The sequence below is a fragment of the Camelus ferus genome, chromosome 10, assembly GCF_009834535.1.
Source record: "Camelus ferus isolate YT-003-E chromosome 10, BCGSAC_Cfer_1.0, whole genome shotgun sequence".
NCBI classification, from domain to species: domain Eukaryota; kingdom Metazoa; phylum Chordata; class Mammalia; order Artiodactyla; family Camelidae; genus Camelus; species Camelus ferus.
The window spans coordinates 67,937,306-68,056,941 of NC_045705.1; the positions used below are offsets into that span (position 1 = coordinate 67,937,306).

Below are 119,636 nucleotides of genomic sequence, written 5' to 3' on the forward strand. Positions count from 1 at the left end.
GCCCCTCAAGATGGGCTGCCAAGGGAGGGGGGGAGAGGCTGAGATGGGAGGACCTCGGTGGGAGGAGGCGAGAGGGTGGGAGGGGAGCAGGAGGGGCTGGGGGAGGAGTGGAAGGTGGAGGAGGGGGCTGCGGTGGGGAGAGGAGACTTCTGGGCACCGAGCCCCTGGCCGTGTGGAGTGGGCTGGGGGTTGGGAATTGGGGGAAAGAAGATGCTGGGGGTGGGCTGAGGGAAGAGGAAGGCTCCACACTGGCAAGAATGGTTCAAACCAAAGAGCCTGGGTCTTGTAAGAAGACCCATCCAGAATGGACCATCCCGAATGCCATGCCTGCCCCAGCCCCGCCCCCAGAGGTGAGCCTGCACAGGAGCTGCTAGGGGGGTGATGGAGTGAGGGACGCTGCTGGTGCCGGATTGTGGGCCTAATGAGAGGCCCCGATGGTGCCCAAGACCCTGACCGAGGGTGGCAGCTGATCAAGAGACTGAGCGCCTTTAAAAGCCACAGTCTCTTCCTCCAGGCACCCCAGGCTTGTTCCAGCACCAGCTCCTTGGGGAGGTGGCAGCTTTCGGAGCTGTACCTGCAACTCTGGAGGGCTCCTCTCCATGCCAGGGTGTGGGCACTGTGGGCAGGGGGTTATTCCTGGGGGCCAGCAGCACCTCGTCCATCATCGTTTGTGAGATAAATCGACCCCACTGTAAGTCTACCCACCACGAACCAGGTCAGCCTTCCCTCGCACCAGAACCCAAACTAAATGCACGCCCAGCCCAGCGTCCCCTGAGAACCTGGACACGCCTGCAGCCTCCCCGGCACCACTTTCCAGCAGGGCAATTGCAGCACAGGGAGCGATGTGGAAAGACACTGGGCCGACTGATTGTGCTTGTAGCTGATTTCCAATCTGACAAAGATGTGCAACCTTGAAAACAGCTGCCTTGGGGCCCCTGCCCGAGACATAGCCTGCCGATTGCCTCGACCAGCACCCAGCCTTCCGAACTCTGGCTGCAGAACCCCGGTCGCAGTGGGGCACCAGCACTGCACAAAGTTACAGACCCCATTTTGCAGCCTGCATTGCAGCTCGACGTGGATGTTCAAAGTGGGAGGAGGGGTCTCCCCGAAGGACTGGTCTAGGAAGGAGGGAATCCTCTCACGCAAAGCCCCCCAACCTCTAATGCTGCTTCTCTGTCCCCTCTCCCTTCTCCTCGCCCACACCCTTACTAAAGATACCCGACTGTCCCTGTGGACAAAGTAAACAATCTTTACACTTATCATAAATCCTTTAACAGTTGTATTGACGAACTGAACACATAGACTCAAAGGCCATTCATAGAATTATATCAACTTTCACTTTAGCTCAATCCTTAGCAAATTACTGTCTGTAGGGAGCACCTGGGAATTTTTCTTGACAACTATGTTACTAAAGTGGGGGTGGGTAGGACTGGGGTTCGCAGCTAGAAGCCATGGAAGGGAGGATAAAGGACACAACATTTCTAGGGTCAAATAAAAGCCAAGTTTTCTTTAATGGAGGTACAGATGATCGAACCCTGGACCTCATGCATGCTAAGCACATGGTTTACCACTGAGCTATATCCCCTACCAAAAGCCAAGCCATTCCCTGATTTCTTCAATAGTAATGAGATTGTCATGGGCTCAGTAGGTGGTATCCCTTTGTCACCTTCTCTTCTAAGCCTCCTCTTTTTATGAGTCCATCTCCCCAACATTAGCTTCTCACCAGCACTAGAGGTGTGCATCCCCTCATTTGTTTGTATTCATTCATTCATTCATCAAACATTTGTTGACTGTTTTATGTGAGACACTGTATTAGTAAAGAGTCATTCCAGTCATTCCATACATATGGTAGAACTGCCCCCCCCCCCAACAACACTTCGCTTGAGTAAAAGAGTTTATTTCTCTCTGTTGTGAAACAAGCCTGGAGGTCAGCAGCCCAGGGCATCCAGGCCCCTTCAGTCTTGCTGTCATCCAAAGTCATCACTCTGTGGTCCAAAATGGCTGCTCAGCTCCAGCCGTCACATCCACATTCCAGGCAGCAGGAAGGAGGAAGGGAAAAGGACCAAAAAGGGGGCCTATCCATTCAATCCCTTTCACCTGGAATGTGCTGGGTCCTACCTGGCCAATCCTGCTCATCTCTCAGGTCAGGCTCCTTGAATACACATACTTCTTTCTCCTGATAAAGGACCAGTTATTTGTATAACTGTTTTTGTGCACGTGGGTCCCACTAGACTGTAATCTCCAGGAAGGCAGGGACGTGTGTGTAGAGCTTTCCGCCGCAGTCCCAGTGCAGTGCCGGGGAAGCAGCACCTCTCCCTGGGGGGTGGGGGGCATGGATGAGCTAGACCTGAACCTAGGTTTTCTCTGGACCCTGTTCTTGCTTTTCAGACCTGGGTGGTTTTTTGCTGGTGAACAGGGCTTCTAAGGGAAGATGTGCCAGCTCAGGGTGCAGGGGTAAAATTACGCTTTCTGCTTCGTTTCCATTACTCTAATGGTGACCCATTTTGTCTGCCTTACACTGGGCTGTCTTCAAGATGACAAGTTGACAATGTCCCACCAGGTCATTGCTGAGTGCACAGAGCCCATTATAGCACTGGCCATGGGTCCCAGCACAGCCTGTGCCAGGAAGCAGGTGTCCGCCGTCCGGGTACACTGTCCTCCTTTGTCTGAACATGTCTGCTGGCCCCGGAAAAGCATGACACCCTTCCTCGCTTCTTCCTTGCTTGGTCTGCAGCCTTGCATTGCCCACCTAACTGTTCCTGGCCAGGGTCACCAGCCACACCCAGGATTTGTACTAGACTGAGGCAGAAGCAGCGACGCTGGGTGTCCCCCCCAAGTGGTGTCATGGTGACAGACTGTGCCAGCTTAGAGGCAGCATATTTGTATAGAGCACGTGTCTAGTTATCCACTGTAGCTTTGTTAAGGGGGTTCACAATACATGTGAAGACTGCTTACAGTTTTTCCACCAGACACGTGGAGAAAGAGGCCAGAGGGCAGGATTCCGGTTTTTGGAAGCGCTCTTGTTCTCTGTCTGCCAGCCCCATCGCCATCTGCCCTGACTGCACCGGGCCCAAGCCTGCTTCCCGGAAGGCTTGGGGGCTACTGGCAGGATAAACAATCTGACGGCCCTACCTAAGAGCATCGCTCATGTCCTGCTTGTCTGCAGGAGCCACCTTTGCCCACTTGGGGACCTGAATGCTGGCTCTGCGGCCACGGCGTTCTCGACCCAAGGACTTCAGTTTAGAGCTTCTGCTTCTTCAGACAGATGCAGGGGCTCCTTGACAAAGTACACTGAGAGCAGAAGGGTACTCAAGCTCTCGCTGACGGCAAGAGGCTCCTAATGTGGAAGACGGAAGAAGGCTGAAACTGGCCAAACGGCCGGCACTCTGGGATGCGTTCCTTCCTGGTCTCTCCGACTACACCAGCCATTGTCAAAAGGTGGTGGCATTTCTCAGGGAGCCCGAGGCAGCCGTGGCCGGCCCCGGCCCCAGCGGCATCTGCAGGAGAGGCTGTTCCCATCGCTTCTCCAGGGAGAGAGCTGCCTCCTCTCTTCTGCATCTCAGCTGTCCATCAGTCTGCCCACCACGACAGAGGCTGCCAAGGAGGCAGCCTCCCACCCCCTCTTCCCTCCCCAGTAGGAGTGCACTCCTGAGCTGACTGTGGGCTTCAGAAATCAGCCTGTGACTCCTGCTCAGGGGCCCCTTGTCCCTTACTCTCCTCCCACCCCCGGCTGCCAAAACAGTGACCAGAAGTCAAAATGTGCCCTTTAGAATGCACCCCACATTCCCCTGTCACCTCCATCTCAGCCAGGAGTCTGTCCCTGAGACCCTTCACCAAGCCAGGTGTCCCCACCAGCAAACCAGGTGGGCACTCAGCACCATGGTTTAGGGCCTTGCTCCTTCCTAACCAGTCAGCTGGCCTTGACTGGAGTCCTCGGGCACTCCAGTGTCGCTCCTCGGCCCTGCAGAGGCAAACGGCTCTCTCCCGGAAACGGCCTGAGCTATCAGCACTAAGGCTCCTAAGACTGAGTGTTGGACCCGGGTAGGGGGTCAGCATCGTTATTATTTGTCCTGAATCCTGTTCACTCTAGGGTCCTCGATGACATCAACCCACCTAACACTCAACTTGGCAGGTGGGGCAATGGCTGCAGCCTCCTGGCAGCAAGCTCCGGCCACCGGCTGGCACCTCCAAGCAGGGCCGCCTCTGTCTGCAGGGCTGAGGACTTCAGTGGCCAGTAGCGTCCAGCCAGAGGGGAGGAGAGGGTCAGGCAAATTTTCTCCTAATGGCCTCATCTTTCTTCAGAAGCCTGGAGGTGCCACACCGGCGTGTCCCCTGCTGTCCATGTGTGGCTGAGGGACAGACTGGGCCTGGCAGAAGCTAAGAAAGTATTTGTGGGTAAGCCAAGGAAGGCCCTCTTCCTGCGAGATTTTTGTCACCTGCCACGGGACAGCCCCTCCCAGCCGCTCTGCCACCTGCCAGCCCACCCACCCCTGGCTGCCTCTGGGAGCCTGAACTGGTCTCCCTCTGGACCCCCCAGGCCCTCAAGGGCTCGACCACAGCCTGACCCTTCTCCAAAGAGCTCTGTGTCCTGCACTTGGGATTCAGGGGCCCCTTTCCACCCAGCAGGGCCTGTGGGATGTAGGGAAAGCCCACAGCTCTGAGGTCGGATAGCCAGTCGGCTCCCAAGAACTGACAGCCTAAGGGCCTTGGCTGATTAGGCCCGTTTTAGAAAAACAGAACAGGGGTCTGCGCACCCGAGGGGCGCTGGGTACCAGGAGGCGGGGGAGCTAGGTGGCCTTCCACCTCCTGCCCTCCCTCCATGGATGGCTCCTGAGAGGCTGAGCGCGAAATTTGGCTGCTGCAAAAGTGTGCGAGTGTGTGTGCGCGCGCGCCCAGGACAGTGTGCCCGCGCCTATCTTGGACTGAGGGGTCTCAGGCGGTGGCGCTCCTGCCGGGCGCAGTGGCCTGAGAGGCTGGGGGCGCTGTGTGGGTGTGGGGTCCTTACTCTGCCACCCCCGGCCGGGTAACAGGCTTGGGGCCCTCCCCCGCGGGTTTGGGGCTCTGGATTCAGCGCGATGGGGGCTCTCCCGCGGGGTGCGGGGGCCTTTCCGCCGCCCCCGCCCCGAAATACAGGACCACCGCGCGGCCCTCCCGCGGGCGCTCCGAGTGGCGGCCGCTCCCGCCCGCTCCGAGGAGGCGGAAACCAGTGGCTGACGCGGCGGAGCGGCTCCCGGGCCGCATAAATAGCGGCAGCGGCGGCGGCTCTGGGCGCAGGCACGTCGAGGCAGCGCGGCCGCCGTGCACTTCCCGCCGCCGCGTCCCCGAGGCCGCGCCATGTGGTGAGCGCTCCCGGCCCTACCAGACCCGACCCGACCGGACGCGCGGCCCCGCCGACACCCGGGACCCGCCGACACCCCGAGATCCGCCATCACCCCAGGACCCTCCGTCCTTCAAGGTAGGGCGCCTCCTTGGGGCCCCGGAGGTAGGCGGACCCCGCCTTCTCCGCACTCCCCTCCCCAGGGCACCCGCCTGCGGGGCCCGGCTCGGCCCCACTGCCCCTTGCTCCTTGCCAGCTCTTGCCCTCTCTCCGTCCTCGGCCCCCTGGCTCCTGGCCGCCCCGCCCGCCCTTTGGGGGTTGGGATCCGAGCCTCTGTCCCACATCTCTGGGAACAGGGCCGGTCTCCCCGAGCAGTCCCGCAACCGCCCGCCTTCCTTTACAGATGCCCAGAGGCTGCGCCCTCCTGCTCGTCTCTCTGCTCCTCGCCGTGGCCCTTTCAGCCACCCTGGGGAACGGGTCACCGGTAAGTGCAGGGGGCAAAAGTCTCCCAAGCCGGATCCCCTTATCGGAGAAAGTGGGGAACACGGCATCGGAACCAGACCCTGCAGAGGGTGGGTGCCTTGTGCCAGGAACAGAAACAGCCATCAATTCTGCTCCGGGGTCGGGGTGCGGGTCGTCGGAAGACTGGGAGGTGGGGGTGTCCCTGCCGCGGGCGCGGCGCCGGGAGGGGCCGGGGTCCTGCGGGCAGGCCGGCGGGGGCTGGGTGGAGGGTGAGGGTTTCTGCTGAGATGCTGCCTTGGGCCCTCCTGACATGCCTCTCCCAGTGCGTCAACAGCCCCTGCTCGGCGCTCTAGATCTGGGCGCTGCTGCAACTGCGGTTAGCGCCGCAGACCAGTTAGAAGCAAATCTCATTGCCTTCAGCTCAGCAGAGCACCGGTTACACCGCCTGAGAGCTGGACGCTCTGAGTCTGTGGTCTGTGCCTCTAAAGGAACTATTTGATAAAGCAAATTGTCCTCTTTTCATGTCATATATAGCTTATTTGGCTGCAAATCTAGAATTTCTTGTACCTTCCAAATGTACACTCATTCTAATTCCTGTATTATGCTTGGGAAGCCTGGGTGAATTTCATTTAATGCTCACTTTTGCTTTAACAGTTTGCATCTCTTGGCTTATTATATACCTAGAGTGTGTTTGTAATTTGAGTGCTGTGATTATCCGAAGTTCGTAATACCCTCATAGGCTGCCGTGGTGGGTTACAGAGGCAGAAGCTGCCTTCGGGGCTTCTTTGAGGCAACGCAGCCTGTCCAGGCAGGACCCTTACCATCTGACCCCCTTTCTCCCATTTAAGGAGAAGGAAAAGAGAGGCTGGACCCTGAACAGCGCTGGCTACCTTCTTGGTCCACGTAAGTGACGCAGGTGCATGGCCTCTCGACGCTGAACTTGCTTTTCTGATGCTGGCTGTAGCCCTTGTGCTGACCCCGCTCTGTCTGCAATAAGGGGGTAGCGAGTCATCATTCTGAAACTGTGCCATTCCAGTTTTAGTCAGATGAAGGGAAACGGAGGACTTCCTTGAGGCTCTGAGGCAGGATGGGCTTCCCTGTAGGGTTACTTATTCCCTCAAAGGCAGCCCCAGGATGTGCCAACCCTCCTCCTCCTCCCCCTTTTCTCCCCTCACTTGTGGAGGACAGGCTAGTTTCTGCACCCCTAGCCTTGGGGCAGCTCGCTCTTTCTTGAACCCTGACCCATCCTGCATCCTCTCCTGCCTTCTCTGCCGGCCTTGCCCCTTTTGCCTCCGCTCCTCTGCCTGGCCAGTCCCTACAGCTCGGCACACTTGACCTAGGCACCTCTTCCTTCCGGAAGCGTCTCCCTCCTCCAGCTCTCCTGCCTCGCACCCTGATGGAATTCCCAGCCTCAGACCTAGCTCAGGCTTCCCTGGTGACCGTCATGGAAGGCAGACATTCCTTGGGGCTTCGAAGTTCTGGGCCCCACCCAGGGTCCCTCCGTATCTCCCTACGCTCTCACCCACTCCTCAGTTTCACAGAGCACCCCACGTCAGTTGACCCCAAGCCCTATCTCCACCTTCCCCTAATCTCAGCCCTGGATGGGAATTCCCAGGTGACCTGAAGAAGCCAAAACATGCTCCCCTCCAGGCTAAAAGACAGTGGTTCTCTTCCTGCTCCAAATCTGTCCCCGTAGCCACCCTGCAAGGTGACTGATACTCGGTGTCTTATCCTTGATTTGCGTCACCTGGACGCGGTGTGAGTAGTTTTACTACATTTGTGATGCAGAAAATCCGGTGACTCTAGGGTAGCTGGGGACTTCAGAGACCCACCCCCAAGACCGACTGCTGCGTTTACAGACAAGCACACCACGCGTGGGGCTCAGCGACTGGCTCACGGACGTGGAATGCCTAAGCGGGCGCAGGAGACAGCAGGAAATGTGACGCCGGTGCCTGCAAGCGCTAAAGGGGACCGCTCTGGGACACTGCAGGCCGCGGCTGCTGATGCCTCCCCTCACCCGCCCCCCTACCCCCGCTCTCTGCTTCATGCACGTCCTCTGTCTGCAGTGCCACCTTCAGATTTTAATTGTCCCAAAGGAGGGGGCAAGGGGAGACCTTTCGCTTTCTCCTCCAACCCCGCACCTACCTGTGGCTTTCAAATTTGCCAGCATGGTTGGCTTTGGGACAGCCATCAACCTTTAAAAAACCCTCCCCTATTGATTTCCTATTTCCCCACAGGAAAGGAGGCAAACAGCATCTAGCTCGTAACGCCGTCCTTCCAGCGTAATTGGGACAAACGGTGCCTGTTTAAACTGCCATGGGGAGTTTAGCGCTTAATCCCAGGGTTTAAGTACAGACCCTCTTCTACTGCAGGCGGTGGTTCATCTGATCACCTGGCGGGTCCTTGAGAGCTGAGCTTTGAGAAACACAGGCATAGAAATGACAAAAACTAGTTGGGGCAACAGGGAGCATCTTTGATCTCAGATCAAAGGCAACAGCAGATCCTCCCCTGGTCTTGTCCCTGAGAGCTGCCTGGCCTCCCTTCTCGGGGAAAGGACCGGCTCCAGTTTCCCTGACCCCTTTGCAACCCTGAGTTCTTTGCCTCAGAGAGCACTGCTGGCCCCAGAGACAGGAGGAACCCTCCAGCAGCAGTGCCTGTGTGACTTTGGAATACTGAAAAGACATTCATCAAGAAGATTTTGAGTCCTGAGTTAGAAAACAGACTCTTTTTCGCTGTCAGTTTGGATCAGCAGAAGCTGTACATCTACACTATCTGTTGGTCAAAATTCTTTACAACTTCACCCCACCCTCCTGACTTCTATTGTCAGCGTAGCAAACGGGGTGTGAAGGCCGCGTCTGCAGACGGTTTGAGCCCAACCTCACGGAGCGGTGTCCGAGAACTCTGTCTCTGGAAAAGTGAAGTCATTCTCTTTTGTCTAGGCCTGGAGAGGGTGGAATCCGTCAGGCCAGGCAGCCAGACACCTGCAAGCCACCCTCCCTCTTCTCCTTCCCACCCGAGGGTCCCCACATCAGTCCTCTTGACTCCAGACCCCTTGGTACAGAGCCCTCAGCCTTTCTTTCCAGCAATTTCTTAAGGGATCTCTGCTTGCAGTCACCATTCCCCCATCTTCACTCCACCTAACACACACACACACACACACACACACACACACACACACTAGCTTCCTTCCCTCCCTCTTCCTCCTCCTTCTCCTTCTGTCTGTCTGTCTGTCTGTCTGTCTGTCTCTGGCTCCAGTCTGTGTCTTGCACAGCAGCCAGAATGGTCTTTGAGAAATAAAGTCTGATTCCATCAGAACTGCAGATCCTTTGGTGGTCCTCCCACCACTGTTTTCAGGGCCACAGGACCCCAGCCCCTGTCCTCTGCCTGGGAGGCACCCAGCTGGAGCACAAGCCCCCCCAGACCCCTCAGCACTACCCCCCCGCCCCCGGCCTGCCCCCTGGGGCCAGTCCCCTCTGCTGGAGCCCCGGGCTGCCCCCTCTTGACGGGGGGCCCCTCCTGCTCTTGGGGAGCCCCAGCACCCCAGTAAGCTTCGTGCCTCAGGCCCTTGCATGAGCTCTTCCCTCAGGTTCCTCAGAGAACGGCCTTCTCTCTTCTGTGGTTTCCCTACCGTGGCTTTATTTTTACAGTGTGGTTGTGCTGCGTGTTGATTACTGGCGCGCACGGGTCCTTCAGGACCGGGAGGTCTAGTTAGAGGCACAGCCCTCAGTGCTTCCCCTCTGATTTGCAAACAGATGCCATTGACAACCACAGGTCCTTTCAGGACAAGCATGGCCTGGCTGGCAAGCGGGAACTCCACCCCGATGACGAAACAAGGCCAGGTGAGAGCACTGTGATCCCAGGCCACGCGGGGCAGCGGGTGGCGCCGAGCTTCTGCCACCCAGACCCACAACTGGGGCCCAAGCTAGGCCCTGCCGCATCTGTCAGCCACCAAAAATAGAAGAAGCCCCAGCGGGGTCAGGGGTCCCTCCAGGGTGCCCAGCAAGGCTCCATAAGAGAGGGAGGTCCCTGGTGATGCCACCAGGTGCCGGGCCTAAGGTGGTCACCATGGTGGTAGGTCGGCAACGCTGGCCCTCTACTTTCCAGGGAGCTTTGACAGGCCGCTGTCAGAGAACAACGTTGTGCGCACGATAATAGACTTTCTAAATTTCTTGCATCTCAAAGGTATGTGAAATTTTACCAAACTAAAATCCCACGTCTTAGAATCCTGGGCTCCTAAAAAGCCTGTCAAGAAAGGAGTCCATAGACTTCTACTGGGAAGTAACCATTGCCCACCTCCACACCTGAAGTCAGGCTGGGGGGGGGGGTGTCCCATGGCCTGGGGACCAGAACCAGCTGCAAAGGGGCTGGGATGGCCGTTCGTCCCAATGCTGTTCCTGGAAAGGATCACCCACCAACGCTGTCACCAGGAGGAGGGGGCTCCAGGGTTCCATTCACTCTGCTGGATCCACATTTCTTGACATGGTAACAACTGCTGTCCCTTTCAGGGCCGTAGTTATGGCACCCAGGCAGGCATGCTGGAGAGCATCTTAATCCATATCTTGTGAGCCATGTTTCAGAATGCACTTTTTTTGCCTCCTGTGGGGCAGGCCGCATTTAAATCCAGCACCTCTCCATCCTGGGATCTGGTCTCTTGTGCAGACACTCCAGCCGATGAGGCCGCTTGTGGCCCATCCAGCCCCAGCTCTTCTGTGCTTTATGCTTGTCATTCATTCAACAGTGAGAGTCTGGCCTTAATCAATAATCATGGGTCAAAACCACCCCTGTGGAAGGCGCTCCGAGAGTTCACCCGGGGAGGTGGCCCAGGGACACAGCGGGACGTGGGCGGCTTTGATGCTCCAAGAGTGACATCTGGTTATCACGTTTTGCGCATCACAGTTTTGTAGTCTAGTTTGGCAGAGTCAGGACTGTTCTTGGATTCTGTTCTGATCTGTTTGCTCTCAGGCTGCACTGCCTCAGTTGAAGGACTTCAGGTGGGCGTGGGGAGGGGGAAGGAAGTTGAGCCCAGTGGAGCCTTTGGGGAAAACCTGCTGGTGACTTTTCCAGCCACGGGCAGATCAACTCTTCCAGGTTTTTGTTTGTTTTGTTTTGTTTTGAATTTTGTAACATGGAACGTCTTTCATTAGGAGACATCGATTTTATTACCCAAACAGGAATTACACTTTTTAAAAAGTCTGACAGTTTCAGATGCATACCAGATGTGAGCGCTGCATCGTTAAACAGTGAGGAACGTGAGCTGTGCGGGACTCTGGATCTGACCCTGTGAGGTCAGGACAGAGGACGGCCGCTCCAGCTTGCTCCCTGCGTGTGGCCCCTCCCTTTGCAGAGGCCGGGGCCCTGGAGCGCCTGCCCGGTCTCCCCGCAGCGCTGTCCTCAGAAGACATGGAGCAGTCCTGAGGTGGCCCCCCGGGCACCTTCGTCTGTGCCTTGTCATCTGAAGTCAAGCTCGAAGTCTCATGCGATGTCTGCGGAGTAAACCACCCCGTCCTCTCTGCCCTGGTGCCGTGTTCCTATAATTTAAGATTTTTTCCCTTTGGTAATGATTTTGAGTGGCAAAATAAAAGAATAGCAACTGCTTGTGATGATCATTTTCTTCCTCACACCTGTCTCGCCACTACTGCCACTGGCGTGTTTTTAAGAGATAACACTTGGTTACAATCACCTGTGAGGGCTGCAGGGCAGGCGGGGCTAACAGACAGCTTAGCATGCGCGTGGCTGGGTTAGAAAGGTGAGTGTCGTAAGCGCTGTACTTTAACGCTCAGGAGATGTGCTGAGTCACTGCTGCGCAAAAGGCAGCCTGTGGGGACAGTAACGCCAAGATGGCAGAGATGCGGTGAACTTTGGGGCAGAAATGAAAAGATCACACAGAAGATCTGAAAAGAGCACAGGTGAGGACGAGAAGCCAGGCATCGTTCTGTTAAGTTAAAGGATGGCCCGCGGGCTCTGAGCACGGCCTGGGGCAGGGCGGAGGTGGAAGTGGGGGCCCCCCTCCGTGATCTGCCCCCCAGCAGTGCCCCTCACTCCTGGGGGGTCCAGGCGGCCCACGGACCGCTGCAGTTTGTGCTTCACGCCCCGCCCCAGGTGACGGCAATACGCAGCCAAGCAAGGGAATCACCCCCGGAGACCCCCCTCCAGGAAGTAGACACTGAGGGTAATTATTCAGGCCCTGCTGGCTGGCCCCCGCCCTGCCCTCCCCACCCGCCCACTCCGGGACACTCGCAGAGGCTTTCCCCACGACTCCGTCTGCCCTTCCCTCCCCTGCACGTGCCCCCACACACTCTGGTGGCCTGGTCCCAACTGCGGGTGTGGGAACGCCATCCGCAGGGTCACCAGGCCCCTGCCCAGAGTGCCTAACTCAGGACGACTGGGTGGGCAGAACCCGCACTCCTAACAAGCGCCTCAGTGATGCCGCCGCTGCTGCTCAGGGCCTACACCTCACTGACACGCTCCAAGCCCGCAGCCTGCCGCCTGTCCCACCTGGTCTCCCTCTTGCCTTGGCCCCTTCCATCCGGTGCTCTCGGACATAGACCTGTCCCCACCCCAGCCTGTCCTACTAGCCACCACTGATTGCAGCTCCTGGTCCAGCCTCACTCACCTAAAACCTTTGCACACACCCCTACTGATGCCTGGTAAACTGCTACACATCCCACAGGATCCCGTTCTGCGGTGGCCTCCTTGAGGGTGCCCTTCCTGCTCACTCAGCAGGGCTGTGTGCGGGCCCCACTTGTGTGGTGCTACCCCCATTGGAGTGCTCGCCACTCTAGTTCTGTTTGCTGCTGTTTCGCCTCGCTACACTGGAAGTCTTTCCAGAAACAAACTGTGCTTGATGAAACAGAGATCAGACCGGGCCAGGCTCTGAGTTCCCCGCAGCTGAGAGAATGAGAAGACAAGTCACAGACTAGGAGAAAGTATTTGCAAAAGACATGCCTGATTAAGGGCTACTAATCAAATATACAAAGAATTCTTAAAACCCAACAGTAAGGAAATGAACAACCCAGCAAAATAAACGGGCAAAGTATACTTCAGCGATACCTCACTGAAGAAAACACCAAGATGGCAAGTAAGCACATGAAAAGACACTTCACAGCGCGCCATTAGGGAATTGCAAATTAAATGACAAGCTATGGCCACACGCCTATCAATATGGCCAAAATCCAAAACACTGACACCACCCCGTGCTCACTTCTGCCCACCTGCACCCAGTGAGCTTGCTAAAGAGAGCTCCCCACGCAGGGTGAGCAGGGCCCTCCCCATCCTTATCCTTTCCTCAATCTGCTCTTCTCTTAGATTCTCTAACCTCTCCCAACATTTTTATCTTGGCTGAAACTTCTACCTTCAGTTCCTTAAAACAGGTATTTTAACTTACTTCATATAATGATTTGTCTATTGTGGTTTTAAGCTGCACCCCCATGGAAACTAGACCAAACCCCGCAGAATTCCAGGTGTTGATGAGAGTTTCGTAAAAGGAATAAAGGGTCTCAGAGCCAAGATGAGGGTTACAAGTAGGTTTCTGCTGATATTTTGCAGTAGAAGTTTCCCTCCTGAGGGCGGCTCGCTCGCTGCCACACTTTTGGTATTACGTACAGCCTGCGGTTAACTGACAGGCAAGACGCTGTTCAGCATGTGTGACGTAAGAAGTGTGTATCTGGGCTCTGCCCCGGCACAGAGCTCCTAACACCCCTGTAATTTCCTGAGTGATGGAGATGGTGGGAGTGGCTTACACAGAGCACCCAAATCCTCTGCAGTTCCCTGGGTGCTAGGAGTGTCTTTTGTTCTAATGAGGTGACTCTTGGTGGGCCCCTGGACGGCTTCAGAATGGGGGTTGATCTCCAGAAAGACCAAACCATGATTAGAAGCTTGGAACTTTCAGTTCCATCCCCCATTCTCCAAGGAAGGGAGAGGGGCTGGAGACTGAGTTAACGATTGATCATGCCTATGTGATGAAGCCTCCATAAAAATCCCTAAACTGCGGGCTTTGGAGAGCTGCCAGGTTGGTGAACACATCCAGGTGCCAGGAAGGTGGTGCCCTCCAGTTCCAGGGGACAAAAACTCCTTGCTCAGGACCCTTCTAGACCTCGCCTATGTACCTCTTCTTCTGGCTGCTCATTTCTATCCTTTATAATAAACCACTAACGGTAAGTAAAGTGTTTTCCTGAGTTCTGTGAGCTGTTATAGCAAATTATCCAACCCAAGGAAGGGGTCATGGGAACTTCAGATTTGTAGCCAAGCCAGACAGAAGTGCGGGTAATCTGGGAGCCACTACTTGAGATTGGTGTCTGCAGTGGGAGCTGTCTTGTGGGACTGAGTCCTTGAAACTGTGGAATCTGACACTAACGGTGTCAGAATTGAGTTAAATTATAGGACACCCAGATGATGTCTAGAGAGCTGGAAAACTGGTTGGTATAGGGGGAAAAAAGCCCCGCTCACGTGGTATCAGAAGTGTGAGAGCAGAAACAGTTTTCTTTTAGCGTGTGTCATTTTTTTTTTTTAAATGACTTTTTCTCAGATTCTTGAAAGACAAGCTTTAAGTTAAGCTGCATTTCTGGGAAAATAAAGACAAAAACAAAAAACAAAACCCACCAGATAATCTAACCTTAATCACAAAGGTGACCCACATCATTTAGTACGTACAGAAATTTGCACAGCCACACCCAGAAATAAGGACATACTATTTTTATTTTTATATGGTTTTAAAATAGCATTGGTTCTCTAACAAAAACAAAAAGCTGCGGTTTTCTGTCTTCTTGGTCATCCTCTGTAACTGCTAACTCTGGGTGTTGCAGTGGCTTTATACACAACCCTGCTTTGGCTTCTACTTCTCATATTGAATTTTCTGCAGGTTGTGCAGACTTAACAAATTCTCCCTTCTGAGAAGCCCTGCAGAGGTTATGCTTTCCCAGATGCCCTTTCCCTAGCCTTCAGGCTGTAGCTCTGTATCTGGCCACAGGCAGAATGCCCTCAGGTAGCACTGAAGGCCCCCCAGTGCACAGGAGCCCAGGTCCCAGGTGGGCCCCCTGCAGGGCTGGTGCAGTGCCCTAAGGGTGGCCGCTGCCCTTCCTTGCTGCCAGTCCTGCCTCCGGGCTCTGCAGGGGCGACACCTGCTGCAAGGCCCTTTCTAGGCAGCTCCCTGCCCCAGAGCAGTGCTGGAGCACAGTGTTCCCACCCCGCCATCCGACAGCACTTGTCTACCTCCGGCTTTCTGCCGCAGAATCCAGACCCCAAGGGGTGACAAAGGGGTTGAAATGGAGAAGAGTTAATTTCTTTCTCCTGGTTTGGCTCCCCATCAGAACTAGGCTATTCCAAACACAGCTCTACAAACTGCCAGCTAGCCCCTCACTCCTTGCTCACTGACGTGCCAGGGCCAGGCCCTGAGCCCCACTCCTCTCCGCGGGGGGCTGCGAGCCCCCTAAGTGCTCTGGGGCAGCCGTGCTGCTAACGAGCACGGAAGCAGAACTGACACGTTAACAGTTATTAAGTTAATTACGACAATGGAAGACATTTGAAATTTTTATTCCTCTTTGCTTTTACAATAGAACCAAAAGAAAGTTGACTTAATAACTTATCTAACCTGCTGGTTTCTGCAAACTAGTTATTTTAACTGTTTTACAAACAATAATAGTATTATAACAATAATTATGGAGAAGTTAATTGGATAATAGAGCTTTTCCACAATTCAAATGGAAACACATAAGAAACTAGATAATTTTTAATCTCACAACCCAAAACGGTACTGACCAAGGCACGCCTGTGTGCTGTGTGGGCCACCGCCCGCGCCTCACGGAGGCCCTAGAGGTGACTGGTAATTCCTGTGACTCTGGGGAGGCGTTGACACGCAGACACTCTTCAGGGCGTTCAGCAGTTCTCTACAGACTTTAAGTTGTATCTTAGCAGTCTATCTGGGGACTTTATTTCTAAATAATTTAGGGGAAAAATCATCATGGCTTTTTATGCAGAGAAGCCCCCGGAGGAAAACTCCCGGAGAGGATAAAGTCGGGAGGAACGGACTTTTATTTCTGCCCAGGGCCTGCTTCCACCCTCCATGACTCAACGTTGGTGCAGACACCCCCCTGCCCAGGACCACAGGAACCCACTCTCTCTCCTGGGGTCCAGACAACAACGGTTATGGCATGCACTTCCTCAGAAGAGGGGAGGGTTTCCATCGCCAAATCCCTCAGAGACTGTGAGCACACACCCGCCCCCCCGTTCCCCGAAAGCAGAGGGAGAGCTTAATCTTAACGATGAAGCTGTTGCCGCAGACCCAGCCTCGTGTTCCTTAAAACAACCTTCTAAACTCTAGATTTCCTTCAGAATATTGAGACAAAATCCACATCACTCACATTTCACACATTGCACTCTACTCAATTTTCAGCCCTTTGGATTTGAACTCAATAAGGAGAATCTGTGACAAGCATCTCCCGAATTCCTCTAAGATCATCTGCTCCGCCAAGCACTCGGAGCGGCGCTCCTTCTCCGCCTCTTCGCCTTGAGCCAGCAGGCAGGCGCACGTGGCCTCCACCACCTCCCAGGAGATGCATGAGGAAGACGGCCTGTCAGAAGAGAGCGGGTACAGGCCACGTTCAGTCACGCCATTGTTTTAAGATACCTTGTGTATTCAAGGGGACATGCTTGTCAAGGCATTTTACAGACTGTCACAGGTAAAATCTAACATCGGCTTCCCGATACTGGAAACTCTATTGCCCATGTGAAGTAAAGGATCGCCTTTAGAAGAACACTACCGAGCACAGGTGCGTCTGTCAGCCTCTAGACACCCTCTTGTGGCAGATTCTAAATTTTCTCAAAATTAGACCCACTAACAGGCCCTGAGACCTGGGCTGCGGTGCCCAGCCGTGGGCTGCGCGGGGTAGAAGCAGCCGGGATCTTAGATGAGACGCATCCCTGCAGACAAGCCCGCGGCCTTGGTCTAGGCTCCCTGCACAACGTCTGCCTCAGGAGAAGGGGGCAGGACAGCGCCCCAAGGGCCGGCCCTCCTCCCAGGACCTCCGAGCTGCAGAAGCCCTCGCCTCCGAGGACTCGCCTCCTTGGGGCACATGAGCATGGCCTCGCCTCTGAATGCCTCTGGGAGACCTGAGTGAGGCTCTGAGAGACAGCAGATCTGTGCCATACAGGACACTGGCCATCTTCCCCCCGGGCTCAAGGGGCAACTGGGGCTTAGCTGGATAGTCACCCAGACTGAAACAACGCAGGAAAACTATAAAGTATCAAGAAGAGTTATATTATGAAAACAGAGATAGGCGCTGGGATTGGTTAAAGTCTCTCACGGAGGCAATACGCAGTGCCTTTGGTGGAAGATGAAAAATGAAATGTCTGAACACTTGAGCTGGACTCCAAGGTATGGAGCGTCCATCACAGTCCTTCGGACACACACCATCCTGATGTCGGACAGTGACATTTCCACATAGAATTTCACAGAAGATGCAGCCATGTTTCAGTACGTTTTTCCTGATAAAGACCTCTGCGGATCACAGTGATGAGTATTTCCGATGTTTCTCTAACCAAATGAACATGAACTTGGATTTTCAAAATGATATCAATTAACTCATGACATCTGGTACTTTATCATGACATGACCCATCACACTGAACTCAATATTTTTTTAATGGGTGAATCTAGTCCAATAGACAGTAAAATTATTGCTCAACCCTTGAGAACCTGCTAGGAATATAATACAACCTCCAAATAATTAAATGGGAAGATACCCAACTAAAGTGGAATCCGCGATCCCTTCAGTAAGGAACACAGCTTACGAAAGCTGAGAAATTCTCCCTGCTGTCACTTCCTATGGCACAGACTGGTTCAAGCACACGCTGTCGAGAGAGCATGCCTTTGCGTCCTGATGTCCTGCAGGGCCCTTCTACTCTTGTGAAAAGCCGGGGGTGACCCAGACGGTGAGGACCAAAGGGTCACGCTGAGAGGACAAATAAGACCAGTTTTAGCAGCAGGGCCCCCCGAGGTAACGCAGTGTGTGATCAAGGGAAGGTCCAGACAGGGAGACTGGTGCCCGCTCCCCATCCCGTCCCCACCGCCGCTGCAAGCACGCTTTCTTCCCAGTGCGTAAACTGTTTTAACTCTCCTCTCAGATTAACCTTGAATTCCCCTTTAGGAGGGTTAGTTCAGAGTACCTACCTATCTCTTCTGAATTTTGGTAGTCCTGAAAATTTAGTTGGTGATAAATGATGGCTGCCTTCAAAACCTCCAACTTCCATATAATTTGGCATATTCATTAGCGTTTTTCGTTCTGGGCTTTCTTCATAATTTTTGCAACCAATGCATTTACAAATAGAAGAACACATAATTTTGGCCTGGTAATAGAAAATGCTTCAATAAAATTAGGTTGCCCTGCAATTCATCAAAACCTGACACATTCTATTTGGACCTTAAATACCTGTTTATATTTGTGTGTATGTGTATGTGCATGAATGTAATCTGCAATTTTCACACACACAAAAAAGAAAAAAGGCAGATGAGAAGAGGAGTGAATGATGGTGATGTGAGGAGGGAGGTGCCTTCCCGCACGTGTCACTGTGAGGGGGAGGGTGATGGGGAGAGGACTTCCAAGGTGGGCGGGTGTGGGTGCGGGCCCGGGTCTCCACCCTCCTCCTCCTCCGGCAGCCAAGGGTGCCGTGCTGGCGCTGCTGTTACAGAGAATGTGTGGGTGGGTAGAATCTGAAACCCACCTGAGGGTAGGCCTGTGTTGGGTGTTCTAGGGGAGGCCCTTTCTGCTTCCTTGTGGGTGGACTTTGTTGTCACGTGGCCGTGTGACACCTGGGGCGGGGGTTCCCAGCTGTGCCCGGCAAGCCCGGGGCCAGCCCCTTGCTCGGGCCGGGCCGTGGGGCAGTCGGAAGGCTGACCCTGCCATCCACAGTGGTTTTCAGCTTCTTCTTAATTTTAGCCCCTGGGAATTTCCCTCTGTCCTTTTGAGCTCAGATGGGCATCTGAAAGGGTGTGTTTTATTCTTCACCTCTGAGTGTTTTGAGCAGGAGGTTTTTTGGGATTTCTAGTCTGCTCGAATATCAGAGACCTCAGGACATCTGCCTTTGCATGGGCCACTGCCTGGCAGAGGAAATGGGCTGACTCAGTCTCATGGCAGCCCCAAGGATGCTGTGAAGAGCAGACAGAGATGCTGTGAGGACATGTGAAAATAGTTCCCCTGGGGTAATGCCACTCCTTTTCTGGACCTGTGTCTCTGCAATGTTTGTGGCTATGTTTTCAGAGCCCCAGCTGGGGGACGCTAGGTCTGCTGGATCTCCAGAATCATGAAGACTTTTCTTAAGCCTTTGATGACAACCTCTTAAAAATGAAATTTATAGAAACCCCACCCCCGTTGCCCCAAGAGACCCCAAACAAACCAAAGGAGAGCTTTTTAAGGAAGAGTTTCTCAGCTGCTTCACTGATAGGGCTGGGCCTGAGGGTTCACCCCCTTCCTCTTTCTCCCTTTCCTTCAACACAGAAAAAAGACACAGAAGAGGGAGGAGAGAGGGGTGAAACTAAAGGAGAAACAGCACATCCCTCTACTGTCGCCAAACCTTTGAGAAGAAGGAAGAGCCTAGTCCTAGAATTGACACCTCAGTTTGTTGGCATCTCTCTCGTAGCAGAGGTAACTGTCCAGGCTGGTCTCTGTCCGCTCAGGCGCTGGCCGCTCAGAGAACCCAGGTGAGTGCTCGCTGGAGGACAAGGCTCCCCAGGGACCTACTGGCCCACCCAGAGCGTCTTTGCTCTGCTCAGGGAGGAAGAGGCCCACCGCCAGGAGCCACTGGACTGCTGGCCGTGAGTGTGGCTCCCGCATGAAGTCAGCAGAGTGGGCAAGGCCACGGCAATGGGCGCCCTCGGCCAGACACTCAGGGTGGGCTCGGGGACTGCAACACGCACCCAAAGGGGCCCTGGGCTAAGGCACCTGATTCCTAAAGTGTAATTTATATTTGAGAAATTAAGGTAGACTAATGAGTAACCTTTAAGAATCCCTGGAAGGGAGAAAATTAAATTATATTTCTCTCTTTAAGTTAAAGCTTTTTAAACCACAAAGTTACTTATTCGCCTGGCTTTTAAAAATAACACTCGGAAGGAGGTGACTGACCTCGTAGCACTCACAGTAGTTCTTAAGGCAGCCTGACCTCCTGCAGTTGCAGCCTTTGCTGTGCCGAGGCTTGGCGTCTCCCAACTTTCCTTTCCCAATTTTTGGTTGGAAAGCTTCCGGATTTCTGTCAAGACATGCCTAAGGCAGAAAGTACAAGACTCCATCACGACATACTTCATCGTTTAACAATAATGTGCCGTGAAAGGGCTCTGTTTTCCTGTCACGTCATCTGGTAGTTACTTCAGGAGGAGCCAAGGCAAGCAGTGGGCCCGTCTGCTCATGTCATTAAGAAAGCGTGTCCGCTTCCTGTTCCATCGCCACTCATTTGCACACTTAAAGGCAGAAAAGTAATGGACAGTAAAGACGCAAAGAACATCACTGTGTCTGTGTGGACTTCCTTCCTTCCCGCATTTCTCTTACGTTTTTTCCTGAGACACCTGGGATCTGGAGGCCAAGGCTCCTGGGGACCTAGTGCCCCACCCAGAGTGCTTTGACAGCTCACACTTATTAAACATTTACTGTGTGTCGGGCATCCTTCTGTGTGATTTATACACATTCTCTCGCTTCATCCTCACAGCGACCTCGTGAGGTAAACATGACGCCTGCTCCTGCTGCCTGACGGGTGAAGAAGCAGAGGCGGGGAGAGGTCAGGTAACGGAGGGCAAGTGGTGGGAGCGGGTCCAGGCCCTGTGCTCACGTCCAGCCCCGGGTCTCAACCACACAGCACGTGCGGCTTCGTGTCTTGGTGTTCATTAAACTTTTCTGTCTACTGCCTACCCATCTAGACATACACTTACGTATCTATTTCTCATAACAAAGTGGTTCAGGGCTCTACGAAGCTGTCTGAGCATCAGCGCCAGCCCCTGTCCCCCCCCCCCCAACAAGTGAACAGCGGGACCTCTGCCCCCCAGCACCAGAGCCCCTAGAAATCCCCAGCGGCCCAGAGGGACCACTGGGGCGGCACGGCTTCGTATTTTCACTTTTGACAGAAGAACGAGGGGCGGTGAATGCACGAGTCTGTGGGTGGAGTGTGATGAATTTGAGCAGGCATGTGCCCTCACCCAGGTCAAGTCAGAAGACAGTCCAGCCCCCAGAGGCTCCCTCATGACTCCTCCCGTCAACTCAGCTGCAGTGGGAGCCTCTATTCTGACTTGGATCGCTCTAATTTTGCCTGTTCTGGAACTTCATCTGAATAGAGCCACGTGGTGAGTACTCTTGTGCTTGGCGTCTTTCAGCAGCACAACGTCTGGGAGCCTTGCCCACACTGTAGCACATGTATGTGGCTCTTTCTTTTGCACCGATGTGTACTATCCCACTATATGATAAATCTCACCAGATTCATCCATTCTCTCATGGATGAACATGCGGCTTGTTTCCAGTTTGGGGCTATTACAAATGAAGCATTTTTGTACAAATCTCTAGTGGGCGTGTGCTCATTTCTATTGGCTATATTTTTAAGAATGAGACTGCTGGGTCATGGCACATACAAAAGTTTAGCTTTAGTAACTACTGCCAAACAATTTTCCAAAGTGGTTGTACCAACTTACATTCCCACCAGCAATGCACAAGAATTCTGACACTTTTAAAACTTTTTACACTTTCAGTTGCAGACAACACCGTTAACCCCTAAAAATGCTACTACACTGAAGTTTAAATGCATCATAGTTTTCTTCTGCCCTATGGATATGCCTGTATCAAAATTGGTATTTTCAACTGATTTATCTATAATTCAAGAGGGGAATTCAATGATTTCAGAAAAAAACAAACAGACCAACCATGGCAGAGTATGAGTCTCAAGTCCGCAGGTGGTGGCCCTCCGCGTCCCTTTGTAGAGAGAGGGCATCCAGACGTGTCCCTGCAGGCTGGTGGTGCTCCCCTCCCTGGTGCTCTTCCGTGCCTTCGGGAAGGGTTGAAAGCTCCCAGCTACTGCATGTCCCTCCAAGGTGCTGTCTGCCCCTAGATTCTCCCCTTCACCCGGAAGCCAAGGAGAATAAAAACCAGCCAAACGTAACGATGGCTGAGAGCTTTCACCTGGTTTTCTTCACTCACTGGACTGTCTATGCCTTTTCGGACTACACTCTTTGAACTCAGGCTTATCTGCTATATAACACAAGCCAAGCTTCTAACCCCCAAATCAGGACAAAGTGGATATCTGCATGCTGTTAAACCAGAGCTTTCTGGGCCCCTGCCGCCCCTTTGAAGACATCCCACGCTGGCAGGGAACAAGGTCTCTCTCCGGCTACCATGCTCATAAGAGCCCCCATTCGTGGCCAATACCCCCACCTGCAGGAATAGAGTCCTATGCAATGAATACTTTTCAACACTTTGGGTTTTCCCAATATTGAAGTTAGAAATCTGTGGAGACAGTTTTGTGACTAACCCTAGCACTTTTAAATGCTTTTAAAATACGTGTCTTTCATGGAAATTTCTTACCTTAATGGCCTTAAACCGTTCCATTTCATGACGTAAATTGTTGCAACAATTATTACAATTGCAGTTGTTGCAAAAGTCTCCACCAGCAAAGCAATCACAGTACCTGCGAAGAAAACAACACGATGCGTCAAAGGCACTGGCTGCAGAGTGAGCAGATGACACAGGCGCGCACAGCACTCCGGGAAGGAGGGAGAGAGCCGGCCAGCACGCGCAGTCAGCACAGCTGTGTCTTATGACTCTCCTTTTCATGTGAAAACAGACCGACTGGGATGGTGTTCTCCAGTGACTAACACAGAAGAGAGAGACTAGTTAAAGTCATTGGTTTCCTAATATAGGAGTTTGCAGAGCAAAACAATTTCCTGGAACATGTCCACGGATGTCAGTTGCCTCCTGCTCTGATGCCCACTGCCGCCCTCCTGGGAGCACTGTAAGCTGGTGAGTGGAGACTTCAGGTAATAAAGAGCTGCTTCCCACCAACCATCCCCATCCTCCCAACATGAGCTCACCCCGGCCAGACCTGGCCTTGGAGAGAAAACGAGAGGCACCTAGAGGTGGAGCCTGGCCCAGGCTGTCTCCCTTTCGCTCCAGGTCAGTGTGTGGAGGGAGGAGAAACAAACGGCGGAAGAAACACGTGTGGAACGACTGCCGGGACTGTTATAACGCGGGCTGTCCGTGAGCTCAGAGTCTACCCGACTGCTTGGTGAGGAGACCCCCCCCCCCCCCGAGGCCCTGCCCTCTGCCCCGGGGACCCTGGCTGTGTCCTGCGGCCCGCGGGCAGCGCTGGGCTCCTTCTCTGCTGGGCTTTCCTTGAAGAGCTCGCCGTGTCTCTGACGGCGAACTGCTTCACAGGCTCTGGGAGGTGCCTGCCCTCAGGCTGTACAGCAGAGTTCCTTACAGGCTCTGGTTTACGTTTTTTCCTGTACGGGCAGGGACAAGACACTTCCCTCGCTCATGTAAAATCCAGTGTCCAGGAAAGGACTCCTGATGCCCTACCTGTAACCTGCACCCCAGAGGGGCTTTGGGAAGCTTGTCAGCCACTCCATGGCTCAGCTTGTGACCAGAGGGCCTTCTGGTTCTCAGGAACTCTGTTCTCCTCTCAGGGCACGATTCATTGAAAAAAGCTTCAAATGCAGGTTTAATATCAGCTCTGCTACCAGCTCCCTACATCATCTGATACAGGTTATCTATCAAGCAGTGCCTAGAGCCATGAAATGGAACTCATGGCACCCCGTCTACCAGTCTCAAAGGGCTGCTGAGGGAAGCCCTGAAGACTGGACATCCAGCATGCTTCCACAGAGTAGGTGTGATTCCTGCAGGGTGCTGCCTGTGGCAGCTGGCAATGCAGTAGACCAGACGACTGCAGAAACCTTCCTGTTACAGAATTTCTAAATATAATTCTTTTAACGTTTATTATTTTAATATTTTAAAATAATGTTTTAAAATGCAAGTCAAGCCAAGAGGAGAGTGGAGGAGAGGTTGTCAGATGGGAAAAGAAGAGATTGTGAACCCAGGGGCTGAGTTCTGTAACTACTAAGTACTGTCCTGGGCCATCTGCTGGTCCCTACTGACCCAGAGCTTGGGTTCAAAGGGCCACTCATGCAGGAGATAGGGGACAAAGTCTGAGCTACAGAAGGTGGGATTTGGATCAAAAACACTCATATAAAGTGTGGATCCTTGAAAGGCAGCCTCCCCACAAGTCTAACTTCACAGGAGGAGGGTGTGGAGACATGTCACTTTCTGAGCCACACAGAGGAAAGACCTCACGCAAGAGGTGGAAACCAGAACAGACGCACAGGAAAGTAAAACCAACAGGAGAGAGGAAGATGCAGAGGGCCGCCAGAGTGCCCGCCGTTTACGCACCAGAGGGTCCAGGAAGATAGGATTTTAAGAACGAAAGGGAGAAAGTAAGTCAAGAACATTTCCCAGAACTAAAGGGCATGGGTTTCCAAAGTGAGAGGGCCTGCCAAGCGGCCAGAACAAGACGTCTCATTACCGAATCTCAGAGCATGGGGAGCAAGGAGAAGGTCCCACAAGGTTCCCGAAAGGATAAAATAGGCTTCGTACAAAGGTCAAGGAAAAGAATCGTGCCAAAATTTCAATAGCAACACTGGAAACTAGAAGAAAATGCAGCAAAGCCCCCAGAATTGTAAAGGAAAATTTGACTAGCTGAAGTTGAATGGAAGCTGGAAATCTCACTATCCAATCCAAAATGATCATCTCAGTGTGAGGACTATGACATGTTCAGACATGTAAGGTCTGAAAAATTAGGTCCCATGTACTTTTGCTGAGGAAGCTACCAGAGAATGTGCTACACCAAAATGATGCAGTGACTCAAATGAGGAAGATAAAGGGATCCAGGAGCCAGGGGACCAAACATGAGGAGGAAGCAAAGAAAACCCTGGGCCTGATGGGAGAGGCGGGTCCACGAGAAGAACTGTGCAGCAGGCCTGGAAACCAACCACTCCGAGTGGGACAGGTGACGGCTGTGGGAAAGGCTTCCTCCAGGCCAGTCTCAGCGAATACCTAGTGTGTGGAGCACCTTGAGAAAACAGTTACCCAAGCAGAGGAGAATTAATGGGTAAGTAAGTGCTGTGTACATAAAAAACTAAGTATTAACTAAGTGTTAACTCGAGGGAAAAGGTAAAGAAGTGCAGGAAGAAAATCAATCAAGGCCCAGTAGTGAGGAGTATTTTCACGGTCATAAAAATAAATACTTGCCACCGCTCTACCCAAGTGCATCCAATGCCCGAGTATGGGAAACATGCGTGTCAGGAGGCGGATTACAAGTAGGTGGGAAGAATAAACAGAGCTTTTCTCACATCTTTCATGATGTGAAAACAAGTGGTCACGCCAGAACTTAAAAGCCAGCAAGCAGCAATACAGGCATGTTGTTTAGATTTATGGAGGCAAATGTTAAAAGATTTGGTTAAGGGCTGAAAATTCCTGGAGATCAGAAAATAAGGAACAATTGTCAGGGAACTCCTTTTTTTTGTCATAAATCTTGTATAATTATTTGGCTCTTTAAACTATGTGCATGTGACCTGGATAAGAATAATAACTAAATTAAAAGTCAGAAAGATAAAACTGAAACTGAAAGATACAGAAATTGGATCCAGATTCAGCATAAAAACACAAAAAAGTTAAAAATATGGAAGAGAGGCTAAGAGAAATGGTCAGTAGCCAGGGGGCTCATGTGTATCTGATTAGCATGGCAGAAGGACAGAAAAGAGGAAATGGAAGAGAGGCATCTTTGAAGTGAGGATATCTGTGAGTTTTCCAGAGCTGTTGAAAGTTGTAGATCTTCAGATTTCACAAACCCAATGAACCCCTAAAAGGCAGGTAAAAAGAAAAACCAAAGATAAAAAGAAAATTGCAAAAACACCAGAGAGAAAAGACAGATTACCTAGACTGACCACTGACTTCTGTTAGAAATAATGGAAAACAGTGGAATAGCATCTTCAAAGCACTGAGAAAAAAACTGACAGTCTGGAATTTTATACCTCGTCAAACTGTTTTGTCACTGACGTGGGGCTTGGCATGTTTCTTTTCTTGCTTTACACATTTTGCTGGGTGATTTTATTTATTAACTCTTCCCCCTCTTTGTTTTAAACTCTAGGTTGGAGATTTGTAAATCTGTACCACCAACCCCTCATTTTCTTCTTCCCCAAACATCAGGGAAGGGCTGGCCACGTTTGAAGCTTATCCTCCTCATCTCCCACTCATTCTTTTTTTTTTTTTTAATCAACCAAAGTCCATAGTTTACATTAAGGTTCACTCTTGATGTTGTACATTCTATGGGTTTTGACAAATGCATAATGACATGAGCCACCACTATAGTATCACACAGAATAATTTCATTCCCTAAAAATCCCTTGTGCTCCATTTATTCATTCCTCCCCTCTTCCCTCTCCCCAAACCCCTGGAAACCACAATCTTTTTATTGTTTCTGTAGCTTTGAATGTCATTTGGTTGGAATCATACATTTTGTAGCCTTTTCAGACTGGCTTCTTTCATTTAGTAATATGTCTTTTAAGTTTCTTCCATGTCTTTCATGGCTTGATAGCTCATTTCTTTTTTTTTTCACTGTGTATATATTTTAAAATTTACATATATGTACCGTTCCTTGTTTCTAAGAACATTTAGAGCTTTAGATTTTTAAATTTACATAGTTATCAAAGGAATAAAGCCAATCACAAAATAAAAAGTAATCCAAAAAGATACACACACCCTGCTATTAACAGTAACATTATTTATAATTGCCATGATATGGTGGCATCCTAAGTGCACATCAATAATTGAACACAGTAGACGCAGCATATATGTGTGGGTGTGTGTATATACATATATAGAGAATGGACTACAACTCGCCCATAAGAAGGAAGGATATTTTGCCATTTGCAGCCCTTCATTCATTTTTTTTTCATTTCAAAACCCACAATTTTATAACTAACACAAACATTTCCATTACATCAAAAACAACAAAATACCTAGAAATAAACTTAACCAAGGAGGTTACCTATACTCTGAAAACAAAAATGACACTAAAAAAGGGAAAGATTTCTTGTGCTCCTGAACTGGAAGAATCAACATTGTCAAAATGGCCAACTACCCAAAGCAACCCACAGACCCAACCCGACCCCTGTCAAAGTACTCGTGACATTCCTCACAGAGCTAGAGAAAGCAATTCCAGAATTTATAAGGAACCACAAAAGAGCCTGAACAGCCAAAACAAGCTTTTGTAGGTCTCTGTTTTGTTTTTCTCCTTCTTCTTTTTGTTCTCTTTTCTTACGGTTTGATGACTAGAGAAGGTCCTTTAATAATTTGTTGTAAAGCTGGTTTGGTGATGCTGAAATCTTTTAGCTTTTGTTTATCTGTGAAGCTTTTGATTTTTCCAAGTCTGAACGAGAGCCTTGCTGGATAGAGTATTCTTGGCTGTAAGTTTCCCCCTTGCACCACTTTAAATATATTGTGTCACTCCCTTCTGGCCTGTAGAGCATCTGCTGAAAAATCAGCTGATAACCTTATGGGAGTTCCCTTGTATGTTTTGTTGCTTTTCTCTTGCAAATTTTAATATTTTCACCTTATCCTTAATTGTTGTCAATTTGATGACTGTGTGCCTCAGCATGTTCCTCTTTGGGTTGATCCTGTGTGGAACTCTCTGCACTTCCAGGACTTGGGTGGCTACTTCCTTCCCTAAGTTAGGGACATTTATGGTGATTATCTCTACAAAAATTTTCTCAGGTCCTTTCTCTCTCTCTTCTCTTTCTGGGACCCCTATAATGCGAATATTAGTGCTCTTCATGTTGTCCCAGAGCTCTCTTAAACTATCCTCATTTCTTTTCATTCTTTTTCTTTTTCTGTTCTGCAGTAGTGATTTCCACTAATCTGTCTTCTAGCTCACTGATTCGATCTGCCTCATATAGTCTGTTCTCGGTTCCTTCTAGTGTGTTATTCATTTCAGTGATTTTGTTCTTCAACTCTGTTTGAGTATTCTTTATTCCAACCCTTTGCTAAAAAACTTCGCTCTGTGCCTCTATACTCCTCTCGAGTTCTCTGAACATCTTCACCTTGATTACTTTAAACTCTTTCTCAGATAAATTGCCTACCTCCTCATCACTTATTTCTTCTTCTAGGATTTTACCTTGTGCCTTGGCCTGGGAGATATTCCTTTGCTGCCTCATATTGTCTATCTTTCTATGTGTTTGTGGACTCCTTCCACAGTCTTTGGGATTATTGTTTTCTTATTTCTAGTATCTGCCCCTGGTGGATGGAACTAGACTAGAGGCTTATGCAGGTTTCCTGGCAGGAGGAGCCAGTGCCTGCCCACTGCTGGGTGCAGCTCGGTCTTGGACCTCTGGTAGGTAGGGCTGTGTCTAGAGGCCTTTGCAGCTGAGGAAGCCTGCTGATGGGTGGGACTGCGTCCCACCCTCCATGTTGTTTGGCCTAAGGCTTCCCTATAGGCTGTTGGGTGGGGCTGGGTCTTGGTGCTAATGATCTAATCAAGATGTCAGCCTCCAGGAAAGCTCATGTAGATGAACACTCCCAGAATATCTGCCACCAGCTTTTATGTCCCCTGGGTGAGTTGCAGCCATCCCCCACGTCCCTAGGAGACCCTAGGCAGGCCTGGCCCAGGTTCTTATGAAACCACTGCATCTGCCCCTTGGCCCTGGCGCACACAGGTTTCCATGAACGCTTCCCTCTCCCACTCATTCTGTAACCCATGGTGCTCAGATGTTCTCTACCCGCTAACTCTCCAAGGTGGTCAACAACCTTCTTACTGGAAAATGTCAGGACCTCTTCACTGCACCGCACCTCTCAGCCACGTGTGACACCGTGGTGCTCTAGAACCACACTCCTCACTTCCTGTCAGACATTTCTACCTCTGCCTCACTGCACCTGTGCCTCAGCTCCTGACCTCTTCTTCATCCCTCACCTGCTGGCGCTGTGGTCCCTCTCTGCATTCGCAGTGTCATCCTCTCCTCGGTAACATTTCTGAGTCATTTCTGACCATTACCTTTCTCTCTTTTCTCACACCCAAGGGGTTACCAAGTCTACCGATTCTGGCTCAGAAATCTAATTTTATTCTTAATATAAGTAAATCACATTTGTTAGTTTTTAAAAGTATAAAAAAGTATGGATTAAAGAAGCCTATTAAAAAAATGGATCATTAGATTCGCTTTTTAAGAAGCTAGCTATATTTAGAAAACAGGAGACACACCTAAAACAAAACTACCACACAGAAAGTATGAACATAAAGGGATGTTATGAACACAACCTGCTGATACTAACCAAAGAAAATATGGTATAGTAGCATTAATAGCAAACTCCCCGCCAAAATAATTTAACTCAAAAAGCAACAGGATACAGAGTTATATTTACCAGCTGAAGGAAGAATTCACCAAAAAGATGTAACAATCATGAATTTGTATACTTTTCACTATGGACTTAAAATATATAAACCAAGACGGAATCATAAGGAGAAAACAAGCAAATTCACAAGTTATAGCGAGAGGTCTTAATGCACTTTTATCAAAAACAGATAAATCACACAAAGTTTAATAACATTCAGCATATTTAAAAAACAAAGTGAACAAACTCAAGCTAATGAATAGTAATGCATCCAACAAAGAGAATATACATTTTAAAGTTAATATAGAATATTTTAAAAATTGATCAAACATTAAGATATATGAAAGTGTTCATTAATTTCAAAGCATTGATATCATATAGACCATATTATCTGACCACATTATAATTAAACATAAAAATTAAAAAAGAATATTGCTTTAAAAAATATATATATATACATACATACATACACGTATATGCATACATACACATCTGGACACTATGAAATGTACACCTAAATAAGTCATGACGTGAAGAAAACATTACAATGAAAACTACAAAATATTTCAAGTGAATGGCAATGAAAGTACCACATGTCAACTCTTAGTGGATGCAGTAAAGCAGTATCTAGGGACAATTTATAGCTTCAAATGCATTTGCTAAAAAATCAAAAAAAGATTGGAAATAAATAAACATTTAACACAAAAAGCTAGTAAAACAAGAGAGTAAAATAATAATAGTGTGAGGGAGAAAATAGTAAAGAGTAATAATAAACTTCTGAAATAGGAAACAGAAATACAAGTGAGAAAATCAATAAAACCAGAAGTCGGTGCCCTGAAAAGACCGACAAAATAGATGAACGTCGCATGAGACTGACCGAGAAGGAGAAAGGCACAAATAAACAACAGCAGAAATTAAAATTAGAACATTTAAAAGGCTATAACTACAGATACAGAGATAATTTTTAAAATAATATAAGAATATATGAACAGGGTATATGAATAGATTTGAAAATTAAAAGAAATCAACAGTTCTCAAGAAAACATAAAATATCAAAATGGACCAAAGAAGAAACACAAACTAAGAGAAAGCAGTAACTACTAAACAAAGTGAATGACTAATTCCGTGACTCCAAAGCCCCAAGACACCAGCCCAGAGAGTTTTACAAGCAAAGTTTAACCAAACTTCAAAGAACTAATAAATCCTACTTTACCCAAACTTTTTCAGAGGCTAGAGAAAAAGAATAGGGTCCAGTGGGGATGGAGAAGACTGCTAATGCATTTCATTAGGAAATACAGCACTGACGCCGAAAAAAAAACAAAGAAAATGTGAGAAAGGAAAATTACAGATCTATCTCACTCATGAAGAAGATACCAAAATCCTAACAAAATATAAGAAAACTAAATCTTGCAGTGCATACAAAAGACAAAATCAGTACCTCATGATCAAATTGGGTTCAATCCCTGGCATACAAAGGTGGATGACCATGAAAAAATGTTGTAATAGATCATATTGTAAAATTAAAAGAGAAAAATAATTCAATCATTTCAATGCATATAGGAAAAAAGGCTCTGATAAAATCCACCATTCATTTATAACAAGAACAAAAAAAGGAAACCCCTTAGGAAGCCAGACACTTCCTTAGCCTCCCCCCCTTACTCTATACTGACAGCAACTCTAGTTGAGCATGTGGTCGTCTCCACCCAATTTCTACTCCATTTCCCAGCTCCCTGCATGGCTTGGTCTGACCACATGACAGGTTCTGGCCAAGGGAATGTGAGTGGAAGTAATTGTGGCCATTTCTAGTTATGCCTTAAAAGGCAAAGAGGGTATCTTTGCCCTGCTCTTTTCTCTTCCCCAGTGGCTGGAATGTGAATGTGCATGCGGAGGCTGGGCCAGCCTTCTTAGCCACAGAGTGGAGTCACTCTGAGGATGGCAGAGCAACTGATAAAGGAGGCTGAGACACTAATACTGATTAGCTGCCATGAGAGCCCTGAAATGGCTGTAGTTTAGTCTCTGTTACAGCGTCTTCCTCCTACAGAGACCTCAAAACCTTAGAGCAAATATCTCATTTAGCGCAGGGCAAGTGTTTCTATTAAAATCACGAGCAAGGCAATGCCCAGCATCCGCACCTCCCTTCATCACTGCGGTAGAGGTCCCAGCTAAGACTATCAGGCAAGGAAAAGGAAAAGATGGGGGAGGTATCGTGGTCTTTACTTGCAGATGAGGTGATTGTGTAAATACAAAGGTGAAGGAAATTCACAGATGAATCATTACAACTAAGAAGTGGGATCCATGCATGGGCAGGATCAAAAAACCCAGAACCAGACCTACACATGTACTTCTATCCTCAACAGCTGACAGTGAACACATTGCAGATTGTGGGGGAATTTATTAGGGTTTTGCAGTAAATAGTGCTAGACAATTAATTGTATATACAGGAAAAATAATTAGCTCCCTATCTAATACCATTCACAAAAACCAATTTCAGGTGCATCAGGGCCTCAATGACAAAAAGCAGACTTTCAAAACTTTTAGAAGACACTCTATTTAACCTTGGGATATGGGCAGATTTCTTGAACAAGGCACAAAAAGGCACAAATAATAAAGACCAGTGAAAATTTAGACTACATTAAATTTCAAAATTCTGTTAATCAAAAGTCACTGATCACTTTAAGTCACGCGTATTGAGTGTCCAGTGAACACCGGACCTCGTGCTAGACGCTGGCGATAGTTGTAAGAAAGACACAGTCCTCCTCGTCGTAAGGCTTATGGTCATGCACACGTGCTCTTTTCCCAGGGCCAGAGTGAGGGCTAGACCGGGTTGAAAACAGTATGTAAAGTCAGGATACACACCTTGGCCCCCAACCAAACTTCCACTCCCTTCTTACCACTTACGTGGGCTTCCCTTCTTTGCAAAGTTGCTTTCCTCTCCCAGTAGGCTCAGTCAGACTTCTCTCTCCAGTTGGTAACAGCAACAGTGGCAGCAACAAGAGAGCTGGAAAAGCGTCATCCTGGGCTCAGGCTCCCCTGCTTGGTGAGTCAGTCAAGATCATGGATGAGAGTGGATGGTGGTCTTTCAGGGTATGCCTCAGTCCTGTGGGTCCCTGCTTTGTCACCATCCCCACCCACAGTCTAGGTATTCTTGTACTAGGTGTTTGCATTGTCCCCCTTCTTCAGTCTACTCTCACAGCTGCCTAGGAAACCACAACTGCAGCCATCACTTGAGGTTTGGTGGCTCTCCCCTTGGCTGTGAAACACCAAATCGGCATCATCTATTGAAGATGCTGTCCTTGAGGTACAGACGGTTCCAGTGCTGGCAGGCTAGCAACATTCCAACACCTTGTGGGTAATTCTGCTCTGTCACTTAATGAGAAGGTCATGATACTGTTCAAGAAGATACCTGATGCCCTGTGGTACGTTCACTTCCCACAGGCACATTATATCCTAGAATTTTAGTCTTAGTGTTTGAAAAGACCTGAGACGATCTATTTTCCAAACTCATTCTTCATTCATTGGCATCCCGACAAATCCCCAGCTATATAACACTTTAAAACACTGGATTAAATATTTAAAACATTTTAGATGCATATTTGAGCTGGTAAAAAATTAAAGAAACCTCTCAAAGGCCAAAAAATAGAGAAGTAAAAACTAAGGCTGAAGCCTGCAGCTATCCCAACAACCAAGGGCCTTGGTTTTAACTGTTACTTGGAGAAAGAAGGGGGGACAACAGCTATAGTGATGGCAAACAGAACATTTACAACGTGCCAGCCATTGCTCTAAGTGTTTTATATATGTTAACATATGTGTTTGCATATTTAATGTATTTATATATATTAATGCTCAAGGCGTGGGATCAGCTCAAAGATCTACACATAAAGCTGGAACAGTGGAGGGTCTGCACCCAGTGCAAGAATGAACTAGGAAAAATGCCTGCAAAAGAAAGGGCAAGAAAAATGCATCTGGGCATTGGCTTGGAAGGAGGGGGGCTCAGCTGGGTTTGAGACCTGAATTCATACTAACTGTGTGGCCTAACAAAAAAAATCTTAGCCAAAACTTTCAGGTTGTCCAAACTGAAAGTGCCACCAAGCCCCAAGTAAAAGCAAACGCAGATGTTCTCTGAAGGAATGCACTCTCAAGGTAGCCTCAAAGAATTTCCACAGATAAAGTTCCAATGATTGTATTCACACACACACAAAATCACAAAGTACATGAGGTCACAAGCCATAAAGAGTAAAGATCAAGAAACAAACACCAGAATCAGTAAGCAGAAACTTTAATTCTAGAATTATAAACCACAGAATAGAAATAAAGTATTTTTTAAATTGTAAAACAAAAGAAGGGATCAAAAGTATAAGTAAGGAACAAGAGACTACCAAAAAATGGCCATGCAGATTTGACGACCTGCTCCACAGAATTCTGCCTAATTAATGAGTTAATCCAATTAACCAGAGACTAAAGTTCATTTGAAGAGCAATATCGGAGACTGCTTAATCTATGATTAAAATCTTGATTTAAATTTGATTAGGGTGAAAAAATTAGACCATATAACTGCTCCCCCAAAAAACCCACCCAATATCTCAGCAAAAATTGAATTGAAATGGAAGATGCTTAAAAACTGAGTCTAGATTTGTTTAAAGTCGATATAAGAAAGGTCTAATTAAAATTGCCCTGAAAAATCTCTGTGCTCATAACATAAAACCAAGTCCTTCCTTCAGAGTGCTCACGAAGAAGAGCCCTTTCTCCACCCCACTGCATAGGGGTCCTTCTCACTCTATGAAATTATTGTCCAAAGGTTTTAGAATTTATCATTTATGTCCCTGCCTGTATCATAAAAAGCCCTGTTACAAAAGTGGGTTTACAATGAATGCTTTAATAAACTAATCATGAAGGAAATCAATGTTTCAAATGCTTAAAGATTATTTCAACAGTGATGGAAAGTTGACATGAGCTACTTTTAAAATCTTAAAATTATTTTTTAATAAGCGGTAAGTTTTTAATAAAATAATCACAAAATATTTATCTACTTTTTAATTAAGTTCACATCAATACCATTTTAATTGTATAGATTCATTTTATCATTTAAAAATAATTTCCAACTTTTTATGGCTAATTGAATAACAACAAAAGTTTGAAGTATATTATTTCAAGTTTTCAGGGTACCCAGAAAAGAACCACAAGGGCACCTCTAGCTCTGTTTGGAGGAGGAAGGCGAAGGGGATGTGTGCAGAGAATGGACCCCTCATCTACCACAGCAAGAAGGCAACAGATCATCTTTACAGATGTGGAAGCAAACCTAGAAAATCTGAAAACAGAAGTCAGTAAAATGGTAGCTTCCAGGGGGAGTCCAGAGAATGGGAAGAGTGGAGCAGGGTACCATTACTTTCCATCAAAATCCAGATATAGTCACTGACTTTTATCCATGTGTATCTATCACTTTGATTTTTTAAAAATACAATAATGCGGAGGAAGGGTAGATCTCAGTGGTAGAGCACGTGCTTAGCACATACAAGATCCTGGGTTCAATCCCCAGTACCTCCACTAAAAAGAAAAAAAGAAGAAAAAAATACAATAATATGGTTTTGTCTTTATTAATGTACAATTAGTATTAATCCTTCATAACCTTTATCCAGTAGAGACTTCCAATAAAGTAGGACAAATGCACCCTAAGAAAATTACATTCTATTGCCTTGAGAACATGACTTAGCTGTGGGGAGTAGACAGCTGAAGAAAACTAAGAGCTATTACTTGTGATTATGCCACACTTGATAGAAGAGGAACTAATGGTGACTCCACTCCTATATCTGTTCAGTACGAGTGCCGGTGGCACACGTGGAGAGACAGCGTGGGGTTGCCACCAGCACAAGGTCACAGCTCCTTCACCAAGAAGCTCTGTGTGGGTGAATTTGCCCATTCCTTAGCCTTTCCAAAAACAGCATTTCCAGAGATAACTGGTTTCTTAGTGCTACTGATACCAACCAAACCAGGAAGCACGTGTTAATTTATGATGGAAATAACAACTCCTCCAGGGCCTGAAATATCCACATCCTCTATCGAGGGCCCCCTGCTCCTCAGTATGGAGCGACCGAGGAAGCTACATCATTGGTGATGAGCATGGATTTAGAAGTGCAGAGTCACAGAGTGTCATGTGAGGCACGCAGCACATGGCACTTATTGGAGAAGGCAGTGCCCGCATCCCCCGGAGGCAGTGCCCATGTCCTCCGGAGGCAATGCCCGCGTCCCCCGGAGACAGTGCCTCCTCTGTCTGGACAGCACTGGAGACACTCTGGACCTCCTTTTCCTTTGTTCAAATGCTGACCAAGCCCCCTTGTGATGATAAACTCTTTCTTTAGTGTATCAGTCCCCAATTAATCTGGAAAGCTGCTTCTAGGCAAGAAGCTATTTCTTTGGCTTCTCCATTGCGAGGTAGTCAACAAGTGAAACACTTCATGGAGACTCATCTTATTTCCAAGTCCTTAGGAGTTACCTCTTTGTCCCCAGTCATAGTCAACCCCTTCCTCTAGGCTTCGTGGGTTACGGACCAGCAGTTTAGCAGCCCCTGTCCACGGGAACCCACCCCTCTCCTGGCTCTGTCCACTCTAGACACTACCACCTCGTCCTCCACCGCGTCAGAAGTCTCCATCTGGGCAGGCCACTGGCTCGACAGTGTCACAGAGTCCGGCTTTCCCCTCTGTTCTCCTTCCTCTCACCCCGCTGCGCTTCCAGAAGTCCTGATCAGTTGTCTCCTGGCGTTTCCAGTGTTCAGAGAGGTACGTGACTTGCATTCACATACTAAACCAATGACAACTCAATATTTACATACAGTCAACCCGGACTTCAGCATTAACTTAAAAAATCAATTCTTTTTTCAGTTTTGTTTTGTGAACAAAGTTTCACGGGCTTCTGGATTTTTACCCACTTCTGCACCCCCACATCACCGTCCCATCAATGGAGCTCTCAGTGACTTCAGGAGGAGCTCTGCAATGGAAAAATCGTGTGGAGACGGTGGTTAGGGTTGTTAGACACTGGGATGAGATGAGATTCTTCCAACAGGTAACTTAGGGCTAGGTAGGCTTTTGGGGCAGAAAATGGCAGCCCGCAGGAGAAGCTGAGAGCGGGCAGACCACACAATTGTCTACAAGGGACATGGGACAGGGTGGGAGCGGAACCTCTAGTTCACAGTGCTGTCAATCATGGTCACTGGCCCACCTCCTATATCAGCCACACGGTCCACCCCGGCCCATGATTCTGCTTCACCATCTGCCCCACCATCCCCTGACTGAGCCTCCGAGGACCTGGCATCCCTTGGGGAGAATATTTCTGAGAAAATTTCAATATAGAGTAAACGGATTCATCAGACTTAAAAACTAGGATGTGGAAATGTTACAGTTAGTGCTCAGCAAGGATGCTGTGTGCCGTGCTTGTCTGAGGGGCTAGAGGATGTAAACCAAACCCTGAGAAAATCACACCATTGGAGGTGGCGGAGGTGCTTTTACTAAGTTAGTTGGTCAAGATGATACCAAGAGATCCTAACTGGGTTTGTACAGAGTGTGAATTCTCGTTGCTCTGGTTTACGATGAGCGTCAGGGCAGGGCTGTTGAGTCTTAGCTGTAGCATGTACGCTGCTCGCCATTCAGGTTTGCCTGGACTCTGCTCCACTTACTGACTCTAAACAGCCTTATTTCTACTTAGTAACGAAGGATTTGTGATTACTTACAATTTCAGACACTGGGATTTGGTACAGTTACATGGCTTTTTAGACTTTGTGTCCCATGAACTAAGAGTTACTCTATAAAGATTAAAAAAGAAAATGTATTCAGATGGTTACTCTTTAAAAAGAGAATTAGCTAAGCATCTGGTGTTTTTGAACAAATACTGAAAAGCTCAACACCGGATAGATACAGGTATTATCTATCAGTGCCTGGTCATGCGATGGGGTGGTCTGCGTGTTCACAACGTGAAGGAGCCACCCAGCCAGGCCCAGCTCAGCCCAGAGATCCAGTGGGGTGCTGGGCAGGGTCCTACTGCTGTCCCCTCCCCAAGAAGCCTTCCCTGCATTTATATCCATTGATCTGTTTAAACCTCTATTGTGTGTGGCTCCCCACACCAAAGAGCTCTTTTTGTTTTTATTTTTTGTATTTTCCCAAATCTGAACACTAATGGAAAGTATGAATGAAAGAACAACAGATAAGCCATCACTCGCACCGTCACAGCAGCATGAGAACTGTCCGACCAGTACAACCAGCAGTGTCAAAGTATGTTTTGCATGTGTCATGTGGGCACTGGGGTTCACCCTCCCAACCATGCCTTAGGGGGTCAGCCCAGAAGCCATCCTCAGGGGCATCAGAGGAGGAGAGATGACCATGTGTAGGATGCTGCTACACACGAGGGGCAGCTGCGGGCAGAGAAATTGGGACAAGGTCCCAAGCGTTGCTTATAAATGCTGCTCCCTGTGGGAACTCCTAGGGTTCCCTAAGGGTTGAGGGAATATTGCCAAGCTCAGATGTTTGGTAGATCACAGTGAGGAGGACCACACATGCCAAAACACAACTGTGACCAGGGCTCTCCCTCCTGGGGTGTGTGTCCATCTCCTGTGGCCACCTGCTCCCTGAGGCCACATGTACAGCTTCACCTCTGTAACCACTGGCTGCTTCTGATGGGGCGGGGACACCTCTTGGTTTCAGGTTTCCTGCAGGTCTACACCAGTACTTGGCACACACGATGCTTGCTGACAGTCTCCTGTCACCCCACAGAGCACGGGAATTACCCCAGTTGGAACCAATGCAATGACCCTGAAGGGCGTGCTAGGCCAGCCCAAATGCCCTGTGCTCTGTGCCCAAGCACACATGGGTGCCTTCGGTTGGAACTGAGGTCAGCGTAGCCCTCGCTCGGCCCACCTCCCCTCTGCCCCCGCACATTCCACTCATCAGTCCTCCCAACTACGCTCATGACTATGCTTCTACTTCATGACCTGCTCCCACCATGCCATTTGAAACGGGGAGTGGTAACTGGCACACAGGTGAGCTGCTAAGCCTTACTTCTCCTGGAGATGTATCTCATTTTTAAGATAATGTCCCCATGCTATGTCACGGAATGCTATACTAATTTATTCTGCATCTGGTTAATTTTCCCCTTTGTAGACCAGAGAGCTGCAGCCTTCCTTCCTCTCGGTGCCCGGAAGTGGCAGATCCGGCTACACTGCCCCTGCCCACCCGTTGTGGATCGGACATGGGCTGTCAGGGGAGGGGGACGTGGCACCCACTTCACTGCTCTCACCCAGCCCTCAGCCCTGCCTCTAAAATGGGGCACAGGGTAGCCTGGCATTATTTGTCCAGAAGAACCCAAACTCTTCCCTTCAGAAATGGGATGGGGTACACGGAGACACTCCAGTGGTGACTTGCCATAACTGTGGAAGGAGAGAGTACATGCAGTAAGTGTCTACGGTGTTAGCAAGATGCCAACAGGCATTTACTAAGAGGTCATCATATGGCCAGGACTGTCCTAAGTGCTGCAGGGGAACGCCAAAAAAAAAAAATATATATATATATATATGTGTGTGTGTGTGTGTGTGTATGTATATGTATATGTATCGGTACAGTGCCTGTCCTGGAGGAATCCATCAAATAATTTGGGACATGATATATACACAATTGAGAAATTAGAGAATAGATGAAATTATAGAATCAACTATCAAATTGTTTGAAACTGATTGTAAATGATACAAAATTCAGAGGCAGGATAGTTTGATATAGCTATAAAAACAAAATACTTCTGAAAGAAGTAGAACTTGACATCAACTTTCAAGGGTGTGAAGGTTTTTGTTATCCAACAAAAGGATGTTGAAACAACTGCATGAGCAAAGACGCCATGTTAGGGATGAGCACAGAGCACCTGAAGGGACAGCAAGGGGACAGGCTGATTGTGATGGACCACACTGGGAAAAAACTTCCATGGGTCTAGTAATGTTTGACCACTTTCTTCTGCCAATTTGAAAATTAAAGAGAAGAGATCTGCACAAGTTTGCCTCAGAGAATCATTATAAATACACTGTACCACAACGAGATATGACCTCATCTTTAAGTAAAAATTTCCAGAAGCAGACTCTTGAATATTCTTTATTATAATGTTCATTATTTTACCAAAAATAATAGCATCAATGATGTATGAAACAGAATTTCATGTAATCTGATTGATAATCAGATCATTAAAGCTATGCAGAGTGACAGGATGTGAATTTTTATTAATATGATAAGCTAGTTAATAAGTTAGCCAGCTCACCACCCGCCTGTAAAGAATGGTGACGGGGCGAATTCGCCCACGTGGACTACTGGCCATAGGTCCGAGCTGGCCTTCTTCCATGTCATCTACTAGAGTAGAATGTTTAAACCATATTGGGCTGAATTTCCTTTCTGATTATCTTCAGACCTAATCTGACCTCATTATCTTGTGGAAGTCAAAAGAAAAAAAAAGCCGAACAATGCATCTAAAGAGGTGAAGAGGTACAGCAAGTCAGGTGTGGCTGGGACTCGTACAGAGTGAACCCACCAGCGGTGTTCCGACTGCTCCCTCACTGCAAGTGATAAACCAGGTAGAGATTCCAGGACACCCGTCAGCACTGCGGATATTGACATAAAAATCATCTGGCTGATTTAGTGCAAGGACATCAAATCAACTAATTATTTGCAGCAAAAAAATTACCGAAACAAAGCTCATGTTGTTCCTGGCACATCATTTATAATAGAGAAATATTTTATGACCTGCGTAATTACTTCACAGTCAAGAAAACCTCATAGAGACTGGGAAAGTGGGGGCTGGGGGGGGGGAAGAAACACACTGCAGTGAAAACTTGCTCACAACTGCTCCTCTGTGGAAACTGCATCAGCTACGACACAGAGAAACCTCAAATGGCACTGCAGCTCTGAGAGCACACACTTGAAATAGACTATTAGAAGCACCAAATCCCCTTAGGGTTCTAGACACAGTAAAGCACATGGTGGTACAAAGCTGTGGGCCGGATGCTCCCAGATTACAAGTAAGGCCAAGTGAGTATCTTCAGGATTGTAACATCTTAGGTCACACGGTGTGATCAGAGAGCTCATACTGCCAGCAGCAGCCAGAAGTTGTTTACACAGGTTTTGCTTTGATCAGAAGTGTTAAGAGCCACAGTTATAGGAACAATTGCAGTAACAGCAACCACGCCCTGGCTGGTCCATGACGCCAAGAGAGTGAGGCCAGGCCAAAGGCCCCGGACAGTATTATCCCATCACATTGATTGAAAGGCATCAACTGACGTGGCCCTGATTGCAACCAGCTCAAAGACCAACTGCTGAAACGGAAGCAGTGAATTACATGAGCAACTGACACTTTTCAGAGAGGACGCAGAGGTGAGTATTAATTGAATTCGTGTGTCTCCAGAACTCTACCAGGTGGTTCACCTTTCACACTGCCCTGCACAACTCTCCTCACACCAATGCCACAGTGAAGGTGCACCTGGTGGCAGACACTTCAGGAGCCTGGAATCATGAGAGGCCACAGCTAACCTTCTGTAAATTGCCTGACCTGATTTCTTTCAGGTCCTCAGATGTCCATCTGCATTAGACTGTGTGCCCTAAAACTTTTGGAATCAGGAAGAGACTGATCTTCATAACCAACTAAAGGGCTCAGTGAACAGAAAGAGCTACCCTGTCCACTGGAAGCATATGAATATTACCTCCACAAATAGTTTCAACCAGCCTGGTTAGTTTAATTAGTTGCAATTATAGACATGAGTTTAAAATGGCAAGACAAGGTCACAGATACGTGCTGCCACGTCCACAAGGAGACCACGTGCCTCGACACCTGCCACTCAGCGTGAGCTTACCACACAGGGACCGAAGCTGGCAGGGGCAGCCCATAAAGGCACAGTAAGACCGCTGGCGACACGAAGTGACTGCCACACCATTACTTGCGTTGACGATAGCAAACAAGAAAGAGAGCAGCTAAGTTTAAACCAGTGTGAAATCCAGACAGAGTTGTGAATGGCAGCAAGCCTCCAAAGCACTGACACCAGCAGTGGACAGAGATGGAAGCAAATGGAAGTTACAGGTCAGCCCCTGCAGCAACCACCAACCAGACACGCACAGTAACACTGTCAGTACACTGCTTCAGGTCAAACTGGTGTTCCAGGAGTCATGAAAGTTTGCAGGTAAAGCTAATTTTAAAACTCAGAAGAAAATCACAAATGTACCCAAGAGACTCTTAAACTCTTACATTAAAGTAAGTGACAGCTGATTGCTTTTAATCCTTACCCAGCCAAAGTTATATTTGGTGGTCCTGGAAGAGTTGATCCCGAGGGAAAAGCAGACCCACTGACTACGGATGGTAAGGCTGTATTATCCAGCTGTTTAAAGGCAAAGGCAAGCGTATTTTGAATTAGTAAACATCTTAAGAGTTTATTCCAGTCAGCCCCTAAGTACAGATAAAAACGATTCTTTTTCCACAATCCCTTTACAACAGTGTCTGGGCCCTGTTACCCCCATGATGTGACTAGCACCTGAGCAGGTTCCAGCCAAGGCTTTTCAGCGGCAGTGGGAGGAGCCCAGCCCTAGTCAGCAAACAGCCCCACCCAACCACAGGACGCCCCCGGTGAGAAAGCCCTGACTGTGGACAAAGGGACATGGGTTAGGGGTTCAGGGCCAGGCCATCCACAAGCTGACCAGCAGTACACACAGCTGTCAGTCGGCTGGTCAGTGATACTGCAATGCACATCGTATTCATTTTTATGAACTACACATTGTGAACTAAATTCAGTTGCAAATTTCTGTAAATTTAAAATGTTCTTTAATTATTATTATATTCTTGGTATAACACGAGATCTTGACATTTGAAGTCTCATTGGCAACCATGACTTTTTCATCTAGTCATGAAAAACTTTGTAGTCGATTTTAACAAATTCAGAAGCAATGTCATAATCTCGGCATTATCCATGTCCTTTGTTTCTCAGTTCTCATTTTCCTTTAAATTATCCACTAGCATGACTCACAAGGAGAGGAAAGGGTGGCAAAATCAATACTGAACTAATTTTCTTCTTATCAGAATCTTGAAGAAATTTAAAGCATTGACTACATCTAGGTTTTGAGATTATTTGCATATACCACAGTTAAACATCCTATCCTGGTCTCTTCCTCCCCTGAAGACTTGAAATTAAAAAATAAACTTTGTTTAAGAAGCATAGTCTTGGAAAACACATTTTACTCATCTTCCTCCTTTTCTCTCTTCTGCCTCTTTTTAAACTGTGTGCAATCGCTCCCCGTTGGGGCCTGAAGACACTGAGAAACCAGCCTGGGTCCCACTCCTTCATTACAAATCCCCCCAAGTCCCACGGGAGTCACCCCAGGGCCCCTCCTTGGGTCTGGCTGAGAGCTGAGGGCTCTGCTCTCCTTTCGGGTCACTGGAGGGGGTGCTCACAAGTTACTGTTTCTTTTACAGTCACCCAGACACCTACTGGGCAGACGTCTGCAGGTAGCAGTGCAGAGTTTTGCATTCTTTTGGAGAAAGGATTTCAAGTTCTTGGGGTTGAGGCAATTCTCTGCATAAACCAGATACAATTTCTCTTTTTCTCCTTTGCTTATTTAGCCCCAAAGTAAAGCAGAGAAAAAGAGACATCTTTTAAGCACTGCATAGGTAGTAAATCTAGGGCAACTTAATCCTAGAAACTATGACTTTCCTCGGCAACATCTGGTGGCCTGGGATAGAAGTAAACTCTAAGGTGCCGCTTTTCCCTGTCACAACACCTAAAATGCAGATTCTGCGTCAGTGAGTCTGGGGTGGAGCCTGAGATCCTACATTTCTCACAAGCTTCTGGGGCTGCCCGTGCTCCTGGTCCACACACCACACTTGCAGCAGCGAAGCGCTGAAGAATATACAGCACTGGGGTTTGGCAAGGAAGCAAGGGGCCCTAGCGATGCAGCAAGGGCGCAGCTAACGTAACTGCCCACGCTGCGTATGGCCCACCCTGGATGAGAAGCCAGGGGAGCCAAAGTGAGAACACGAATAAACACAGCCGAGGGAGAGTGTGGGGGACGGCAAGGAGGTTGTGGCCCAAAGGGGCCTTTCAGTGCACGATCTTAGCGGTGGGAGAGCAAGTCCGACGTGTGCCCCACCGACTGGGGCTGAAACTGTTAAGGAGGCGGGTGGCGTGGAGGAGGCCAGGAAGGAGAGGCCCCCGAGCCCCAACAACAGAGACTCCGTATGCGGTGCTCGCGGCATCACAGCTCACTCATCTCCTTCCCTGATTAATACTCTCACCTTCCTGGCTCATGGATCATTTGAGAAGGATTTATTTACTCTCTCTGCAAATAGTTAACTCTATTTATCTCCACTGCCTCAGAGATCTCCTCTAGTCTCGGGGTGTTCAGTGCCATCCACACGCTGGCAACTTCGTCCCTCCAGCCCAGTCCTTCGTCACTCTGGATGCCAGACCTGTGTATCCTACACAACGTCATCACGCGTGTGTCTGAGAGACACCTCACATTTAACATTCCAAGTGGAGCTCCTAGCCTCCCTCACAAAACTTGCACCATCTCATCGCTCTTGAGGGAAGCTCCATCTTTCCGCTAGTTCAGGCAGAAGGTCCTGGGACGTCCCTGACCCCTCTGTTCCTCTCACAAGCAGTCCCTCAGCAAACCCTGCTGGCTCAGCCTTGAAAGTATCCTGACAGGCTGTTTCTCGCCTCCGCTGCCACCTCCTGGTCAGGGCCACCACCGTCTCTGATGCAAACCATTCCACCAGCAGGTACACCTGCTCTCACCTCATCCCGCCTCAGGGCCGGCCCCCTTTCAAGCAGAGAGAAAGCACAGGCCTTCCGTCATGTCCCTCATCTCTGTCATCTCCGGCTTCCTCCTGCCACCTCCCTCTTGCTCGCTCCGTCCCAGCCCCACTGGCCTCGTTGCTGTCTCCACTGCAGGCTGAACCTGTGCTGTGCTGTCCCCCCTGTCTGGAATGTTCTTCTGTGTGATAGTCACATGGTTCACCCCTCCTCTTTTTCAAGACTTTGTTCAAGTGTCACCTTCTCAGCGGAGCCAGTTGTGACCTGTGCAACCTGCCTTCCTCCCCTAGGCCCCATCCCCCAGTGCCCATCCGCTGCTCTTCCAGCATGCAATACAATTTCCTGATTAAATTTGCTTATTGTCTGTCTCTCACACAAACATATAAGCTGCAGGAGGGTAGAGCTGTATGTTTTGATTTCTTTTAGGGGGTTCACTTAGCATTAGCTCCCTGATGTAACCCAAGTGCTAGGACCAGGGCCACCCTATCAAAGGTCACCCCGTATGAATGCCATACATGCTGGCCTTGTCCCAGCTCTCAGGTCACAAACAACAATCACAGGATCTCTGCTCCTTTAGAGCTTGCATCCCCGTGGGTGGATGCAGGCAAACAAACAGCCAACTGAGGAGCGCAAGACAGTGACAGTGCTGTGCGGAGACTCAAACAGGCGCTGTGACAGCGACTGGCTGTCTGCACTGGGGAGTTACAGAAGACTTCCGGGGAAGTGACATTTTACAGCAAGACTTAGGGAAAAGAGAACATTTGTCTTATATTAACTCTTGCATATTATGGTGTAATCATAAAAGCATTTTAAACTTCTAAAGCCATTTCCTTAACCCTGAGGATGGTGAGAGATGTTCTAGACCAAGTGGGTGGTATATGCCGATGGGTGGCAGGACCACAAAGGACAAGTTCAGCAAATGGGGTGGAATTATGGCCTGGAGGCTGTGGGAAAGGGCCAGGCATTTTCATGAGTTGGCAGAGAATGGGGTCTTAGACTCACTCCACTACCCCCAGTGACTGACACAGGGGTGAAGGTGTTAAACCCTCGGTGTATGTTTCACTGCTGATTGTAAGATGCAGGATAGATTATATTTTCTGAGTAATTCCAACTTCGACAATTGAAATTTCAAGAAACAATAATGCCCCATTGTATTTTTTTTTATTAAAACAATGACTTACTTGTTGTGTAATGAGATTTAATTTTGCTGGTACTGGCAAAAATCTTCCTACTAAAGTAGTCATAGGTTTAGGGGCATCTGTAAGGAAGACAATTGCAATTAATTGACAGCACATATTGTTCCTTTTCTACTTGCACATGGAAGAAAGTACAAAAATAATCATGTGTCATGAGTTTAACATGTGCAAAGTCACTTGTCTTGATCTTATTTATGTTTTCTATAAAACCTTTCCGTTTTTCAATGTTTTGGGGTTTTTGGTTTTTTTCTCTTACTACACCCTTTTTCTTTGTCATAAAGCTAACTTGACCTCCCAGGGACACTTTACTACTCTAAAAAGTGCCTGCTACTGCCCAGGCTCCCAAGCTGCGTGCCAAGGTGCCCTGGAGCGCCGCAGCACGCTCGCCAGGGAGGCACTCGATACGTCACGTTCTCAAGGAAAGCACAGTGTCCTCCGGAGGACAGCACATGGATGACTTTCAGTTTACGTGTCTTCTTTCTTCACATGCTTACGAACTTACTAGGATGTAAACACTTACTAGGCGATTGGGACCAAACTACTTAAGACTGAAACTGATAGCTATTTCTTTGGCCTAAGGGTGCTGTGAAAAACATTCCTGAGACACTAAGGGCTCAGTAAAACTCCAGGTTTGTGAGTCAAGGTGGCAGGAGGAATGTGTCTTAAGTCTCCTGATCACCTACCAGATAACACATCTCCTGCTCCAGGCAGGTGCATCCTAGAGTGGTGTTACCTTGAGACCTCAGCAACAGAATGCACTTACTTAATGCTGGTAGAGTGTGCTCTGTGTGACACAGGAGATTGGGCTGCGTGTGCGTGGCAGAGGGAGGGTATGATGACGTGACAAGGAAATAGATTTGGAGAACACTAAGTAAAGCTTCCTTCTATGGGTCTAAATGCATTAGGATGTTGTCATGTTTTCAGGAGGAAGAGAATTAGCAAAGAACCCTCCTCTGCCTGTGTGGGGATCAGATGCAGCTCTGACCCACCGGGAACGGAGCCGGAAAGTCCGTGGCTGGTGTGCAGCAAAGGCCTTCTGGGAGCACTTTGCATCCTAGAAAAGTGAATGTCTTAAAGGCATGTTATCTGTCCCTGGATAAAAAGGCCATCAGGATAAAACAGGAGATAACACTCTTTTTGCCCTGGACTCCAAAGGCCCATTGAAATGACATTTGGATTTAATATTGATTTAAATTATTGGCAAGGTCTGTGAATCATCTGATAATGAAATATTCTGGTTAACTCAGCTTTAGAATAACATGATTATGTATATAGTACACACAGAGATGCCCAGTTTTTAAGTATTAGTGTCTAATTTTGTAAACACAATCTTAAAACTATGTCATTTAGTCTTTCTTTAATCATTCATAAATCATTTGATGATAATCAAGTACTTACAGGTCATCTATTATTATTGCACCAGTTTAAAGGAGTTTCTGAGTAAACGATTGGCAGATAAATCAGCATTTGAAATGATTATTTCAGAGCTCATGGTGATTAAAGCAGAGTGATAGTTCTCACTGATTACATGAAAACATTGACATGAAAATGTGTATAGCTTACACCACATCTGAACAGTCAACCTGCCACCAGATCTGGACAAGGCAGATGTTTCAACCCAGGCACCTGCAGCCACACCCACTTGTGGCTCTCCGCAACTAGCAGAAGTGGAGGACAGCTCTCCAAGCATTTGAGATAGTCAATACAATACTCACTTACCAACTTCCATATGATATGTGACATATTTTTATTAATTTACTTTGTACCTGACTGTAGATAATTATTTTGGTCTTGATACTGAGGAACCAAATGAAGTGCTTTTAGTTCTCTTGTGCCAGAATTGTCTATACACAGCATTTGTGTACCCCCTTTCAACTGACATATCACCTAAAATGAAAAATAATGATCAGGTTTCATTTTTTAAAAGATATCCAGCAATATGAATCTAAGTAAACTTTAATCTGAGAAAACAGCTTTAATCCAGAATTTAAGTTCTAATGGAAAATGGCAAATTATAGATGTGTTCTCCATTTCTTACTCTGCAATAGCACGCTCTCTGAGGTATCACAGGGCAAAAAGTCCCTTGGGAGGTGTTTTCTGAGATGTGTTCAGGGTGCTAAGAGAAGGTCCTGCTCACGGCTTTCCCTACAGGTGTCTTACCGATGAGGCTGAGGGTAAAGAAGGGGTGACTGCGAACCAGAGCTTCCGTCCCCTGCCCATTACTCCATGGTCTACAGGGATGGAGAGAGTGTGTTGGACTCCAGCCCCACTCAGACCCAGTTAACTATAAGAAGGACTCTGTCCCTCTGACCCCATCTCTGTAGCTGGACAGATACTTAGAATAATCTTTAATTTATAACAGTTGTTCTTTTCCACCACTTCCACATGTTATAATTTAACACGTATGGTTTTTAAAAATATCCATTGATTTTATTTTCTAAAAGTACAGTTAAAAAAGGTTACTTTAAGAATGGGAAAATTCTAAGAAGACACGTCAATCTCTCATGGCCTGACTGGCACTCTCAGATCACCTAGTTGGATTCCGACCATAAATCAGTGCCAGTGAGCCAGGTGAGTCCATCAGGCAATCACACCGGTCAAGCCCAGCATAGATGGAGCCCTCCTTGCGTGCAGCCCTGTCCATGGCAATGCGGCCTGAATACGAGGCAAGAGAAGTCATCGTCTCTGCCTGCACATAGCTTCTAATTCTGAGGGTAAAACCACAAACACCCAGAGAAGCAGTGGTTTTTGCCTTTAGGTTGCCTTTGGGTTTCCTAGACAGGAAAATCCAAATAAGCATAAAGGATCAATGTTACCAAAATTACAGACGTAGAGCCTTTGTTAACACGGTGCTGATCATTGGGTCAAAACTTCAGATCACCCTGACATTGGATAAAAGGCCAACATTCATGTTTGGTTGGAATTTTATTTGTATTTAGAGGATACAGTTATAATCTCGCCCACACAGGCGCACAAACTGGGGGAAGGACCCAGAGTGGACTCTCCAGGCCTCTGTCCATTGCACAGTTCTGGGCTCTGTCCTGCCCTTTTCGGGAGCATGGTAACATTACTCAGGGGTCTGCTGTAATTGGAAGAGCTCTTGTCCTGCTATGTAGTCCAGGTGTCCTCGCAAACTCTGCCCTCGGAACCCACAGGCCTGAGGAGAACCATGGACAGAGGCGAGGACTGCTGTATGCCACAGCAAACCACAGTTCATGATGATCCCATTTTAAAGTATTTTCTAGTTAAAGCATATGCTTTAGAGCTACGGCCTCATTTCCCCAAATGAACAGTTGCCGAGGGCAAGGCAATTGTTGGTTCTTTGAACTCTTTGCTAAAATGATACTTCGGGCGAGATTCCCTGTCTTCCCTCCTTCCCAGTCCTCATCACACCGAAACCTGGCGTCCTCGATGCCCCAGTTATAAGCAGACTGTGTAAAATCTTTGTTTTCTTATCCATAAGATGTAGATAAAAATAATGCCTACCCTACAGAGTTGATGGGAGGATTAAATGAAGTTACAAGCATGTAAAACTGTCACATAAGCCGCAGATGTTACTGATTACCTATCGTACACAAGTGTTAGTTGGTATTAGGAATCTGAAGGTAGGCAGGGAGGAAAGTAGCCTCTGTCCTGCAGCCACAGAACTGTAGCCTCACCGCCCCCTGACATGCCTGACCTTACAGCTCAGGGGCTGTCCCACTCCTGGTCTGCACTGAGCGATGTGCCCTGTAGTTTCTCTCCTTAATGAATACAGCAATGTCCTAATCTTTGTTTGATTTACTAAGATCAAGTAGAAATGAGAACCTTAGATGTGAAAGAAACATAAGAAAGCCTCTTTTGATAAATGAGACAACCAAAAATGCTGATTTAACAGGGAAACAGAAGGAAAACCAATGACTGAAATAACTATTACTGTTGACTTAGTAATGAGAAGGGGTAAACACTTAAAATAATGTTGGTCAGACACATTTTCCCTGGCATAGTTACCATTGGGTTCAAGTCCTTCTTCTGGGAGCAGCCAGAGGCATCCTCTCTTTCCTGTGATGATGAGAACTTGCCACAGGACTCCTGGGCAAGAGGGTTCTGAAAAGTTGCTTCGTCCAGGTTGTTACTTGTAATCGAACCACCGGCTTCCTTTATTTCAACCTGAAAAAGCAAATGTTATTTTAGAAATCACATTGTGGAAGCTAGATTTTGCAGTTGCATAATCTAGAAAATTCTTTACAGAAGTTACCTTTTCAAAGTAAAATGCACCCTTGCCCTTAGTGCCTCTCTTCTGCACTATTATTCCCTCTATGGGGCAGCAAGATAGGGTGACAAGTATCTGACCCGCCTCCCTGGGGACTGGGGACCCTGGGGACCACAACCATCTGCCCACGAGATGTGGACATGTGATTTTGATGTGGCACTCTTGCTGTTTCAGAAACACAGTATAAGTAACTTGAGAAGGTTCCATGGCTGGTCAGCTGCCCCTCCAGCTGCTGGACAGCCCCCGCTCTAAGGGAGCTGGCTGCCTTGTGGGACCTTCCTTAAAACTGCCTGAAATGCTGATCCTCTAGCACCGTTCTTAGAGTGCGCTCATTAGGTTGTATTAGATGTTCCAGTTGATTGTTTTACTTTTTCCTCAAGAAGCTTGAAATCCTTGCTGACATTTTAGTAATATTTATATTGTAACTTACAACATATTTATAGTAATGTTTATAATTAAATAGTAGAGCTTTCCTGAGTGGATGGTAGGATAATAATTCACATAAAACAGTGAAGGGAGGGTGTATTTGCCAACTCTGTTTTTAAGCTATCCTCTGCAGCAACTCAGTGACACAACAGTAAAATTACCAAAAATAGGGAAAACACCAATGATATTACTGAAAATCAATGGAATTTAAAAAACTAAAAAGTCTCGATGGTTAAAAAAAATTACCGTCAGATTTAAGTGTTTTAAAATCAGGGTGCTGCTTCTTAAATTTTGATAAGAATGTAAGGAGGGTTGGGAAACAGCAGTCAACCCACACTTTACATCATCTTTCCCCTCCTTTACCTCCACCCACCCAGACTGCCAACGAGAGAGTGCAGGTGAGTCTCCCCAAAGGCCAGGAGGCAGGTCACAAACCCTGCAAAGAAGACGGTGATTCTCAGGTAATATTCTGAAGACCTCATTTAAATCATGGAACAGATAGCTATCTTTCAAAGTGTGGGTGTTGACTCAGATTTGGAGATCATCTAACCTAAAATCTGAGACCCAAACAAGTAACAGTTATCACGAACTGGCAAATTCCTTAGCACAGTAGACTAGTACCTAGGTATAAATCTTTTAAAAACACAGGGAAAGTTTATCTATATTTCAAGTTATAACCTTATTTAGATATTTCAAATTGTAATTTGAATTACAATTGGGGATACTTTGTTTCCTTTAAAAACTGATTTGTTTAGTTGTAGCAAGAACAAAGCAGAAAACTACCAGTAGTCATATAGCAAAAGAGGGCAGTTCGCTGACAATTAGCAGAATTTACCTAGACTCTGATTTATATTACATATGATGGAGGAACAACCACTTATTAGCAGATGGAAGCTCTAACAACTTGATTTCAAGGCTCACCAAACACAAGTATTAATGAGTCCTTGCTGCAAATTACAATCTTTAGAAATCTAAAGGGGGAAAAAATGCAAAATGCAAGCACAGGAAAACTCACACTTGCATTTGTTTTATAGACACTGGGGCTTCTTTCCTAAAGCCAGTTTCAAAATTTTCTAGTTGTTTTCCCTACTCTTTTGTTGTGTGCTGTCTGCCTGGCTAGGCCAGGCTTGGCCAGGTTTGAACCAGGGACCCAGGACCTAATTCACCTTCAGGCAGGATGGCTTGGCTGGATAATGCATCTCGCATAACCAAGGGATGTGCCCTGTTTAAGGTTAGTGAATCCAACCAGGGATGCTACTGACACAGGAAAAACACCCGTAGAGGGAAATCTTGGTATAAGCTGGAAGTCTCCCATCTCTACTTGGGAAGAGGTAGGGGTCGGGGCGGTGGGACTGTGCGACGTGGATCTTACTGGAATCACCCGGACACCGGGGTGGCCGGCTCCTTCCCTGGCCCAGGAGCCCAGGGGCAAGACAGCCGGACTCCTGTGCGGAGTCAGCAGGGAGGACAGGAAGTGGACGTTGTAGGCCTGTGGCTGCAGGGGCCGCGGGCAGAACGCTGTCTTTCAGGGGATTGAGGTCGGGGAGGCTCGGATACTCCCCGAGTACCTCCTCATCTTCGTTCTCATCCATCAGGAGCTCCACTTTGACCTTATTCTTGCAGTCTACGCTGAGCGGGGGGTTGAACGTGTGCAGCAGGGGCTCTCTGGGGTCAGCGGCGCCCAGATATGCGTCTTTAAGGACGTGGAACTCATCTTCCTCGTGCTTCACGGCCACCGGGGACTTCAGAGGAAGGTTTTCAGAAACAAACTGACTCTCCGCGCTGAAAAGGTTGGTCACCATCTCGTCTTCTGGGCTGGACATGCGGCCCAGCAGAGGGGTGTCTTCCATGTCCACCGAGGGTACTCGGGGCCAGGCATCGCCCGGGATTCGGGGAGGAAGATGGCACCTGCAACGACGCGGCCGGCTGAGGCGGCGGTCCCCACCTGCCCGAGCCGCTGACCTGGGGCCAGCCGCCTCCAGGGGCTGAGAGGGACCGGGGCCCGCCGCCCCCAGGGGCTGAGAGGGACCGGGGGCCCGCCGCCCCCGGGGGCTGAGAGGGACCGGGGCCCGCCGTCCCCGGGGGCTGACCTGGCGGTCCCCCCGCCCCTGGCGGGGACGTTTGGAGAGGGGTCCCACCGCCCCTTCAAGGCTGACTAGGGACCCGCCGTCCCCCTCCCCTCCTGCAGAGCCGAGGCCAGGCCCGGAACCGCGAGGAGACCCGACGGCGGCTGGGGTCTCAGGCGGCGGAGGGGCGCCGGGTTAGGCCTCCTCAGACCGACGCACCTGGCAGAGCGAGGAGCGCGGATACCGGACGGGAGCGGGGGTGCACTGGCCCCTCAAGCGCCAGCGGCCGTTGGCGGTTGGGAGGGGGCGGGGTCATGGATAGGTGGGCGGGGCCGGAGTGTGGGACGGGTTCGGGATGAGGCGAAGGCGGGGCGCAGAGGTGAGCAGAGGCGTGGCGAGGCGGAGCCTGGAAGCGCGGTGGGGTAAGGCTTCAGAAACCGAATCAGCAGGGACCCGGCGGAGCGCGCAGGGAGCTGAGGGGTGTCTGAGTTGGGGACATCGACCGGCCGGCCGTTGAGGGGAGGTGGACAGGGAAGAACACTCCCGGGACCAGCAGCTCCAAGCTCTGGTGGGGAACTGAGGCCCCAGGCCAGTCCAAAGCAGCGCTGGGTGGGACTCCCTAGCTTGACTTCAGGCCTTGGTCTTTAGAATATTTTTTTTTCTGCTCTCGAGTCTCTCAGGACAGACCTGGCCGCGGAGCACTCCACGGGTGGGTGGAGGACCACGGGTTTGCACTTGCAAATTCCCAACCTAGCATGCAATTCAGGTCGGTGGTGCTGGAGCTTGGGAGGAAAGCTAGGCATCCCTAGTCAATGTAAACAACCCAACATAGTTGATTGATGTTTGGAGGGAGAGACCTAGAAGGAACAAGTATAACTAACGCTAATAAAACGCAAACTCTGAGTGGCGGAGGTGAGCTAAATCCACCTTTCACAGAAGCAGAATCCCACTGTTTAATCAAGGAAAGAGGTGAAATCTTATTTAAGCTTACGGCCATGAACTGCAAATCCAACCAAGCAGTTGGAAGAGGTTCTGGGGATGGGGTTGGGGCTCTGGGGGTAAGATTACATGGCGCTCTGTTTCCATTGAAAATATTGTTTTGGTAACATAAAAATGTAAGACATCAGCTTTCTAACCTCATTCAAAAAATACTTTCCTGAGTCAAACGGTAGCAACCAAGACGCACCAATGCTATGTACTATTTAGCTGTACACTTCAGCATTCAAGAAATCCCAAGCAAAATTTGCACAGTTGAGGATTCCTAAATTTGAGACACAGCATTAAGTGTCCTAGGACTTTATCTGAAAAATTATTCTGGGACATTAAAAGCTGGCTTTAAAAGAGCATAATGTGATTAAATTCTCACTGTTGTAATTTTCCATGTGAACAACTTAAAATATATTCCCAGCAACTAGTTCATTGCAGATATACTTGCCTTGAAATACTGTCCACTTCTTGGAGGATTCACTTCCTGTGTGCCTATGATCTGTAGGGCAGGGCTCCATAGAAAGCTCTAGCGGCTTCTTCAGACTAAAATTAGGACAGCTTTTGGGGGGAAGGAAATAGCTCTGTGGTAGAATGCATACCCAGCATGCACAAGGTCCTGGGTTCAATTTCCAGTATCTTCATTAAAAAAGAAATAAAAATAAAGTCAGGACAGCTTTTTCCCTTTAATTATACAGACTGTCCTTGACTTTGGGTTTTGTGGGGGGTTGTTTGTTTTTTTAGTTTCTTGGCAATTTACTTGTACAAACATGGACTCTTATACACGTGTTTGTGTGTGTTGGCTTCCTTATTCTTAATATTATGGCTGGAAAACTCACATCTCATTGAGCTCTGCTGTGTTTGGGGGTAGGCCTGAGAGTGCACCTTGGGCTTCCCAACCCGTAGGGTCTAGAAGGTAGCTGACAGACACTGCAGAGCCCAAGTAGAAAACCGTGAAGCGCTCGAATTTGCCTGAGGAGGACTTCGAGCCCCAGCCACCCTACTCACTCACCCGCACGTAGGCATGGCTGCTGAGCAGCGCCCGGGGTCTGGTGTGCATGGCCACCCATGAGCCACCTTGCCCGACAGGATCAAAGGCCTGGAACCTTCTCACACTCGCAGTTCCTAGAACACTCTCCCGGCCCTGTTGGATTGGCCAAGGCCGGCTCTGTCTTGTGATTCAAGCCTCAGCTCAAACCCCTTTCGAGATCAGCCTCCTTCCCATGCCAGCTACTCTTCCACCACCCACACAAACGTGCCCAAGGAACCCATGAGATCCTCTGGGAGGTTCCCTTGGTTCTCCGCCTCCTCCCACTGGAGCTTGATCTCCACAAATTGACAGTCAGAACCTGGTGGGGTCCCTGCTGTATTCCCAGTGCCCAGAACAGAGCTCAGCACACAGTAGGTGTGAAAACTGAATTCATGTGCTCATTTAACAGGTGTTTCCTGAGCACCTACCACAGGTCAGGCACTGTTCTAGGCTCTGGGGCAAGGAAGAGGATACACAAATGAATGCAGAGTGGAACTCATTGCCCTCCTTAGCAGCTGCCCTTCTCTGCCAGGTGCGTGAATTTAGTGATGTCCACTCTGCCCCACCTGAGGCCTTTTCTGTACATCTTGACCTGTCGCCTTTGTCCCGGTGCCTGAGCCTGGTACCTGACTTAGAACCTCCTGATCAGCATGACAAGAGACAGAAACCAATACTGTGGTAGACTGGGATTAATGTTTTTATTAATGATAACATTCAGGTGGCATTTCTAAGATTTACATCCAAAAGAGCATATTGTATTTACACGCAGTGGACAGTCCCAGATAACAAATTCAGACCACAGCTCTGTTAAGACCATGGCTGGTTCCAAATTAAATTAAATACATAATACTCTTACCTCCTCCTTTCAACGTGTACAATAAAACCCCCCCTCTTCCTCCTTTTAAGGAATATAAAATTGCATTGATAACTGCACTGATTAGCAATACTACATTTGAAACATTTAAAACCTGAGAGACAAGCCTGAATACATTCTGAGTGCTATCACGTCTGCGCTTGACTTCCCGTGTGGCCGCCAGGCAATACAGACAGGTCAGTGGTCAACAGTGTACAATTTCGATGGCCCTGGCTTTGACAGGGAGCCAGGCCTGGCTGAGGCAAAGGGGCTGTATCCACCCCCAACATACACACATCCTTGACTACAAACCACAGATAAACAGGGTCTTTTCTCACTGTGGCTGATGGATCTCCTTGTTGCTTTTTTTTTTTTTTTTAACCTCTTCTCATTTCTGCTTGCTTTGAAGAGGAAAAAAAAGTCTTTGGCCCATTGAGGCCCATTCACATCACAACCTGTATGTGAATAAAACACGCACGTGCTCTGGGGCAAGGGCCGTTCCCTGGCTCCAGTGGGTCAGCCTGGTCACTGTATCACTGGGCACAAAACTCTTATAGAGGCAAGCCCGACCAGAGCAGAGGGATCAGAAAAATAAATATACAATCTAAAAAATGGACAAGCTTAGCTTCTCATTACAGCCCAGAGTAGGTGATCTCATTCCATGATCCTTTATTTTTTACATTAAATACTGAAAATGATTCAGTGCATAATCACTTTTTGGTCAATCACTCTTTCAAAAAAGGCACTCCCACCTAAAGGGCCAGCAGTGTGAAACCCAGCGCCCATCACACACGGCGTTCGCCGAGATGACCCGCCCCCCTCCACCGCCCTGGAAACGCGAGAAGGCCCCTCTCTCGCCAGGTGGGGTTAGAAGGTGCTCCTACCGGTGCATCAGCGCTGCGTGACCCTCACCTCCTTGGGGTTCCCTTTTCTCAAGTTTTGTTCCTTTCTCAGTCTAGGCAAGCAGGAATCCTGAGGCACCTATTCTATTTTAGTTTTCAGTGAGTGCTCGGGACACACACCATTCCACCATCACAGCCCTGGCTCCCCATTTCTGACACATGCCCGTTTTCTTTTGTAGCTAAATGATGAAGCTGAAGGCAGGCAGTCTGATGGGGGAATCCAGTGCAGCTGCCCGCATAAGGGGATAAGGGGACACCACAGGAACATGCTGAACACAGGGTTATCCACTCAGTAAACTGAGGCGGGAGTGAGACCTCCACAATTCCACCTAAAGGCTCTGCAAAAGAAATCTTTCATGCGGTCTCCCCTTACACTGAGAGCCTTCCACTTTTAAGGCACTGGGTTTTGAAGACTTGCAAGGTCAGTAAAACTAAAGATGAGACAGACTATGTGCTGCAAAGAGGCAGAAGCGAATGCAGACGACCAAACCGGCCAGTTACAGTTACCACAGCGACAGAACTGTTCCCAGAAGCACAGCGTTTCTCAGTTAGTGCATTACTTGTGCGTCCGCTATTGACGGTTACCATCTTCAGCTCAAATGGTGCTTTTCTCTCCAAGCAAAAGAAACGTTTACATTGCTCTGATAAAATTAAATGCCCATAAGTCCCAGGGATGCGGTGGCTGCGGAGGACGTGGGCCATGTCCATTTCCAACGTGTGTGAAGTCACAACCCCACTCATTCCTGAATTCGCTCAACAAGTTTCCTCCCTGAATAAACACAAGTCAGCGTGAAGACTTTAGGGGGACTTTCTCAAAACGTCCCCCCAGTTAGGACCTGCTTGGAAGTAGTCGGGTTATACTTCACATGGTGGAGCCTGCGTTCTAGAAATGCAAAAACACCACACCCTCGATGGGAGGAAAGCAACTCTTCATCCTGAACTACACAGGATTCATAGCTATTTATCATTTGGTTTTTCATCAGAAGAGCTCACTTTCCTTCACCGCAGCCATCAAGGGATTTACTTGTTGGAATTGGCGCTGAAACCGAACAAAGTGATGATGTCAGCCATTGCTTGTTTCAAGTGCTTCCCGAAGCGGTGAGAATCCTGTCGTTTAGAAACAAAAAACACAGATCACAAGGTGGACGTTGCTACATTTCAAGTCTTTTCCTCTGTGATCTGACTCAAAGAACTAACATTCCTTTTTGCCAGATCGCTAAGCTTGCTTTAAAGGCTTAATCACTAAGTTATACAGTACAGGGAAATGTGAACAGTTGGCAGAGATAATGATTTCTGTGTTTGTGCCCTAAAGCTTCCCCTGATGTCATGCATTACATAAAACACACAGGTAAGTGAATTCCAGTCTTCTCTGTTAAAGGTGAACCTGGCACTGCCTGTCAGGCATTGCACAATGTGGAAAGGAGAGAAAGGATTAAGTGTGCTGTGCTAGGAAGGGGGTCACATGATCCATTCACAGAGAACACCGCCGACCCGTTTCCTCACACATGTGTATTTCTAAGCACGTGCACACGAATCTTAGCCCACCCCTCAATGTTACCCAGAGGCTCGAAGTTGCAGAAGCACTCCAACAATAAGATTTAAAACCACTGCTACCAGCAAAGTTGAAAACACTTTCAAGCAAATTAGACAGATCTTGTTAAAACTTTTAAGAGAATTTTACGATTCCTTTTTTGGAAAACTTCCAAACTGAGTGAAAGTTACACAACTGAACGGAAATTTTCTGTCAAATTAAGGATGTGCTGCTCTTAAAAAGAAAACAGTAAAAATACCCCGTCTTTAGAAGAGAGGACTTTTTCTACTCACTGTCTCGGGGCACGAGAACTTGGAAGATATGTGAAAATTGATGAGGTCATCCCCCACGAGAATGTACGACACACCATAACCATCGTCAGCAACCTGCAGAAAAGCACGCTTGAATGTAATCGTGGGAAAGGAGCTGATGTGAAGAGGGAATTTCAGACATTCTAATTATGAGACTACCATTAACATCTGCATGAATGACCAGCGAGGTTAACGGGCGCTCAGAACAGAGACAGACACACCCTATTCCCGAAGCTCGCTGCTCTGCAAACACGGATGCCCAGCCACTCACCGGTCCGAAGCCCCCTCCGCTCGACACATACTCCGGATTCCTCTCCAAATTAAAGAGCTCCACCTGCTGTGGAGGGGTTTGGCTGGTTGATAATCTCCAAGGTTCAGATAGGACCTGTTGAGTAAAACAAGGAAATGCTGCAATAACATGCCCCAATCCCAGTCTCTTCTGTCCCCGAGGAGCCCCGGTGGGAGGACAAGAAAAGGCTTGCTCGGTGTTTGGACCATTTCAGACACCAGAGGTCCCTGAAGGGCTGGCCAGCTCAGGGCAGTACATCTGCAAAGAGGGATGGAGCGGGTGAGGACACCTGGACTGGAGGGGCCAACACCGGCTGAGTGTCCTGCGAAGGAAAAGTGGCAGATACATGAAGCAGGATTCAGAACCGGGGCGGTGGTGCACTGGAGCAAACTGGTACCAGCTCCCGGGAGCTGACTGCCCCATTTCCAGGAATCTTCCAAGCTGCTTGTTAAATCCAACCGTTATTAAAAACTTAATTTTATAAACTGAAAAGTAAATAAAACTATATTAAAAATGAAGATGATAAATACTCAGAGCACATCATTTCCTAGTTATTTTAGTGCAAGCCACAGCATTCCAGAGGTTGAAGAGACGCAGCTCACATTTTCCACTGTGATAACAGTTAAGCCCTAAGACCCACTCGTTAGCCTGCTCTGAATGGCAAAGCTGTACTACAGATCTAAGTTTCAGTTTAGCCAACAAACCTGAGCGGGCTGCCACAGAAATGACTCACCTCCTTCAGGAAAGGGGAGTCGACAGCCAGGTATTTGGACACCACGTAGAGGCAGAAGAGATGGCGGTCAATCCCCGAGCCGGTCATCGCCAGGCGGTAGAGATGCTGGTGCTTCTTGGATGCAATCTTGAATAAGTTGAGCCTCTGTTCAACCTAAGTCCCAAAGGACGGGGAGTTTCAGGTTGTGCGTCCAGAGTCTGAGCTCCAGGATGAGGGTCATGGCCCTTCTCCCCAGCGGCCCGACTGGGCGCTGAGACAGCCGGCCACTGAGTGGCTCTGGGTGGTTGCCAAGGCGACCTGACCAGACACCCCACCAGCCGACTGCCCCTTCCCCAGATTCAGGCTGCAAACTGGGAGGCTCAGAGGCTACTGGGAGGCGGGTTATTGGAGAAGCAGTTTTGGGTCCTTTGTGCCACCTGCTGGGTGTCATGTCACCTTTTACACAATGGAGGCCACTGAGTAGGTGGGAAGGCCCGAGCCTCCAAGTCTCCTTGTGCGGAAATGGAGCTCCGTCCCTCTTGCTCACTGCAGTGTTACTGCAGGTTGTAAAAAGTCCTCCAAAGTGGCCTGGCAGCTCTGCTGAAACAGCGCTCTGGGGCCTCCAAGTCTGACCCGAAAAGGCTGCATGAGGTTCCGCTGGGCCCTGTCACGTCAGTCACAGAACCAGGCAGCGCGGCGCCCGTACGGGGACGTGGAGGCCCACCCGCTCTGGATCGGGTCTTCAAGGCTGCTCTGAAGGCAGCTAATGACAGATCAGAGAGACCCGTCATGATACCCAGAGTTCTGCCCACCAAATCGAAAGCTTTTCCAGAACAGAGTTCTCCCCAGAGCAGGGCAGGGAGCCCCAGGCCGTGTCTCCTCCGGGGTCAGCAGAGTCACCTGCCCTCCGGGTCAGGCAGAGCCGGGCATGGATCTGGCCTTGGCCCCTACCTAGGTGGGCGGCCCAGCCATTTGCTGCATTCACCTGGATCTCTGTTCCTTTAGCTACGAAAATGAACTGATAAAACTTCAGGCCACCACCAAGATTTTCAAAGGCAGTGGAGAGAAAACCCAGAGCCCTGAGCAGGGGAGCTTCAGTGCGGGCAGCAGGCTTCAGCAACCCCGAGCAGAAGGCTCCCCAGTGTGAATGAGAACTATTTCCTGCCATACCATTAAGCAAAGGACACTGCAGCCCTCAGCCATCAGCCACTGCCACCGGTCCCGACAGTGAGCCGGAGGGAACCCAGGATGGAGACAAGCAGACAGCCCACAGCCAAGCTCTGGGCCTCTGCAGCCTCCCCCAGTGGTGTCCCCTGAGGGGACTCAGGACAGGAAAGAACAGGACACTGGCCCTCGAGAGCTCGGGTGCACATCAAAGGAGTGATGTCAGTGAGCCCAGACTCTTGCATCTTCCCAGACACAGAAAAGAGATCTCTGGTTTTCTCTGATTAACAGTAATCTTTCCATGTTCCGACTACCTGCTTTGTTGCAAAAACTCCTATATATCCTGGTCCCTCCCCAACTTCTTCTTAGAGCTCTTCTGAGAGGCCGCCTCCCCACCCGAAGTCCTCAGAAATGTCTCCAGAACAAAACTAACTCTCAGTTTTGGGGCTGGGCATCTTTTTTCAGTCGACACATGGATGGTCACTGTTTTCTCACCTAGACTCCAACTGCTTGCAAAGTCTGGCAGCACCTACCTCCGACTCCGTTCTTCCTCGGCTGTGTACCCCTGGTTTAAAGACTTTTAGGAAGTATAATCTGATTGGTAGATGCCACAGAACGGCAGAAGACCGCCACAAACATTAACCTTTGCGTCTGCCCTGATGGTTCCCTTTTAATACTTTCTGTCCCCTCAAGGAGGGTAGAGGAAAGGAGGAGATGGAGTTGCTGGAGAAGGAATGCCTGGGGTCTCCCCTGGGAAGCCTGCCCATTAACCTCAGGAGTCCTGAAAAGCACGGTTGTCCCCGCCGGGCACACATACCGTCTGCGTAGGGTCCACCATGGCCAGCACAAAGTTGCACGACTCGGTGGTGCAGGACCGCACCGTCTCCGTTCGCCCTTCTCGGAAGAGCCGGGTCATGGAGGCCTCATAGGTGAGGGAGAATTTGCCCATGTCCTGGGGGAGGAGAAATAGTTTAACACAAGGCGGGGTACGTTGACCAATTCTGAAGCCTGAGGGGGTCGGGTAAGCTCAGCAGGGAAAAGCAGACTTCACCGTCAGCTGTAGTTTTTAGTCATCGTCAGTTTTTACACGGGGTTATGCAGCAGGCAGGTAGGAATGTCATTAGCTTTGAAAAGGGTGGAGGGTCCGGGCTTCCGTTTCCAGATTCAACCGGTGCCTGGTTCCTGAGTGTCACCCACCTGCCCGAGTGCAGACGTGGTTATGGGAGGAATTCAGTACAGGACAAGGAGATCCACATGCAAGAGTTGGAAATTATCTAAGAGAAGGAACTGGTCAGGAACGTCCTTCTCCAGGTGGGCAGCAAGTGGGTGTGCGGTGGGAGCCTAAAGCCCAGACGGCCCCTGTTAGACAGGAGTGGGAATAAAAGCAGAAGGAAGAGCCGTCGGGGGCTGGCAGATGCCAGGGGACAGCACAGGGAAGGTCTCTTTGGAACATTCTCATTTTCTCAGTGAAATAAGAAAGTTTGCCTGCTTGGGGGGCTGGGTAGAGCTCAGTGGTAGAGGGCGTGCTTAGCATGCACGAGGTATGGGGTTCAATCCTCAGTACCTCCATTTAAAAAAAAAGAAAAGAAAAAACACTTTTTTAAGTTTGCCTACTGAGATTGAGGATAGGGAGGTGCTGGGAGTCAGAGAGGGGTGTGAAATGGCTCCTGGGGTGTAGACAGTGGGTTGCCGGTGCCACCAGAGTCGGGGCCCACAAACTAAAACGAGCCGGCAGTTTGGGGTTTTCCTCCAGCCACGCTGACTTCTCGGTGCAGGGTCAGAGCAGGCAGACACCTGGAATGAACCGCGGGTGGTTCTGCTGTGCTTGGAGCCTCAGGGCCGAGGTCAGGGTGATGGTGACAAGCTGTGCGCTTCATGCCCAGGGAGGGAAAAAGAGAGGCAAGATGGGCAGGCGGAGAGGGGGAAGGGCGGTGGCCGCGATGGGGCCAGAGGGGGACAGGATGACAGGAAGAGCTGGTGGTGCCTGCAGCTGGGACCCTGCAGGTGGTGTGAGGCCGGCACACAAAGGCTGGAGATGGAAGCAGCAGGTGGCACATGAGGACAGAGACAGGTCCAGGGGCACACGGGGCAGCCACCACCCGTGTTCTGGGAGGACACCGCCCGCAGACCACCAGATCAAAAACGACCAGGTTCCCCACGTGGACAGGAAAGTGATGAGAAACAGTGTGTGGACCCAAGTCATCCCTGAGCAGACTACATCCCTCTGGGTATATGGGTCCTGGTGGCCCCAGAGGGACAGAGGACACCCTGCAACAGGCCAGCGCTGTTAAGGAAATTCTGGCGAGGGCAAGGCTGAGCTTCCAGCGTGTGGTCCAGACCTGTGGGTAGCCTGGCAGGGCTCTTTCCCTCCCCACGGCTGGAAGGGTTGACTTAACATTGGCTGTTCCCGCCATCCTGCACATACAGTGATAAAGCCATCGGGCCACCGGGTGAGGGACACAGCCCGGAGGTGTGTGAGTGCCGTCCCAGCCTCTGGTGTTCCACACCCAAGGTTTCCAAGGCGCCCCCAATACCCAGCACAGAGATCCACCAGGTCACAATACACATCCTTTAATACACCGGTTATTAGATTTCCCTTGGATGGCATCTGAGAGGTTCTACCCCCTCACTCTGCTCCACAGTCAGTAGGGGGGCCCCAGGTGAGTCACCAAATATGCCGTTTGGAGAACTCTGTACAGGAAGGGAGCTTATTCCGGGGGGCTTTCCAAGGGGCTCATCAGGAAGCAGTGGGGGATACAGAGGGAAGGAGGGAACATGGGAAAAGTCTAAACGTGGTATCTTAGTCATTTAATACGGGTTAACTTGGGATGTATGATGCAATGGTTTATTTGAAGTCAGCTTTCCAGCATCACACTTTAATTGTGTAAGTGGTGAGCACGATCATGCATTACACCCACAGTTTAAAAAATGACCATCTAAAAACCTCGTGGCCAATGCACTGAACATTAGTGTGCTCAGACGCCTCACAGAGCCAAGCCGGGTTATGCCTGCAGCCCCACTTAACCTGCTATGATCGGGAGGGAGCGCGGCCGCCCGCCACCGCCAAAACATCTCCAGTTCCTAACGAGCAGGATCGACAAAGTCTATAAAGATATTAACACACAGGGCGTGAGAACACAAACTTCCACACACTCGGCCTGCTGCCCTGCAGCTGCTGCTCAGGTTGTGGAACCTGGATGAGGGGCTGGGGGGTTTCACCTCTAGTTTCCAAATGGGAACTAGATATGACCTTAAGGCCGGAAGTGAACACCTACAGACTAAAACTACGACCACGGCCCAGTGTCTTCCTTAAATCAATCATTCAGTATATAGTCGCGGACGCCTCTTCCCCGGTGGCTGTCACGTTCCTGGCACTGGGCAAACCAGACAGATCACAGCCCTGCCCTCAAGGAGCACACATCCTGCTGGGAGAGATGGGGTATGAACACACGTGTGATGTCACAGAGAGACAGAAATAACGCCCGGTGAGAGAAGAGTGTGACGGGGAGTGGGGCCATCGTAAACAGGAGATGGCAGCACTTGAGCAGACACCTAAGCAACCCCGCCTCAATCTGGGAGGCAGCAACTGCCAGTGGAGAGCAAGTGCAAAGGCCCTGCGGTAGGAACGGGCCTGGCACGTTCAAGAGCAGCAAAAAGGCCAGTGTGTTGGAAGCAGAGGGACTGAGGCCCAGAACAGCACTAAAGGTTAGTACAGGGACCAACCAGATCAGTGGTCACTAACCTTGAGGAAGTTAGCTGGATGGGAAATATGTACAATTTTTAATTTCCACCCATTGCCAACTGAAATACATCATTTAGAAGCGCAGGCAACAAATCCCAGTCCTTATGAGTAACGCCTGTGACTCTGGACAGAAAAATCACAACTATTTTCACATCAGATTACAGTTGTTGCAGATCCCAAAACAGCACCTACACGTACCACTACCTCTGAGTCAGCAGACCTGCTGCTTGAAATTTAGCGCCTCAAGAATTATGTCTACTGTGCCACAAACTGATGCTTAACGCTTTGACGTTTGCATGTTAATCACCTGGTTACCTTTGTAACCCTGTGTCTTCCATTTTATGCTTTATAAACATTATTCTGAAAAGGGGTCCCCAAGGCTTTCTCAAACTGCCCAAGGGGTCCAGGACACCGAGAAGGTTCAGAAGCCTGGACGGGTCTGAATGTCAGCTCTGCAACAAACCCTATCCCTGACAGGGCTGGCGTTCAACCAAGTGTGCAGGGAAGAATTTCTGAATGGAAGCATCTGATTTACACTCTCAACAGATCACTTCAATGGGTCATTTATAACAGACTGAGTGCTAGGTGAAGACCTGGCCTGGGGGAGGGACAAAGAATGAAATTCTGCTCATTTCTGGCCAGAGGGCAAAGAATAAACTTAAGTGCTGGGGTTATTAAAACAAATAATCCTTAACTTTGAAAAAGTAACTTAAGAGTAATTGTAATACATGTTTGTGCAAAAAATTAAAACAGAAAAATGTAAGAAAACGAAGATGAGCCTTCCCAGCACGGCCGCCAATACTTCCCACCTATCCTTTCCAGACTGCACACTGTAAAGCCAGAGGCATGAAACGTCTTCTGTCGGATGCAGGCAGTGAATACCCTCGTCTTGGTGGGCCGGTGGCCTCTGCTGCAGCTGTCCAGCTCGGCCACCGCAGCCCCAAAACAGCCATGGACAGCATGGCAAAAAGCGAGTGTGGCCGGGTGCCAATGAACTTTATCTCTGCTCTATGAAATTTCACTTGATTTTCACCTATCATGGAATGTTCCACTTCTTTTAACTTTTTTCAACTATTAAAAATGTAAGACCATCCTTAGCTCAAGGGCCACATGGACACAGGCGAAGGGTGGTGGCGATCTGTGGGCTAGAGTCTGCAGACCCCTGTAAAAAATGGCTAGTGTCCCGTTTTGTTTTGTGGACAAGGTTTGTTCATGGAATATACCGTAGAGACCGTTTCACAGTTAGGTAATACTCCATGTATGAAAAAATATCATAATTTAACAAATTTCATATTGAGAACTTTTTAAGATTGCTTCAAATTTTTACAGAGGGGCAAACTCATCTTTGCGAACCTGTCCCTTCTTTATGGGTACAATTTTCAAAGCAGAACTAGCCCGGGAAACAGAAGTACTTTCCCATGTCGTGCTTCCGGCTGTGTGCGCTGCACAGATCACTACTCCCAGCTGCTGAGGAAGGACACCCCTTTCTCAGCCACCCTTACAAGCACAGCAAGCTCTCTGCAAAATGCAGAGGCAAAAATTCAGATCTTATTTAAATTGCACTTACTAAATTCTCCACGTACCTTCCATGAGCCTTTGTATTTTTCTTCTCTTCTGAACCACCAAACTCTGCTCTGACTCCATGTTTCTATTGGGCTATTTTTCCCAAATGGAACCATTTAGCCAGTTTTTCCCACTCCATTGACTAATCAAGTCGCCCCTTCCCGCCAATGTTAGCTTAACTGTTATACAGTCTCATGGAACCATTCGGGCACCCCAACCACACCATGTTAATTACTATTAGCTTCTAATTTCTATATTTTAGGCTTTTGAGAGAGCAGGGCTCCACCTCCCCCTGCCCCATCTCCACTCTATTGCTTTTTCTTTCTCAGAATATTACTGGTTATCCTCAAATATGAGCCTGTCATATGAACTTGGAGATCCATTGGTCAAGCTGCTAAAATCATCTTCAGACTTCTGACTGTGTTCATACTGAACGTGTGAACTGGGAACACTCACCTCCAAAATCATGGCCTTCCCTCCTTTCCAAGGGTGTCCATCCCTTCCTGCCCAAAGATCCTGTCTGGCTTATATACAGAGGCCTGGGGAGCCTAGGTTTTTGCTTCTAATTCACAGCACATTTTCCAACTGTGTCTCCTACTTGGAAATCACTGCTGTACCAGGAAGAGCCTGGTCTCTGGGTGATTCAGCATGAGGTCTCCCTGCTGTGCATGCTTCCTCATCAGAAAAGCTTTTCTGCTGTCTTAACCAGAGTGACACTGGTTCTGGGAAGCCATTGGGCAGCTTCCTTCCTTCCTGAAGTCTCTGGAGCCACCTGCTTATCAAAGCCACAAAGCTGCCTTGAGACAGTTCCTGGTGGCGGGCGGCTCTCCGACAACCTCCCACTGTCACTCACACAAAGACCTTCTCAGGCTGTCTGCCTTGTCTGTGGCTGGCTTTACTCATTTGTGCTGCTGCAGAAAATCATCCTTTCATCAAGATTGTCAAGTGTGTTTCTATGCAACTTGGTGTTCTCTTATTAAAATCTTCCCTGATCTGAAGTTTCACCACCTTTTTACAGCTCTTATATTTATGTGCAGTTTGCTTATCAACTTTAAAGATGAAGATAATGAATTCTAAGATCCAGCATCTCAGTCTTGTTAGAGCTTTTAGCCGCTTGATCTGCCAGACAAAGTCCATGTCTCCTGCAGTGACCCTGCTTCTGTCTAACTGCTTCTGGTTCATGCATCTCAGGGACTGTGTGACTTGGGAAAAGAAAGCATCGTGATCGTGATCATCTTTATGGAGAACTGCATCACAGTCGATTTTAAGTACAGTTTTGACCCATCAGTTGTTGCTTATCTGATACTAACGCTGCCCCTTTTACTGTTATGCATCTGTTTATTTTCCCTGCTTGAGTTACAGAGGGGTCGAACCTGCAGGTACAGACTCCGGTGCCGCCACCTGGATCCATCCATCCCTGCCACCTACATTAGTGTCACCTTGGTGGATCACTTTGCTGCTCTGGACCTCGGTTTTCTCATTTGTAAAATGGGCCAATAACAGTGCCTCCCTGGTGAGGGGACTGCGAGAGTGATATGTGCAAAGCACTCAGACCAAAGTCGGATCTGAAGCAAAACTCAAAAAAACGCAGAACTGTTACCCAGGACTGCACGTTATGTCTGTGCACAGCACTCAAGGTTTAAAATAGAAGTACTCCGTTAAAAACAGGGCATGTCTTGAGCCAATGCCACAGGACTTCTGCTGCCCCTGGAACCAGGAGTGCCCTCTTAGGGTGGAATGTTCCATCCAATGAAAAAAAAAGTCCCACTGAGGTCCTCCTAGAGGCCTAGGCTGCGCCTCCAATGGGGCCGTTGAGTGCAAGCCAAAATTTGCCGAGAGAGGTGGTTGAAATATCCCAGGCTTTTGCACATCTAGGGACCCTCTGCGTCCCAGAGCACCTCCCAGGGGGCAGGCATGTCCCATTTTATGGGAGAGGATGTGAAAGGTCAGAGACACCCAGTCATGTGCCCTAAGTATTTCCGCGTTACCAAACCCCAGGATCGGTAGCTTAAAGGTTTAATTCCCTTGCGCAGAGCAGACAGATCTCCCTTGGTGTCCACCCCCCACACTCCCCCATCCTGCGTAATACAGGAAACGGCTGCTGCCCGAGGGGTTCTGCCGGATGCGCGGCCCCTCCCGGCTGTGGCAGGAGCACCGCACACGGGGACACGAGGAGGCGGTGTCCACTCCCGGGACGGTCTCCGGCCTTCCCTACCTGTCGGGCAAACGGCCTTGGGCCCGCGTGGAGGGACCCCACGGGGCTCAGGACGGAAGCCCCGGCTGGCGGCCTCACCTTGTAGTGGGCCAACTGCAGGGCGAGCTGCACGAAGCCGTCCGGGCTGGTCCGGCACTTCTTGATCAGCCCTTTACCAAAGGTGGTGAACGGAAAAGAATGGAAGTCCACGTCGTTGGCCAGGCGGGTCGCGGTGCTCAGGGACATCTCTACAACCTCCTGGCACTTGAGGAAGAGGAGAGAAGGTTTACTGAACGGGAGGGAAAGTCCTGACACATGCCCTGAAGAAAGTGGCAGCTGGCTTCCTGCGCGGCCAGCAGGGGTGCTGCTCAGATACACACACATCACGCTCTCTTCTTGGTTTTTTTTCCCCCTGATCTTTCGAATCTAAGAGCCGCAGTAAGTTAGCTATGTGTCTCCCCTCCCCCAGGTCCCCACTCCCTTGAAGAGGGCGGAACAGGACCAGGAGGGACGCATGGAGGAGACTGGGGCTTCCTGGTCTCCCATGGGCCCCCAAGGCCATTTCAAACAGTCACGGGTTTTGTTTTGTGAGATTCACTGTCCTGACGTGCTGCCCGTCAAGGGACCAGCGTTAAAAAGGACACGGACCGCGGTACAAGCACACAAGGGAAGCGAGCCCCCAGCCACGCAGCCATGTCACACGCACATCTCTAGGTGAAAGAAGCCAGCCCGAGACGCCTGCGTTCTGCACGGGCCCAGCTCCGCGGCGGCGGGGAGCGGCAGCATGACGCAGCCGGTGAGAAGACCAGAGGTGGCCGGGATGGCGCCCCCGGCACAGGGAGCGCGCCGCGGGACGCTGTGACGTCCTCAGACGTTTGTCCACAGCACAGAGCGCACAACCCCAGGAGTGGACCCTCCTATGGGCCATGGGCCTTGGTGACGATGACCTGTCGGTGAGCTCTGTCGACGGTAACGAATGCACCAACTGGTGGGGCAGTGGGAGAGGCTGTGCGTGCATGGCAGCAGGGAGGACACAGGAAGCCCCTGTCCCTTCCACTCAGTGCTGCTGTGAACCCAGAACTGCTCTAAGAAATAAAAGCCATTAAATTATTTTTAACAAATGGTAGGTGACTTGGTCAGCTACAAGGACCCTAAGCCACACACTTTAGCACAAGGTTACACCTCTCTGAGGGACACACACCAGCCCCGGGCATGCAGGGTGGATGCAAAAAACGCAGGCAGGAGACTGCTGCACTAGATCTGATATTTTCTACATCGAAAATGACTTCTCAGGTCCCAGGAGGTCCTGCTTGGATTAGATACGCTAAGATTTGGTATTTCCAGCCCTAAAATCTCGTCCTGAAAGGGCTCCCAGTGACCCGCATTGGAGAACACTTCAGAGGGACAAAGGCTACAGATCAGTGATTCAGAGTATTTCGGCTCCAAAGGAAAAGCTCTTGCGTCTCACTTTTTTCGCTGGCATGTCTAGCTAAGTGTGAGCTGGGACTCTCACTGACAATCTTAGCCAGAAGCTTTACATGGAAGAAGAAATATTTACCAAGGCTTCTAAGCAACAGAAACCATAGTGGCCCCGCGACTCCAGGAGGAGCTCCCCGGGCGGACAAAGCTCCGTCTCCGCGGCCTTCCGAGGAGCTCGCGGAGCACTCGGGAAGGGCAGCCGGACAATTCGACTGTGAGCCTTTCAACTCACTGCCCACCCAAGGTAACGGGCAGCTGCCTGGTAACCCGGACGTACCTCCTCCGGGATGTCCCACTGCAGCCGAGTGGGGTATGGAATGTTTGGGTTGGTGTCCCCTTTACAGTGTCCGTCCTCCGTGTAGCCCAGCTGGAAGCTGTCAGTGGCCATGACATACTGTCGGAGAGAAAACGATGTACACGTCACGCCAGAGGTCACTACAGTTTATAGCGTCACATACAACGTACCTGACCTCCCAAAGTGGACAAACCCTTGTGCTCTCTCTAGAGGTGTCACTAAGACTTAACGCTGACGTCCGGTACGTGCCTGCAGGCTGCTGCGCATTCACACCCTCTGCACGGCCACCTAACGGGACAGTTCTCATCACCATCTCAGGGGAGAGAAAAACGGACCTGAAGGGGCTCAACAGCTTTCAGATGGGTGAGGAGCACGGCCCAGATTCAAGCAGGGTGTCCGCTGCGCACGGAGCCTCCTTCCAGGTCCCGCCTACGAGCTCGTGCCCTCTGGGCACTAGCCTGGGGGAATTACATCCAGCGGACGAGGTGCTAACTATTTTATTCCCGCTCATAGGAAACGGCCTCGGGGAGGGGAAGAGTGTGTCTGAGTTCACACTCTGGTGAGCCAGGACCTGGGCACAGGTGCAGAAGTCCTCTCTTTGCTGGCAGGTGAACCTAAGCCAATTTATTCAACAGTATTGACTGAGCACCTCCTATGGGCCAGCAATGCTTCTGAGCACCAGCGACAGGACAGCGAACAAAACAGACAAGAATTTCTGCCTTTCTACAAAAGGTTACATGTGGCCACATGGCCTAGCGATTCTGCTCCAGGGTACGTACTCAAAAGAAATGAAAACCCATGTTCACATAAACGCTGCACACTGCGAGGAGGGTACAGCTCAAGTGGTAGAGCGCATGCTTAGCGTGCACGAGGTCCTGAGTTCAATCCCCAGTACTGCCTCTAAAAGTCAATCAATGAGTAAGAAGATCTAATTACCTCCCTGCCAAAAAAATTTTTTTTAATTTTTAAAAAAATTTTCAAAAAGTGAACCACACTTAAAAAAAAAAACTTAGACACTGTGTAAATATACCACATCTTCTTTATCCAGTCACCTGTTGATGGTTGTTTCCATGTCTTGGCTATTGTAAATAGTGCTGCTATGAACACTGGGGTGCAGATGTCTTTTTGAAATAAAGTTTTCTCCAGATACATGCTCAAGAGTGGGATTGCTGGATCATAGGGTAAGTCTATTTCTAGGTTTTTAAAGGAATCTCCATACTGTTTTCCATAAAGGCTGCACCAAACTACATTCCCACCAACAGTGTAAGAGGGTTCCCTTTTCTCCACATCCTCTCCAGCATTTATCACTTATATGTGGAATCTTAAAAAAAAAAACAACCCACAAATGAATTTATTTACAAAACAGAAACAGTCACAGACATAGAAAAAACACTATGGTTACCAAAGGGGAAAGGGGGAGGGGGAGGGATAAATTAGGCATTTGAGATTAACATACACACAACTATACATATACAATAGATAAACAAGGTCCTACAGTACAGCACAGGGAACTATATTCAGTACCTAGTAATAGCCTATAATGAAAAAAACATAAAAAGAAGTATATATGTATGGATAACTGAATCACTATGCTGTACACCAAAAATTGATACATTGTAAACTGACTATGCTTCAATTAAAAAAAACATGGAGGGAAGGTATAGCTCAGTGGTAGAGCACATGCCTAGCATGCACAAGGTCCTGAGCTCAATCCCCAGCACCTCCATTAAGAAAATAAATAAATAAATAAACCTAATTACCTCCCCCCAAGAGCAACAACAAAAACTTGTACACTAACGTTCACAGAAGCATTATTTACAGTAGCTAAAAAGTGGAAAAAATACACATGTCCATCTAGTGATGAACAGAAAAACAGTATGTGGTCTAATCATACAAAGGCATAGTATTCAGCCCTAAAAAGGAGTGAAGTACCAATAACAGCACAACACAGATGAACCTTGAAAACATTAGCCAGACACACAAGACCATGCACTGTATGATTCCATGTCTGTGAATGGCCAGAACAGGCAAACTGACAGAGACAGAAAGGAGATCAGTAGTTACCAGGGGCTGGGGCAAGACAGGGGTGGGGAGTGTGTTTTGAAGGTGATGAAAATGTCCTGGAATTAGAGAGTGGTGATGGTTAAACAACACCTTGTAAATACACAAAAAACACTGATTACACTTTTAAGAGGGTGAATTTTATGGTATGTGAATTTCACCTCAAAGTAACAAGCAAATTTTTTATTTATTAGAGGTAAGATTTATTTTTTTTTTAATTTTATTTTACTTTTTGTTGGGGGGGGATTAGGTTTATGTATTTATTTTTAGAGGGGGTACTGGAGATTAAACCTAGGACCTCGTGCATGCTAAGCATGTGCTCCACCATTTGAGCTGTACCCTTTCCACCAATAAACAGATTTTTAAAAAGGAATCCCTGCACTCAGGGAGCTTACATGCCAGTGAGGGAAGGCAGGAAAAAAAAATCCAAGGTCAGATGGTGATATTGTCAGATGGTGAGGGGGCAGGGGCTCCAGGACAGGGCAGTGTGGAGGGGCCCACGTGCATGTGTGTTCAGCATCCTGCAGACCTGAGCAAGTGAAGATGCCAGCTTATTTGTGTCTGCTCTGCATCAGATCCCCCAGAGTCCAATACAATTAATCAGAAGTGCACTGAATGCCAACAGGATTCAACCTGGACCAGATTTGTTTTTAACTAGCCTGGTGTCCCCATACCGGCCCCTTAACCAGCCCTTGCATGGGCCTCTATGACAAGACTGGGTCAGTTCCCATCCACGTGGGGGAGCATCTGGGCTCCTGTCCCACCCCTGCAGTCATCGGCCATTCCGTCAAGTGGGCAGTTAATAGTTGAACACCCCACTTCCAGCTGGTCACCCTGGTCTAATACTAAACCCTTTTACCCTTATCTTCCCCAGAGTACTGAGGAAAACACGCCTGACCTTGTCAATATCCCACAGATTTCACTACTGCGTAACTTTACCCTCTGGAGTCCGGACTGCCTATGATTCAGTCTTTCTCCAAAGAACAGCTCATATGCACTCATTACTGGGAGAGTCCTTGGAACAGGGTGTAACAGGCCTGGACCACTATGCTCTGCAGAGAGGTTTAAAGTGTCTTGTTGCTGCGTCCAGCGGTGCCGAAGGGGTTTGATCTTTGCTGGATTTTCAGCTGAAAGGCTCCGCTGAGGCCTTTGTCGGCACCAGCAAAGACGGCGCTAAGTGGAGAGCCTTTTTGGTACCTTTCCATCATGTAGTGATGTCTCAGGACCACACCGCTGTCTTACAGACTGGAGTAATTTTTTTTTTCTTTTTTACCCTTTATCCCCACATTATTAAAAAAACCTCCCTTGGTTGAAGGAACGGCAGGTTGAATTTTGCCAAGACCCTAACCAGAGGCATGGAGGTCAAGAGAAGCGGAGACGGGGTGACAGAACACCCCTGTGGTCTCCTCACAAGTTCACCACGAGATGTGATCTCAGGGACACGCCCCGGGCTCCACACCCTGTGCAGGACGGTGAGGCGACCAGCCTGCCGTCACAGGGGTGTGTCTCCCTCGTGGGCAGGGATGGGGGGTACATTTTGTTCCCCTCCATTTATTAGAGCAGCAGCAAAACTACGTGTTCCGTTTGACTCTCAAGGGCGGTGTTGCTTTAAACAAAGTTACCTCAAGTCTCATGAACACAGGATGACACAATTTCTGGGTCAAGTCCACTGTTTTGTTTTGGGTTTTTAGGGTTTTTTTGTGTGAAGTATGTTGTGTCAGTTTCAGGTGTATAGCAAAATGATTCAGTTATACATTTTTTTCAGATTACAGGTTATTGCAAGATATTGAATATAGTTTCCTGTGCTGTACAGTAAATCCTTGTAGCTTATTTTATGTATAGTAGTTTGCATCTGTTAATCCCATATTCCTAATTCATAACCCCCCCTTTCCCTTTTGGTAACTGTAAGTTTGTTTTCTATGTCTGTGAGTCTGTTTCTGTTTTGTAAATAAGTTCCTTTGTGTCATTTTTTTAAGATTCCACTTACAAGTGATAGCATATAATATGTCTTTCACTGTCTGTCAGATCCACTGTTGATATGCCTTGAGTTCAGCAGTTTCCTTCAACAAGAACCTCACAGGTGAGTTAAGAAAATAAAACCTTCATTCAGCTGTTCATGCCAAATGTGACACAGTTCAAACAGCTCAAAGAGAAATGAATCTTAAAAACATTTTAAAAGGTGGCAGGACCAATCTGCACTGTGTTTTTAAAATACAGGTGGAGGGAGAGGATGATAGAGATTTGGTAGTTTCTCAAAAACTTAGTAATTCTAAAAATTAAAAGATATGGTAAAAGGCACGTTGCATTTTTATAAACAAAGATTTTAATACACTTGCTTTTATTTGGCAGACAGGGAAGTCTAGAGCCAAGAAGGGGTGATGTCTCATGGTACCTGAACTTCAGTTCCGGCCTGGAGTCTTGGCGTTAAAGCCAAGGCCATCTCATTATTTCCGCTCAGGACATGACATTCGATGTGTTTCCATTTAAGGAACCTCAGCCACGGGGGATGAAGACAGGAATACCTTGGGTGACTCATTGAACTTTCTATGCAGCACTGACACCCGCTAAAACTGCTTTCTGTCTGGATACACCACGAAACTAAATTGTCTGGGGTTTGGCTTTCCAACAGCAATTTTCACTCAAATTCAACCTACAAAAAACTCACCTCCCAAAGGTGGCCGGCGATGGGGGCGTCGGCCCAGGAGTGCTCTGCGTTCATGCCCATCTTCCCGTTTTTGAAGACGACAAATGTGAACGACTTATCAAACCACCTACGGGAAACGGAGACACCTATGGAACTTAAACGTTCACAAAGACAGAACTAAACCCAACGATGTGTGTTTTCTTCCGGTAGGGCCCACTGACTCTGCACCCTCCCCTCAAATGGCTCACAGACGTTCACAACTCTCCGCAGGGGACAGTAAAAGTGCACATGGGGCTCTGAGTCATTCGCTTCTCCTCTGTTCCCGACACAGAAGTATGTGTTTAGGTACCGGAGACCAGAAGGAGAACAGTGTATCGTAACAAAAAAGGATGCACAAGACAACCGCGGAGAGACCGGGGGTGGGGGGTGAGGGGGTGGCTGCATGGTCGTCCCCCAGTATCTCAGTGGGTGGGTTCCAGAACCTGCTGCTAATACCAAACTCTGAGGATGCTCACACCTCAGATGGCCCTCCGTGCCTGCAGGTTCCACAACCAATCGTGGCTCTTACACACAGTCCACAATGCGCAGTTGGCTGAATCCACAGGTGCAGAACCTGCGGATACTGGCTGTCCATGCCACACACCCCCGCCCCCACCTCAGCCAGTCCTTGCCCACAACCTGATGGGCAGGGAGGACCTCACTTCACACGCAAGGAAAAAGTGGCTCCAGGAGGTGGAACAGCCTCACTGCAGCCACGTGATCAGAACTGACATCCAGGTCAGGCCCTGTGCACCACCTTCTCTCCCCTGGTTCCAGGTAACCAGTAGCCATGCCTCCCTAGCATCTCCGAACGGAGGTGGTCGTGCACAGAGAAGGGGAGAATCTCAAATGTGCTGTGGGAGGCGTGTGCATGTGTGTGTGTGTGAGACAGTTTGGGTGGTAAGAAGAGAATCACAAGTTAACATTTTCACGCTAGTCTTATTCCTTACAAGCCTAGATACTTGAGACTGGGTATCAGCCACGTGCAACGTTTCCCCCACGTTCACAGGCAGACCACTGTCTTCCAGAAGGTAAGTGACTACCTGTCGAAACACCTGCCGTGCAGCAGAGACTTGGCGTAGCTGTCCATCGACGTCTCCACGTCTTCCTTCCTGTATCCTTGTTCGGTTTCGTCCAACGTCACGAAGAACGCTGCTTTCTCCACGGCATCAAGGGACTGCTTATTTTTGCCCTGTCCAAAATAGGCTTGGCGACACCTGGCCCAGGGTACTCTGCAGTGAGGATTAAATACAATTCAACCTGTCGCAGTTTGGTGACATCTCCATACATGGGATGTTTGAAATGACAATGTTTTTAGGAGCTGAAGGAAAACTACATGTTTGTGACTTTCTCCCTTTATAGACGTCCGTCCACCTGCCTGCCCTGCTCTGCGGGCTGGGGCCTCACCTCCTCCTGGTACCCGACCCAGGGCATCACAGACACGGCACGGAACTTCAGCCCACAGACGCCACTTGAACAAGAATGCTGCCGGGCCCGAGCTCGGCTGTCCAGGCAGCAGACCCGCAGGCAGCACCTCCCCCAACCCTCCCACCCCGGCTCCCAGAGCCCCTCCACAGGACCACCCTACGTAAGCTCTGGCAGTGACGGTCACAGCGAGTGACAAGAGCACATCCCTCATGCCAGGATGAGCTCACAAATCTCAGCGCCACCGTTCTCATCTTTCGGGTGAGGACACTGAGGCCGGACAGGAGCTCTGCGGCAGGGAGGGAGCCAAACCCAGGACAGCCGACCCCGAGTCCACACGTCCACACTACAAATGACTACATGACATCCCCGCAATGAGGGGCACCCTCGGGAGCCAAATTCAAGGGATTCTTTTCCGTCCTGCCCCACATGGGACATGCGGAGCTGACGTGACACCCACTTCTTGAGAGTCGCCCCTGAGTGGCTTCCCCAGATTGCTCCTGGGCCCCACACTCAGACTGCTGCCCACCCTCCAGATCAGGGTCATCTGGCCTGTCTCCCGCCCTCTTCTCCCTGCAAGGGCTCAGCCGACACCACCTGTGGTGCCAGAAAGCCCAACAACACAATGGGTCCCCTCAGCCCAACATTTCCTGGGTTCCCGGGGACAATGGTGACCACAAGGACGGCTGGCGTGCGCTCGGCACTCAGGCAGGTGAGGTGTGGGAGCTTGAGGGGTGGGCGCTCACTGAGTGTGACAGATGACACTCCATCAGCACTCGGGACCTGGGGCTCAGTCCCCAGGACACTCTCCACCTCTGTTCCAGCTGCATCCATGCCCCCAAGTGATGGCCAGATACTCTGGTCTGAGCCTCCCCTCCAGCTCACCCTGCCCATTTCCGGTCCTCAAGCAAGGAGGACTCCTGCCTCCAGGAGGCCCCAGACCAGAATAAGTTCGTAAGACTCCTCAGGTCACCCCAGCCTAAAGTGGTCCTTTAACAGCACTGGGTCACAGAATCAAGCCCAAATGCCATCGGGCACACGGGCAGTCGGATCCAGCCCTGGCCCACTCCACAGTTTCCAGCAACTGTTCCCTGGCATCCGCCACCCCTGGGTCCACCTGGCTCATGGCCGCCCTCTGCGTGCCCTGGCCCAGGCATTCTCCTCTTCTCTGCAGACCACTCACTCACCACCTCACTTACGACAGCAGCCATGCTGCTGACCTCAGGGGTCCTCAACCAGGGCCCCAGAGACCCTGGGCCAAACTGAAGACAGATTCCCTTGTGACGCTCCAGTGGGAGCGGCCAGAGACACCGCTCATCACCCTGCAGTGCACAGGGCCCCTCCCCACCCAAAACAAAGTCTCGTCCAGCCCCAAGTGCATCAGAGCGCAGGCTGTGCAGGCCAGGTCCTGGAGCTTCAGACAAGGCAGGAAGTCACCCCAACACAGAGGCCTTGGGGTAATGGCGTCTGCTTCCCCTTCCCATTCATTTGCTGCTAGAGTCTGGATGACGTGAGCAGTTATATGCCCGGGATAAAACAAGGTGGGGCCACTGCAAGCTGGGGTGGGGTACATTTCATCTCTTCTTCGTGGTCTAGACACTGTGTTCACGTCTAAATGCCCTGTGTGAGCAGGCTTTAATCAATGGACTTACAGTGAATTTCCATATGGATTTAAGAGTTTCACTATTTTAATTTTTTTTTCCTTTTTCTAGTGGGAGAGGTAATTAGGCCTCTTTATTTATTTAATTTTTTTAAATGGAGGTGTTGAGATGGAACTCAGGACCTCACGCATGCTAAGCACGTGCTCTACCACTGAGATATACCCTCACCCCTAAGAGTTTCCCTATTTTTTTAATAAAACAATAAAAAAAAAACCCTTGTCTGTTTCCTCAGTCAAATACACTGCAGCCCCGTGAAAAAGCCTACCTCCTTCCCTCCGTTGTGCGCCTGGGATCCTGTCGCCCAGAGATACCAAGGAGACCCGAGGGGCTGCGGGACCTGCTCCCCAGGGACAAAGCCCGGCCACCACTGCAGGTGGCAGACAGGACCCCGGTGAGGAGAGTACCATGAGCTCCCGACAGCCCCCCCAGGACACAAGGACGTCACGGAGGGGCGCACACCTCTCTCCCGCAGTGAGGGCTGCCAGCTTCTCCTCCCCAGCCTGGGGCTCGGACGGGTCATCCAAAATCCTCTGCATCTGCTGTTCGATTTCTCGGGGCTTCAACAGCCTGCCGTCGTGGTAGAGCCAGACCTTGAAGTAGCGCCCTCTGTGGAACACGACTATGTGCTTGCTGTCCCGCATGTGCTGGATGGTGTCTGCGCCGGGTCGGGGTGGACACAGAATCCAGAGGCACCAAGTTAGAGGAGGCGAGAAAACCAGCCCCAGCCTCTCGACGGCACCGATTCCCCTCCCCGAGTCACTCCCCTCACTTCCCGACAGTCCTCAGGGGACTCAGCCCGGCACCAGGGCCGACAGCTCAGCAATCAGACAGGCCTGTATGCTGAGCCACTCCGGGACGTGCCACCTTGAGCAACTGACTGGACCCTCCCTAAGCCTGAGCCCTGGCTGGCCTGGGATGGGCCCAGGTGGAGCCGTTGACTCTCCCTCTCATTCCTGAGGGTGTCCACACCTGGACTGATTACGTGGCCACCCTACACTGGGGTGCAGGGACGAGGGGGCAGGTCAGGCTGCTGGACCACAAATCTGGTTTCCCTGAGTACAGTCCAGCATGTGTTCAAATAAACCAGAGCTAAACGCCCCTGAGGGACCCAGATGAAGACACAGGAACATTCCTAACCCGACCTGGAGAAAAACACTCAACTGCCAGACAGCCTTTAACCAAGAGAAACAGAGGTCTGCAGGCAAGTTAGCCATCCCGGCCTAAGGAAGGCAAGGAACATAAGAAAGGGTCACGAGTCTCAAACCTCCGAAATCTCAGGAGAGGCCAGCCCGCATCTCCTCACACTGAGCGCGAGGATCACAAATGCCAGTTCCCGAAGGAGCCCTGAGGAATCCACACACCTGTTTCCTCTCCTGGGATCCGGGACGTATTGAACATCCGCTCCCACTGGGCAGAGCAGAGCGGAATTGTAGACCCCAGAAGAAAAATCTGCAATAGAAATACGTTTCAAACGAAAATTTAAGGAGCAAATTAACATTCACACATTTCAATGCTGGGTTTGTTTTCTGTGCACCCAGCCAGGTTTGACTGCATCTTTTCCAAACTCTATAAAGAACCGTGGTTCCCGGGGACACTATGCTTCACTGGCGTTTGCTAAACCAGACCAGGGCACAATGTCCTGCATCTTATCCCTAAAAAACACACCCTAATAAGTCATAAATGACTCTTAAACCAAAGGGGTAGTTAAGAAAAAAATTCCTTGAGGGGAGAGGGTATAGCTCAGCAGTAGAGTGCGTGCTTAGCATGCACAAGGTCCTGGGTTCAATCCCCAGTGCCTCCATCAATAAAATAAAATAAATAAGTAAGCCTAGTTACTTCCCCTGCAAAAAAAAATTTTTTTAATTAGTTTTTAATTTTAAAAATTAAAAAATGCCTTCCTGTGAGTAGTTCAACAACTATGTTATTTCCTTCATAAGCAAACGAGCATTTCTTTGAAGAACAAATTACGGAACTAAGGTACATCAGATGTATATCCATTTAGGATACAAAGGAGAAATAAATAGCAAAATAATCATGCTGAGTGAAAGGCTAGACCAAAAAAAAAGAGTGCATGCTGCTAAGATTTCATTTCCAAGCTTTGGAAAATGCAAATGTATCTGGAATGACAGAAGCAGATCAGGGTCTCCCTGGTGGGCAATGGTGAGGGCGGAAGGGGACACAAAGTCACACAAGAGAACTCCTGGAGCGGGGAGCGGATAGCTCAGGGGTAGAGTGTGTGCTTAGCATGCACGAGGTCCTGGGTTCAATCCCCACTACCTCCGTTAAAAAAGGAACAATTAAAAAAAGTAACGTAAAAATTTTTTTTAATTTTAAAAAATAAAAAAAGAGAACTTTGGGGATGGTCCACGATCTCCATTGTGGTGATGACTTCACAAATACAGACACAAATCAGCATGTCAGAACTTAGACTGTACACCTCAAACGTGTGCAGCGCATCCATTATCCCTCAATAAAGCTGTTTTAAAAGAATTTTTTAAGAAGCAGTTGGTTTGCTTACTGGTTTGATTTCCTCCCGGTCCAGTTTGCGTCTGTAAAGCAGGATGGCGTGGATACCGTTGCCCGCTCTCGCCGCCTGGATGTGCGTGGGTAAGACGTACAGCAGATCCTGACGCGGGAAAACACAGGACAGCAGGGAGATGTTCACAGGAAGGAACAAGCTACCGTCAGCACACAATTAGAGCGTGCCCACGGGTGTGTTCAGGACGCCTGCTCTGCTGGAAAATAAACTGTTCTCATTTTCCACCCTTGGTCAGTTTTATTTTTGTTCACGTTTTTTATAAGGATATAAGCCCCCAGGTAAGTCTTGGGCTGTGAAAGGTAACAGTATCTTTTTAAATTAACTTGTAGGGGGAGGGTATATAGCTCAGTGGTAGAGCGCGTGCTTAACATGCGCATGGTCCTGGTTTCAACTCCGCAGTACCTCCATTTAAAAAAAATTCTTTTAAAAAATTTTCAATAATTTTATTATTTTGCAAAGACTCATAGGTTGTTACAAAAGAATTCTTTAAAAAAGTTAGATTGTAAATAAATATAATTCAAGTTTTAAAAAAAGACAACAGTACTTCATCCCAAATAGCCTCATACAGCACACAAAAAGAAAAGCAGAAATAAAGGGAGTGATTAGATAATGAGGAAATTTTCTGAACGAGAAGTAACCAAAGGTTAAAATAACCTTTCATATAGAGCAGTGCTCGCACCTTCCGGAATTTGGCGACACATTTCTAAAAGTCTAAATTTTTCGAGTCCAAGGGACATTCATCTCAACCATACTCTGAGAGGTCCTACGAGCAGGGCAGCCCCGATGATGTGGGGAAGTGCCTCTGTCTGTAGGAAACAGACACCAAAGTCTTCGGGAACCAAAGGGCACCAGGTGGCTGGCTTGCTCTCAAAAAGAAGTTCTCTGGGCCACGCCAATGATTTCTCTCTAAGTTTGAGATTATTAGAAACAGAAAAGAAAAGAAAAAATTCCAAAGGAAGACAAGCAGAAAAAGCAAACAACAAAATAGATATGATGACAGAAAAAAAAAGGAAGCAAAAAGCAGAAAGAAAGGGAAAGAAAGACCCCTTAGTCACTTAACGCCAGTTATCAGACCCCAAATGAGGTGCTTCTAACAAACAATGGAGTGTGCTCTCCCAGACCACCCGCGTCTCGAAAGACAAGAGACGTGAGATGACACTCAAGGTGGGGCTGCTGGCATCTCAGGGCACAAAAGGTCCTAAATGAAATCTCAGGTGACCCACATTCCCGGGAGGGCGCCAAGGGGCGCTGGGCAGGGATGTGAGCCTTCATTGTTACCCGGGCTCAGTTATGAAAACAGGGAGGAAGCCCACTGGCCACGGGAGCACTCCTGCCAAGTTCTCTGCAGTGCTTGGTGGGTGCCCGTGAGCTACTCTGCAAATACAAACCACGTCCAGGGGGATCTCCAGTATCAAAAGCAGGTTGTGGGCTCCCTGCTGGGGCGTGAAGCCTTTGGACAGCGGAAGCCCAGAGCACCCCTCGGCAGCTCGCAGGGCCACCCCAGGCAGGGGGCTCCAGCAGACCCGCGTGGGCCTGGGGACTCACCATCGCGTAGTAGTTGCTGTTCACCATCAGCGGACCCCGGCCTCGGAGGTAGATGTACTCCTCCCACCAGTCACTCACCTGTCAGGTGCAAACAGGAGAGAACAGCCAACAGGCTGAGGAGGAGGGACTCAGGCTGCCCTGGGCCCCGGGCCGGGGTGGGGTGAGAAGGGGGCAGGGGAGGGCGCACGCTCTGTCCCACATGTCCCACAGCACTTGCGGTAAGACAGCCCTCTCTGGATGGGATGCAGAGCAGCGGGAAAGGGGAAGTGGCTGTATTCAAGTCCGGACAGCCAGAAGGCAGATCACCTTCATTTTACAGATGGCTTTAAAAAAATAAAATAAAATAAAATAAAATAAAATAAAATAAAATAAAATAAAATAACCAAACGGTCAACAAGTGACACATGTGTGGCTTGCCAGCATTTCTTCACAATCAATACCATCCAAAACTGCCCCGCAGACGGCTCCTCCTGCTTGATTCCCAAGTCTCCCCGAGACAGCCACTGGCTCAGCCCGGTTCAGTTTCCTTCCAGAGCCACGCAGGGTCCACAGTGTTGTCCTCCCTCCCCAGCATGACTTCCCAATCCACTGCAGAGGGCCAGCAATCTCATCCTAACCACACCCCAGCCTTCAGGACCCAAGGAGCACAGTTTTGTCCCTTTGTGTTAAAGTACACATACACGCAGCACAGTGTGCATCTAAGGATCTAGGTGTATGTGTGAAAATGTTTACAAATTCAACACACCCACGTAACCAGCACGGGACCAAATCAACCAGGGGATGTGCCTGGCCCCACTCCAGCACTCTGCACTCTGGTGGCTGCCCACCCACTGGTTCTGTCCAGTCTCCTTTAACGCCTTCTCCTCTGCATTAGCTGTTCCTCAGAACCTCAGCTCCCCTCCCTTGTTTCATCCACCAAACATCTCCCCCAACCCCATGCTCGCCAGGCACCAGGAAGCTCAGCTGGTTCGTGGAACAGATGATATTCATACAAAAAATTCCACTAAGAAAAATGGCATGTCTGTACACTTACATAATTTGTAGCCCACCAGGATTTCAACTTCAAATACCACTGCAGTCTGGGTCCAAGACTGACAGCAAAATCTTGGGCCAGAGCCGTCATCCGCTGGAAGTCTGCTTCCTTCATAAGAGGCCTCACGGATTCCAGATACTGGGGTTAACGAACAAAGCACAAGCCTAGTTAAAACGGGGAATTTCCTCACCTGTGCCTTAGAAAAGGGCTAGTCTGCATGCAAGGTCACTAACTCCAACATGAAAGGGCGTTTCAGGTCAGTGGTAACAAAACAATTCAACTTTTTTGTCCTGTACTGGCATCCAAGCTCCCCAGATCTTGCATATGCGCGAAGTCACCAAAGGGGATTCCAGACTGACAAGATCATGGTGTGTCTTTTCTCCATCACTTGGTCCTTTAGAAGAGCTCTATTCTCACCTTAGCTGCGAAGGTGCCAGTGAGATGGCTGGGGAGGCCCTGAGAGTGGAGGGTGGAACTAAAGGCCGGTGCTCAGGACACCAGGACAGGAAGGAGGAGACAGGACAATGACGAGGACGGGGGCGGTCACGCCACCAGGCCGAGGCCAGGCCTCCAGATCAGGCTTTCGGGGCCCCCACTTTGATCTGCTCCGGCTGAACAGACCCTCGCAGGTGAGAGCGCGCAGGCAGCAGTGCAGGGCACGCAACAGCGTCTGCACGTACCCGAGCGAATGCACCGGATGGCGGCCTGGGGGCAGCGGTGGGCCCCAGCTTTCCCCCCAAAACGACCAGTTGTTAAACATGGTGAAGTTTATTCAAAGTAAGTGCATTCATGAAACAGAGTATCACGCTCTGAACAAGCTCCAAACGCGAGCGGAAGGCAGAGCCCGCCAGCCGAGCGAGACGCCCCCCAGGACAGCCCGGGGGCTCACCCCCACCTCCCGCCAGCGCACGGGTCAGGGCACAGAAGAGCTTGTGAAGGCCAGAAGGGACTCAGTAACTAAGCCTGGATTCAACAGTGAAGATGTTTCCTGCTTATAGTTTTTAAAATGGGGCCACAGGACATGGAAAAACTCCTATGTTGCTGGTGGGAACGTAAAATGGTGCAGCTGCTGCAGGAACCAGCCTGGCGGTTTCTCAAGGAGTAAGACACAGAAATTCCACGTGATCCCTCAATTCTTCCACCCCTAGATCTGAGCCCAGGAGAACTGAAACCCAAACACAACCTTGTACGTAAACGTTCACAGCAGCACACTCACAACAGTCAACAGGTGGGAACAACTCAAATGTCCATCAACAGATGAGTGAATTTTAAATTATGCATACAGTAGGACGCTAGTTATAAAAAGCAATGAGGTACTAACAGAATGTACTTAATGCCACAGAATTTTACAGTTTGAAATGGGGACAGGGTCGGGGTGGGTATAGCTCAGTGGTAGAGTGCATGCTTAGCATGCACGAGGTCCTGGGTTCAATCCCCAGTGCCCCCATCAAAAATAAATAAATAAATAAAACCTAATTACCCCCTCTCCCCCAATTTTTAAAAAATAAATTGGCTAAAATTGTTAATTTTATGTTATATATACATTTACTATAATTTAAAACAATATATCAAAACCCACTGTACTGCTTTAAATCAGTGAATTGTATGATACAGTGAATTATACCTCAATAAAACTGCTCAAACAATTCTGCCAAGCAGATTTTGCATCACATATGATGCCTTTTTAAAAAACACCTAAGATGTGCTGATTCACTAAGGGGGAAAAAAGATTCATAACTTTTCACAAGCCTACAAGGTCTATTGCTGAGCGCTAACACAGCCTGTGACGGTAAATTAACTTACACTCATCAAGTCATAATAAACCTCAATCCCAAAGACACTGGCGTTTCAGAGGGAACGTTCCAGGGGCCGGAAGCCGCACCTACCCTGTTCACAGTGTCTTGCACGGCTGGGACCGGCAGGCGGGGCAGAGACGTCTGGAAGCTGTATAGCATGGGTTTGCGGCCTGAAAAGATCTTGACCATACACTGAAAAAAGGAAGAAAAAGGTACATTGTCAAAGATGAGACTCTGTTAAAGATCTGAAACCAGTCATCGAGTGTATATAACCTCCTGACTGTTGACTGATTTTCTGTGATGGTTCATTTCTCCTCTAGTCCATTTTCTGTCCCCACACTCGCAGGTCTCAGCTTACAAACTGGTAATCCCGAATAAAACCAGGTGGAACGAAAGCCTACGTCTGACCGATGCCTTGGAAGTCCTGCCCAGTCTAGGACACCCAGACACTGGGTCTGACTGTGCTTCTGCACACAAGGAAAGTTCCACCCACCTACTGGGGTGAGGCCCTTGGCTTCGGGGTCGGCTCCAGGCTCTGGCAACAGTGAGCAGGGCCTGGGAGACATACAGGGACTTGGAGCCAAGCCTGGGAGAAGCAGGGCGGCCCGTTCGGTCACTGTCAAGCCTGTGGACGGCACGCACTTGCCTGCAATCAGCCCCTGCTCAAGTCTGGAATGATCTAAACTTGGTGTGATAGCCGGGCATCCCACGCTGCCCAGACCGCGAAGAATTTCTAGGGCTCACGGCGTGTGTATGTATGGGGGGCAGTGACTTGGCGCCGAGAGCTCTGGGACTCAGCTGGACACGAGCCACAAAGGCCACCCTCGGAAATGCCGTATACCTTACTTTGTGAAGTGTGGAAACCACCTCAGCATCTCGTCTGGGTGTTAAATTCGACTTCTCTGGAAATCAGAAACCTTACATCCAAGCAATAGCAGAAGTCGGTCTGGGAAAGAGTGCAGCCCAGGCTGTGGTGGCTACTCTTTTCTCACGAAAAGCCCCCCAGAGGTGGCATTTAGCCACGGATGGAACCAGCATGTGGTGAGATCAGGACACATCCACGCACACGGCAAGTAAGTGACCGCCAGACCGAGGGCCGAGGTAAGCTGGCAAACATACGAGAAGCTAAGGGCGAATCAGGCAGCCCTGGTCACACTGGTTAGCTGGGAAACCACTGACCGCCACATTTGTTAGAAAAGCTACAAGGAAGTAGATGGACAGCACTTTTGTTTCAAGGATGCCCTGGAAGACAAACCCAGCATACGCTGATACAAGATACTCAGGAAGTACTAACACCGTTAAAGACAAATAGTCTCTGGCCCAAATGTACGCGTCAACGTTTCAGAGAGAACGTCGAGGTGGCTACAGGGTCGGGGTGGGGGTAGCTCAGTGGTACAAACATTGGACGCTGAGCAATCAAACCTCTCCGGCAATTAGAGGTGGGCACCCAAGTCATCACCCAAGTGTCAAGGGTGAAGGCCCATGAGGACACTTCTTTCAGAAGGAAAAGCCCCCTTCCTACACCAGATACGGGACAAGCCAGGCTCAGAAGGACACACCCTACAGCACCTCGCGAGTCTGTGGAATTGCGGCAGCGGCGAGGAGAATGGGGGTTGCCAGGGGCTGGGGGACGTGGGAGTGGGGGTGGTTAAAAGGTACAAAGTTTCAGTTACACGAAATCAGTCTGTTCTGGAGATCTCCCACACGACGTCGGGCCTGTGACCAACAATACTGTGTTGTACTCCTACAAATTTGCTGAGCTAGCGTTTGCTCAGCATGCCTGAGGTCCTGGCTTCAATCCCCGGTGCCTCCACTTAATAAATAAAAAATAAACCTAATTACCTCCCCCCAGCCTCGCAAGAAAAAAAAATTTGCTCAGCGGGTAATCTTATGTTGAACGCTCTTATTGCCAAAGGAGAAAGGCAGGAGGTGAGGCAGAGGAAACTGGGGGTGGAGTGGGGGGTGGCAGTTGGATAAATCTGTGGCCTTGGTAGGGATAAAGGTTTCCCAGATACATACTTAGCTCCAAACACATCAAACTGCTAAAGAGCCCCGGCTTCCCGGACTTCAGGCATACCCCAAGAGAGCGGTTAAGAAAAAATGCACCCAGCCCCGCGCGGCAGTGGGGCTGAATTACCATCCAGATTTTGGTGGCGCGGCTGATCTTGCCGTGCTCGAGGAACATCCAGCCGTGGTAGGACAGCAGCACCTTCAGGGAGTAGCGCATGGTGAAGATGAGGGCCACCCACAGGCCCGTGCCAAACAGGACGCCGCTGACCACGTTCTTTGTCCGGCTAGACATGGAGCTGCTGCCAAACAAAAGCAGACAAGCCACGGGATCGTCAGCCTGGAAGAGGGGCCGCGGGCCAGAGTGGGCCACCCGCGACAAGGCGGAGCAGCCTTACGGGGACACAGAAGTGGCCACAGGCCCTGATGAGACTCAGGCCTGATGGGAGAGGACAACCCGTACTGACCAGCTCTCCAAAGGCTCAACCAACTTTCCTCCTGCCTCCAAATGAACCGGCCCCATTGGCCTCAAAACAGACTGAGGCTAATCCGTGTAATTGGGAAAACATGCCACCTCCTCCAGGTCCAGGGACGACGACAAGGTGACGGGTGAGGCCAAGGCCTGCCCACGATGAGAACCACGCCCCGGACTGACCTGCACTCTCCACGGCCGGGAGCTGGCAGCAACCCTGTGCCTGCCTTCCTGCTACCCACGAATTTTTCCCCTTGAACACATCTTCGGATTTCCCTGTTACTCTCAAGAAATGCAGATCATTTTGGCAAAATTATTACTTAAATGATTTATATCAAAAGAGCTTGTTTTGGATCTAGGCAGGAATATTTATCATGAATAAATGTAGAAACCGATCATGCAAAATGATCATTTACATTGAAAACTTAGAAGAGATTTTCATTTGCTACGGAAAGTGACTACAGTTTCTGGTAAAGATGGGACTTTAAAAATGAGAAGAAATGCAGCAATTTGTACATCTTGGTGGGTTGTAGTTTTAGTTGTTTTGGAAACCACAAAATATTTGTGAAATAAAATCATTTAAATAACAAATGTTGGTGAGGATATGGAGAAAAGGGAACTCTTAGGCACCCTGGTAGGAATGTAAACTAATGCAACCACTGAGGAAAAGAGGATGGAGTTTCTTCAGAAAAATTAAAAACAGAACTACCATGTGATCTGACAATTCCGCTTCTGGGTATTTATGTGAAGGAGATGAAATCACTGTCTTGAAGATACAGGCACCCCATGTTTGCTTCAGCGTTATTTACAATAGCCAAGATATGGAAACAACCCAAGTATCCACGGGCAAATGAATGGATAAAGAAGAGGTGGTAGATACACAACGGAGTATTATTCAGCCAAAAACAGAGAAGGAAGTCCTGCCATTTGTGAAAACATGGATGGACCCTGAGGGGATTACGCCAAGTGAAATAGGTCAGACAGAGGAAGACAAATGCTATATGATCTCAGTTACATGTGAAACCAAAAAAAAAAAAAAAAATCTGAAGCTACATGTGGTCATGGATGTTAACTAAACTTGTGGTCATCATTTTGCAATATATACATACATCAAATCATTATGTTGTATGCCTAAAAACTAATACAATGTTATATGCCAAATATATCATTTTAAAAAGCTAAAAAATGATTTACGTGTCCTTCAAATGATTAAAACATCCATCATACATAACCTAAAGGCATTGCCAATATTCGGAAACCACCAATCTAACATCTCCTGTTACTGAAGTAAGATAGAAATAAAAAGTAAAATACTGGTAAAAAAGTTTGCCTCAAAATTTGTATCCTTCTAGAGGAGGGAGGTGGTATAGCTCAGTGGTAGAGTGCACGCTTAGCATGCAGGAGGTCCTGGGTTCGATCCCCAGTACTTCCATTAAAAATAAAAAGTTTAAAGAAAAAAATGTTTAAAAACTTGTATCTTTCCATAACCTGTCAATTCTTATGTTCAAGTTCAACCGTAGTCTCCACTTTAAACCTACACCTTCTTTTCTAATAGTCTCAACTGCAGGCAAACCTGGATCTAGGGATTTAAGAATGTATCTTCCAGATAATCTGTATTTTACATTCCTAAGTGCTATGCCACTGAATTTTGAAATGACACACATACTTGATTCACAAAAATCAAACAGTATTTTAACATGAACAAACAAGTGACACGTCCAGCATTTCTTACATATATACACGCAGACAGGCACTTGGGCAGCAAACATCGGCAGGCAAGCTTTTTCCTGGGGGCGTTCTCCCAGGCTGCGCGGACCAGCCGGCGCAGAGCACCGCGCACACCTGCACCAGCGGAAGCCGCAACCTCGGGACGCCGGAGACCCTCTCCGGGAAGATTTCCCAGCACAGCCCTTGAACCTGGAAGGCTCTGGCCCTTAATCTGATCTTTCTAAATTTGAGCCAGGAATGGCCCAGTTTACCGCGACTGGTTTAGTGGGACCAAGAAACTAATCGCATAAAGACTCAGATTACAGAGAGCTTTAAATAGCCAACTTGTCTAAATATAATCGTGTTAGGAGAATCAGTTAAATATCTGTGTTCAATCCATGGCAGTCTGAAAAGCAGGCAGGGACAGCACAGGGTGGAGATGAGCTGTCTGCAGCGGGGCAGGCCTGCAGCTCCCTGGAAATAAAGGAAGGCGGGGAGAGGCTCGGGCTGGAGTGACCAGCACGACAAGGTCCCTGCCCCGGCTGCCTGGCGCCCAGGCAGACCGAGGAGTCTGGCAGGCGTCCAGTCCAGGCAGCACCCACTGCGGCGACAGGGATCTGCTTCCTAGGCCTTGCAGACACTGCTGAAGGCATGAGCCAGCGTCCCGAGGCCGTGAGTGACTCAGAGGGACTCCCTGTGACTCCCCTGTGTCCCAGGGCTTCGAGAATATGGAACAGCTCTCAGAAGTAAGGGGCACCCACTCAGAGCAACAGAAGAAGAGTCAGACCTTTAAGTTAAAACTGCTCAATCATTTCTTTAGCATGACCAGGCTGGAATTCAGCCACAGGCTGCGGGTTTTCCTTTCTGTCACACTTTGCCATTTTATTTTCCTCTCCGTTTCTGAAAGAATAATATTTAAATCCAAACAACTAACTGATTTTATTCAAAGGCTCAGAAATTCATCTGTTTAGCTTAGGCCCAGCTCCGACACTGGCCCTGGCCTCGGGACCACACGGGCATCCCGCCCCACGGACCCCACCTTCCTCCCCAAACCCCCGGCCCGAAAAACAAAGCCCAATCATGAGAGGAGGACTTGGGGACTATCATCTCTCTAGTAATAGACCGGAAATGCTCACCGGTGGAAGCAAGCACACGGGAACAGGATCGGGGGTCCAGCACGGGGAGCCACGGCCGGGCTGGGCGCACTAGACCTTTCTACCCAGAAAATCAAACCATGTCCTCCAGAGCAAGGGCCACAGTCACACAACCCGGGGAACGGAGACAGCCCTGTGTGTATCCCCTCATTTGACCACTCAAACACCCATCAGGCAGGGGTGTTTGTTTTGCGTTTGTCTGGCAGGAAGTTCCCCGATGGGAGGCTCAGGGCGTGTTGAAGGAAGCTTGGGTTTCAGAGGTTTGGGGAGCTGGGTCTGAGTTCCAGCCCCCCCACTTCCTCTCTCTGTGACTCCGGCCAAGAACCTGTATCTCTGGAGGTCGCCACAGCGCAGGGTCCGACTGGCAGGAGATCCCACACAGGAGCCAGGGCCACCCCCAGGGCTGGAGGGAAGAAAGGACATCAGAGGGGCCCCATAAATGCCCTCCAGAGGCATATCCTGGCCTAAGACCCCAGGCACCACATACCTTTTGAGAAAAATATCAACCCAAAGTCTCCTCTCCAGGTCGAATCTCATGGTAGGAAAAAAGCCTACTTTCCAGATTCTAAAAAAATCTACAGCTCGAGGAGAGTGTTAGGGTCCCCCCAAAGTTCAAAGCCACTCTGACAGGGAGCTAAGGGGCTAAGGTCCCCCCAGATCCCCCACAGCGGTCAGCTCTCAGGGTCCAGAACTCCAGGATGGACTCCAGTGCAGGGAAGAGACCTTGTCCAGAACCAGCTCCTGGGGCAGAAGTTTGTTTTGAGGACCCCGCCGGCCAGGCTAAGTGGACTGTCACCGCTGGCCCCGCCTCGGGCCCTGACACGTGCCTGCGGTACCTGGGACCAAGCTGCACCTCATACCCCTGGTCTTCAGAGAAAGGGCCACAAGGGACCACAAACTCCCCAGGGAACCTTAATACCAGTGCAGGACACGGGGAGAAAGTGGACATGAGGGCAGCAACGGTCCTCATGTTTGAAAAGACATAAAAACGCCAGCAACAAAAGAGTCGGTAACTTCCGAGACCGTTCTGAGATTTGAAAGGATGACTTACGTTGAGTCAAGGGTCCGATTGATTTTTGCAATTATTCCCAAAGAGGGGTCGATCTTGGCATACATCGTTGACATCACGCCCACAACCACGATGAGCCAACTGGAGGGACTTGCCGGGTACACGCCGGTGATGATGCCATTCTAAAAACAGACACACACGACATGAGCAACATCCCGCCTGGTGATGGGGCCAGTGAGCTGTCAGGTAGTGGAGGGGGGTTCGCACATGCGGACAGCTAAGTGACCTCACTGTTACTGTTGGAAACCTCTCCCAGAGCCTCCAGCCACGGGTTGTTCCAACTTCTGTCCAGCTGCTTCCCTTCCTCACTTCTGAGCCAAAACCCTAGCTAAGACAGTTTCCCCTGGGAGCAACCCCGGGACATTAGAATCACCCAAGGCACTAGCCCGAGATCCACCCCGATTGACTGGGGACACCAGCCACTGAGCCAACCACGATGTCCTCTCCCCAGCCTGCTATCCCTGGGATGCCCCGAGACCCCCACTCCAAAACCACCGCTCCTGCTGCTCCTGAATCAGATGCTGCTGGACCCCGAGGTATTTACAGGAGACTTCACTCCATGTCGAGGATTTTCCATAAGATGCTTCAGCCAAATCTTCCCAACCCCTCTTCAAAAAAACAAAACAAAAAACCAAGAACTATCATGGTGTGGGTGGGAGTGGGAGGAAATATGACACAAAATTGGCAAAATGTCGACAGTTGTGGAAACTAGCAGGCAAGCAGTTCTGTTCATTATTTTCTTTACTTCTGTGTATGTTTCAGAGCTTCCAATTAAGAAACAATTCTTACTAAAGCCATCTTAATAAGGGACTGATCTGACCAAGACAATGGATTTGAAAACTCTCAACGCTTTATCCAAATTCCCTCAGAAGATACTTGCATTCCTACGTGCTATTCCCATGGTCAAGAGGTGTGAGAAAAAGATTTCAAACATGGTGGAGGGGTAGGGGGGCTTCTAGTGTTCTCTGAAGTAAAAAGCGTTCTTGTAAAATAAATAAATACATACATACATTAGGTTAAATTAAAATGGAGGGAGGAAGGTTCTAGATACAGTGTCTCTGCTCACCACATCACCCCCACCCTGCACCTGCTCTGCCAGCCCTGCCCCACCCCACCCCGGGCATCAGATGGTCCTCCAAGGAGCCATGTGGTTAAGTGGGGCCCTCGCCGTTCATTGTCTATTTTTGTATCTATCTGTCTTGCCTCCTCAGCAGTATTACAAAGAGCCTTTATTTTGGGGGGAGCGGGAGGTAATTAGGATTATTTATTTATTTTTAATGGAGGGACTGGGGAATCGAACTTGGGACCTCGTGCATGCCAAGCATGCACTGTACCACTGAGCTATACCCTCCCCTCAACAAAGCCTTTAAAGTCACAGAACAACGTTTCGGAGGGGCTGAGATGAGGGCCACACCCGTGCACCCCAGCATCTGCTCTCCTTCACGTGAAGGTAAAAAGGAGGCTCAGCAAGGCCAGGTGTGCAAACGGCACTTTCCACGGTAGGGGGCGCCCTCCTCATCTTCCAGTGGGTCATGCAAGGGCCCAATGTGGCCTGGCCACATAGCTGGGCCCTGGAACCCTCCGGCTGAGCCCGGGGACACCTGTCCAGCCAGGCCAGCTCCCAGGGGCCCGCCCACCTTCTCGCTGGCCACCGTTCTCCCCTACTCTACCTCCTGGGCCTTCCTTCCCAGCCCTCCTCATCCTTCCCTCTGAAAGGAAAACCGGAGAACAAATACACAAACCGTAGGAGTTACCCTGGGGGACTTTTGAGTCAGGGGCTTTCACCTTGCTTGAATTTTTTTTAAAAGATGCATTTACTTGTTCCTTCTGTGATTTTTTAAAAATAAATTAAAATGAATTAAAAACAAGACACGTGCTTTAAAATGGTGACTAAATGTTCACTCTTTCCGGTGAACAGAACTGAGAACCCATGTCATTAACTGTGTTTGAATGTACATGCATCTTTTCCAATGCTGGACTATTTTTTCAGCCAGTTATCTGTTAAAGAAACTCACTACTGTTTTGCACAGCTGGAAAACAAGCCTTTTTCTACAAAGCGTAGAGGCTTCTGGACTCAGAGCCAGAGACATAGATATCAGCCTTTACTCTGCTTCTCCCAAGCAGGTCACTTACCCTCTGGAAGCCCCAATTTCCTGGCCTGCACTCGGGGGTCCCGATTTCCTACTTGCCTTACAGAATTTCTCCAAGAACCCAGTGAGCCAATCTGCGAAAGTGTTTCATAAGCCTTAAGCACCGCGGAACCATACAAACACATGTGCTGTGCCAGCAACCACTCTAAGACATGCCTACTCCAGTAGCACCTGGAGTTCTCAGGCGGTAAAAGGAATACTGAACGGATTACTGAACAGAATACTGAAGCAAGTGTCTGAAAACCTTGAATCTGATGAATTTCTTCTTCCAGGAGTGAAGTCCGGACAGACAGATCTGCTTGAGGGCCTCATGGCTCAGCCGGAGGTCGATCCCATCAGGAGTGACCGTGAACTGGAAGGCCACGGCTTGGTGAGCCTCTGCCATGGTCAGCGATCTCCTGGAAAGACCAGAGGAGAACATGACACGGGGGGAGTTCACCGGACGTTAGAAGACCCCTACTTGCACAGAAGTGTCATCCATTCCAAATTTAAGGGTTTCGTCCGTGTTGGACAGATTCAGTGTTTTTCATCAACAGATCCAACTCCTTGATCACACATCGACCCTGCCCCTGCCCGTCCAGCACCTGCTTGGAGGCCCTGGGGGATCAGCAGAGTCCAGGCGTGGGACACCCCAGCCCTGGCCTTGGCCATCCCACCTCGCCTGCAGGTCCAGCCCGGGCACACCCGGCCGACACAGGAAGCTGGTGGTGGCTTAGCAACATGCTCAGCAGAGGCAAATCCCTTCCCTGCCCACCCGGCAGCTGGGAGGCTGACACAGAAAGTCCACACACAGTCCTGACAGCCCTGAGCCGGAATCTTCCAGTGGGAGCTCGGGACCGACTCCAAATGCCCTGGCCCCTGTGTAAGTGTGGTTGCTGCCCTGGGAAACCACTTGAGGCCGCACCCAAGAGTCCATGAAAACCGGACGCTCGCAACTCTCAGGATCAGCTGGGCCTTCCTCCTCGGAGGCTGGTGAAATCAAAGTGGCGTCAACAGCGCGAGGGGCTGTTCCTTGCTCACCCGGTGCCAGCTCGGCCCCCTGCGGGCTTCCCACCTGGCAAAGGAAAGCCCACCTCATTCCCTGGGCCTGCTGGGCACCTTCTGTCTTCCTCCACCTCTTCCTCGGGGGACCACCTCCTCCTAAACTGTCCAACCAACAGCTCGAATCCACTTCTCAAAAAGCGGCCCAGGTGGCTCTAAGATTCCCCCAGAGCCTGGAGGCTGACTCTTAACCTCTCCTCCCATCAAAGCCTGGGGTGAACACTAGGCCGGCCCTATGGAGATAAGGATTCTGCACGGCCTGTCACAGCAAATAAAATTATGCGTTTGGCTACCTTTCAACGATTTATCATCTTTTTACACAGAACAGGAAGGCAGAAAAGGCAGGAGATTAAACATAGTGTTTGTAAACAATTCTCTGCAAAGGTGATGCGTGCCGGGCGAGGGCAGAGGGACTCAGGATGTTTGCAGTCTCCTTGTCTAGTCAATGGCCTTATCAGACCTCTCTGAATTTCACTAAGGATTTGCTTGTTTTGAGTGGCTCAGACTAAAAACCGAATGCAACCCCCATCCCAAAATGAATAATTTGTTTTTTGAGTTTTGCAGAAGCCAAGATGGCTATCCTGAGTCGGTCTCTCCTGACTTGAGCCACGAGCACAAAATGAATGAACCAGACAGATGGCAAGGGTTTGAGAAGCTCCCTTCACAAATCTAACTACCAAAAATTCCACCCTGGAGTCTACAGCCTCGCACCTAGAAACATTTATCACTGTGATATACCCGCCTCGACGTCCCTGGACCGTGGCCAACAGGAAAATGCAAAACAAAGCTGCAGCCAAATACCATTCACACCCACCAGGATGGCCACGAAGTCGATGCGTGATAGCGCTGCTGGCGAGGCTGTGGACTGACTCGGAGCCCGCCGCGCGCGCCGCCGGTGGAGACGGCAGATGGCGCAGCCCCTTCGGAAGCAGTCTGGCAGCTCCTCAGACAGATAAACACCAAGTTACCACGTGACCCGGCAACTCCACGCCTGGGCAAGTGCACACAAAAACCTGCACCCGGTGTTCACAGCAGCACGAATTGCAACGACCCGAAGTCAGGACAACCCAACGTCCCTCCAGGGATGAACAAGCACGTGAACCTGCTCTTCCACCCGGCGCAACGGGGCTGGGCAACACAAAGGGGTGAAACACTGGCACCAGCCACCACACAGGTGGACCCTGAAAACATGATGCTAGTGAAAGAAGCCAGACAGGAGTCCACCTGCAGGAAAAGTCCAGAACCTGCAAATCCACAGCGACAAAGCAGCGTCGCGGCTGCCCAGGACCGGGGGGCGAGGGAGGCTGGGAGGAGGGTTTCTTTTTGTGGGGAAGAAATCTTCCAAAACTGGGGGTGACGGCTGCACATGCTCTGAATCTGCTAAAAACCACTGACGCGTACACGTCGGCTGGGTGGATTACGTGGGATGTGGACGATAAAGCTCCCAGTAAAGCTGTCATGACAACACCACCGCCCCGTGAAATCCAAGTGTTTGCCTATTTCTCCCTCACACACCTAAACCTTCTCTCCTCAAATACGAGAGTCAGGTGGGTGGGTGCATCACTCCCTCCTCCCTGATGCGTCCACCCTGTGCTCCATTCACACTAAGGCCCCCTTCAAACAACTGTGACCTCACGGCAATAAAGAATTACCATTAAATGCTTTCAGGTGTCGTACGACGTTAGTCATGGTTGTGCTGTCTCTCAGCGATACTGACATACTTACCAATGGCCTTTTACCTTTTATCATGTCTGGAGTTGCGTTAGACTGTCTTACCAGTTCATCCGCTGCTGCCACTCGCCCCTCTGGGCTCCGAGCTGGGAGGTCACCGTTCCTCTTCCAGCCCCCCTGCACCCCAGTTGTCACCACCCATGGAGCTCTGCCTGTACCTGCGCACACAACTCGACATTTCAAGCTTGTCTTCACTCATGCCGAAACAAGACAACCGGAAATTAACCTTGCATCTTTCCCACACCCTCCCGGCCACCTCTCCTTGCAATACCTCCATCATCTGCTGTGCCCGGGCAGGAACGGGCTAGAACGGTCCTTACCCCATTCCTTGCCCCGCACTGGACGCAGGCACCAGAACCTGCTGGTTTTCAAAGGCATGCTGCCTGCTCACCAGGACCATCCCCACCTGGGTGGAGAGAGGGGGGCTGCCCTGGGGATCAGGTTTACGCAGCACAACCGGGGGGACCCACCCACATGGCAGAACAAACACTTGTGCCCCAAGTTCCAGGGGGGCCAAAGGAGAAAGCGTGTGAACTGTCTCCCCTTCTGTCATTCAATTGTTTCTGCAAATCATCACTGAGCAACTACCGGAGGGAGGCCTTCTGACAAGAATTTTGAACTGGGAGGGGCGGACTGAGAGCGGAAGCACCTTCTAGAAGGTCTGGGTGGGTGACGGGAGAAGGCCCCTTTGGGGGCTGTTCTTGATGTAAGGCCACCTCTTGCCTTGCACCCCCAGACCAGCTCAGGGGGACACTGGGGGGCAGCTGCTTGTGACAGCAAACCCCCCAGCTGCAAGGAGATTCCCAGAAATGTATCCCATACACTTAAGACAAAAGCCTTCTTTGTCTGTGTGTCCGGCATGCTATGCGGTTCCTTCCCCTGGAAGGACAGAAATCACTTCGGGCTGCATCAGGTGGAGAGCAGCCAAGCGATAAGCCTGCACAAACCTCCAGGCCTGGGACACACCTGGTCGCTGCTCCTCCCAACCCTGCCCCCCGCCCGCCAACCCTCCCCCTCCCCCTGGGGCTGACCATGGGAACCATGCGATGGTGCCGCTTTAAAAAGCAGGAGGGCCACTAAAGGAGCGAGACCACCACCAAGGTCTGTGCCAGAGCACTTAAGCACCTTACGCTAATCTGCTCCAGGAAAAACACCAAGATACAGAATAAGGCGCTCTGGTTGAGAATGATGACCTACTTATTGCAATTTTTAAAAAACTGTAGTAGAGCTGACTTACAATGTTGTGTTAGTTTCTGGTGCACAGTGATTTAGTTCTACGTATATAGTCACTATCATATTCCTTGTCAGTACGGGTTATTAAAGCTACTGAATATATAGTTCCCTGTTGTTCATCTATTTTATTGCAATTTCGTAAATCCATATAGCTGATCCATCACGTGGCTCTTCCCGAGGCCTTGCCAGGCCGTCCCCTGGTCACCTCCACTCAGCCAGGCCCTTCCAAGTCTGACTCACAGCTAGGATGCCTTCTGCCCTGTGTCCATTTCTCTTGTCCTGCCTCACATCTGGCTCAGGGCTCCCCTCTCCAGGCGCCCAGCCTTGGAATCTGCATTCCGGAAGCACAGGAGTTCCCTCAGTCACACCTAGCAATTTCACCTGCACTCGCTGGCACACGACTTTCACTTGTAAATGATCCATTTAACCTTCCAGCATAAACTGTAAACTTCCCCGGGACACGAATCCTTGTTGCATTCTCCGAACAAATCACGAGGTCCACAGATAGTTCTGGAACACAGAACCGCAAACGGACAATTTGACAGGAAACGTTGCAACATCTCATTCAATTTTGCTAAGATAACCTTAATTCTCCCAATGCTACTCCCCAAATTCTTGGCCAGTCAGTTGGTCTGTACTTCGTTTTTCAAATCTGCTCGCTTTTGCTCTTTCTTCACAATAGATTCCTGTTAACAAAAACATTTCACCTCAGAGGGTAGTGGCCTGCAAATCACATGACTGATCACGTGATCAAAAAGCCATCCTTAAGACACAATGTGTCCCTCCAGAGCCCTGCCCGCCTTCAGCGCCGTCTTCCCCCGCCCCCACCCTAGGTTCTGTGACCAGCAGAAGGAAAGGAGGTGAAAGGTCATCCAATGCAAAGTATGGGGCCAGACCTCAAAACGGCCCGGGGAAAACAGAGATGTGGAAATCACCTCTGTCAGTCAAAACCAACAATAAAGCTTGCCATGTTACAGTGGACTTCCTAGAAAACAATGGAAATATGTAAGTAAATTACATGTTGTTAGAAGTCTTTTGACATAATCTTGAACTCCCCAAACAAGGAGGGGATAGGCTGTAGGTAGGCAGAGCATACAGATGAATTCTTGTGCAATTAACAATAAAGATACAAAATCTTCCTTCTACCAAACTCTTTGGCATATGCCCGACAAATGTGATCTACATTTTACCTGCATTAATCCATTTTCTTTAAAATTTATGGCTGACTTTTTAAAATATTTAATTTATTTATTATTATCTTATTTAACTATTTTATTTTGGTTAGGGGGAGGTAATTAGGTTTGTTTATTTTAATGGCAGTACTGGGGATTGAACCCAGGACTTCATGCATGCTAAGCATGAACTCTACCACTTAAGCTATACCCTCCCCCAACATTAACCCATTTAATTCCCACTGGAACCCCAGGAAATGGGTACTAGCACTATCCCCATTTATTAATGAGAAGACCAAGGCTTGGATGTCAAGAAACTTACCCAATGTCACAGCTAGCAAACAGCAGAGCTGGGAATCAGACTCAGGTCCAACTCCAAAACTCATGTTCTTACCTATCAAGTCAAGTGCTAAGTACTCCGTGAAAAGTTCAACTTAAGATTCCTAAAGTTACAACACAGATATAAAATTAGGTCACTCTGTCGTAACCAAAGTGATGTGATCGCAACCAGCAATAAAACAACAGTAACTACAAACACGATGGGTGCCAACTCGAAAATTCTTTACATGCTCTGGTCTTCCCGCTAGAATTGCACAATTCATAGGCCCGCAGGCCCTGCCTTCTATTAAAATCCAGCTGACAGACAGCAGCCCATCTCATCCAGTGGGAAACAACTGTGCTGGGAATCCTGAGAAAAGGTTACCCACAGGAAGTGACAGCTTACAGCAGCACAAATACCAGCCAGGGCCTCCAGGAGCACAGCCTGCCTCCCTCATCAGAGAGAAAGGGTGAGGCTGGATGACACCTGGGCCACCACCCCTGGAAAAACTCTTGAGAGAAGACACTGCAGGCAGAGACTCTGTAACATCTTTGGTGGAGGGCAGAGCATTTATCATCCACAACATACTGTGGCCAACGCCTGGGAGGCGTTCTGCTTGGCTAAACAAAGCTGGTTCTGCCCCCTAGGACTGGCTCCAACTTGGGGAAACCATGTTCCCGCCATGCTTGGCGATCAAGGTGATACCCAAGCCAGCCTCAGCACTGCTACCCAAAGCACTTCAAGGAAAGCGCCAGGAGGGTCCTGCAAGGGATTCACCAGCCCAGGGGTTCACGTCTCTTCTCAGGTTCCGTTCTGCTCCTTGGTATTTAGTATTCCTGCTATTACGCGGATGATGAAGTTGAGGGGTTGGGTGTGGGCAGAAATGAGCAGTAATGGGAAGAAAAATGAAAGCCCTCCTTTCCACGGGGCTGGGGGCGCCCGTTCCCTGTGTGCCCACGAGCCACATCCTTATTCGCCTACAGCCCTGATTCTCTGTACAACCCTGATTCTCTGTACTCTCGCTCATTTTTTCACCAACTGTGTACACAACAAATGCAAACTGCTCTCTCCCTAATCTGATGGCATCACCTTAGAAGCAAGGATATGAGACTCAAAACTCACTGTACGTTTTGGGGAGAGGCTTCATGTACCAGAAAGGGGCAGGAACTTTCATTTGTGAAGGGCTGTATCTTTTTTTTTAATTTCCTTATTTTTTTTAATTTTTATCTATTTTCTTTGGTGGGGAGGAGGTAATTAGGTTTTTACTTGTTTATTTTTAATAGAGATACTGGGGATTGAACCTAGGACTTTGTGCATGCTAGACACACACTCTACCCCTGAGCTATACCTCCCCACTATATCTCTAATTCAAAACTGAGCATTTAATGTTTGCGATATTTAAACCGGCCATGTGGTTAATTCCTTGCAGTGGAGTATATCCTAGTAAGCCGTTCACAGGGGCAAGATGCTGGGTCAAGGCGGGTTATAGGGGAATTCTGACTCATCATCCTTTTCTCTACAGCTCTCAAAAAGCAGCACAGCTCCTGCCAACCGAGGCACTGTCAAAATCAAGTAAAAATTTTAACTTAAGGCTTACAGTGTGTCATGTTAACAAGTAATAGTTAATCAAATACATACAGAGAAATACAGAGAAATAAAAGAACTGGGGAAAGGGCATCGAGGATCACTTTTTAATAAAGAGAACACAGCATGTCTTGCAGGCCCTAATTATCTGCACTATCTATTCAAGCGTTTTCTCTGGATGCCCACCCAGAAGGACCCCCTCCAACCTGGCCGACATCCTGACCAAAGACAGTTGGGGAAGGCAGGCATCCGCCCAAGAGCAGTCCCCAGACCTCTAGCCCCCACCAGAGTGTGGTTCCCACAACTGTCCCTAAAACTGGGGGAGTGGTGCCCCTATTCCCCATGCAGGTGCTTGCACCCAGAAATGCAACTGAACTTAAACCACATGTTCCAATCTGGGAGACTGCAGAACGCAGCCGTTCCTGTAAATCCTGCCTGCAGTCATAGTATTGTTTGCCGGAAGCTCTATTCATCTCACACCCTCAAAGCTACTCTCACATCTGGCTTCTTACTGGATACTCATAAAACCCCTGTGAGGCAAAGGACAGCTGTCAGAGGCACCACTTTACTGATGAGGAATGGAAACCCAGAAACACGCACGGCTGATTCAGTGTCATGTCCAGTGGGCCCCGGGGTGGGGGTAGTGCCAACACCCGGGCCTCTGCCTGCACGGTGGTCTGGGGAGCAGCTGGTTAAAGGGAAGGAGTACACGCTTCAGGGAACACAAATTCAGGTTAAAATTCCAGCTCTGCCACTTACTCAGAAGGGTGTGTGTGTGTGTGTGTGTGTGTGTGGTCTGGAGCAAATGTCATCGCCATTCACAAGATCTGTTTCCTGGCATATAAGTATGCATATTACCCTTCCCTCACATGAACCCAAAGAGAGCAAGAGATGGGCCTGATACCACACTAGGTCTCCACTGCAGGAACACACTCTTTGCACCTTCCCAGCAGTCCCCCAAGAATGTGCATTTCCATGTAAATTTCCATCCTCTTTCTACTGCCCCCAGCCAGTGTTTGATACCCTGGTCCAAACATCTTTGACATTTTTCAGCAGCATTCCTGATTTACTTTCTGCGCCCCTTACTATACCTCACTCTGCACAGCAGTGTGTGCTTGCAAAAGTAAAAAGAACCCAAAACTCCGTGTATTTAATCTTTTTAAGGCTCAGAGGAGCTGACATGGGAAATCAGTGATAAATGTATAATTTTATCAATGAAGAATTATTTCATAAAAAGTAAAGCTTGAGTTACAGCATATGACAATTTCTTAAAGGAAAGGTTGTTTTGTGTCTGCTTTTAATACAAACATGTATTACTTTTTTAATGGGGGGGGTGTTTCTAAAGAAAGGGGATTAACCCCTAGCTCAATTTCTTAGAAACTCAGTGTCCCCGGCCTCAAGGAGCTTACTCCCTGCCAGGGCATCGTAACACAACATAACACAACGTGCTGAATGCTGTGTGTGTGTCAGGTACCCGGAGCCAGTATTCTGCGGGGAAGGTGGGGGTGCTGACCCCTTCACATGTGGAAGGAAGGAGTTGCTGGTCTCCAGTGCAACAGTCCCGGACCACAGTAACAACGTGAAGCAAGGTCCACCGAGGGGGGACCCAACAGGTGCACCTGCCCTTGCTTCCCTCACACCAATGTCCCCTGCCCCAAAGGCCCCTTGCCACACTGCAATCTAGGGGAGAAAGGGGCTCAACCATTCTGTCGCTTGTTCAACATACAACTGAATGCCTGCTGTGGGTCATGGAAACGGGGAGGAAGGCGAGTTCAAGCGCCTCTCAGGAAGCAGAAGCAGCTCGTGGGGCTCAGGGGACAGCTGGGAAGGCTCCAAGATGCCCTCCGGTTCCTGGGGTGGGTAGGTGAACCACCACATGGAAGGTATGTTAGAGTCCTTTCCTTTTTACCTCAAGAACTCGGTGCCCAACAATCAGCCAATAATCCTTCAGAAGCTGAGCAGTAGCTAGCTACCCAACTTCCCAGCCCTCCATGGTGGCCAAAACCCTACCCTCTACCCTGAGAGGTCACCTCACCCAGCACAATCTATTTCTTTCAATTATTAACTTCCCATAACATTCCTGGACATAAAAAACACCCAACAACGCAAAAAAAAAAAAAAAAAAAACCATAAAAGGCATTCCTCAGAACTGCGGCTCCGGGTTAACTTACCCAAGAAGGTCAAGCTGGCCTTAGCCCAAGGCCTGCTGGGAACCCAATGTCCACCTAGTATTTGTTTGGGGTAAAAGGTGAAGTTCACAAAAGGCAACAAGATATCAGAAATCAACAAGCAGAAAATATTCCTCCTTATGTTAAGTAGATTTTTTTTAAATGCCCCGTGCAGCCGGGACTATCTCTACAGTCGTCAAAGAAACTTAACAGCGGTGCCTTCTGGAGAGGGGCGCTGCCTGCACTGAATTTCCACTCGCACCCCTTCATCTTGTGCTTATAATACCTCTTTTAAAAATTTTTTCTTTTGGGGGGGGTAATTTGGTTTAACTTATTTTTAGAGGAGGTACTGGGGATTGAACCCTAGGACCTTGTGTATACTAAGCACGCGCGCTAACACTTGAGCTATATCCTCCCCCTATTATTTATCTTTAAAAAACAGAAAAATCCTCGCAGGAAAAACTCAAGAGGGGCTCGAGACATTCGAAGGAAGTAGAAGCCTGCTTAAAGTCCGAGACAGAATCTCGGAAACACTGGAAACAGACCAGCTTGAACAACAATTCTATTCTTAAAAGCAGCAATTTTTCCGGAATTCAAAGTGCAGGCTTCCACCGGCAACAGAACTCTGCTCTGCCAATGATAACCATGCAGAGTGACTAAACATTTTTTCCAACAAAGGGAAAAATGCACTCGTAACAAAGTGCAGAACCGGCCCGGGGCCGAGCGGGCACGCGTTTCCGCCTCCCACCTCCCCGCGGCTGCAGACCGCAGGCTGCGTCCCTAATTGCTCGCTGCGAACACGTCGTCGCCCGCCCCGCCAGCAACTGCGGTCGGCGCGCCCCGCCCCGCCCCCGAGCGTCACGTGACGGCTGAGAAAAGTAGGGGAAAGGTTAGCGCGAGCCCCGCCCCCGGCCTGGCGCGTCCCAGGCGCTCAGATCCTGTTCCACCCGCCAAGCCCGCAGAGACCTTCCGGAGGGAGCTGGCGCGCGTCCCCCGCGCTGCCACCCCGGCGACAGCGGGCAAAACGCAGCGCCTCTCGGTGGGAAGGCCGAGCCCTGCGTGATCAGCCTTGGGGACACTTAAGAGCTTAGTGTGCCCGAAGGCAACCCACGCCAGAAACGCGGCAGTGCACCCCGCGAGCCCGGAGCGCCTTCGGAAGGGGCGCGTTGCGAAGCCCAAGGGGAAATTAAGGGTGTTTCCATGAATGCGCACTTGGGGCCAGAGTTGCGTAAGCCCGGGCCCTCGCCCCAGGACTCCCCGCAGACCCAGGTTTGACCGCTCGGTGACCACGGGGCTGGGGCCCCGGGCCAAGGGCGACAGCGATGCCAGGTTTCTTCCCTTCAACTCTGGGTTAGGCCGCTTGTTTTCAGTACAAACTCGAAAGGTTATTTTGGCCTGTGCTTGACGCCAATTTCTGCTGCTCTGATACAAAGTATGTGCACTCCTTAAGATGGCCCATTTTCTGATTCCAACAGCTGTTCAGATGGAGTTCAATGTGCAAGATCAGGTCCAGCAACACATCTTGGTAAGAAAACCGGTTATTTACATGATAAAAGGCGCCTTGGGCACGCAGAGGCAGAACCACTAAACACTCCCTCGCCTCAACGATAACATTATCATCAGCATTAATGCCCTCATATTTACACCACACTAAGAGTCACCTCAAATAATTTGGAGGTGGGGGTGATGCTTGCTGCCATTTAAAAAAAAAAAAAAAGACCAGTGAGTTCGGCCATTTTTTATTTATTTGGTTTGTGGTTTAGAATAAAAATGCTTGAATATCTGGAATGACCAGAAACCGGATGCCAGTGAGAAATGGTATAACAAGATACACATTTCAAAAGATTAAACTGATTGTCACTTTATTAGGTAACTTACAAAGTTACCAGTTTCCTAGTAAAATCTATCCTTCAATATTTTAATATCACATGGAACAGAGGAACCGAAAGTCAGTTCTGAGTTGGGAATATTAAATTTCTCCTAATTACTAGGGATTTTTAACTCTCAGAGTTAAATAAGTGTAAGATCATCTTTGTTCCCTTCGGCTTTAAGGAAAGCCAGCCACCGATTTATATTATAAAGACGCTGACCCACCGCCTTTCGAAACAAAACGAAAGGAACTGACGGTCGGCTCGCCCAGAGTTGGGGTTAGGGGCTGCCAGAATCGGGGCTGGGAGCGGGGGCTGCTCCACCGCCCTGACCCTGCCGACCGGTCTCTCGGGCCAAGTTCGCCCTGATCACGTGACGACCCCACACCCTCCCACCCCTGGCAAAACTGCTCCCACTCCCGGCGCGACCTTGGGCTGACTCTGTGCCCACCTGCCCTAGACCCCGCGCTGCACGGGAGGATGGAGGACTCTCACAAGCGGGGACCCGGACCCGGCACCCCCTTTCGCATCCACCGAGGAAGCGCGGACAGCGCCGGGAGTCCCCGCGCCAAGGGCGTGTCCAAACGGCTGCACTGCGGGGGCGGGCGCCGACAGTTGGGTGGGGCGGTCCGCGGTCCCCCGCTGAGTCCCGAGCGCCCCCCTCCCCCGGCTTCCGCTTGGGACCGGCCCGCGACTCCGGGACGGTCCCCCGAACCCAATCCACCCTCCGAAGGGGAGGGAACGGGGTGGGATCAAGAAAGGATCGGCGGCGCCCTGCCAAGTCCGGAGGGCTGAGCATCCCTCCAGCTCCCGCACCGTACCTGACGGCAGGCCGACTGATCCTCCGGCGGACCCACCAGACCCAATCAACCCACTCCTGGAAAGTGAGGGTGAGATGAGAAAGGGAAGGGAGCCCGTGGCCCTACTGGCCCCAGACCGGAAGCGTCCTGCCAAGTCCTAAGGGTTGAGCATCCCTCCCGCAGCCGCACCGGACCTGCCGGCATGCAGACCGACCCCAGGTCAGACCCTCAGATCTAATCCACTGCAGGGGGTGAGGAGACCTGCCCTACTCCAGCTTCTGGCTCTCTACGAACTGAGTCCGAGAGTGGGCTAAGGGTTCCCCTCCGCGCCCCGGTACAGGCGGGGGCTTCCCACCCCCCGCCTCAGTCCGGGCCCCGGCAATCTCCGCCACCCCCCGCCCTGGGCCCCGCCGCAGCCCGCCCTCCCCGCGGCGCGCGGCCTCTGCCGGGCCTTACCGAGTCGGCGGACAGAAGCGCGGCGACAGCGGCGGTGGCTGCGGAGTGAGCGAGCAGCAAGCGAGCGCCGGGAGCTGCAGGGCCGCAGGCGAGGCAGAATGGACCCGACGCCGGTCTCGGCGGATTGGCTGAGGCGCCCGGGGCTGCGGCCTGGGTGGGCGGTGACTCCCCGCGCGCGGCGGGCCGGGGGCGGGACCTGGATGGGGCAGGGCGGGGCGCCCTGGGGAGCGTGCCAGATGAGAAACCGAGGCACGCCACCTCGGCCTCTGCCAGCACAAAGCGGAGGGCGAGATTTCTCGCCCTGCCAGCCTGTTTCCTCACCTGAAAAATGGGCCAACTGATTAGGGCTATGCTCATAAAAGCACTTAGCACAGTGCCTAGCTCATGCTCGCCCTTTATAGACATTGCCCTATATAATACCTACGGCGCCCCTATAAATAGCTAATCCTAGCCCGGGTCGGAGAAAGGATCACTAACCTGCCCACGACCGCACAGCTAAGAAGATGGATCCGACTTTGGGCCCGGGTCTGACTCCAGAGCCCAAGCCCCAAATCGGACCTTATCCGGAGTGACAGCCGATAGACGATCTAGAGGCAGTGGTGGCTTGCAGGGCCAATGGGGTAATGCGAAATCCGGTGACATTTCTGAGCCTCCTCCTCACAGTAACTGGCATGAAGTTCCTCCCTTGCAGGGATTTGGTAAGATTTAGGAAACTATTCTGGCGCCTAAAGCATAGCATAGGTTCCAGGCCAGGAAAGAATGACTGGAGGTAGGGACAGAGTGACCCATATACCCTCGAACCGATCACTGACCTCGCACCGGCTGATCCCAGGTTCTGAGCCTAGGGCAGCTGTCACCTGCAGCTATTTCAGGGGGCTCCTCACCTCGCGCAGAATGAGCGGCCGCTTCCCTATCTTTGCCCGAAATGTTCCTCAGGCCCCTGCTGGTGGTCCTGCATACAGCAAGTGCTCCATAAAAGAACCAGTTTTATGAACAAATACTCGGCTTCCCTAAAAGTCAACCATTCCTTTTGGCTATGAGAAATCTGTGCCTGCCTGTCTTTCCGTCTGCAGCGTTTGGTCGTCACTGCATAAGGGTTTAGAAGAGAAAATGAAAGTCCCTTCTTATTCACGCCCTCACCAGCCCCCACCACTACAGCTGCTGCAGGGAACTACTTGGCGCCCGCTCTCCAGGCTGTTTTGAATAAAGTCATAGGGTATGTGCTGTTTGTAACCTTCCTTTGTTTTCACTCGGTTTGTGTCATGGATGGAGTCCCCTGTCAAGGCACAGAGATGGCGGAATCTTTCACAGTATTGAATGTACCCCATGAATACGTTGGCTTTCCTCTTGCACCACTGCAGGCATAAATATATCTGCACTGGCCGTCAGTGTGCGTCTTTGAGCTCCTTTATCTCTCTGTAGATTGCTAGAAGTGAAGCAGACAAACAGATCAAAGGACAGGCACATGAGGCATTTGGGGGCCACTTTGGTGTCACTTACCAAACTACCTCTGGAAGAGCTTACTAACGTCCACTGCGGTGCGCACATGGGAGCCCGGCCTCCTCTCTAAGAGCTCATCACCGCTAGCTTGACCATCCTAAAAGGGATGGTGGAGAGATGTCTCTTATTTTAATTTGCATTTCTTTGAAGTTGAAATTGCAGATGCAAGAAGTTCCCCTGCTGGATCCTGTCTGGACCGTGAGATCCCAGGCCCGGAACCGCAAAGATTTCCTGGCCCAAGAGGGCAAGTGGGCTGGGCCAGGGCACACCTGCCCCAGGCTCTGCTGCGTGCACCTATACTGGCCTTTACCTGCCTGTAGGCCTCCCTGTCTTGTGCCTCGCAAGTTGAACTGTCGCTCTCACCTCAGATGCCCTTTTATCCTCTTCCTGGAACCCCAGATGTCTGCAGGTCCCGGCCCTCAAGGTCACTTTCCCCTTCACTCCTTGCCCCAGCCGTGCGCTCTGCTGGGATTGGCCCTGGGCCCTGTCAATTCCCAGAGCTCTGCGGCCTTGACCTTGCAGCCCCTCCCTGCGCGGAGCCACCTCTGCCACCTGCAGTCCCGGCGGGGAAGCGGCAGGGACTGCTGTCAACCCTGCGCTCACCTGTGCCCCAGTGGCTGGGATCTCTCGGCGGCGGTAATCCGTTCACGCCTGCCCCGCCGGCAACTCTAACCTAGCCGGAGACGCTTCATTCCCTCCTCGAACTTTGTTCCCTGGGACTGCAGCTCCCCGGGGCAGCACGGCATCGGCTATTAATAAAAAGAGGAGGAACTGAGTCCCCGGGGGAGCTCTGGGTCGGGTCCAATCCTGAGTTTCCTCGGAGTCAAAATACTCCAGTCTGCCTCAGAAAGTGATCTTTCTCAAGCTCTATTTTTTCCTTCAAATTCTTCCCTAGTTTGAATGGAACATACTGTAGCAGCTGCCTTGTGACTGTAAGAAATTCTTTATTTTAAAAAAATTTTAGAAGTAATTTTTTATTACTCCGAGATTTCCCTCTTTTTTCTAAAAATATTTTTATGGAAAAATTTAAACATATTTTAAAAATTAACAAAAACAGTGTAATATACTGTATAACCAAAACCCAGGTTCAGTAATTATCAGCTAGGGCAGAGTAGTTTGTCTGTGTTCCTGCCCACCCCACCCCCCACCTGAATTCTTTAAAGCAAATCCAGAAATCTGTTTCATCCACAAGTTCTTGAGTATGAATCTCTAAAAGATAAAGATTCCTTTTAAAAACATGATGGCAATGCCATTGTCCAACCTAAACTAGAGGAAAATGGTAAGACACAACTTGTAAAGCCTTCTTGGTCTGCCAGGAGCACAGCTGAGTCCTACTCTCTTGCCAGCCTCATTTCTTGCTGGCAGCTCCCAGCAGGTTCTGATCCAAAAGTGCGTAAGATTTTTTTTTGGAACTCAACTCCTATTTCCCAGAGGAAACAATTTGATAATCTCAGAGTTCTGCACTTCTGAACTTGAACCTTGAGCCCCCGTAGGCCATGAGTAAACAGTGGCGGTTCCATGTCAGGATGGTGATGTTTGCTCAGCCAGCATCTCTGGGGTTTGGTGAGGACAAAATGAAGTAATACAAGCAAACTGAACGAACACAGTTAGACCATGTGCTGGCAAAAGGAAGTCAGAGCCATTCGGAATGCATTCTTTTTTTTTTTCCAATTGAAGTATAGTCAGTTACAATGTGTCAATTTCTGTGTTAACATCATAATGTTCCAGTCATGCATATAACGTATTCTTAATTGAATGGGCTTGGTCTGTGACCCAGTAATCCTACTCCTGGGTACACAGAAAAGGGAAATGGCAATACATGTCCATGCAAAGACTGGTACAGGAATATTTACAGATGATTCACTCGACAAAAATCCAGAAACAACCCGGATGCCCAGCGGCAGTAGAAGGGATACATAAGTTGTGGTTTCTCCACATGGTATAATAATAATAGGCAGCAAGAAAAAAGAATAAACTACAGACAAGCACAATGTGGATGGGTCTTACAGTTATTGTGTTAAGCAAAAGAAAGTCAAACACAGGGAAGTAAATACGACTTATTTATTATATATGCACTTATTTACTTATTAAAAATAAGTATGATTTCAATAACAGAAGTGATACATGTTCACAGCAGTGATGGCTATTGACCTAGAAATGCATGAAGGAGCCCGTGGCAGGCGTGGAGGTGCCCCGGGTTGGGTCGTGGGAAAATGCGTCACTCTGTATGCTTAAGATTATGCACTGATGCTCGTTGCTACCTGTGGGTTGGGCCTTGATTTTAAAAATCAAAAATTTAAAAAGATTTAGAGGTTTGGGTGAGGGTATAGCTCGGTAGAGCGTGTGCTTAGCATGCATGAGGTCCTGGGTACAATCCCCAGTACCTCCGTTAAAATAAATTAATTAAAAAACCTAATTATGTCCACCCCCCCCAAAATATAAAAAAAATTTTTTAATAAATAAAATAAAAGCTTTTGTCTGTAAACAGCACAGTTAATAACTTATTTCCTCATTTACTATTCAGAGGCATGGGCACAATTCCCAGCTGCCCTTACAATCAGCTTGGGGTGCATTCACTTCTTCAACAGATGCTTGTCTCTCAGTACAGGAAATGCCAAGATCTGCTGGGCTGCCAACCAGGGGCAAACAGATGCACATTTTGATCCTTATGGGTTCCCTTCAGATAAGTATGGGACCTCTTTAAAGCTGTTTAGAAAGGTCCGAATAGGTCAAAGTTCACCATGATGACCTCCTCAGATCCCAGTCATCTCTGAGCCCACCCGGAGCATGTGTGCTCCAGCCAGGACCTGAGCTTCTTGCTGTGACCAGAGAAGCCTGCAGGGCACACAGCAGGGGACGTCTCAGTGGATGCTCCTTGAAGTGGGTGTCTTGACTGACATGCCTGGATGCTGGGACCTCAGAGATGGGAAAGAGGTGACTATCCTACAGTGCATTTTAGCGGATGCTTGAACATCCAAATGAGAGCCCTGACAGCAGACTTCTGTGTCAAGGTGCTGAGTCTTTCCGCTTGGAGAAGGAGATGGGGAGGTAATACTTTGAGTCAACAGTTTTTAAACTTTGGGGATTGGCCGGGGTCATTGACCCTTTGAAAACCTGATGACAGCTACAAACCCACACACATCAATGGTAGTGAATAATTTCAGTCTTGGATCTTCTAAAGCCAATTTATCAATTCCTGACTCATATAAATCATGAAAAAATTATCCAAAATTTGGAAATAAGGCAAAAGGTTGTCTAGAATGGCCTTTCCTTGGCTCACTAATAGGTCCTTCCAAGGATTAGCTCATTCTCCAGGGAACTGTGTCTTGACTAAGCCCCAGATCCTATGAAGTCACATGTTAACTGGTAGGTTTTTTCCAATAGAAATGCGAAAGTTTTCTGTCAGTTGAAAAAAAAAATGTATTCCCCAAAGTTATGGTTTTATTGCCCTGAAGAATATTAGCTAGTTTTTCACTTATGTAGGAAAACCTCAGATTTTGTCTACCTTCTTGTGCAGGGAAAAAAACCCTAGCTCCTTCCCACTGTGTGTTTTTCTTCCCCATGTCTCCTTTACTGCTCACACAAAACACTTCATGTCTGAAACCACTGGCACCCAATGTGTAGGAGATTTCCCTACACCAACAAGCAATTCTCCAACACAACACCAGCAGGATGTCCAAGAATCTCCTCGATTCTGACACCACCAAACCGCTGATAGCATTGGATTTCCCATGTTGAGGGCTCAGTCCCACAAGACCATCTCCCCCTCTGCCTTTAGTTGTCAGTTGCAAGCCCAGGTAATCACTTGTGCTTCTGATCCACCTGCTCCAGATCAGAGGTTCCAAAGACCCCCTCCTTGGGTTTGACCGATCTGTTAGAGCAGCTCCCAGAACTCAGGGAAACACTTACTTACATTTACCAGCTTAGTAAAGGGTATAATAAAGGCTGCTGGTGAACAGCCAGATGAAGAGATATATAAGCTCACCAGGCTCACCAGTGACCACCTGTACCTGCCCCTTCCCCACGTCCCATCCTGTTGGGACCCTCTGCTGCGTTTCACTGCTGCCCCATCTCCCCAAGCCTGGGAACCCTCTCCTTCTGTAACCTGAGTCACCCCTGCCCCGGGTTCTCCCCTCCCCTGGGACCTGTCCTCAGATGCCTCCCTGGCTCCCTTCCATCTGGTCCCTGCCTCCCAGCTAGATGAGGTGCCAAGTCTCTTGGCTTGACCTGCCCCTGCCACCAGCCCAGGTCCCACCCTGCCACACTGGTACCTTCATTCTGATCCTTCCAAATCCCCAACAGAGGGGCCCTTTTCAAGAGAAATGATTTGACTTGCTTGCTTCCTAGGGCTGAGTTAACCATCAGGAGGAGAAGTCAAGCTTCAGGTGCCAGCAAAGCAGGGCTACAAAGAAAAGAAAATGCACGTGCGCATGTGCATGTGCGTGTGCGTGTGTGTGTGTGTGTGTGTGTGTTATGTTCTGTGTTAAAGAAAGCAGCAGATAGCCTTCAGGGGAAGCATGAGAATTTTGATGGATTTTCTTACACTTATTTTATTTTATTTTCAATGTCTTTTTAAAATTTTTATTGAACTATAGTTGATTTACAATGTTAATTTTAGGTGTACAGCGAAGTGATTCAGTTATACATATACATACATATATATATTTTTTTTCTTTTCAGATTCGTTTCCATTATATGTTATTACAAGACATTGAATATTGTTCCCTGTGTTATATGGTAGGTCCTTGTTGTTTATCTAGTTTATATATAGTAACGTTCTTCCACTTATTTGAAGTATATCTCTTTTTAATTACATATGAGGAGGCTACCATAATCCCTTCAGCAAGCAGGGCTTTTGAATGATCTAAATCCAGCCCTGGTCTTACCCAGATTCATTCATTCATTCATTCTTTCGGCAAATATGTACTGGGCGACTCCAAGGTGCCACTACTGTTCTAGGTACTGGAACTCAGCAGTGACAGAGACTTTAGACCAAACTCTGTCCTCAGGAGTCCACATTATGGTGGGACAGGCAGGCAAGAAGCAAATACTCTTTCATGTGGAAAGAAAGGGCAAGTGAGAAAAAACAAAAACAAAGCAAAACTCAAAACCAAAAACCAGGGAGTGGAGCAGCGTGTATGTGGCCTAGGATGGGGTGGGTGGGGCTAGTATTTAATGGACCATAAGCTTCAAAGGATGGAAACCTTGTAACCAGCACTTGATACATCACAGGTCTCAGAAATGTTAGCTGCAGCTGCATGATTCACTGATGGATGAGTGGATGGATGGGTGGATGGATGGTGGGAGGGCCCTGCAGGATTCGCTCCCTCGTGCCCCTCCCATCTGGCCCTTCCTGCGCCTAAAGTCACCTTCTGTATCTTAACACCTATGATGCATCCTGTGGCCTCAGGCAGACCTAGCTACACAATTTGCCCAGCACAGCACAAAGTGAAAATGCAGACTCTCGTCCAAAAACTATTAAGAATTTCAAGACGGTGACAACTGAGCATTAAACCAACCACAGGGCCCTTCTGAGGGCTGGCTCTGTGTGACTGCACAGGCTGAACACTTAGGCAGCCGGCCCTGTCTCCAAGGCAGGCCCATGAGACCTTCCTAGACCTGCCCCCGAGGGACCACCCCCACCAGTGCTTATAAGCCTCGATGGATTCTGAGCTCCTTCCACTCAAGACCTCGTTGCAGGAAAATGGGGCACAAGAGAGCACATCCCATGTCTCAGGTGAGTCCCTGGGACTCAGCCCTGGGATGTGGCCCTGCCAAGTGAGGGGGAAAGGGGGGAATTTCCCAGAGTTAGGCCCCACCCACTTTTGGCCTTTTATGGCCAGCCTGGGAATTGTCCTGGTGCCTGTGGGTGTGTCATTTAGCTTGCTAATGTATTACAATGAGCACATAATGAGGCTCAAGGCCTACTGGAAGCTGAATCTTCCACCATCTTGGGCCAAGTTGGTTCTAAACAATTTGTCTTATCCTCAATTGCTGTGTCATTCTTTGAATGTTTGTGCCCTGTCCCCTTCCCTCCTGTTTCAACCTCACCCCACTCCCTGCCTCTGTGCATCTGTGTGAGACAGGAAAGAAGGGGGCAGGGCATAGCCATTAAAGTAATCATGCAGCACTTAGCAACAAGGTGGAGGAAAGGTCGATCCCCCATAGACCCGGAGGCCCCGGATGGCGGGAGATTCGACCTCCAGAGGACCTTGAGCTTCCTTACACACACTGTACTGTACTAGCATGGTTAAGGGCACACCCACTAGCACCAAGACAGTTCCCAAGCTAACCATGAAAGGTCAAAGAAAGGGCGGTGGCCCAAGTCTGGGGAATTCCCTCTCTCCCCTAAAATAGTTGGAATGATCCTCTACTCGTTAGCATATAAAAACTAGCAGCACTGCCCCGCCCCGCACCCTCCTGGTCCCTCTCTCCCTCCTGCATTCCGGGGACGGCCGGCACTCTGTGGAGTGTGTATCTATCTTTACTTTAACCTCCCCTGCCCTGTACATCTCTCTAAATACATCTACTTTTACTCAACTGTGGTTTGCTCTTCAATTCTTTCCTGCACGAAGCCAAGGATCCTCACTCGGCAGGGTGCGTCCCAGGGACTCAACCCAAAGCTAGGGCACGGCCATCCTCTCGAGCCCGACCTCATTCTTTTTCTTGTATATGTTTACTCTTCCTGATGCCCAATGCCCGGGGGTGCCTTTCTGCTCACATCTTTGTGCACAGCCGTGGGCCAGGTGTCTGAAGGAGAGATGGGGAAAGCCAGACCCAGTCCCGACTCCCCAGAGAAGATGCTCAGAGGGCATCTGGGTTCTGGCGCAGCTGCAACCCCGCCCGTCTGTGAGGCCCAAAGCTGGTAAATTTCCTCTGTGGCCAAATGGGCGGCAAGGAGGATCCACGTGGGGCTCTGTTCACAGCTCTCCTCCCTTTTAAAAACTCTACTAAACTATGACTCACGTGTACCACAAAACCCATCTTTTCCAAGTGTACAGTTCGGTGGCTTTAAGTGTATATACAAGGTTGTGGAGCCACGGTATAGTTCCAGAACATTTCCCACAACATTCTCTCCTAAAAGAAACCCCATCCCCATTAGCAGTGCCCTTCCCACACCCCCAGCCCCTGGCAACCACTAATCCACAGTCTGTCTCTATAGATTTGCCTATTCTGAAAGTTTAAGATAAATAAAATCCTACCATATGTGGCCTTTTGTGTCTGACATCTTTCACTGAGCATAATGTTCTCAAGGTCCATCTGCCTTGTAGCCAGTGTCAGTGTTTCATTCCTTTTTATGGCTGAATAATATCCCTTTGTACCAACATGCCACATTTTGTTTATCCGTTCATCACTTGATGGAAGCCCAGAGCTCTTTCACACATCAGTTCCCAGTTACCCTGGCGATGCAGCTCCCATTCTGACCTTGACCTTGAAATACAAGCTGTTAGCTGTCTCCTTTCCCACCTGAAAAATCCCCACTTAGCCTTCAAAGTCCAACTCAGACACCATCAGCTCCAAGAAGTCTCCCCAGATGACCCCCAATAGACTGATAACGCCTCGCTGGGGGCCTCCCACAGGGCCAGGTTCCAGGACGCCTGCCTTCTCTAAGGTCCGAGTGTGTCCCCGCCCCACTCCCGACCTGGAACAGCGGCAGAGTCCCGTTTTTGAAGCCCCAGGGCTTGAGCTCAGCCAAGAGGCCAAAACTTCTGTGGACCAGAAAGAGGGGAGTTGGCCGGGCGCTTGCTGGCCGCCGGATAAGCTAATTGTTTCCTTGAGGTCACTTGCCCTCGAGGAGAGGAGAGGAGGGAAGAGCCGGGGAATTTCGGGGGCCGGGGTAGGGTGGGAGGAGGAAGTGACAGGCCCCGGGAAAGGTGGGGGGGATGCGACGGGATGGGGCGGACGGAGCGGGAGCGGCGGACGGGCGGTTGCAGGAAGGCAGTTTCAGTTGAAAAACGCCCAACTGGCCTGCTCCCTCGAATCTGTTTTTCTCGCTGGAAGTTCGGTGGACGATCCCCAAGCTGCAGCCTCCTCCCATGCCCGCCTGGATGCCCGCCGCAGGCCCGGGGAGTCGAGGTCCCGGGCACCCTCGCAGCCGCGGGTCCTGCGGGCTGGGGAGGTGCTGCTGGCGGGTGGGGCGTGGGCGCCGGAAGCCCACCCCCTCCCCGGCTTCCTCGGCTCTCCCTCCGCCGCCTCCTCTCGGCGCCCACCGACCGCCCTTGTTGCGTCCAAGGGTCCCCTGAGGCGCCTCCTTTACGCAGGAGGAGGAGCTGGAGGTTCGAGGGGGAGGAGGCCTGGGAGGCGGACTAATTCCCCCGACTCCCGCCCGGGGTCGGCCCAGGTCAGCCGGCGGGCGGGACAGGGTGTCCCGGGGCGATCGCGGCGGGTCCAGGTCGGCCGGGTCCGCGCGCTTAGGGTCAGAGTCAGACTTCGGGTGGGTCGGGCCGTGCGCGACGCGGGGGTGTGAAACCGCCCCCTGGCCAATGCCGAGGGCGGCGCGCGTGCCCCCCGGCGCGGAGCCCGAACCCGGCCGGCCGGGCGCCTGGCCCGCGCCCACCCTGCGCCCCTGCGCGAGCGGGTCTGCGCGGCCCGGTGCCCTCTGTCTCTGCCGTCTCGGCGGATCCGCCTACGTCTACAAGGACAAAGAACCGGTGGCCGCAGGGGCTGGAGCGGGAGCCGGCTTCCAGGGCTGGCTGCTGAGGCCACCCCTTTATTAAGCTTTTAAATTAGCAGTTAAGGTGTCTTCACTGTGGAAAAACAGGAACCGTAATCAAAAGGCTTTAAAATTGCCTGGGGGCTCACTCCCTGATAACCCTCGGCTGCCCTTCCTGTCCGTCTTTCGTGGGTGCTACTTTCTACGCGTCTTTTCACCCTCATTTCGCGCCTGATTACAAAATGGAAGTTTTACGAAGTTTCTGTTGTTTTTCTTGATTTGACGTTATTTGTTTTTCCCAAGTAATAGATGCATTGGCTTGGAATACATGGAAACTGTACAGAAGCCCTGGTCACCTCCCTCCCTACCCCATCCACCTCCCCCACCCCCGATAATCTTCCAGACTTTTCCACATTTTATGTCACACCTTTTATATATATACGCGAGGTTTCATGTACGATGCATGGCTTTGTTTTAGGGATCTCTTATTTTTTTGCTTAATGGAGGTACTGGGGACTGAATTTAGGACCTCACGCAACGCTAAGCACACACTACCACTGAGCTATACCCTCCTCTCTACTTCAGGGATCTCTTTTACGTAAACCAGACTGGGTTGTGTACATGGTTCTGGAATCCTCCTGCCCCCACTTTGCAGCTTGTTTTGGAAGTCACTTAGGCTAGATACTCTTCTTTTTAGCCGCTTCATGATATCCCCCAGTTTGAATGCACCATCCTTGTTTCAAGCGTTCTCTGTTGTTTGTTGTTTTCAATTTGTTTCCAGTTTTTTCTATTCAGCCCTTCTTCCCACATGTGTTTCCCCGGCACCTGCTGTGCCCCGGACCCAGACCTCTCCTAGGTTCAGGAAGTACCATAATGAACAAAATAGACACCACCCCCCTTGGTCTCCCCTTCTGCAAGGACAACGAACAAGTACACTGTAGGTGGGTGAGGAGGGGGCATTTTAATTTTTAAATAGGGAATGTGTTCCAATCATTAGTATGGTTCAAATATCAAATCAATATCAAAAAAGTATCCAGGAAAAAGTCTTAACTCCCACCCTTGCCCCATCTGGCACACAGGGTAACACTCACTGCTTTCTTTTGTTATCCTTCCAGAATTTCCTTATGAAAATATAAGCAAAAACAGATTGTACAAATATTTCCCTTCTTTCTCATGTAAAAGGAAGCTTGCTAGCTCCCTACTCTGTGTTTGCCTTTTGAAACATTTACTTATATGTCTTGGTGCTATTTGCCTGTCATCACATAGAGAGCTTTCTTGTTTCATGTTATTTGTATATTGTTTTAGGGCACAATGTTCCAGCATATGATTTATTTTTCCACAGTTTATGGCACCCTGGGACGTTTGGGTATTTCCTGTCTTTCCCCTATAACTTTGTTGTGAATAACTGTACAAAGGTCAGTTCTTCTACCTGCAAGTCCATCCGTAGTGTGGGTTCTCAGAATTGCAGTTTGCTGGGTCAAGGCCTTGTATGTGTAAAGTGTTGATGTCTGTTACTGAACTGTCTTCTGTATTAGTCAGAGTTCTCCCGAGAAACAGACCGATTAAATATAAAATATTTATATATCCTATATATAATGTAATAATTATAAGGAATTGGCTTACACAGTTTTGGAGGCTGACAGGACCCCATATTTGCAGTTGACAAGTTGGAAACCCAGAAGAGTCCATGGTGTATTTCTACTATGAAATCCAACAGGCTCAGGACCCAGAAAGAACTGATGTTTCCGTTTGAATCCAAAAGCAGGAAAAAAATCAATGTCCCTCTTCCAAGGCAGTTGGGCAGGAGGAGCTCCCTCTTACTCAGGGGGAGGTCAGGCTTTTTGGTCTCTTTGGGCCCTCAACTGATTAGATGAGGCCCACCCAAATTGGGGCGAGCAACCTACTTTACTTAGTCCACTTAATCAAATGTCAATCTCGTCTAACCCCCCCCCCCCCCAGACACAACCAGAATAATGTTTGACTAGATATCTGGGCCTCAGTTGGCCCGGTCAATTTAACATATAGAATGAATCCTCACACCCTCTGTGGGTCTCCCCATTTGCCCTCCCATCAGCCTGGTGTAAGATTGCTGCTTCACAAGGTCTCAACAAAATGTGTCAAAATGTTGGATTTCCCCCAGTCTAAAAAGTGAAAAATGGTATCCAAGTATGCTTCTTTTTTTAAGTTTTTTTTTAGTTTTTTTTTGTGGGGGTGGTAATTGGGTATTGATTGATTGATTTTAATGGAGGTACTGGGGATTGAACTCAGGACCTTGTGCATGCTTGGCACTCACTCTGCCACTGAGCTATACCCCCCCCCCACCCCAGTATGGTTTTAATTTGCATTTCTTTTATTATGAATAAGGCTGAGTTTCTTTTCATAAATGTGAGGGTCATTTGTATTTCCTCTTCAGTATGCTGCTCATATACTTTGACTATTTTTCTATTAAGTTGCTGATCTTTTTATAGATTGAGCTGAAAAAGAAATTTTCTTTTTTTACCAGCATGTCTTTTTAAAAACAGCATTAACAACAACAACAAAAAAGCACTACCAAAGTATAATTCATATAAAATAGAATTCATCCCTCTAAAGTGTATATTTCAATGGCTTTCAGAATGTTTATAGAGTTGTGCAGTTTCATCACCATCAATTTTGGATATTTTTCATTATCCCAGAAAGAAATATCCTATCTTTAGCAGTCAATTCCCATTTGCCCGCAAACCTCCCAGGCTTCAGCAACCACTAATCTACTTTTTGGTCTGTATGGATTTGCCTGTTCTGGACTTTTCATATAAATGGAATCATACAATATGTGATCTTTGAGTCTGGCTTTTTTCACTGAGCTTAATATTTTCGAGGTTCATCTGTGTGGTAATACATATCAGTAGTTAATTCTTTTCTGTGACTGAATATGATTTCATTGTATGGATATATGACCTCTGTTAATCCATTCATCAGTTGATGGATATTTGACTTCTTTCCACTTTTTGGCTGTACGTATTTTACATTCCCATCAGCAGTATTTGACTTTTTCCACATCCTCACCACACTTGTTATTACCTGTAGTTTTGATCATAGCCATCCTGGTGGCACTGCAAATTTTGCTGCAAACTGTCAACTTGTTCTCCAAAAAGGCTGTATGAAATTATTTTCCCTCCCTCTTCACTTTATGTTAATTCAATACCATATGCTATTTTATTAAATATTTTCAAAACATAGTTTAATGACTGAATGTTTTTTTAAATCTTCATTGGGGGTATAACTGACATATAGTTGTGAAAATTAATAAAAGGAAACATTTAAAATGGAGTCCAGATGTCCTGAAGGCAGTGGGAGTTGCTTTCACGCACTGCCACTCCTCATGGTCTGCAGACTCCAAACAGGAAGAGTTGTACCTCGCATCTCCAACTGGAAGAAGGCTGCTAATTTACTACTACAGTAAGAGGAAGAAAGATTTTCACTTTGCCCAGCAACTGCCCCAGCCAATGAGAAACTACCACCACTCAGCCAATGAGAAACTGTCATCACCCTGAACTCTCGATTTCCTCCAATGGGCTCTGTTTATAATAGTCATGCAGGAAAACAGATGTGAGGCCTGAGGAGGGCCATGTCCCAGGCTTCGTTTGAGCCCCTGGGATGTGCCCCACCAGGCGTGGGTCCTTGGCTTCACGCAGGAAAGAATTCAAGAGGGAGCCACGGTTGAGTTTAGGTAGATTTATTCAGAGATACATTGAAAGGCAAGAGAAAGGCCATGAGGTGTGGGGGGTTGGGTGCTCAGTTTAAAAGTAGGTACACACTCCGTAGACAGAATGTGGGCCGTCTCCGAAGAGGGAGTGAGAGGGGTGGCCGCGAGGCACACCGTGTTGCTGGTTTTTACTGGGCTTGGTGGCTTCATATGCTAATAAGTGGAAGGACCAGTCTAAGTAGCCTGGGGAAGGGGCTGGGAGTCCCAGGAAGTTGGCCATTTCCCACTCTTTGACCTTTTGTGGCCAGCCTCGGGACTGCCATGGCGCCTGTGGGCGTGTCATTCACCATGTTAATATATCACAATGGGCGTGTAATGAAGCTCAAGCTCTGCTAGAAGTTAAACCTCCCACCACCCTGAGCCTCAAGGCCTCCTGGGGGTGGAACCTTTCACCATTTTGATGTTAATTGCTGTAGCGTTCCTTGAATGGCTGTGCCCTGCCAGCTTCCATCCTGTCTCAATAGCCCCTCCCAACTCCCGCCTCTCCTGTATAAAAGATTGCTCCTCTCTTGAGTTTTCTGAACTTGCCTGTGGTTCACCATAGCTTGCACGCCCCAAGTTGTAATTCCTCTGCTATTCCTGAATCACCTTGCTGGTTAAGTAACTGGCTATTTTATTTTTAAGACTGACACAATAAACTACACATATTTAGAGGGTATGATTTGGTAAGTTCTGACATATGTGTGCACCCGTGAAACTATCACCAGAATCAACACAGTGAGTACATCCTTCACTTCCAAAAGTTCCTCCTGCCCTTGGTGTTCCCCTCCTTGTCCGCAGGTGACCACCACTCTGTTTTCTGATAATGACCCCATAGTTTTCACCATGTGACTGTTACATAATTATCGGAGCAATTCTGTATTGTTGGACACCCACCTTTATCCCACTTTTGCTCTTCATTAATCCGTCCAGAATGTGCATCCTTGTAACACATATTTCTCCACATATCTGAAGACAAATGTTTAGAACTGATATTACGAGGCCAAAGGTTATGAATAAATGTTAAGATTTTTGAGGCGATTTGCCAAATCCTCTTCATAAGGCTTGCTAGGTATGATGTTCACTTTGCATTTGATTTTCTTTCTGAAAAGTTGAATC

The 119,636-nt window shown here is 49.3% G+C and overlaps 3 protein-coding genes, 2 long non-coding RNA genes and 1 other non-coding gene across 12 annotated transcripts; 4 read left to right on the forward strand and 2 right to left on the reverse strand.

The window, feature by feature from the left end:
• Positions 1 to 5,179: 5,179 nt before the first annotated feature.
• GAL (galanin and GMAP prepropeptide) lies at positions 5,180 to 11,374 on the forward strand. The gene is made up of 6 exons (XM_032490475.1): positions 5,180 to 5,455; positions 5,721 to 5,801; positions 6,628 to 6,682; positions 9,532 to 9,618; positions 9,884 to 9,961; positions 11,124 to 11,374. Exons 2-6 carry the CDS (start codon positions 5,721 to 5,723, stop codon positions 11,192 to 11,194), a joined length of 372 nt encoding a protein of 123 aa, XP_032346366.1. The 5' UTR covers positions 5,180 to 5,455; the 3' UTR covers positions 11,195 to 11,374.
• Positions 11,375 to 15,319: 3,945 nt separating this feature from the next.
• On the reverse strand, positions 15,320 to 52,197 carry TESMIN (testis expressed metallothionein like protein). The gene is given in 11 exon segments (XM_032490054.1): positions 15,320 to 16,344; positions 17,942 to 18,117; positions 19,890 to 20,027; positions 22,323 to 22,425; positions 41,459 to 41,550; positions 45,159 to 45,235; positions 46,940 to 47,060; positions 49,164 to 49,322; positions 51,224 to 51,349; positions 51,351 to 51,759; positions 52,137 to 52,197. Coding segments are annotated over 10 exon segments (1,536 nt in total). The 5' UTR covers positions 51,702 to 51,759; positions 52,137 to 52,197; the 3' UTR covers positions 15,320 to 16,151.
• Positions 19,296 to 35,190, forward strand: LOC116666532. Of its 4 annotated transcripts, none has more exons than XR_004323455.1 (5): positions 19,303 to 19,468; positions 20,467 to 20,540; positions 20,955 to 21,094; positions 22,387 to 24,900; positions 34,323 to 35,190. It is a non-coding gene; the product is annotated as an uncharacterized LOC116666532 (long non-coding RNA). The 4 variants fall into 4 exon arrangements; XR_004323454.1 differs by lacking the exon at positions 34,323 to 35,190 and adding an exon at positions 25,939 to 26,110; XR_004323456.1 differs by lacking the exon at positions 34,323 to 35,190 and having other exon boundaries at positions 19,296 to 19,412; positions 22,387 to 26,110.
• Positions 52,198 to 54,610: 2,413 nt separating the features above from the next.
• Positions 54,611 to 104,772, reverse strand: CPT1A (carnitine palmitoyltransferase 1A). Of its 4 annotated transcripts, none has more exons than XM_032490059.1 (19): positions 104,641 to 104,772; positions 92,513 to 92,666; positions 90,101 to 90,240; positions 85,847 to 86,015; positions 83,800 to 83,901; positions 81,914 to 82,051; positions 80,881 to 80,958; positions 79,315 to 79,422; positions 78,158 to 78,245; positions 77,256 to 77,451; positions 74,754 to 74,942; positions 73,693 to 73,798; positions 68,949 to 69,065; positions 67,292 to 67,456; positions 60,511 to 60,645; positions 58,551 to 58,703; positions 57,800 to 57,913; positions 57,511 to 57,603; positions 54,611 to 56,793 (listed from the first exon to the last, which is right to left on the reverse strand). In XM_032490059.1, exons 2-19 carry the CDS (start codon positions 92,651 to 92,653, stop codon positions 56,707 to 56,709), a joined length of 2,319 nt encoding a protein of 772 aa, XP_032345950.1. In that variant the 5' UTR covers positions 92,654 to 92,666; positions 104,641 to 104,772; the 3' UTR covers positions 54,611 to 56,706. The 4 variants fall into 4 exon arrangements, with proteins under 4 accessions (XP_032345950.1, XP_032345949.1, XP_032345948.1 ...); XM_032490058.1 differs by having other exon boundaries at positions 85,847 to 86,018; positions 104,641 to 104,747; XM_032490057.1 differs by lacking the exon at positions 104,641 to 104,772 and adding an exon at positions 104,206 to 104,330 and having other exon boundaries at positions 56,144 to 56,793; positions 85,847 to 86,018.
• On the forward strand, positions 76,612 to 76,737 carry LOC116666697. Its single transcript, XR_004323601.1, has one exon. It is a non-coding gene; the product is annotated as a small nucleolar RNA SNORA20 (small nucleolar RNA).
• Positions 104,660 to 108,518, forward strand: LOC116666533. Its single transcript, XR_004323457.1, has 3 exons — positions 104,660 to 104,794; positions 105,714 to 105,856; positions 106,291 to 108,518. It is a non-coding gene; the product is annotated as an uncharacterized LOC116666533 (long non-coding RNA).
• Positions 108,519 to 119,636: the final 11,118 nt, after the last annotated feature.

Excerpts from the sequence above, each read along its gene's own strand:
- GAL (XM_032490475.1), top strand. The coding sequence starts at position 5,721 with ATGCCCAGAGGCTGCGCCCTCCTGCTCGTCTCTCTGCTCCTCGCCGTG. Across the intron at positions 6,683-9,531 it reads TGGCTACCTTCTTGGTCCAC|ATGCCATTGACAACCACAGG; the intron begins GTAAGTGACGCA and ends ATTTGCAAACAG. Across the intron at positions 9,962-11,123 it reads AAATTTCTTGCATCTCAAAG|AGGCCGGGGCCCTGGAGCGC; the intron begins GTATGTGAAATT and ends CTCCCTTTGCAG.
- CPT1A (XM_032490058.1), bottom strand. The coding sequence starts at position 92,653 with ATGGCAGAGGCTCACCAAGCCGTGGCCTTCCAGTTCACGGTCACTCCT. Across the intron at positions 83,902-85,846 it reads GCGCCACCAAAATCTGGATG|TGTATGGTCAAGATCTTTTC; the intron begins GTAATTCAGCCC and ends TCCTTTTTTCAG. Across the intron at positions 77,452-78,157 it reads GATCCCAGGAGAGGAAACAG|ACACCATCCAGCACATGCGG; the intron begins GTGTGTGGATTC and ends GACCCGGCGCAG.